Below are 144,179 nucleotides of genomic sequence, written 5' to 3' on the forward strand. Positions count from 1 at the left end.
GGATTGAGCACAGGCATGTGTTATGCATGTGTACCTTATGTAATGATACACACGTGGACAAAATTGTTGGTACCCCTCAGTTAAAGAAGGAAAAACCCACAATTCTCACTGAAATCACTTGAAACTCACAAAAGTAACAATAAATAAAAATTTATTGAAAATTAAATAATCAAAATCAGCCATCACTTTTGAATTGTTGATTAACATAATTATTTTAAAAAACAAACTAATGAAATAGGGCTGGACAAAAATGATGGTACCCATAACTTAATATTTTGTTGCACAACCTTTTGAGGCAATCACTGCAATTAAACGATTTCTGTATTTGTCAATGAGCGTTCTGCAGCTGTCAACAGGTATTTTGGCCCACTCCTCATGAGCAAACAGCTCCAGTTGTCTCAGGTTTGATGGGTGTCTTCTCCAAATGGCATGTTTCAGCTCCTTCCACATATGTTCAATGGGATTCAGATCTGGGCTCATAGAAGGCCACTTTAGAATAGTCCAACACTTTTCTCTCAGCCATTCTTGGGTGTTTTTGGCTGTGCGTTTTGGATCGTTGTCCTGTTGGAAGACCCATGACCTGCGACTGAGACCAAGCTTTCTGACACTAGGCAGCACATTTCTCTCCAGAATGCCTTGATAGTCTTCAGATTTCATCGTACCTTGCACACTTTCAAGACACCCTGTGCCAGATGCAGCAAAGCAGCCCCAAAACATTACTGAGCCTCCTCCATGTTTCACCGTAGGGACAGTGTTCTTTTCTTCGTATGCTTGGTTTTTGAGTCTATGAACATAGAGTTGATGTGCCTTACCAAAAAGCTCCAGTTTGGTCTCATCTGTCCAAAGGACATTCTCCCAGAAGCTTTGTGGCTTGTCAACATGCATTTTTGCAAATCCCAGTCTCGCTTTTTTATGAGTTTTTTTCAGCAGTGGTGTCCTCCTTGGTCGTCTCCCATGAAGTCCACTTTGGCTCAAACAACGACGAATGGTGCGATCTGACACTGATGTACCTTGGCCTTGGAGTTCACCTTTAATTTCTTTGGAGGTTGCTCTGGGCTCTTTGGATACAATTCCAACGATCCGTCTCTTCAATTTGTCATCAATTTTCCTCTTGCGGCCACGTCCAGGGAGGTTGGCTACTGTCCCGTGGGTCTTGAACTTCTGAATAATATGAGCCACTGTTGTCACAGGAACTTCAAGCTGTTTAGAGATGGTCTTATAGCCTTTACCTTTAAGATGTTTGTCTATCATTTTTTTTCAGATGTCCTGGGACAGTTCTCTCCTTCGCTTTCTGTTGTCCATGTTCAGTGTGGTACACACCTTTTCACCAAACAGCAGGGTGACTACTTGTCTCCCTTTAAATAGGCAGACTGACTGATTATGAGTTTGGAAACACCTGTGATGTCAATTAAATGACACACCTGAGTTAATCATGTCACTCTGGTCAAATAGTTTTCAATCTTTTATAGAGGTACCATCATTTTTGTCCAGGCCTGTTTCATTAGTTTGTTTTTTTAAATAATTATGTTAATCAGCAATTCAAAAGTGATGGCTGTTTTTGATTATTTAATTTTCAATAAATTTTTATTTATTGTTACTTTTGTGAGTTTCAAGTGATTTCAGTGAGAATTGTGGGTTTTTCCTTCTTTAACTGAGGGGTACCAACAATTTTGTCCACGTGTGTACCTACTGATCTAACTATGTAGCAGGCGGGAACTGATGGGACTTGGAAACACCCCCACAATTTAATCAGTTCTTCCTTCTATCATTTCTGAGGGATAAGTCCCCATAAGTAGGCAACTTTCAACTTGTAGTAGGATTGCAATCATGTGATCATCAGCAGGCAGCTGAGGTAGTGTTCACTTGTTGTCATAGTCACAGAGAGGCTGCTATCTGGCAATGACACAGAAATCTTTAACAAATCGGTGGATCCAGACCATAAGCCGCATCACTGCCAAAATCTAATGAGGCTGTCCTGGTGTCATGTCTGACCTTCCCTGAAAATTTCATCCAAATCCATTTCTGTTTTTGAGTAATGTTGCTAACAGACAGATTAACAGAACAACATGCTAAATAAAGTAAAATTGAAATGTATTTATAAAGATATTGTAGTAAACCTGTTGACATGCAATAAATCCACACTTGACTCACACACTACTTAATATCTATGCTTAATATTAAATAACTAAGAGTCTTGCCAGTCTTTTCTTCAGGAGGAAATGACATTATGTGTAGCAGGTCGTGATTTGGAATTAATGCATTTCCTTGAGAGGTGTTTTTGTGAGGGGTAACTCAATCAAAACAATTTTTGAATAAGTTCATTTTATTATTGTTTAGCTAATTAGAAGATGGTTGTTATGAAATTCGGACAGTTATTTAGTTGAAAATTTAGTGATATTCAGTCATTTTTTAATTAATGTGATTGTTTCCATAATAAATAATTCTGGAATTTGTAAAGACATGATCATAATGAACACAAAAAACATTTTATTAACTTTTAATAAAAATATTTGCAATATATACACTATGGACTTCAAAAGTCCCTCAGATATATATATTGACTCACGTAACTCTGCCGCATTCCTTGGTGGAGTAACAATAATGAGTGAAGAATCTGCTAGCACAGTGAGATTACTTGAACCTGTTTTCATTAGAAATCATATTCTTTGTAGAATTTTCTTGAAAAGAATCCAAGAATTTTGACTTGATGGATTAGATTTTTTCTTTTTAGATTATGAAACCATTGATTTCCTTTTTGACTTGGTTTTACATGTTAACCAAAAAAAGTCATGCTAAAACTGTGTAAATAATATCCACATCAAAAATCTGTATTTGTACAGGCAGAAAGTAGTTCTTTTACACATACAATTACACATTTTATTGTATTTAAACCAGAAAAAATATTGTAATATTACAAAAAAAACTGCTTTTATTTGAAAGAAAAATTATGTGTATTAAGGAATGAAAAATGGTAAATCAGTTTTAGATTTTTTTGTTTGCTTTTTACAGATTTTCCCAGATTTTTTTAATGACAGATATCTAGTAAAATTCCAGAATAAAGTATTAATTTGCATGGTGACCATAAAACAAATAAAAACAGACCAGGACTCTAAATCATGTTCACATTAAAAATATGTATTTTTCAGATTGCCATTCATTCTTTTATAATATTTGACTGTAAAAGTACACCATATTACTTCATTTAAAGGAGTTCAAATATTAACATTTTAGACATATCTACTGTTATTTTGTTAGTTTTTGAATATTACAATATTCCACAGTTTTTAAGAGATTTTTCTGGCAGCAACGGTGTCCCATTTTACCATATTTTGTTGACAGTGGAAAGTAAATTTGTATTGACATGTAATTGACATTGCAGAATTACTATCATAGACATAAAAGATAAAGATCCACATGTCCATGCAAAATTATGTGAAATTTCACACAACTTAGTATGTAAATGTATATTTATTTCACAGTGTAGTTATAGTTCACTCTCGTACACAGATGCTGCAGCTCGTGTGTGTGTGTGGGTGTTGTGCACAAAGTGCTAAAGTTCGACCGGATGTTATATATATCCTCAGAGGCAAACCTGAGGGGAAAATAGCCTTAGACGTTTAATGTATGTCAAAATGCAGCACAACACACACTGTGAGAAGTACAGAGGGGATGTTCTTCCAAAACCCCCATAGAAATATCTCCCCCGTCATTAGTGTTTTTCTCCCACAAGTTCATTAATGACTTACAACCTGTGGTTAAAAAAGAAACAAACCACAACATGCCAGTGTTTTTAACCACTCCATCTTTATTGCTTACTCAGATTTTTACACTAATGTCCTGGAGCTATAGAGATCAAGAAATAGTGGAACTCCCTACTGTTTGGATCCAATGTTCTTCACCCCATTTTGGATTAAACTTATCAGATGTTACAAAAGAAACCAATAACAGAGTATCGACAGACTCGAGAAACACTGTGAAATTAAAATACGAAATTTGAAAGTTGTGACACAGCAGTTCTCCTTTAACAATATTTCATCTGAACCTTTTTTTTCTCTATTTTCAGTACACACATCTTCATAAATAATCAGGAACAGGCAACCCCAAGGACTAATATTTTCTTCTCAGCTCTACACATAATGTCTCCCCGGAAAGCACAAACTGAAACATCCAATGTTTTCAAATCAGACAGAACAGGTGATTGAAAATGTCCAGCAGATCATCTACTTTACCTAGAGAGGATCATTAATCAAACACTGTGCAATTCTTAAGAAGTAAAAATTCACAACAGATTTAGTTTTGATCATATGCAAAATCCTGGTTAATTCTTCTCTTCATATTGTATATGCACACATTTGAATTCCAGATGGAGAAATTGAACGAATGTCTAATAAAGCTTGTCACCTCACACCACTGTCTACACTGGAGGAAACGTTAATTTCCATCGTGAAAAGCAACAAAAACAGACCTGTACCAATCAGATCACATAAATCACACAAAGAAAAACTGTACATGAGAACCGGGACATCAAGTCAGTGGGGTAAAACCAACACAACTGATATGAAGTAGCTTAACAACATGAGTTAGGCATCACTCATCAACTTATTCATGTAGGAGACACAGTGTGCCAAAGCAGATCCTGAACCAGCTCAAGCTCCACACACTGTGGTGCCACATAGCAGAAATCGCTGTGCAATTACGTCTGATCTGGTTCACCTAAACCAACACACTTTACAGGGAGGGAGAAACAGTATGGCTGCTGATGTCTGTTCCTTCACTGGCCTGATGTGTAAGGTCCCAGGAATCCCTGCATCAGGAATGAAACTGATGTGGGTGAAAAGCTATGTGCTCCAAACCACCATCTATTCATTACAAGCAGGTAAAGGTAGACATTAAACCTTTCAAACACATTCAGGTTATTAATTAAAGTGTAACATTATGAGAATAAACCAACATGAGAACAGACCACTCATGTATTTAAAGACAGACCTAAGGAAACGGTGCTCAGGCGTTCACTGAGAGAAAATTTATTTTGTAGTAACTTTAATCACTAGTTATTTAATCATCATTAATTTGGTTTATGACCCTCTGGTTTGCTAAATTGTACACAGCAACAGTTTGTAATTTGGACTGTTATACAAAATCACCTTGGTTTGAGGTCATTTCTGACACTAAACAATCAACTAAATGAAAGAATCGTAGACTGTATATAAAGATGGACAACACACCATCTTGTCGCATCGTACAACAGTGAGGTCAAAAGATTGTAGAAATTGAGACTCCCATCTTACACTGCTGACTGTATTTGCATATTCAGTACAGTAATGACCATGGTGGAAAGACATCTTCTGCTTATCCTGGGTCAGGCCGTGGAAGCAGCACTTTGAACTCCTACAAGTCCCTCTTCCAGTAATGTTCTCCAGTTCCTTGTGGGGGATGCCGAGACATCCCTGGCCAGATAAGATATATAATCCCTCCAGCAAGGTGTGGTTCTACCCTGTGTTCTTCCCCTGGTTGCATGTGAGCAAGGCAGGAGGCATGACAACATAAGCACCCCCCCCCCATTGTCACTACTACACAGATTCTGCTGTTTCCATTTTCCAAGATATTTAGGTTTCATTTCGGAAAAGCTGTCATGTTGTCCATCTTTAGACACAATCTATCAAAATGTGTAATAATATATAAATCAATAATGAAAATATCTGTTTATTTCAGCCCTACCTAACATACCAAAACATTAAATCGGTCTTTTCCATCAGAGGAATTCATCTCTATTTTAAATTATAAATGTATATACATTTTACAACAGCTTTAAATTTTCCAAGGTTTGTCCATTTTTCTGTCCACTAATACAATAAGATGATGAAACTTGAATGAAAAACAAGCCAAAACTGATTTATTATACCAAGAATCTATTTATGCTGCATGACTGTTGAGTCTAAGCTCTGTAGGGTTAGGGTTTGTCTATGGACACCAGTTAGAGAATAATTCTAGTATATTTCAACCCAGTGTGCATGGATGAATATGTCTGGCAGCAAGTTGCACAGATCCCCGGTGCAGTTAGCTAAATGTCTGCTCTACACTAAAACACTGTGTTTACTTGGAAACAGAAAACAATTTTTGAAATGATACATGTAAAAATGTTTGGAAAGTTGCACAAAACTTGTAATTTATAGCCGAATATACACTGTTTTGTGCAGCTCCTTGCTTCTCTGAATCTTTACAACAGAGGTGGAGACAAAGTTACCAAGACCTATAGAGACACAATGGACACACTATTTCAAAATACGCCAGGTTGAAATAAACTGGAAGGCTATAAAGGCCACTCTGATGACAGCATATAGCAATATCGCCAGATCTGCCGGTCATACCTTTTTGTATGCCAAATGATAATCAACGGAATTCAAATCTAATGTTGCTGTCGTACCTTCGAACTAAACAAGAAAAACAGGTTGTAACTAAATCATTAAGGCAAGGTAGTAAAGACAGTAAAATGCTGTTCATTTTCATGCCTTAGGAAATACTCTCCTCACTAAGGAGAACGCAAATGTTCTCGATCCAGACTGCTACTGCTGAGATCTCCAAGACACTGGTAAGTTCTGAATGTGAGACACTGCCTTTAATAACCATGAATACTCTTTGTAAAGTGGGACAGAGATTGGGAATGCCATTAAAGGAAATTTCTTCAATGATCTTTGGAAAATGCCAGTGAAGGAACGTGGTAGAGTTATCTTAAAGATACCCTGTGGATGTTGCAACCACGACTAGGGCCATGGAGCCAATGGTGCAAATAGTGGGTTCGTGTTCAGTTTATAACTTTAGCTCACATACAGGTGCACTAGTCGTAGCATTAAATATTTGCAGATAGTTCAGCAGGCACAGCAAGATGAAAGTGAGCTAGCAAACGTGTGTAGGTTGCAAAAATCTTTTTTTCTTTTTTCTTTTTAAATCTGCTTTTAAAATTTTTTGGGGAAAGGATGCATTCAACAAGTTTGATAGACCTCAAGAGATACAAACAAGATATTTTGGTGAGAAACGTGAGGAAAATCCACAGGGCAGCTTTAAAGACAACAGCATACAGAGCAAAAAATAAATGAATCGGCCTTTGGTTCTTGTTTATGGTGAGGGGGAGAGCTGTGATAATTCAAAAAGAAACTGAATTCTTGCTGAGTAGAAGCGTCTTTAAAACTGGATTCTTCTGTTCTCACAGTCTTGGTTGGCCTGCCATCCCACCTTCCCTCCCTTTTTTGAGGGAGCGTAATATCATTTAATGAATGGATCATCCCACTTTCAGTGTTAAAACACACATGCGAACACACTGTTTTATTCATCTCCCATTAGCTTCTCAAAAGAAAAGTGTTTGATTTGAATGAAGCAGTTACTTTAGCAGCAAGTTGACCAACCCAGTAAATATCATGGGCCATCAGGTGTTAAACGATAATTTCTTTATTCAACCTTGCCCTTTTGATTATCTGGAATCACACATGACCACTGGAAGCACTGTTGAGCTTCAGGACAAAACACTGAAGTCCTGTCCTCCTCCTTTTTAAATCATCAAAAAGAGAGCACAATCTCTACTCTGATGACAACTTGTGATAACACCAGTAATTCAACTGTCCAAAATCCACCAATAAGTATCAAAAATTATGTGCACATCTAAACAAAGTCTGTGGACACCTGAAGAGTATTTCCAGGTTTTAGGAAGTATCTCTGCACATGTAAAGAAAAAAATTGTATTACCCCTTTAGTGCCTGCAGTGGCAGCTGTGGAAAGTTTGAAGCATGTACTCAATCTATGATCCTCCGAGTGTCAGTGGGGGCTGGATGCAAGTGTGAGAAGTAAAGACATCTATCTGCCACGTATTTCATCCATTTTTTTAAACTGTTCACCATGAGTCTGACAATGCTCTAGGAGTGCAACACTCTTTGAATGTAATACCCATATGTATAGCTTAAGAGGTCATTGGCTGAACAAACTTCAATTGCAATTTCAAACAACGCAATTAGTAAAACATACAGGCTGCAATTTAGGATATATGTTACATAGCGTGATTGAGTAAGGGTTTAAACTGTTACTGTTGTGTTAGTGGTTTTACAAATTCTTGCTTTCCTCCTTTTGTGATACTTTCATTGTGGTAATGCTATCATATGTTTCAGACCTATTATATAGTGAATATTGAACTGAAGCAGGATGTAAAAACTATATATTGCAGATTAAATTGCCATATCTGTCAGAAAAAGGGGAAAAAAACTTCTGATTTAATAGCCTTCGCTGTTCTGGTTTCAGTCTTTCTATGAAATGATGAGCCTGGCTTTGCTTCCATTCAGCCACAAGTGGAGTCCTCAGATCCATCTCGGATGATAAGGTCTGTGTCACAGATGTCACTCTACTTCAACCACATCAGCTCTCAAGGGCAACCAAGTTGCTCCACAACAAACTTACGAAACTTTCTCTTTACAGGTCTCATTTTCATACTTTCGACCATAAAGTGTATGTGCATTAGGTGACTTCACCATCCTCATTATTAAAGCTCACCTCTGCTTCCAGTAAGAAGAATCAACAGGTCCCAGATAATTAGAAATAGAAGCAAGGTTGAACTGCATCCAACTGACCCTTCAGGACTCCTGGACTACACTTGAATGATTGGGTATTCTGTATATAGTTTCTTAGCACTGACCGTACATCAGTGAAACCTAAACAAATTTAAATACAGGTAAAGTCATGAGTGTTTACAGTTATAATATAATATAAAACATACAGTAAAAGAGGATGAGACACACAGAGAATATTTACATATATAACAAAGAAGTCCACCATTGTGCCACATGATCTGGGAAGACTTTCCTCCCGTCAACATCAGTGTGATGCTTCTCTGCAGCCTACACACATAATGGCTAATATTCACTGTACATGTGTCCACAGCTCCGTGGCCGCCACCAGCATGAACAAGTGTGAGAGAGCACAGTGAGGGCTGACATCTCTGATGGTGCTGCAGGACACTGCGCGGCCTGTCGCCTTTTGTTCAATGTTACACAGTTAACAGCAGTGAGCTGGGGAGGGTTTTTGTTTCCATCCACTGAGAGCCAGGAGTCACTCCAACTGTTTTGTTCTGTTGATAAATCTTTGACACACACATACACGCGCACACACTGAAAGATAACAGTCACACTGTCCCACATCACTGTCCCCACTGAAGTGATGTTTAAGTGCAGCAAAAGTAAGCACCCTCACAACAAAACACCATGCACCACATTTTAACTCCTGTGTCATATATTACGTTTTTGTCCAAACTGCTGTGAAGAGGGTCAGAGACACAGTTCTGCTCTACAAAATAAGAAGAATGACAAGAATAACAACAATGCACACAACTGAACCTTGTGGTGATGATTGTAGGAGGTGCTTTAGGTTGGTTTGCTCGATGTTTACTGGGAATAATGGCTCCTGTGGTGTCAACCTCTTTGTCCATAGTTTACCTCCTGTCCGTGATTTGTTTCCATGGGGTCTTCTTTGAAGTTTTCACACTGCTCCATGACTTTCCTGAAAAGAAAACAACATTTATAGATTAGCTTTTGTCCAAGAACTTTTTAAATACTAAATTCCATTTCTGTACTGCAGTTATTTCATTGTCAAAAAATTAAGAATGTTAAAGCATAAATGTCATTTAGGATACAGCCAGCATTTGGACTTGTGAAAGAATTGTTCAGCAAATTAACTGTCTAAAATAAAGAGTGCCTCCCCAAATGTCAGGATAAATAATTACATTTTAAGAAATACAGTATAAGATTTTGAGAAAAGAAGCAGTGTTACACGACAACGAAAAGGCGATACGTTTATGAAGGAACTTATGTCACTCTTTTTCAAAGTAAAGTCAGCTGTCTGACTTGCTGCGCTGGATATATACTAACCTTTGATGTTAATGTTACTAACCTGCCTTTGTGTTATTTTATGTTGTTGTATGTAAGCTGCTCAACACTTGAATTTCCCTTGAGAATGAGAAAGTATCTATCTATCCATCTTACCCAGAGGCTTCTCTGTACACGGCCTCCCATTTAGCTTCTACTGCAGTCTGCATGTAGGATGGTTATGGAAAATTGGGTAAAATTTACTGTCTAAGCAGATGTCTTTGACAGTGCGACATCATATGAGAAAGGTTCTAAATGAATTCCACTTCAAAAATCTAGTCTACACTGTGTTTTTTGTTTAGGTTTCTAAAAAAAAGATTTTTATTTTCTATGCAGATGCATTTCCCAACAAATCTTTGCAGAATGATTATTTCTTTCCAAAACAACTTATTCAAGTCATCTAGTAAAAACGGCTGTGTGTTTTTTTTATATCAAAGTCTGTCCCTCCGGACAATATATGATCAGTATGTTCTCAGGCAAGGACAGAAAATATTGTCTGACCCACACCGAATACGAGTTCTTATCCAATGACAGCCAATATAAAGTACTTCAATGTAAACTCAGTCATTTATTAAAATTATAGTCAATGTTGACTGAGTGTGCTGTGTAATGGTTCAGTTGCGTTCTTATCACAGTATACAGTATAAACCCTTCTATACATTAAACATAGAAGGGTTTATAGAAGCAAGTTGTGCTTGGTGTCAAAATTTAGGGAAATTCCTGTAATTTCACATGATGTCTTATTTTTTGATACCACCTATCCCACATGCTGATATTGACCTTTGAATCCAAAGGTCGGACAGATATTTTTGATTTTTAGCTGTTCATATTTCATGCATTACATTACATAGCACTTTCATTTTATACATATCCAATCCTTCGATAGCCAAATTATACCACATAAAATTTCTAATGGATATGATGTTGTTTTTGATGTATGTTTTTGTGTAATGGGTGGCCAAATGTAGCAGTTTAGAAGTTTGTGATGGATAAAATTGCAACTTTGTCATTCTCTGTAACATGCAATTATAAATATAAAGTAAATATTTTCACATTTCTGAGGACTAGAGATCACTGTGAAATGATTCTGAAAATTTCAGATCTCTATCTTTTGTTGTTAAGAAGTTATAGAAGTCTGAACATGGTCAAAAATTTCAAGTCTTAATTTTGGCCGCAATTTTAGGGTACCCCCTACCTACTTCAAATGGCCATAACTTTGAAACTAATGACAATAAAGCATTCAAATTTCGGATTTTCCCATCATATATAATGTACTAAATGTATGTAAAAACTTAGCAAAATCTGAGAGGGTCAGCTGGGGACCACTGGTTGAAATGATATGGAATGGCCCCTATATTTGATTTTCCTGCATGTCCATGGGATGACCTGTCAGTCCACATGGTACTGTTCTTTGAAAACCAGGAGCATGAACATAAAAGCGAGCAGAACTAAAAGGAAACTATTTTTGTTTTTTTCTTTGTCCAGATCAAATGAATAATACTACAGGTATGAAAGTGACCTAATTAGTTTGTATGAATTCATTGTTTGTATTACCACTGCATCTGTATTGAATGATGGCTAATTTGGCCATAAGACTTCTAATCATCCCTTTTACTAAGTGCAAACAGAGTATAAGAGTATACAAGTATATGAAATCAGCAAAACTTGTTTTTTATCACCTATAGCAGTGGTTCCCAAACTGGGGGGTGCGCCCCCTAAGGGGGGCGGGGAGTTATGGCAGGGGGGGCTCGGTGACAAGCTGGCCAGGTCTCTCTCTGTGTGTGTGTGTGTGTGTGTGTGTGTGTGTGTGTGTGTGTGTGTGTGTGTGTGTGTGTGTGTGTGTGTGTGTGTGTGTGTGCCCATGTTTTTGCTACATTGTGGGGACCAAATGTCCCCACAACTGTAGGAAAACCGAAAACTATGTCACTTCTGGGGACCTCATTTCGGTCCCCACAAGTTTAAACAGTGTTTTCTTGGCCATGTTGTTGTTACTGAAAAAAGTAAAAGTGCAAAAACATTTCTTTAGGGTTCGCCATTGTTTTGGTTAGGGTTAGGGTTTCGTTAAGGTTAGGGGTTAGATATAAATGGGAGTAAATGGTATGTCTCCACAATGATAGCAAGACACACACATGTGTATGTGTATGTGTGTGTGTGTGCACATATGTACTGATCTGGAGTTTGGTATTGTTTAAGTAGAAATAAATGATCTCACTTCGATCATGGATGTGTATTTATATATATTATAGATACAATTTGCATGCAATAGAGTTCAACCCAATCAACCAAACTAAATCATCCAGCAGCAACATTTGAAATTCTGCTGGAAAAATACGGCCCTGGCAACCCTGCCTGGCTAGGCTAAATATACACAAACTATGTATGCTACAGCGCAAGCTAGCAGAGCACGGAGAAGTTTGTGACAGGAGGATGGCCAGGTAAACGGAAAGCAAATGAATCTACACCAAACCTCACAACAAGTAAAACAAAGGCAAGAAAATATGACGAAGCATATTTCGCCCTCGGCTTCACAAGTACAACTGTGGGTAATGAAGAGAGGCTGCAGTGTGTCGTGCGTCTCAAAATATTAGCTTCTGACAGTATGAAGCCAAATAAGTTAAGGTGCCACTTGGAGACTGCACATCCCGAACACAGAGAAAAGCCAGTTGATTTCTTCAGAAAGAAACTACTCGACTGTCATGAACAACGGAGTTGCTTCACTAAAGCAGCATCTGTACCTGGAAATGCCCAACTCGCCTCATATAAGGTCGCCTACAGAGTTGCTCAGTGTATAAAGCCGCACACTATTGCCGAGGAATTAATACTTCCTTCTGCTATTGACATGGTTTCAACCGTGATTGATGAATCAGCAGCAAAGAAACTAAAGGCAATTCCTTTGTCAAATAATCCTATCAGGAAGCGCATTTATGACATTTCAAAAGACATAGAGGAGCAGCTTAATGATAAGATGAGAGACAATCATTTTGGCCTGCAGGTGGATGAAGCGACTGATAGTAACGACGACTGTTTATTGATAACATATATCAGATTCATTGATGTCAATGATTTGAAGGAGGATTTGCTCTTCTGCAAACGTGTAACTAACAGAGCCACTGCAGAGGAATTATTCAAAATCATTGACACTTATTTGAAAGAGGCTGATCTGAAATGGGAGGACTGTGTGGGGATCTGCACTGATGGGGCTCAGGCTATGTCTGGGAAACGAGGAGGGCTTCAAGCGCTCATCAGGCGCGTCTCCCCCAATGTGCAGTGGACACACTGTATGATACATCGAGAGGTGCTGGCGTCTAAACAGCTGAGTCCCAAGCTGAACGACGTAATGACAGACATCACTGCGACAGTGAACTACATCAAAACATGACCCGTCAAAGCCCGGATTTTTGCAGCTCTCTGGGAGGAAATGGGATCCAACCATACAGCTGTTTTGTTTCACAGCCAGTCCTGATGGTTGTCATGTGGGAAGGTTCTTTCCAGGGTGTTTGAATTGCACGATGAATTCAGAATCTTTTTGGAGGAGGAAGGTACGGAACTTGCTCACAAGTTTAGCAATAACAACTTCCTGCTGAAACTTACAAACCTCAGTGACATGTTTCAGAAACTCAATGAACTAAATCTCCAGATGCAGGACACTAAAACACATCTTCCACAGCTGGCAGATAAAATCATATCGTTGACAAGAAAACTGGAGATGTGGAAGAAACGAGTGAAAGAAGGGAATATAGACTCATTTGAGAGCCTGAAATCATTCATTGAGGACAACAAGCTACAGAACACATTCATGCCATGCATGATAAGCCACATCTCTGCCCTACAGAAACAGTTTCTGAGGTATTTCCCAGTGGAGGATCCTACTGAATATGACTGGATCCATCAGTTCAGCACCAGCAGCTGACTTCAGCGCTGCAGAAGAGGAACAGTTCATTGATGTCACCTCTGATTCAATAATGAGACTGCACTTTAACTCAAAGACATTGGCTGCATTTTGGTTTGGATTCCTTTTGCCACATCTTACCTGTGTGAGGTTTCTCTGCAGTTGCCTCAATTAAGACAAAATACAGATCAAAGCTGGACATTGAAAATGAGCTAAGAGTTTCGGGCTCACAGCTGCAGCCTCGATTTGAGAAAATCTGCAGCACAAAGCAAGCCCACATCAGTCACTGAAAGGATTGTGGGACTTGAAGTGTGACTAGAAATGTTGTTTTTGCAGAGAATATTTGCAAGTTTTTGTTTATTACCAGAGAACTGTTAACATGCCATTTTTGTGCAGAGAGTAAATTCTGAGTCTTGAAAGGAATTAATAGGAATTAATACTGATGGCAAAAATATGAGATTCATGTTCCAAAGTCACTGCTTCCATTCCAGTGACTTATTAATTTTTTTTAGGAAGATGTCACACTTGTGCAGTTTTCTCTGTTAAGTTCAAATACAAAATTGAGATATGTTTGCCGCTAAGTCACTTTTAATGCTTTAGCTCTTAAAAATGATGTGTTCCTTTTAAGAGTTTCCAGTAAGATGTCACAAACTAAACTTCATATAAATTCTACAGGAGTTTGCAAGCAAAAGATGTGTCTGAGAGTGTGTTGACATGGCTGCATACTGGTAGGGGGGGCAGAAAATATTTTTTCTTTCAAAGGGGGGCCCTGCAGAAAAAGTTTGGGAACCACTGACCTATAGAATGTATCTTGGAAAACAGAAGCTTCGCAGAACTAACTGGTATGAAAAGCACATCAAGATACAGCATACATACAAAGCTGTCAGTCTTACCTGGCCATGTCCTTAGTCTCTGGCTGTGAGCTTTCCAGCTCCAGGACTTTCTCCAGAAGACTTATTCCTCCTTCCTTTATCAACAGAGGACAATACTTGCTTGCTGCAGACCAAAAAAATACAAATGGAAAGATTGTGAGCACTGTCCCTGTTCGTTACTAGGTATTGTTTAGACACAACGATAGTGAAGACAGGCAGTGTGCTTAACTGAATTAAAGAACAACTTGGTGATGAGTGAAAGAAAAAGGGCAATGCTACAATTAGGGCTGGGCACGTTAACTCATTAATTAACACCATCAATTATTTTAGTGCCTGTTATCACAGTGTTTTTGTTATTATTATTATTATTATTATGAAAGTCTGTTGCTCACTGGCTCTCAATACACAGACAGACACATCTGGGTCACAGGAGGACTGAATGTTGATCAGTACTTGGGATGGGCAGCATCACATCTTACCCAAACTAACAGTTGAGGGAGGATTCGACAGACTGGTTGGATACAACGTCTAAACAAGACAAGCTAACAAATGCCAAGGTGAAGTAGTTAGCCATCGATTGCATTCTGATTAGTTTTCTGGAAGATGTCGGTCTGAGGAACATCCTTACGATCGCAACAAATGACAGTATGTATGAGCCTCAGCCTGCATCACTGGAAGGTTTGTTCGTGTGTGACGATATAAACCGGGACTATAGTCCCCGCAGTGGTCATGGGTTCAAGTCTGTCTCATGGCCATTTGCTCTTCTCCCCATGTTTCCTGTCACTTTCCACTGTCCTATCTATTAAAGCCTAAAAACGCCAAAAAATGGACAAACATGGAGTCCACAGACTAACAAGTCTTCTGCAGTCAGTCCCAGCTGTGTATTTTTTTGTCTTGACCATTTCACCTCACTCTAACAGGGACAGCTGCTGCTGAACATAGACTGTTTCTGCTGCTCCCTGATAAAAGAAAAAAGTTTCTGCTGGTACCTGTTCAGAGAAAAAATAAGAATACAGATTTATAAATGTTAACTTGCTGTTGCTGGGAAGGTTTTTGTTACAATGTTATGATTGTGGCTCTGGACTCTAAAGGGTATTAGTTTTTCTATAACAAACCAGATAAAACATTAATGCCCTTGCAGTGGCTAATAGTTTCATTTAAATTTGATTACATTAATGTTTAGGCTGAGATTTAGACAAAATGTTAACTGCTGCTGTGTAAAGGGAAACTGGTTAAAAAGCACTTTGTGTTTAAAGTGTCTGCAAAAAAATGTGATTGCACTTTTGTTCATATAGTAGTACCTTAAAAATGAAAGTGCAGAATACACTATTTAAAATTAATTATTTAATTTCACACAAAACAATGCAAACAATGCTCAAAATTTTAATCATTACCCAATACTAGCTGCAACACAGCAGAAAAGAAAGAAATATTTATATGTCAAACTGTATCTTGGAAATCTATTAAGTACATAATTATGGACCGATACATTATTCTGGTCTATTAGCTGTCAACATTAGCTGCCTTTAACAGACACACAGGCGACCAGTACTGGTATATCAGAACACTGAGGAGGTGGTCTCTCGATACTCACGGTAAACTGACACCAGGTTGTAGAGAGCCCATGTGGCCCAGTGCTGACTGACAGGGGAAATGCTTTGGGGAAGCAGTCGCAGGATGGGCTCAAATGACCTGAGAGATAAAACTCAATTTAAAAATGCACAAACAGGAAAAGTCACTTACAGCTGGGCTGTACAGCTAGACCATGACTCGACCTTCTGTCTGAGTTACTAAGTTTTGTCTCTAGCATGGTTATACTGTTTTTTTCTTTTTCAAGTTTACACTAACATGGATTTGATGAATAAAAAGTAACTGCTGGATAACAAGACACAAAGCAGCAGATGTTCCTCTTGTGTTTCTCAATTTGATGAACTATGATTCCTAAAGGACACCACATATATACAAATGCTGGTGTGGTATTATGAAGGACAACGTAAACAATCAGTCACCTGTAGTTGATGTTGCGGCGTGAGCTGACATCCCAGCTCTGGATCGCATCCCACATTTTGTCCATTACTGTGTCTCTTCGTGGCTCTTCCATCGACCAAACTTCTGACCCATCAAACATAATGTGAGAAAGCACGCCGCATGCGTTGTATGACACTTCAATCCCATCTGCCTTGCTATCCAGGAGGTTACTATAACAAACAGTGAGAGGGAACATCAGGTATCTGATTTGGACAAAATTTATCCAACTCCTGATTTTAGCACTTGTCAGAATTATAAATCTCCTTGTTGATCTTTGTGAACCGCTTCCTAGTTAGCTTGATGTTGAATAACATAAAAAATAGAAATTTGATACTTGTGGTCACCAAGGTAAAGTAATAACAACAGAAAAAGGAGGAAGAGGAGGAGGAAGAGGAGGAGAAGCATTTTGGCTGCTAAACAATGTTCTTCAATCTGATAAGACACCCTTGATTAACCAATTCATCTACAATGTATTCTTAAAATTGCCCCACACTGTAGTTCATTTTTACTTAATTTGCTCCCCTCTTAACACACCAATGAAACCATACTGCTTTGCCATGACTCCATATCAGTGTTGGTTTAAAATGATGGTTGTTTCAGGAAGATAAATTGGTCTCTAGTAATTGGTCCGGGAAAATCAATCCCCACAGAAATCTGGTAGAGAGGAGGCAATGTCACATTGTAGAACAATTCTATTTTACTTGGTTTCCTTTTTTTTTTTCTTTGTCTGCATTTATTCTCATTTTTAACTCCACGGAAGGGGTGTCAACATTTTATGAGATTAATGCATATTTTAGTCTTGCAGCCAAATATTTTATTATTTAGTGCATGAGTGTGACCATCACGAGACCTCCCTGAAAGCTAAGCTGACATTCTTTATTAGAATTCCCTGTTAAGAGCCAGGGAGGGCAGTGCTACACCTCAATGATGACATGCAGGGAAACAAAGGGTGGACAGGACGAAACAGGACGGACAGGGACAGGGACTAGCAAGCGGTGCTATTACATCTGAAGAATATCAGGCGCTGTGTTATTCCCGACTATTAATTACCCATCAATAAAACAAACAAACAAACAAAAGTAAAAAAAAAAAACAAAAGGGGGGGCGGAGCAAGCCAGCAATGGAGTAAGACGTGTTTTGTGAGGCTCCCGCTGAACTATCATTCTGCAGTTTCAATGTCGATTTTTTTGGACCTACACCCACATGCTTTGGTATTATACCGCAACCTAAGAACCAAGAGCGAGTATTTTGTATCACTCCGGCGTTGGACATGGCCTCCAGTCTGAGAAAATTCAAGCACAACGGCCCAACCACGGCTAGGCCTGGTGCCTCCTCAGCCCAGAGTGCTAAAGCTGCTACCGACCCGGACCCTCCACCTAGCCCCGGCACCGCTACCGCCAGTACGGAGCACGTAGGTTTGGACATGTCTCACATAAAGCTCCAGATACTTAACTCCATCAGAGGGGATATTGTTACGGTGATTAGAGAGGAGCTGAAAAAAGCACTTGCTGAAGATTTCGAAGGCATTAAGGCCGACCTGCAGGTGGTTAGGAATGAAATTGCTAACAACATGGCGGCTACTCGTCATGAGATCGACCAGGTGAAAACTACGGTCAATAACGTCGAGAGCGGGCTGTTGACATGGTCGGATACGGTGGTCAGCCTGCAAACCACGGTGTCGGGACTGCAAAAATAGCTGACTGACCTGAGAGGGAAATGTGAAGACATGGAGGGTAGGATGAGGAGATGCAACGTTCGTATCTTGGGAATCCCGGAGGAACAGAACTCCAGCTCCACGGCTTCTGTGTCAAAACTACTAAAAGAACTACTGGGAATGGATAAAGATGTTCTGGTTGACCGGTCGCACAGAAGCCTCATGCCAAAAAGACAGGACGGAAAGCTGCATGCCATTATAGCCAAGCTCCATTATTATCAGGATTGTGTGGAGGTCCTACGCCGAGCTCGGACCTGGGCTCCTCTCCGATTCCACAGACAACCTGTTGCTATTTTCCCGGATTACACCACGGCCGTTGCCAAGGCGAGGGCGGCGTTTACCGAGGTTCGGAGAGCCCTGCGGAATAAACAAGGAGTCCGTTTCGGCATACTGTTCCCTGCCCGGCTCCGCATCTCTTACGACGGAGAGGACAAAGAGTTTGTGGATCCTGGAGAAGCCATGGATTATGTTAAGCGACGCATCATCAAGACGGCAGTGAACGCTAAGCATGGACTGAGAACGGCAGGCGGGGTGAAGATCTCATATTAATCTGGTAAACTGTGTTACCATTATAGCTAATATGTTGTCAAAACACTACTCAGTTCCTTAATGGTTTTGCGCTAAAGTTATATTTATGTTTAAGTGTGACTAGTACCTGCTCTTTAGAAATTACTGTGCATTGGTGTTAAGGGCTCAGCGGGAGCCTCGTGTTGGCTTGGAGCGAACCAAACAAATGATGTGGGGATACATTTGTGAGGGTTTGTTTTATCACCATGTTACATTGGGTGATATTGTTGGCAGTATTTTAGGGATGGGTCCAGGCCAGATTGTTTGTGTGTTCTTTTATTTTCTTTTTTGCCTTTTTACATTTGTTGTGTTTAAGGAAGTACATTGCATTCTGCATTCAGCTAACTCTTAATGGCTACTGATCATTCCAATCACTCTAAGGGATGTCTTGTTAACTTTGTGAGTTGGAACGTTAAATCTCTTAACCATCCGGTAAAGCGGAAAAAAGTTTTTACTCATCTACAACAACTTAAGACTGACGTTGCATTCTACAAGAAACACATCTAAGTAGTTCTGATCACGCCAGGCTGAAGAGTGGCTGGGTGGGCCAGATTTATCACTCTAGCTACCACTCTAAGACGAGAGGGGCCGCTGTCCTGGTCAATAAGGCCTTGCCATTTACATCATTTAGTGTGGACTCAGATCCAGCAGGGAGGTATATAATCATTGTAGGACAGGTGTATGGGTTTCCTTTAATTCTTGCAAATGTTTACGCTCCCAATTGGGATGATCAGGATTTTTTCAGAAAAATGTTTTCACGGCTTCCAAATGTGGCAACACATCACCTGATTCTCGGAGGGGATCTGAACTGTGTTCTGTCACCAACCCTAGACCGCAGTTCCCAGAAGAGCATCCCTGTTTCTAAATCAGCACGTTTAATACGAAGTTTCCTGGATACATATGGTGTTGCAGATGTCTGGCGTTTTCATAATCCCACTTCTCGTAGATACTCTTTCTCTGCAGTACATAAGACCTTCTCACGTATCGATTACTCTTTTTTAGACAAAAGACTTCTCCCCTTAGTAGTTAGTTGTGATTAGAAGGCCATTGTGATATGTGACCATTCTCCTGTAGTTGTTTCCTTACGCATTCCCAATGTAGGTTGAAATTATCGGCAGTGGAGCTTGAATCCTTTACTACTCTCAGATGAGGAATTTGTCAATTTTATAAATTCTGAAAATAAGCTTTTTCTTAGTATAAACCAGACTCCGGGGATGTCCTCTTCAATGGTGTGGGAGTCTTTAAAAGCATACTTGAGGGGGCAAGTCATTTCATTCTGTGCGAAACAAAAGAGAGCTACAACAGAGCGCCTCACTAAATTAATAAATGAGATTCAACAGTTGGATATGTCATACTCTCTTTCACCCACACCTGAGATGTACAAGTGTCGTCTACTATTACAGAGTATAATCTTATTACTACAAAAAAAGCTGACTGTCTTATATCAAGATCAAGAAGTTATGCTTATGAGCATGGGGAAAAGACAGGCAGGCTCCTAGCACGTCAGCTAAGACAACGAACAGCCAATCAGTCCATCCCAGAAATCCGAAATGATCAGGGAGTAAGATGTACTGACACCTCGGAAATAAACACAAGCTTCTTAAAGTTCTATCAGGCACTCTATAGTTCGCCCTCGTCGCAGAACACATCTGACAAAGGGAATTTTTTTCAAAATATTGATATCCCTGAACTGGATCCAAACGTTGCGACTACTTTGGACATGCCACTCTCCAACACAGAAATTGCGCTAGCTATACAAAGCATGCAATCTGGAAAATCCCCCGGCCCAGATGGCTATCCATCAGATTTTTATAAGAAATTCTCCAGCCAGCTCAGTCCTCTATTAACTCATTTGCTGCCATTGATGTCTATAGACATCAATTAAAATCCGAACGTTCACTGCCAATGACGTCTATATACGTCAATCATGTTTTTTGACTGGGGGGGCTGCAGGATAGTCTGGTGGAGCTTGTCAGTGAAAATCAGGCTTGTAATGATAGAATTTAGTGCAAAAACGAACAGATCATCTTGGTGGCAGCATCCAACAGGATTGGGAAGTGGCGGCGGCGTATTAAGAAGTTGTTGGATTAAGAGAGAAGATGGCGAAGCGTGGTCGATTGGAACAGCTCAGGCAGCTAACGTTAAAAGAAAGTATTTGTCGTGGCAACGTGAGAGTGTTGAGGTGGGCCACAAGAATGAGAAAGACAGTGGCCATCAAAGGATGGAGTTGCTGGGGCGACAGCAAAAAGCGCCGTTGCCAACAGCCGCTGGCGATCAAAGCCGCGCTAGCGGTGAGGGTCATGGCTCGGTTTCGCCACCACCGCCCAGCTCATCTGACGAAGCCGAGTGGGCGGAGGGAGCGAGCACACACACACCTAAAAATAGATTGTTTATATTTTGTAAGATGTATTGTTGTGAACCAAAATGTTGACTTGTGCTGTTTGTAAATAAATGATTTAGCCAACAAAAAATTAAAAAGTTGACCTCAAAATGCTTTTTCTAAGTAAACAACTGTTCAGTTGTGTGGGATGTTACTAAACCAAAAAATATTGGCATCAAAGTGACTGCTCTGATTGATGTGCCTCTTTGCACAAAAAGCTCGTTATCTTTGTTTTTTGGTCAAAAACAGGTGTTTTTGCTGAAATGACCCTATGTTCTGCTGTCGATAACTTTAGAACCGAAAATGCTAGAAACAAACTTTTTTCCTGATGAAAGAAGAGAATCTACCCTTTCTTTCGATAGTTTCAGTGTTTATGTAGTCTTAGAACTTGATATTCTGTAGATCTTGAAAAATCTGTCAAAATTCTTAAAAACTCTGGCAGTATGGGGCTCTTTGCTCTGAAAACAGCTGGCAGCCAATGAGTTAAGGTCAGTTTTTGAAGAGTCCTACACATCACAGTCTCTTCCTCCAACGATACGACAAGCCATAATCTCCCTGATTCTTAAGCCTGATAAAGACCAACTTGAATGCAGTTCATATCGTCCCATCTCGCTACTAAACTCAGATACAAAAATTCTAGCTAAAGTTCTAGCCCGCCGTTTAGAGAAGACCTTGCCGTCCATTATCTCGCCCGATCAAACAGGCTTTATTAAGGATAGACATTCTTTCTTTAACATCAGGCGTCTGCTAAATATAATTTACAGTCACGCTACAACAGACACTTCAGAGATGATCATTTCGCTAGACGCGGAGAAAGCATTTGATCGGGTGAAATGGGATTTTCTTTTTTATGCGCTTAAAAGATTTGGTTTTGGAATTAATTTTATAACGTGGATAAAGGTACTCTACTCGTCTCCTTTAGCTGCAGTGCGTATCAATAACAACATATCCCCTTTTTTTGAACTCCAACGAGACACGAGGCAGGGGTGCACCTTGTTACCCCTCCTCTTTGCATTGGCAGTTGAGCCACTGGCTATTGTCATAAGGCAATGCGTCGATATTAAAGGTATTAATCGGGGTGGCTTGGTTCATGCTGATGATATATTATTTGTGTCTGACCCCTTACATAGCCTCCCGAAGCTCCTGGATTTGCTTAGGGGGGTTTGGGGAGATATCTGGCTATAAGGTGAACTTTCAGAAAAGTGAGCTCATGCCTATTGGCAAGACGGCGGGCGAACCTCTGTTTACTTATCCGACCCCTTTCAAGGTAAATTATGACAAAATTAAATATTTGGGTATTTGGATCACGCGAAACTGTAACGAACTATATAAAGCCAATTACTTACCCTTACTCTCTAAATTAAAGCGAGACCTTGGAAGATGGGAGTTGTTGCCTCTGTCACTGGGAGGAAGAATCAATACCGGTAAAATGAATATTTTTCCTAAATTTTTATATTTCTTTCAGTGTATTCCGATATTCTTGACTAAATCCTTTTTTAACCCTTTAAGCTTCAGTCAATTCCAGCCGTTTTCAGTACAAAAAATCGCTAATATTCTATTTTTAAATAAAAAAATTACGAAAAATACGGGGAATATTGGACGCGCATCGGGAGGTGCATTTCCTTGAAAATGACCGATTCGGGGATTTTGTACTGACTTCAGGACATGTTTTGGACAAAATAGTTTACTGGCTTGTGTCATCTGGATGTAAAAGGTTGGATTATGGCCGTTTTTTGTGGAATCTTTTTTTTTGTGTGTAATAATGAACCCGGAAATGTGAGTCGCGCTGTGTGCATTGAAGCCGTGTATTGAGAACGGATGGATGAATATTTGTTTTTGTCGGACAAATGTGTTTATCTCACCCGCTGTAGTAATCGCATCTGAAAGTGGTTTATACCGGCGAATTCATGAGAATCTAAGCTTTCCATCGGCGTATAGTGTTTGTATAATCGTGTTTGCAGCCGTCGGACATTCTTGAAATTCCTATGCAAATTAGTAGGTGTACCACCGGCGGTACACTGAAGCTTAAGGGGTTAACAACTTGAACACCCTGCTCTCATCATTTATTTGGAACAAAACACAACCTCGAATTAAGCATAATATATTGCAAAGACCTCGAGCAGCAGGTGGTCTAGCACTTCCAATTTTTTTATTTTATTATTGGGTTGCTAATATAAGGTCAATTCTGTTTTGGACAAAAAAAAGATGACACCATGCTGCCATGGGTAACCATAGAAAATTCATCGACTGGTCTGGTGTCATTGGTTTCTCTGCTCTGTGCTAAATTACCACTGGCACGGCCTATATCTAGCTTCACCCTGAATCCTCTTGTGATATATTCTCTAAAAATATGGTACCAGTTTACACGCCACTTTGCACTTACAGAACTGTCACTTGTTGCACCACCTCAAGGACATTGTATGTTTGTTCCTTCAATTGCAGATGGGGCATTTAGTATGTGGTCAGAACGCGGCATAGTTTCAATGTATGATCTCTTTTTTAGATATCTGCACCTCCGGAACTTTGTTGCCTATAATGTTAACCTCTTCCCATCGCGTCCCTCACCATCCTTGTGCAAACCGGATGAAAAACATGCTATAAGGTTATTATATGCGCTGTTGCACACACAGAGGCTGGCATCTCTGGAGTCACTTAGGAATAAATGGCAGGAAGATTTAGGCGAGCAAATTTCGGATGAACATTTGGAGGAAATAATTGACCGAATCTGCTCCACCTCTATTTGTCTTAGACATTCATTAATCCAATTCAAAATTGTGCATCGCCTTCACTGGTCAAAAACAAAGTTATGCAAAGTTAAGGCAGATCTTGACCCAATGTGTGATCGTTGTCGGCGTGAGCCTGCAACCTTAATACACGTTTTGGACCTGTCCAAAATTGAGGAATTTTTGGGAGTCCATCTTTAATACCTTGTCAAGGGTTTGTGGTACCTCACTAGAACCGTGCCCATTTATTGCTCTCTTTGGTGTGGCTCTCAGGGATGTCGGCTTGACTGGGCCACAGACTAATGTGATAGCTTTCTGTACTCTATTGGCAAGGAGGATGATATTACAAAAATGGAAGGATGCATTACCACCTGTATATGGACATTGGACAAGGGAGGTCACGTACTATATTCAACTGGAAAAAATTCGATATACTATAAAAGGGTCACTTCAGAAATTCTCTGTTGCCTGGCAGCCCTTCTTGGACTTCTTGGAGAAAGCGAATGCAGATGAAATTGGACTACAATAGTCATGGATGTACGTTCTTACTATATGTCATGTATCATTTATCATTAAGTTGCTTTTTTTAGATTATTATTTTCTATATTTTTTTGTTATTTTATTTTACTGTTGTTGCTTTGTTGTCTCTGGCTGCTGAGTTTGTTGATGTTGTTGATGTTGTAGAGTGGGGTGGGGGGTGGGGGGAGTAAAACAAAAAACTGTAAAATGCTCGTGTATATGTTCATCTCTTTCTTGATATGTTAATAAAAAAGACCTTGATCAAAAAAAAACAGAAAAAACAAAAACAAAAAAATAAATAAACTAGAAGTTTTACCAAACTTGGACCATCCAGCGACAAAGATGACCCCTGTGACCTTGAAAATGACGTCACGGTCACCAAATGCGAACTTGACCTGTGTCTTATTATGGTAGACCTGTGTACCAGATATGGTGAGGCTACATCAATATTTTATGGAGTTATCGCGCGGAAACCAAAGTGTTACAGACAAACACACAAGCAAGCAAGACCATGCAGGTGAAAATAATACCTTCCGGCAAACGCAGTTTGGTAACTCGACTGGAGCTGGTGGGACCTGATCAAACATGCACATGCAAATGTGAAGGACCCCGAAGCCCAGAACAGCTATCACGGCAATGCAGGGCCAAGCTGACAGGGTGCCCCCCCACCCACCCAGGCCACAGGAGCCACGGGGCGGCACCCCTAGAAAGCAACCGGGGCCACCGTGTACCACACGGACCCCGAGAACAAGAGGGAGCAGCTACCGACACCCCCAGCACGCCAGAACCAACCCAGGCAGCCCGGGACAAGAGGACCAACCCGCCACCCAAGCCCCTCCCCCACCCCCTAGGTGACCGACGGCCCCACGCAGCCAGGAAGCGAGACACAGGGGCAGAGCGCCCCACCGAAGGGACGGCAACCAGCCCACCACTGGGCAGGCCAGCACCGGAGGCCGGCCAGAGGGAACCGGAGCCGGGTCCCAATGCGAGTCCAGAGGGTAAAAATGGACAGACCAGTGGGGCCCGGCGACGCCAACAGGAACGCACCCCGCATACACCTTGCACCAGCTCCTGGGCGAGCACAGCACACCCAAGGCCCCTACATCCCACGATGCGACCTGACACCCCTCCAGGACAGAGCCACCACACACCACCAGCCCGCACCACAGCCAGAGCGCCCCCCAGGACAGCCAATCCAGACCCCGCAGTCCACCAAGAGCCACTGCACCAGCCGGGACCCGTCAGGCACGCAGGAGAACCCCCACAGGCCACAACCCCCCGGCCCCGGGGACCCCCAGCCAGAGCGACACAGATGATGGTCCACCCCGCCACCCCATAGCTGTAAGGGGGCCGGATCCCACCAGTGAGGCCATAACTGTGAAACCCTCCCATTACTCCCCTATTAATATGTTTCCTGATCCCTGACGGGAAACATTATCCCTGCACCGTGAAAAGTGTAACATTAAACGTAGGGAGGCTGGGCGAGGCGTCAGCCAACCCAGACCTACCCCCAAGGTGAGTGTGTGTGGTGCATTAAAAAAAAAAAAAAAAAAAAGATTGGAGAGCAGGGGAGGCAGGCAAGAGGGTGATGAGGGAGAGATAGGGCCGTATAGCCTTGCCACCTGCCCCACCACAGAGCCCATCGCTCCCGCCCCCACCTGCCCTCGAGGCCCTAACTGTTGTGTTCACTTTCTTTTTTTTTTTTTTAATTTCTCTTGGTCCATATCAGATGTCTTACAGAAAAAAAGACTATTCTTTTGCCCCACTTCACCCCAACCCCCAACCCATCCACTCAAAAAAGAAATTAATAATATATGCATATATATACAGATACAAATACATCTACATTCATACCTACAAAAATACGTAGACGCACCTACACATACATACATACATACACATTCTTTATAATTACATAACATAATATTACCAAGAGAATAAAACAAGAAAACCAAAAAAGTAAAATAAATAAACAAATACAATAACAACTCGAAACCAAAAAAAAAATATATATAAAAACAAATAATATTTCACTTTTCACAATAGGGATGTTCGTTAATAGACTTTTAATCCTATATATATATATATATATATATATATATATATATATATATATATATATATATATATTAATTTGGATAAATCTATAGTTTGAAATAATTTGATTAATATGTTTACCTTTGTTTTTTTTTTCCCTTCCTTCTTTTCTTCCCTTTTTCCTTCCCTTTCCTTCTTCCCCCTCCCTTTTTCCTTTCTTTCCTTCTCCCCCTTTTCTTTTTCCCCTTTTTTCCTTCTCTCCCCTTCTTCCCTTTTCTCCTTCTCATTCTTTTCCCTTTCCTTCTCTTCCTTTCTTTTCTTCCGCCTTTCCCCCTTCTTCCCCTTTTCTCCCTTCTTTTCTTATTTTTGAGGATTTGAGTAAATTAACAGACACTTTTTTGTCATTTTCTTTTTAATATTGAATTAATTTAACCATTAATTTTTATCAATTACCTAATTTACTCTTCCGTTTCTTTCATTTATTTTTTAATTACTTTTGTTTTGTTTTTTGTTTTGTATTTTCAAGTGTCCGGACGTAATAATTAAAAAAAAAAAAAGTTTTGTCACAACAAATCACCTTTCACATATATAGGTCACTTCTACGACATCCCTACCTAGAAAGAGAATAGAAGCAGCAACCATCGTTTACACTATTTACCTACTTTTATAGTCTGCGCATTATAAGGAACACCAATGTCTACTGATTTTCAGTCATTCTTTGCAAAAGTATTCAAACTTGAAAGTAATGGATTCCATAGTTCTGTGAAACTTTGACCCTGACCATATTTTTCAAAAGTTAGCCTCTCCAATGGTAAGAAGTCTGAAACTTGGGCAAGAAATGTCTTAAAAATGGGAGGAGAGTGATCCTTCCAACACAGAAGTATACATTTCTTTGCAAAATATGTTATTGTAAGTAGTAATCTACATTTCTTTCTATCTAAAGGGAGGTTTTGTGTGTCATTCAACAAATAGAAATTAGGTTTAAGTTCATATGACTTCTGTAATGTATTTTTTTGTAAAGGAATGGATTGACCTCCAGAAAACTGTCAAACATTTACATTCCCAAAACATATGCAAAAATGTTCCATCTCCCGTTTTGCGTCGAGGGCAGTTTGCAGAAATGCTGTTTGATATTTTATTCATCTTTCTGGGTGATAGATATGATTTGTGGATAAATTTTAAATTAGCTTCTTTAATTTTATTACTAATAAATGGGAAATATACAGATTTGCATATGTTAGACCATGCACTTTCTTCAAAGGTCAATCCTAAATCCCTCTCCCAAATCCTTTTTAATGGTAGAAGAGATGACTGTCCTCCCACTGCGAGACAGTTATAAAACTTGCTGATTTTTCCCTTAATTGTATTGGCTGTTAATATCTGATCTTCAATTTCCAATTGTTCTGTTCTTAGTTTATTTTTCTTTATAAGTGACTGGACAATACTCCTGATTTGTAGAAATTTGAAAAAGTCTTTATTAGAAATATTAAACTCTTCTCTTAACCCTTTAAGCTTCAGTCAATTCCAGCCGTTTTCAGTACAAAAAAATCGCTAATATTCTATTTTTAAATTTAAAAAATTACGAAAAATACAGGGAATATTGGACGCACATCGCGAGGTGCATTTCCTTGAAAACGACCGATTCAGGGATTTTATACCGACTTCAGGACATGTTTTGGACAAAATAGTTTACTGGCTTGTGTTGTCTGGATGTAAAAGGTTGGATTATGGCCGTTTTTTGTGGAATCTTTTTTTCTGTGTGTAATAATGAACCCGGAAATGTGAGTCGCGTTGTGTGCGTTGAAGCCGTGTATAGAGAACGGATGGATGAATATTTGTTTTTGTCGGACAAATGTGTTTTTCTCACCCGCTGTGGTAATCACATCTGAAAGTGGTTTATACCGGCGGATTCATGAGAATCTCAGCTTTCCATCGGCGTATAGTGTTTGTATAATCGTGTTTGCAGCCGTCGGACATTCTTGAAATTCCTATGCAAATTAGTAGGTGTACCGCCGGCGGTACACCTACGACGCACTGAAGCGTAAAGGGTTAATTCACTGAATGATTTCATTTGTATATTATCTTTAAATAAGTCTTTAAATTGGTTAATACCTCGGTTTGTCCATTCACTTATATTGATGCATGTAGTTTGATTTGTTAAGTCTGGGTTTAAGTAAATAGGAGAATACATTGAAATGCATTTACTAGCACCATGTTTTTTCTGCATTCTTTCCAAGTTTGCAAAGTATTCCTAATAGTGAAGCTAAGCTGTATAGCTTTAATCTTTTCAAAATTGTTTACAAATATAAGAGAGCTCAAAGGAAATGGTTCAACAGAGTGTTTTTCTATTTGTATCCACTGGGATTCCTGTCTATCCAATACCCAAGACATTAAATTTCGTGATTGAGCTGACCAGAAGTAATGTTGGAAGTTTGGAAGATTCAGTCCTCCCAGGGATTGTGGTTTCATCAAAGTCGAAAGACTAATCCTGGGTCTTTTACCACTCCAAATAAATTTAGTAAGATATCTGTTTAATGATTTGAAAAAATTTAAGGATAGGTAACAAGGAATCATCATAAATAAAAAATTAAATCGTGGGAGAATATTCATTCTAATGACATTTATCCGCCCCAATAATGAAAGGGGAAGAGTACTCCAATTTAGGAGGTCCGACTTGACCTTATCCATGAGAAATAGATAATTTTCCCTATATAAATCATCTAGATTTGGGGTAATGTTAATGCCCAGGTATTTGAAACCCTCTGTTGTCCAATTAAAGGTACAAGATGCGAACATTTTTTCCGTTGGCGTCTGGTGAAAGAGGACAGCATTAGATTTTGAAAAATTAATTTTATAACCTGAATAATTTGAAAAATTGTTAATTGTCTTTTGCAAATGTACGATTGATTTTTCTGGATCTGTTATATACAGAAGAATATCGTCAGCGTACAAAGAAATTTTGTGTTCCTTATCGCCCACTTTTAAACCATTAATATTTATGTTATCCCTGACACCAGACGCGAGCGGTTCGATGACCATGGCAAATAACAGTGGGGACAAAGGACATCCCTGCCTCGTCCCTCTAGTTAGAGGGAGGAAGTCAGAGCAAGTACCATTGGTTAAGACAGCTGCTTTTGGGCAAGTATAAAACATTTTAAGCCATTCAGAGAAGTTATTACCCGTGTTAAATTTGTGCAATATAGAAAACAAAAAGCTCCACTCCACCCTATCAAAAGCCTTCTCTGCATCCAATGAGAGAAGCAGAGAAGGCTCTTGACGGTTGTTGATACAATTTATTACATCTAAAACTCTTCTTATATTATCCGCTGCATAGCGCCCTTTAATAAAACCGGACTGATCAGGATTGATCAGTTTAGGCAAAACAGAGTCAAGTCTTCTAGCTAATAACTTTGTAATAATTTTGTAGTCGTGATTTAGAAGACTGATTGGTCTGTACGAAGAACATTGAGCAGGATCTTTTCCACTTTTATGTATAAGACTAATATAAGCTTGGTTCATTGACTGCAGAAGTATTTTTGTGTGGCATACGTTATTTATCATATCCATAAAGATAGGTTTAATTTCCTTCCAGAACTCTTTATAAAACTCTATTGTGAAACCATCTGGGCCTGGACTTTTTTTTGAAGACATTGAATTAGTGATTAGTGATTTCAGTTGTGTTCACTTTCTATAGGGATATGTGCCTAAAAGTTGTTATTTACAGTGAGGTGTGAAAAATGTGAAGTGCACAATAAGAGGCAGTCTGGTGTGGATCTGGCCCAAGAGGACAGAGGATATCACGCCGTCCGCTAGGGTTGGCTCCAAAAAGCTTTTGCTTTTGCCCCAATTCATTTTTGGAAAAAATAAAACTTGACAGACTGATTTTCTACAGCTCGGGATTTTTTTCCCGTTAGTTTTCATGGCCAAAATGAGAGATCGGGTTGCCGATCTTAAAATAAATCAATACTGAATTTTAAATAAATCGCTAAAGTTGGCGGAGCCAGGGGGCGTGGCTATACTTGATTGACAGTTCCATTGACTGGTCCTGCCCCGAGTTGCTCTCCGGTCCAGCCTGTTTGATGACGCTTTTTACGTCACTGGCTCCAAAAAATCCAAAATGGCAACCAGACAGTAGCAAAATCCGGGCTTAATTTTCTCGGCATTGAAACCAACAGGTGACGTCACGGTCAGTTCATGCCTGGGACAGAGCAGTGGGGGAGGCAGGTAGTAAGACCACTGGTACTGATGCAGAGGGCCCCCAGAGCCAAGGGGCCAGGGAGGGCCCACACGAACCAACTGGCTCAGCCAACACAGCAACCCCTGGGAGCTGCAGATCCAGAGCAGCGCCCCGGCAGACACCATAGCCCCAACACGGGCCAGCTGCACGCAGCACCCCACCCCAGAGGGGGGACCAGGCCGCGCCACAAGGAAGCGAGGGTCACAAGCCGCCACGCCCACCCCACTGGTTTCCACTACTTGGTTTCCATTCACTAACCTGAATACAGTGATGAACTGTGGGGTGAGCAGCTGTGGCCTCAGAGCTTTGACTTCAGCAACATTTCCCAACAGACCCAACATGTTGCGGTGAAGCTCCTGCTTGTCTGGAAATTCCTGAAATAAGATCATGTCAAGAGAGCAGAGTTATATTACTCCACAATAGAAATATTGAGATCACTCCTCTAATAATCCAAAGGTGTGATCTTCAATTTGGTATACACTTCTACATTTTTTAATGACATCCGTCTATGATGTTATAAATCACATTTCATAAATCAAAGGCGTAACACTGAATGTGATACACAATACAGTATGGAACAAATGGTTTCAGGCAAGATACAACAGGTACAATATAGCTGAGTGTGCATTCACCTGTAGACACTCCAGAAAGAGACTCATGCCCCGACAATTGAGGAACATCTGACAGTTGTCAGGTGTTTCATCAGTGATGTTCCACAGGGCGCTCCAGGAAAACTCCATCACCTGGTCACACTGGGTGAAAACAAACATAATAATAATTTTGTGCAGAAACAATTACCAAACATTTGATTTGAAGAGGTAGACAAACAAGTATACTTGAATAAGGATTATATTGCATTCAAACAATGATCATATTATTCTAAATAATCTCAGGGCTGCGGTCAGTTAAAAAAGGGCCTGCTTACCGCTCAACTGTACTGATACACAAGAATTATTTCTGAAATAAAGCAATACATTTTTAAAGTAAAAGGAAGAAAATAGCCAGCACTCACCATTCTGTCCTGTAGCTTCTTCTGAATTAAATTCAGCATTGTCTGAGAATGAAAAAAAAGGGAAATTGAATTGATGACAAGAATAATCACACACAGTAGTACTACATCAAAACAAGGCTAGGGCCATCTTGTTACAAACGCAAATCTTACAAACCAGCATGACACTGTGCTTCAGTTGATAGAAGTTATTATTCTAAATGGTATTCCCACCAGTATGGGTGCTTTCAGATTTGATTTGCCAACACAGTGTGTTGCCAGACTACAGAGCTACAATGCACCAGGAAGGAGCAGTCGTTATAGTCGGCTGTGATCTGCCAATCACGTAACAGAGCAGATGCAAAGAGAGTTTTCTTCATGAAGGGGACATGGACAGCTATGGTTAGAGTGGTAGACAGTCATTATGAAATGCGCCAAGTCTGCAGTATTTTCAGCTGAAAATGGAAAGACCTATTGTGTGTGACTTTCATTAATTAGCTAATGCCAAAAGAACATGTCTCTCATAACATTCTTAGTACATGGCATGACTTCAAACAACAGCTTTTAAAAACTTCTGTCAGGAATAAAACAGTAACACTCATGTTAATGATACCTTGACAAATCCCATCTTTCCCACAGCTTCCTTGTGATGGTTGTCCACCTGGCAGACCAAAGCATTACAAAGGTGAACAGCGATTCTCTGGATAGACTCATCCTGCCGGGCTGGCTCCAGGATTTTCAGCAGCAGCTGGTTGACTCGACTGTACTGGAACTCCAGCTCCTCTGGAATGCTGAAGTTACACAAAGTCAAGCAGCAGTTCCTCTGAACCTGGTGTGGGGAAGGAGCAGGAAACACAGAAACAAGTTCACCAATTAAACATATATCAAAAAAGCCTACTACAAGATTATTGTTATTGTAAGATGTCCTTTAAATAAATAAGATAGTAAAAATTTGTTTTATCGTGCTATATTTTCTTTAGATGTAAATACAAAAAAGCGTACTCATTGTTGATATACACAGAAGGGCTGAAACGATTACTCCAGTTATTCGAGTAATTCAATTACTAAAAATCCTCGAGGCAAAATTCTCTGAATCGAGGCTTCGTTTAATCAAGTACATTCTAGACTCCAGGTCACGTAATGGTGGACCGCGGTCCGAGGCCGAACCCAGACTTCCTTCGATATAAACCTGATCCTTAAATTTGACGGGGCGCTTCTATTTTAACCGGCGGAGCTTTTCTATTGTTTAAGGGAGGAGTGCCCAACCAGTCCACGGTCTAAATGGTCGTCTAAGCTATTCGTCGGCCAACTAAAACAAGGACAGATTCAGCTGCTGCACAGCTTATGTCTCGCCTCAAATGCTTTCAGAAATATTTTCCCTGAAGTGTTTTCGAAATAAAATCTAAAGCCCAGCCGCTGTGTTTGCTAGACGCATCTGCCGAGCTGAAAGCTCGGTCACGTGAGCACATAGTGGTCCGCTGAAGCTCGAGCGCTGTCATGTGACAATGTTGTGGCCCGCTAGTGACCGTCCACTATGCGTGAGATTTTCAGATGCGGCATGTTAACATGCAGGGAAAACGCATCTAGTTGACACATACCTTCACTGCATGTTTTCTCTAAGTATTTAGGTACCGTGCCAGAATTCCGGCGTGCAGCGCCGGCGCTTGGCTCGAAAAAAAAAAGATCAGGATTACATTGCCAATCGAGTTCATCTACCAATGGAATGAGGGGAATGCAGCTTTTGCTAATATCCAGTGGCGGCTGGTGGTGAAATTTGTTGGGTGGGCTAACAAATGCATAACACCGACTAAATGGTTAACACAGCTGCAAAAGCAACATCACCTATGATACACACAGTTACATCAATTACACGTACACTATACTTGTTTAGTGTTCTACATCAACACTCTCTCACTCACTCACTCACACACACACACACACACACACCACTACAAAACTTGTTCCAACTGCAACAACTGCCCACAGATAGCCTGCTGCAACTGTCTTATTACAACTGTTTGGCGACATGTAGTGCAAAACACGCCTTCAGTACAACAGATGACCTCAGCAAAAACAAGGTGTCACAGTCCTTTAACAGGTCAACATGGGCTAACCTTATTTGAAAAGAAGCTCACATCGACGGCCGATGTGATCCCAGTCTCTTAACTTCCAGCTTTTCCTCCAAAGACATTGAGGAAAATGGACATGAAAGCAAATAATCCACCTCGTTCATGCTAACGCCCACCATAGCTTAACCTTTTCTCGTTGCGTCAAAGGCCTGTGGGCTGCCTGAAGTTGGCCCAAATGATCAGTAAATCACGGGGGCGGGACATGACACCTGTCAATCACTTACAAGAACGAAATGAATGAAAGCCACCGCTGTGTTAACTCGCTGCTATTGGTCAAAAGTCAGTGGCCTGTGGGCTGCCCGAAGTTAGCCCAAATGATCAGTAAATCACAGGGGCGGGACATGACACCTGTCAATCACTTACAAGAACGAAATGAATGAAAGCCACCGCTGTGTTAACTCGCTGCTATTGGTCAAAAGTCAGTGGCCTGTGGGCTGCCCGAAGTTAGCCCAAATGATCAGTAAATCACAGGGGCGGGACATGACACCTGTCAATCACTTACAAGAACGAAATGAATGAAAGTAGACTGTATCTGCCGGGGCTGTAAAAAAATAAGCCCATTTAGAGATATTCTGTGTTTTTCTTTTGACTTATTGGTTTTGTTGCTACCTTTGTTTTCACCTAAACTTAAAACAATCTGTTGTAAGTTATTTGAAAAATAACTTTCTCATCTTTTTTGTGTTGGCCTGGGAGGGCTTAGCCCTGTGAGCCCATTTATACCAGCCGTCCCTGCTAATATCATTAGCCAGTGGGAAGTAGAGTGGGGGCGGATCTTAGAAAGACATTGAGATCCACCTGTATTTGAGTCCATACCAGCACTCAGCGCAGTATTCTGCTATAATTTCCAACAGATAAGTTCGCAGCAGAATCCGATTACTCCATTAATCGCCAGAATAATGAATACTCCATTACTAAAATAATCGATAGCTGCAGTCCTAATATACAGAACAGTAAAATTATTCTCACATGCGCAAGATTTTGGAGCTTTACATGTTTTTGTTTAATACAACAAAACATAATAGATATTACTTTAATTCTTAAATTACTTTATTTAACTAACTATATAATTGACAAATGAAGAATTTTCGTACCTCAGCTGCAGCATCTGGTTCTCTTATTTTTTTGTATTTACTCTTTATATCATTTTGTAGAGTGTTTTTTAACGTATTATAGCAATGTAAAGTACCCATAAAACAGCGTTAAAACATTCTCTATAGAAAGCTGATGACAAAGGTGTACTGCTCTCATCAGCCATGGCTGCCTAAGACTTGAAGTCATTTCCACTTGTGTCTTAACTATCTTTCCTAAAAACCCCTTTTGCCCCTTTAGAGAAGATGCCAAGCTTCTCATATGTTGACATTAAGCAGCCATACAGTAATTCTGTCTTGAGAAAACAATAAAACATGCACCAAAATTATGATTTAAAAAAGAAGCTTTGCGGCCATAAATTAAGTATATGGGCATGCATTATCCATTTTAAAATGTGCTTCAGAACTACTGAGGTTTGACTGACTGAAGTACTGTTTTATTGCATGTGCACTGTGAGAATTTCATCATAGCCAAAATTACAGTGCAGATGTTGATACTTGAATTGGTCAACAACTGCATGAGAACAGAACAACTGTGATGAATGTTCCCTCTTAACTAATCTACAGTTGTGCTCATAAGTTTACATACTCTGGCAGAATTTATGATTTCTTGGTAATTTTTCAGAGAATATGAATGATAACACAAAAACTTTTATTTCATGCATGGTAAGTGGTTGGGTGAAGCTATTTATTATCAAACAACTGTATTTACTCTTTTTAAATACTGACAACAGAAACTACTCAAATGACCCTGATCAAAAGTTTGCATACCCCAGTTCTTAATACCGTGTATTCCCCCCTTTAACATCAATGACAGCTTGAAGTCTTTTGTGGTAGTTGTAGACGAGGGTCTTTATTTTGTCAGATGGCAAAGCTGCCTATTCTTCTTGGCAAAAAGTCTCCAGCTCCTGTAAATTCTTGGGCTGTCTAGCATGAACTACATGTTTGAGATCTCGCCAGAGTGCCTCAATGATATTGAGGTCAGGAGACTGAGATGGCCACTCCAGAACTTTTACTTTATTCTGTTGTAGCCACTGACAGGTAGACTTGGCCTTGTACTTCGGATCGTTGTCATGTTGGAACGTCCAAGTACGTCCCATGCGCAGCTTCCGGGCTGATGAGTGTAAGTCTTCCTCCAGCATTTTCTGATAACATGCTGCATTCATCTTGCCATCAATTTTTACCAAGTTTCCTGTGCCTCTGCAGCTCACACATTCCTAAAACATCAGCGATCCACCTCTGTGATTCACAGTAGGGATTGTGTACTTCTCATTATAGGCCTTGTTTACTCCTCTCCAAATGTAGTGTTTATGGTTGTGGCCAAAAAGTTCAATTTTGGTCTCATCACTCCAAATGACTTTGTTCCAGAAGTTTTGAGGCTTGTCTCTGTGCTGTTTGGCATATTGTAAGAGGGATGCTTTGTGGCATTTGCGTAGAAACGGCTTTCTTCTGGCGACTCGATCATGGAGCCCATTTTTGTTCAAGTGCCTCCTTATTGTGCATCTTGAAACAGCCACACCAGTTTTTTTCAGAGACTCCTGTATTTCAGCTGAAGTTATTTGTCGGTTTTTCTTTGCAACCCGAGCAATTTTTCTGGCAGCTGTGGCTGAAATTTTTGTTGGTCTACCTGACTGTAGTTTGGTTTCAACAGAACCCCTCAGTTTACACTTCTTAGTTAATGTTTGAACACTCTTGATAGGCATTTTCAGATTCTTGGATATCTTTTTATATCCCTTTCCTGTTTTATAAAATTCAATTACCTTTTCCCACAGATCCTTTGACAATTCTTTTGCTTTCCCCATGATTTAGAAGCCAGAAACGTCAGTGCAGCACTGGATGAAAGATGAAGGGTCTGTCAAGAGCCCAGAAACTCACTGACCTTTTTTACACACACACTGATTACAAGCAAATAGATCACAGATGAGGATGGTTACCTTTACTAGCCATTCAAACCCGTTTGTGTCAACTTGCGTGCCTGTCATCAGGCCAAACCACCAGGGTATGTAAACTTTTGATCAGGGCCATTTGGGTACTTTCTATTGTCATTATATTTTAAAAAGAATAAACACAGTTGTTTGATAATAAATAACTACAGCACAACACTAACCATGAGTGAAAGAAAGGTTTTTGTGTGATCATTCATATTCTCTGAAAAATGGCCAAGAAATCATAAATTCTGCCAGGGTAAACTTATGAGCACAACTGTAACTAGGTATGCTTATCAATCAAGTCACAGATTTAATCACATATAGTCACACATATATTGCCACGAACACTCACATTTGTTGAAAATGTAAATGACTGTTTTTGTTAAGCAAAACAATACATGCACTTATCAAAAATAGGGATCAGCTGACTATCAGATCAAATAGTCAGCGTTTTTTCAATTATTGGTATTAAGATTTTATAAAAACAATTCCAGATAAAATAAAATCAATTTAAAAATGCACTACCTTGGCTCAAATGTGTCTGCCTCTCTATCTGTAGTCACTGTGGTCTTGTGCAATGTTCTGCTGCAGCAGCATCTAATAGCCTCTTAACACCACAAATACACATCCATTCAAAATACTTTGTGTTCTTGATTACTAATAAACAGTGTATATAAAAATGTATCCATCAATCCTAATAAAAATGTTATTGTATATTACAAACACCTATCTGTTAACATAAGGCCACAGAGTACACTTACAGTGACCTCCTGGTACTGCTCCATTCCATTCAGTACCACTTGAATAACCTCCCGACGTAACCGCACACTCTGGTCACTGCGGTACTCTGTGTTGGTCAGGTAGAACAGAGCAGCGCTGCCTGTCACCTGGATGCTCTTATCATACTTATGGCACTTTAGCGCTGCTATGACAAGCTGAAACAAGGACAGAAAGTTTACAAGACATGAATGAGAAAAAGAAACAGGATGCAGATTCATAGCACATACACATAAGAGAAGGTCAACAAAATCACTTCGTACTTGCAAAGCCCGGAGCAGCTGGCTACAGTGTTGTATTCTGGCAATATCAAACAGCTGATTGATGGCTCTGTGGGCCAGCTCAGGACGAAACTCTGTGTAAGCTTCGATGGCATTCAGAACCTGGTCTTCATTTTTTGATCCAGTCACCTGAAAATTCAACAAGCAACACAGAGTTTTAATGCAGAGCTGTCCATTAATTATTTTGCATTTAGTGCTGGTGCTAGAGACGATGAAAATTTCGTAGAGCAGGCAACAAATTGTAGTGAGAAAATACCCATTACCATCTCTAAAAACAACCACAAGTTGTACACTTCCTCTTAAACAGACATGAATGCCATATGCCATTAATGTTTCAGACAGGGTAAACAAAATCCAGATCTAAATAAGAAATGTTTTCTGACAACAAAGTGGCTGAAATAACACCTCTTACGACACAAAACATCAAGACTATTTTTTTCAAAAAGACTTGATGTTTGGCAACATTCATATGTTAAATTTCAAATTAGCAGTCCAAATCTGTCAGTTTGTAAGCAGACATCACTTACTAAAATAATTCCTTTATAGAGGCTGTTGGCAATACTCTCACATACTCTGCAGCTGCAGATTCTGGCCTGGTATTTGGCCAAAATCTACATATTGAGAAACACCTGACTCTTACTCACTTTAACAGCTGAATTATTTAGATTGCTAAACATGACATTTAATAGAAAATTTGTGTTTGAATTAAATTGGAGAGATATTGATTGTATTTGTCTGATTTTGAAGGTTTCCTAGTCAGACAGAGGTCAAGCATCTGTCAGAGAAGCTGAATACGTTTATATAACAGATCATAGAATAACGGTTAAGTTCCTGCTGTTTCACAAAGCCTTCATTATGTTCAGCCTTATTTTGAACACAAAAAAGGGCTGACGGCTCCTTTCTTGTCTCCATTCCAGCTGCTTCTAAGTTTAGACACATCCTTTGCTAGACAGCAACAGCGTGAAACCGTTTTCTTTCGTCTTTACGTGAATTTTCGGACTTTTCAGCAGCGTCTTCGTCATGTCAAGAAAACTCTCCTTAGAGAAACACTTCCTGTGCTGCTGAAATGGTCACAAAATAAAAGCCCGTAGCATATAAAATACGCCTTCAAAATAAAAGATTGAAGAGAACGGTTATTTTAGCACAAGTAAAACAAAGGCTTGCCAAAATTGATTAACTGATCAACAGACATTTATAAGAGTAATTTACACGCAATTTGGTATAAATACATAACGTGCACATGCATAACACATGCCTGTACTCAGCACAAGGTAATTTTTATTACAGATTTCATCCGTCGGAAATGATACATCAACTGAGTAGCCTTGGCGGAGTACTGCGCTCTCTGAGTGCTTTTCTTGTTATATTTTGTCAAGTGCTGCACAGTGAAATGTTAATTGAAAACATAGTTTCCGCATTTACTGTGCAAGTATTTATCAGTAATACAGTTAAAATGAGAGGAAATGTGAATATTTACTTTGCAAGTCGATGTTGGTGTGTGCCCCTAAATTTTTTGCTTGCGCTCCTAAAATTTTAAGTTAGGGGCCACTGTGCTCCTCGGAAAAAAGTTAGTCTGGAGCCCTGCCTAAGCATTGTTACAAACCATGTACACCCTTTCATGGAAACAGTATTCCCTGATGGTTGCGGCCTCTTTCAGCGATAATCCACCATGCCACAAATCAAAAATGGTTCATGAATGGTTTGAGAAGCACAACAACCAGTTTGAGGTTTTGACTTGACCTCCAAATTCCCCAGATCTCAGTCCAATCAAGCATCTGTGTGATGTGCTGGACAAACAGGTCTGATCTATGGAGGCCCCACCTCACAACTTCCAGGACTTGAAGGATCTGCTGCTAACATCTTGGTGCCAGATACCACAGCACATCTTCAGGGGTTGAGTGGAGTCCATGCCTCAACAGGCCAGGGCTGTTTTGGCAGCAAAAGGGGACCAACACAATATTAGGAAGGTGGTCACAACTTAATGCCTGATCAGGGTATTTGTTCTTCAGGTATTTAATAACACAAAAACATCTGGTAAGTGGGATGAGAGGATTTTTAAAATGTTTCAGCACCAAAAGTCTAAACTTCTGACACATTAGTAATTTTCTGTTGTATTTCTTTCTACTGTATTTGACTGTAAATTTATATTTTGAATTGTTAATGTCATTTTGTAGGCCTGCTCAGTTAATTTAACAGACATGATGCTGAGTCGCACAATAAATCATGTAAAATGAAGGCTGAGCAGAGATCACCTATTACCTGTAAAATTGGCTACTCTGTCATAATTAGAATATTGTATGACAGCACACAAATGATTTGTGTCTTATAATGTTTTAATAAATCAGAATCAGATCAAAGAGGATGTGAGTTTTTCTGTTACTTCACATGCAGACTAAAGGCTGCTGTAAACTGTCCTACTTTACTGCCTACTTTTTAATTCTGCCCCCTGCTGCTACTGCTCTCCGCTTTCCAAGCGAGACACATTTAATCTCAAACAAGCCTATTATCCAGTCACTCATGAAGCAACAGAAAAAGGGCTGCTGTTTCACATCGAAAGTTTGCCAAAGGAAATCTGTTTTTCTACCCAGCTTGATATCTGTACATTTTTCTCTAAATTTGCCCAAATTATATTTAGCAACATTTCCTCTTTCATTTCTTCCTTGCAACTTCGTGGTTTCGGTTAAGCAATTGAAAATACCATTTCATTTTCCTTTGACAGGTAGCTAGCTCGACTAGCTCCAGAAAAGTCATCAAGGCAACTTCATCACCAATGTGATTGTTCCTTAGAACTGTGGATATGTATTGGATGTATACAGACAAGTGGCTCTGCTCACACATGCAAAATTATATTGCATGGGAGCTGCTGTGGTTAATTCAGTCATCACATGAATTGCATTTTTATGGCATGTGTCACATATACAGTAATATTACACTGCTAAACCCTGCAACCCCTAAAACAAAAGCTCTTAGTAAGACGGACTTGGATGTCAGAGAAAACAACAAGGACTATCATTGCAAATTGAAGTCCAGGACAGTGGAACTGGAGTTCATCTGTAAGACGAGAGACTGAACGCAGTTGAATGACGGAAGAACTGGTCAGCCTGCAGGTAGGGAAACATGGGATGGGACAGACTCGGGTCAGCTGGTCCTATGTGACTAAATGTGGTGGTAGCCAGTCACTAATAAATAATGCATGGGAAAAATTACAATAGATTGTGGATGTGTGGTTCTCTTGGATGAATAAAAAAGAAGAAGAAATAAAATGGGTCACCAAATGCACTTATACCTTATTCAGCGGCTGCAACAGAGTTATTGATGTGAAGTCTCAAAACAAGGAAAGCAACACACATGTTGTTGGAGAAATAAAAATCAAACAAGGAAGACACATTATTTTCCCTCTACTTCACAACCTGTAGCACTGACACTGCATTCACAAGTAGAAAAATCCTAATGGGGGTGAATGACAGCATCAAAACCAGAATGCAACAACTCCTATGTGTTCAGTCCAACTTGGTTTGATCAGTTTTGAAGGAGAATCACTATTTATGAGTTCAAACCAAGTCATAAAAAATAACCATTACCTTGTAAGCAGGGATGTGTGTCACATTACAGAGGGTGGTGTCATACAAGCCAAGAAACTGCAGAGGCCTCTTCAGCTCCTGGAAAGGATAGATGCTGCTCTTACATGGTTCAGTGCTAAAGAGGGAGAAACATATGACTTGTTAAGAAGATCATCATTCATCTGAGGGTAAATGAAAATAGATTAATTTCACATTCTGCAGTTAGCTGCCCACCTTGGACGCCCCATTGCTTCTTCAAAATGTGGAACTGTGCAGTTGTCCAGCATAATGTGACCTGAGATGTCCAGAGACACCAGATTGATCAGACGCTGTACGATGGCTGTCAGAATCTTCCTGGTCATCTTAAACTTTGAAGTCCGCCTGCTCTCCCGCGAGATGTCAAGATGCCTAAAGAAGCATTGATTTTTATGAATACGTTTCCTTTCAAGGTATCAGTGGGCAGGTAAAGGGAACTATATATTACACAACATGTAGTGCACAACATATTAGGACATAAATGGGAATTTATTTTAGTCAGTTAAAAATGTTAGAAATATTGATATCTTTACGGTAGGAACATGTCTTATATTGGAACAGATATTAAAAACTGTAAACCTATCCTGTAATACACCATGATCAGTGCATGGAAAAGTGGTGGCTAAGTAGGCTTTACAAACATTCTAATATGGTCAATCTATATCTGCAAAATGTATCCACCCCTTAGACATTTCCTTGTAGGTAGCATAAACAGATTATATTACCTATGACATGAACATGATGTGTTCTTACACATCTATGTGCGTTTGCCTCCACATCTGTACACCAATCTTGCTATTTCATGCAGTGAGTAGCTTTTATCTGAAACTGCACAAGTAAGCTGGTAAAAGCTACTCACCACATGAACCGCTGCACAAAATTCTGTGCAGAAATAAATGTATCTCTTTGTCCATCAGTCATTACATAGTATTAAGTAAGGGTGCACCACAAACTTCAAATTTTGCACACCAATGTATGCTTACATGAACTGATTCAAGTCATACTAAAGTATTTATATTCACTGCATACTTTAAGCCACATACTGTTGTACCGGAGTGTCACTAAAACTTTAAAGAATTGGACGATAGATATTTATATAGGGACTCTTATTTCACACAGAAAAACAATATTATTATTGTTTACATGTCAAACAAAACCAAAGTCTGCCACTTTATTTTAAAAGAATTTCAATGTACACTCCCTGTCAAAAGTTTGGACACACCTTCTCATTTAATGTTTTTTCTTTATTTTCATAACTATTTACATTGTAGATTCTCACTGAAGGCATCAAAACTATCAATGAACACATTCGGAATTACATTAAACAGTAAACAATAAGGTGTGAAATAGGTCAAAATGTTTTTTTTTTATTTTTGATTCTTCAAAAATAGTCACCAATTGCTTTGATTACTGCTTTGCACACTTGGTTCCACCTGCCGTGTCTTTGTGTGACGCAGAAAAGGTGAACGGATGGTCTCTACGTGTATGGTTCCCACCATGAAGCATGGAGGAGGAGGTGTGATGGTGTGGGGGGTGTTTTGCTGGTGACACTTGGGAATTTATTCAAAACTGAAGGCACACTGAACCAGCATGGCTACCAAAGCATCCTGCAGTGACATGTCATCCCATCTGGTTTGCATTTAGTTGGACCATAAATTATTTTTCAACAGGACAATAACCCCAAACACACTTCCAGGCTGCGTAAGGGCTATTTGACCAAGAAGGAAAGTGATGGAGTGCTGCATCAGATGACCTGGCTTCCACAGTCACCTGATCTAAACCCAATCCAGATGGTTTGGGATGAGATGGACCACAGAGTGAAGGCAAAAAAGGCCAACAGAGTGAAGGCAAAAAAGGCCAACAAGTGCTTAGCATCTCTGGAAACTCCTTCAAGACTGATGGAAAACCACTTCTAGTAACTACCTCATGAAGATGATGGAGAGAATGCAAAGAGTGTGCAAAACAGTAATCAAAGAAAAGGGTGGCTATTTTGAAGAATCTAAAATAAAAAACATATTTTGACTTATTTCAGTTTTTTTTTCACTACATAATTCCATGTGTTCATTCATAGTTTTGATGCCTTCAGAGAAAACAAACAATGTAAATAGTCATGAAAATAAAGAAAAGATGAAGATGTGTCCAAACTTTTGACTGGTAGTGTACGTCACACTATGTGGCTTTGGTTATAATTAAATGATTGCTTGCAACCTCAGTAACACAACATTGTTCATAGTATTAACAGTCAGGAGAGGTGAGGCTTTGCAACAATTAGTAAATGTAATGTTTGGATGGAGGTTTCTACTGCCAGCAGCAGGAGCATGCTGTATCTGTGAAATGTTAATGAAATCGGTGCAGTATTCTGTCCTTTATTGTGTGTATGTAAAGCAGCAACACTAGGTAGCAATGTAGAAGAACTGACATACTAGGATGTGTTGAATGCATAATGACAGCTATTATGTAAAGTGGATTCATGACTAAGGCTGAGTGTCCACATTGTGTCTTTTTTCAATTACTTCCAGTGAGCTATAAGCGTATGCTGTTGTGAAAAATGTCATAACTTCTCAGAAAGGCGGTGGTGTCATCACTTTCGTTCTTTGTCATGCAAGTAATCACGAGCGGGACTCATCATCATGGTCACCAAGAAAATATAAGAGGCTCTGTCTGTCAATTCTGAGCTATAAAATATGGTAGACAGAAATTACCACAGCTAGGGAAGATGATATGTTATGACACAGTTGCAGTTAGAGCAATGATGTTGCCAAGACATTGTTGATTCTTGTCATAGGAACAAAACCCTTACACTTCATTCCAGTGCTTTTTTGGTGAAGTGCTGGGATGAAGTCCCTCGCCCATTGCCAGTGCTTTTCTCAGAGAAAAATAATTCTAAATTCACACACAAATTGATCCCGTCCTACCTTACCTGAGATTAATCAGCTCCACCACTGTACTGACCAACTCCTCTGACAGGTCCACATTGTAGAGAACTAGAGAAGCCAGTCTGTCTTTCCACTGAGTGAAAAAAGCTGTTCCAAGCAACTGTACATTAGACAGGTCTAGTGAGGTGAGTGACTTCAGGGGTTTGAGGAGGGTCTCAGCATCCATCTCATCAGGTAGTCCACCCAGGTTGAGCAACCTGAGGCGGTTAAAGCCCTGGAAATTAAAGTCCATCTCCAACGCTTGCCTAGAAGCAGGGCTCTCCTCTTCCTCGTCCTCTGTGTCTTCATTACAGGCGAGTGGGGCGCCGCCCTTCCTGTAGAAGATGTGGTTGCAGCCAAAGAGACAAAGAGAGACCAAAGTCTCACGGAAGCAGGTCAGTGTTTTCAAGCTGCGGGATGACAGGCTGTTGCAGTAGGTGAGGTGGAGCTCAATCAGATCCTGGCACAACACACAAAGTAAATTATTACATTAGTGAACAAATTATTGAAATCAACTGTAGGGATAGAGGCCACAGGTTCTTTTTCATAAGGTAAGATAAGATAAACTTTATTGATCCCACAGTGGGGAAAGTTCACCGTTACAAATTTCATGCAAGACTGACACAAATCAGTATCATTTAGAGATGATACAGTGATTTTTGCAAGATGCAATTTATTATTAGAAGAGGATAGTCACTTTATAATAATAAAAAATATTTCCTTTAATCTTCCTTTAATCGTGTATCTATGAAGATTCTGTCATTCGGGTCCTGGTAATGGTAGGAGCTTTAGTAAAAAATTAACTGGACTTCTCTTGTGGTTTTTTGAAGATGTTTCAACTCTCAGGTGAAACCTGATATTTTCACACCTGTAGGCATGTGAGTCCTGGATTGTTAATGGGCCATTGGCCATGTGACTGGGAGGGATTATAAATTCTGTAACTCTCCATTATTCAGTTCTGAAGAAGCCTCTTGAATGGAAGGTGAAATGTTTTCAAGAAACCACAAGAGAAGTCCAGTTGATTTTTACAAGATCCTATGATTTCCTTTAATATTCACTTCATGGCAATATCTGTAGGTACATTGGTATAAAATGGTAACACCGTGTGTCAAAAGGCATGCTTGTTTTGTTTGTCTTTATGTGACAAATTAATTTCGTATTGCGTGTAATTTTTAGCCCGTGTTGTATTCAGCTACTGGATGACTTTGGGATCAGTACATTGTTTTTCTGTCGATCTCTCCATCTGTTTTCACAACCATATCAAAACGATGATTATAGCTAAAAAAATAAGATTAAGTTTACAAAAGAAACAACACTTTAACAAAAATAAGTAAAAAGTAATGACAACTGGTATTTTCATGTCTAGATCTATTTAAGATGTTCCACATAGGTGAAATACAAAAAAAGTTCAACTAAACATGTCATCAGCTTACTCTGAAAAAGTAGTCTGAGTAATTTGCAGTATTTCACCTGTTTTCGGATGGCCTCCAGATCTCTGTCACGTACAAAGTCTTCTCTCAGCTGTACCCTAGTCAGTCTGGTGCTTCGAGGGTCTGAAAATAGTTGGAAGAAACTCTCCTCTGGTTCAAAGTTACTGTCTGTGTGGACCAACTCCATATATCTGTTTAACAACATGACATGACATAGAATATGACATTTAAGATTGAATCAATCAATCAACACTGTAACAAACATTGGTATGCGTGTGGATGAGTGGGGAGTACTCAAACAGAATGAAAATTCAGAAATCAATTAGCATATCCTGTTACATACGTGTTGACCAACTTGTCACAGATTTCACTAGGAAGAAAGATGTCTGAGCGGAGGCAGAGCTTGTTCCTGAATCCCTGGTAGCACATGGTCTTCCTGAGATTCCTCAGGCAGAAGACTGTAGCCAGAGTCATGAGGCTGTCAGGGTTGTCTCCTGCTTTGGCTGCCATGTTAGCCTCTTCTTCTCTGGCTCAAATCAAAGATGGGGCAGTGCAGGGAACCTTAGGAGGTGTGCAGTTAACAAAGTAAAGGGTTAGGAGTAATTTCTTAGCACATTTTCCTTTGATATTCCAAGTGAAATTATTCATATTTCCAATGTGAGAATTGAATGGTGCTGGTGATTAGATTAATAAATATGTCTGAAAACAGAACATGTTAAGCAATAATAAATGTGTAATAAGAAGACAATACAAAAGGATAATATTTGCTACAATTTTCAACAGTTCTTTGCATTGACTGGTGCTTGACACTAACATTTCATGTAAAAAAAAGTTATAATAAATTCAAAGTAAAGTGCTTTCCGAACTCTCTTGTACAAGACAAGCTAAACCTGTCTTGCACGAGAGATTGCATCAGTAACAGATTTAACCATTTAAAAAATGACAGACCAAAAATGAAGTGGCACATCACAGACAACAATTGCACAACCAAGAGAACGTTTCTCTATAAACTCTTTATATACTTTATTATATTCGTCCTGTCAAATAAGTTTACATACATTCAGCATTCTTTTGTCATACGACCTTAATGACATTAGAAGCTGATGACAGTATATTTGCTTTTCTGAGCACCTTTTTGCAGGTATTGCACACCTTTGCCGACCAGCTAGCTGTCGTGCCTATGGATGCCTGCTGCTAGCACCTAATGTTGGCCACTTTACAGGAACTTGTTTCAACATTGAAAACAAATAGTCATCAAACTAACATTGTACTTAATGACCACAGCTGCTAAGCTGAAGCTTGTTGCTCTGCATTTTAGTTGGTACAACTAGTTTGTTAGCTAACCACACAGCAATGAAGTCTGAGCAAGACACACCACACTGGTACCAAGTTAGCAAGCTAGCTTGCTAGCTACACTGAATAATTTACTTTAACAACATTAACGTTAAATCGCTACTGGCAAGCAGACATTAACTATTAGTCTACTCGGTCGTAACATGTCAAAAAAACAAAGATCAACACCTGGTATTATAGATTAATCCGCAAGTAGTCGATACGGTGTCACAAGTGCATTTCAACGTCTAAATTAGCTTGTGGCTAACGTTGACTTTCCCTGCTATGATGCTACCAACTTAGCAAGAGGGGTTAGCGCTAGCGAAGAGCAATGTGTGGAAATGCGGGTTACAAACATTAGTCAGCGGTGTTAGAGTGCACAGCTCAGAAGTCGCTGCTTTACCTTAGCTTTCGCCAAGGGTACGTGTATTAATGACGGCGAGAAATTGATGTATTATCCCCAGTCTTCACTCATCTGATTTTCGCTTTCGTCCGATGTCAACAAACAGACTCCTCCTCCCCTACTTCTACTCCTCCTCCTCATTTTCTCTTCTCTTCTTCCTGTTCTTCCTCTTCTTCTGCTCCCATCCTTACTTCCACTTCCACTACTTATCATCCATGGTGTATTCTTACCGCAATGTTCTTTGATATCACTCGTTCTTTTTTTAATAACCATTACATTAGTATTACAAGTAGCAGTAGTAGTTGGAGTAGTAGTAGTAGTAGTGTCAGTAGTAGTAGGGTGATATCAGCTAATATGGGCCACTTTTTGGTAAATCGCTTGAAGCACTAACAAAGAACAATGTATTCTATTAAAATGTGGTTTTATGGCTAGTAATGGTTGTTTTCTTTGAATTTTGCATTGAAATTATCTAGTAAATAGGATTGTTTAGTTCCTACAGGTCTTGATACATCAGCTGTGCCAATTTTTTACACAAGCAAAGTTCAGGTAAAATGGGCCAGCTGATCAGGTAAAATGGGACGCTTATCAGGTAAGTTGGGCCAGTCCAACTGCAAAGGGATAGTCATCAATTTTTATTGTAAAAAAAAACTGTTAATATGGCAACATACTGTGTAAGAACAATTTAATAATATCAGGACAATTCATTACATTGTAAATGATTAACTGATCTGCTCATGGCAAATGTATTGAATCCACATGGCACTGTCAACTTGGGTATAAAACACATAAATAATGATTAAAAAAACAACTACAACCTACGAGGCCTACAAATGGGATGAATGCAAACACTGAACCTCAATAATATATAAATAGTCAAAATTTTAAAATGTGTGTGTGTGCTTGGGTAGGTACATACCGGGCTTTGCAAAAGTTCTGTTACACGATGTTTCGTGATCTTTAGAGACGTTTACATGTCGGAGTGAAAAATTCCATTGAATAAACTGAAAGTTCTACCTTATAGGCAGGTGTCCTTAATACAAATTTTTTTCTCCGGTGAAGTGGTATCAAGATGGAAGTCAAAAGAGTTGAGATATCTGCTCTCCTTTGTGCTGAACATCAGCCGGATGACCGTCCACAGAGTTGCGGAGAGGCTAAAGAATGGTGAAGATCTTTCAGGTCTTCACCATTCTTGAAAGATCACTGAAAGATCTTCACCATTCTTGAGCCTCTCCACGACTCTGTGGACGGTCATCCGGCTGATGTTCAGCTGCTTGGCTCTGTCAGACTTGTTGTGGCCAGCATGAAGGAGAGCAGATATCTCAACTCTTTCGACTTCCATCTTGATACAACTTCACCGGAGAACAAATTTGTGTTAATGACACCTGCCTATAAGGTAGAACTTTCAGTTTGTTTAATGGAATTTTTCACTCCGACATGTAAACGTCTCTAAAGATCATGAAACCGTGTAACAGAACTTTTGCAAAGCCCGGTATGTGGCTACTTAAACCACAAATTTAAATACAGTCCTGACAGGTGAAGCCGTCATCATCATAGATGCCGTACTCACTGCAGATAAAGTCAGTGGATTGTTACTAAAATCACTGATCATCATTATTTTTAGGCAGATGCATCCTTTTCACATAAATGCCTTCTGCATTCCCTTCAAATGTGTACACGTGTGCATGTGTGACTCACAACAAGGGTGGCCCATTTTAGCTGAAACCAGGGGCCCAACTTACCTGAATAGGTTCAGCTAAATTGGGCCACTAACAAAAACGTCAATCTTTGAAAAAAAATGTCCAAATACCAAACTTTAAGCATTATTTCTGATAGGTGTCATCAAGACAGATATTATACATCAACAATTTTATATATACACATTTCTTTAATTGACTTATCATCCTTATAATTTTTATCAGAAATTCTTATGCCAGTCCACTCACCACGCAGTTTTCCGGTGCAGTGTGAATTTGAATCTTATTTCCGCCCACAAAAACAACCACAGACCAATAAAATCTGTTGTTTCATGTTAAGTACAGTTGTGGCAAACATTTGAGACCATTTGCTGTCATTGGCTCTAAAAATCAGAGGGGCTAGGACATCCAAAGCTTAAATGGCCCATTTTACCTGATGGCCCAATTTACCTGATATCACCCTAAGTATTGTATAAGACACCTGAAAAGAAAACAACCGCAATACTATCTGTCAGTTAATCATCAAACTTTTGTGTTGCACTTTTTGCTCTGATTAATTTATGCAAAATGCTTCACAAAAGTTAATGATACAACAATAATAATGATTACAATGATTATAGCAACAAAAATAACTGTAAACTTGAATGAATCAAGTAAACAAAACAAACAAAACACTGTCATATAAAGTCGGCCAAATTTTTTAAAATTCAGTTCAATTCAATTCAATTATGGGGAGGACTAACTACTAAAAGTTTACATTTGATAAAATAAAATCAACAAGAACATTGTAAAACACAATAGATTTAAATAGATGATTTAAATAAAATCACATATTTGCTGTAAAACCAAATCAGACCTTATGCAGAGGTTTCATTACATAACGGTCATCTCACACATAGTGTCATATGTATGTATATTCATCACTATTTGTTTTCAGGGTTAGGGTTAACATGGCATGCAAGAGCACTGCAGCTGTCAAGGGGGGAAGTAAGTGTCAGCCGGTGTGTATTTATGTCTATACTGTGCCAGGATAATTAACCAGATCATCTGTAAAGAATGACTGACACAAGTGCCATTTAGAAAAGAGGCTACATCAGTGTAGACTTCCGGTGATGAATAACTGACGGACAAACTGCCTCTCGTCATCAAAAGAGTAGATTAATGAAAGGGGCATAGTTTTGTGTGAACATGTATTTTTAAGGAAACCTTTCACCTTTAATAATCTTAATGTGGAACTGGAAGCAAAAGAAAAATCTTCACACTGTGTGGATTTTGAGCTGTCTTACTGATTGGTTATGAGTTGCCAAGACTAATCTTTAATGCTTGATTGGTGCTACAGTAGTCTCACTTGGCCTGCTCACTCTGTAGTACATGATGTGGTCTGATTGTGACAAACACTTGGTACACTCAAAAAACATCTTGATGTCTACAGTCATGGTTAAACGTTTATTTTCTACCTTTTGGTTAATCTCCTGTCCTTTCATTTAGCTCAGTATGAAGCTGAAATTCCAACAAATTCTCAAGGAAAATATAATAAACACATTCATATTTGGGCTGCACAGTGGAGTAAGTGGTTAGCACTTTTGCTTTGCAGCAAGAAGATCCCCGGTTCGAATCCCGGGGAGGGCCTGGGATCTTTCTGCATGGAGTTTGCATGTTCTTCCTGCATGCGTGGGTTTTCTCCGGGCACTCCGGCTTCCTCCCACAGTCCAAAAATATGCTGAGGTTAATTGATTACTCTAAATTGCCCGTAGGTGTGAATGTGAGTGTGATTGTTTGTCTGTATATGTAGCCCTGCGACAGACTGGCGACCTGTCCAGGGTGTCCCCTGCCTTCGCCCGAGTCAGCTGGGATAGACTCCAGCACCCCCCGCGACCATAGTGTGGATAAAGCAGTGTATAGAGGATGGATGGATGGACATTAATATTCCCAAGGTAATACACACATGTAGAATACATTTAAACTGAGTACACTCCCACTCAATATTACAAAAATATGAAATGATTACAAATGTTATTTTCTTTAAGCCAAATGAGATCTGTGGAGAGATTGCAGCCATGATTCTTTCCTGCTGTTCTTTGCTGGAGATGTCTAGTTGCTTTCCTTCCACTTTAAAACAATCCAAAGATGCTCTGTTGGATTCATATCAGGGGGCACACTTAGCTATCTTGTAGTTTTCACTTACGTGTGCTATATTTTTAATGTTTGCTAGCATATTCAAGGTTTCTGAGCTTTTCAGTGAGAGAGACGGAGGGCATTTATGTTTTTTTCACAAGGTAAATCCAACTTGTAGAGCAAAACCCATATCAGAAACAAAATATTTAATATTTGTATTTCTTCAGTCACGCCCAGCCAGGATCCCTTATGTACAGCTAAATGAAGGTCATCAGCCTCAGATGCAAACCAGCACACACCAGTGGAAATACCACACAAATTTTACAGAGGTGTCAAAGCTGAGACCAGCACTCACACTGGAGAGGCACAATTTTTCATTAATCATATTTTCAGCTTGTTTCCACTATAAGACACATATATTACATATCTTTCACTATATATGGTCACACACTCTTATCATTTACTTATGGCGGCAAGACTGACTTGTAGAAATAAATTGATTTTTTTTGCACTGTGTGCTATGACAATAAAAACAATTCTATTCCAGGAATTCTATTAGAAGTTCATGAAAACTCACATACAGTTTAACAAGCTTTTTAATGTGACCATCATTTGTTAAACACCTGGAAAATGCTGACCTCTCACATCATGAAGGTCATAAAGAGACTGGTCCTGGCACATCTCAGACCACTGGTGTGCCCATCAGAGGACCCACTGCAGTTTGCATATCAGCACAATGTCGGTGTGGATGATGCCATCATCTGTCTGCTGCAAAAGGCATACGTCGCACTGGACAGACTCAACACTACTGTCTGCATCATTTTCTTCTCCAGCGCCTTCAATATCATCTGTAGAAGCCACATTTCATTTTGCTCTTGTTTTTGTAATTAACCACCTAAGACCCCAGGGGGCTGTATTTCTTTTACCTGAGGCTGACAGCCTGGGTTCAAATTAAGGTATTTAACTGATTATATGATTTGCTTCAGGTGTTGTTGGGTAAAAACACAGAGGCACACAGTTTTCGACTGTGCTCGACTTTCTTTGCATTTTATTATTTTGTTTGCGATCAAATTTAAGTTATGGGTAAAGACCCATAATAAATGACTGGGATTATTTTGACTCTGAAGAATCCGTTTGTTAATTTTTAGTTGAGTACACATCAAAACTCTCGACACTATCCACAACCAGTAGGGCTAAGTACAGGACGTAGGAACAATACCATCCAGTCCAGACTGCTGAAGGCCAAGTAGGAGGACATGCTGGTGGACGCCCCCCTTATCTCATGGACTACTGACTAGGAGATGGCGGTGGACTTCAGGAGGAACAAGTCACCACCCTCTCTTGTCTGCATCAATGGGACTGATGTGGAAATTGTCCAGACTTACAAGTACCTGGACTGAGTGAGTCCGGACAACAAGCTGGAGTGGTCCACAAACATAGAGGCTGTCTACAAGAAGGGCCTGAGCCGGCTCTACTTCCTCAGGAGGCTCAGGTGCTTCAATGTATGCAACCACATGCTGCTGATGTTTTTATCAGTGTGTTCTGGCAAGCGCCATTTTCTTTGCTTTGGCATGCTGGGGTTCAGGCATCAAGGCAAAGGATGCCAACAGACTGAACAAACTGATTCTGAAAGCCCAGTCTGTTGTGAGCTGTCAGTTGGCCACCCTGGAGGAGGTGTTGGAGCAGAGAATGCTGACCAAACTGCTGACCATCATGGACAACACCTCCCACCCCCTCCATAAAACTGTGCACAATCAGAGGAGCAGCTTTAAGCAACAGGCTGATACAACCCCACTGCTCCAAGGAACGGTACAGGAGGTCATTCCTTCCCACTATAAGACTTTCAATACGTCTGTGTCTGGCAGATCACATAAGGACTTTATCACTCTGCCTGTTGACGAAACCAGTTTAAATGGTAAATGGTTGTATTTATATAGCGCTTTTATCCAAAGCGCTTTACATGATACGTCACATTCACCCATTCACACACACATTCACACACTGATGGCATGAGCTGCCATGCAAGGCGCTAACCACAACCCATCAGGAGCAATTAGGGGTTAGGTGTCTTGCTCAGGGACACCTCGACATGAGCACGACGGGCCGGGGGATCGAACCACAACCCTCCGGTTGCGAGACGGCCACTCTACATCCTAAACGTCATTCATTTTATCTGTAAACTCATGTGTACCTGTTTATACCATTTGCACATCTAGCACATTCTCATTTGCACATTTCTGTACCACTCTTGTATATCCTTGTATATTTTGTTGAATTTTTCTTTCTATATTACACTTTCTATTTTTTAATCAGATTTTATTTTATTTCGTTTTATTTTACCTTCACTTTATACCCAACCCTAATATTCTGTGTTATCTTATTGTTTACCACTTTATTGAATATCCATGCAGCTGAAACAACTGAATTTCCCTCTGGGGATAAATAAAGTCAGTTTAAGTCTAAATCTTAGATTACTAAAATTGTGCTTTTTTTATTTGTTGACACATTCATTTAAGCACATTATTCATGTAAACATAAAAAACAGATGTACTTTTCTATGTCAATACATTTTCACTGAGAATAATAAAAAACCCAGGGTGGGCCTGGGATCTTTCTGCATGGGGTTTGCATGTTTTCTCTGTGCATGCGTGGGTTTTCTCCGGGCACTCCGGCTTCTTCCCACAGTCCAAAAATATGCTGAGGTTAATTGATCACTCTAAATTTCCTGTGAGTGTGATTGTTTGTCTGTATATGTAGCCCTGCAACAGACTGGTGACCTGTCCAGGGTGTCCCCTGCCTTCGCCCGAGTCAGCTGAGATAGGCTCCAGCACCCCCCGCGACCCTAGTGAGGATAAAGCGGTGTATAGAGAATGGAAGGATGGATGGATGAATTGCAACAAAATCTGTGTAAACATTTTCTGGTTGGTCTAATCTACTTGGTTGTTTGTGGTTGAATGGAAGTGGCTGGTGCTAGTCAAAGACATTTGTATGAGCAAAACAGCAATAGAGAAAAAGCTCTGTAAATATGTTCTGGCAGAAAAATAGTTACTGGATGTAACTGCTGTTCTATGAGTACATGCATAGCCTGCCAACAGGCTTCACCACTGGTTGTGTATGTGGGGCAGACATTAGTCTGTGTCAGTCCCTTGGCTCTGCCCCTGGTGCGTACATCCAGATCATAAACAGTATATGATCCAGATAGTAACCCACTTACACATTCTGCCCCCCCCCCCCCCCCGCCCCCTTATCATTTATCATACGTGCTGTCTTACTTGTAGAAGCATCAAGAGCTTTTCTTCCCTCTAGCGGCTGTCAGAAGGTATGTCAGTTTCCACAGTCAACACTAATCGAGGTAGGATCCCCTACAACAAAGAAATGCACAGGATTGACGCAGTAGTGACATTTTTACAAACATTATCACGTATATAATCAATTAGTCAGTCCCTTTTTTTATGGAGAACGGCAACCCCCATCTGGACATTAATTACAATTCTGCAAACATTGCATTATTAGAACATTGTTGAAACAGCGAAAGCCCTGAAGTGAATCCTACTTTACTGAACAGTACTTGGGAAGGTGTCAGTTTTTGTCATATGAACCGTGACTCGCAGGCTGACTGTGGATGTAGTGGTAGGGACTGTCTGCCCACTGTGCTGCTGTCAACACGGAAGCGAAAGAAAGACTTCCCGCTGGCCACTAAGTCATTCCTTTTTGGAAACAGTTGAAGGTAAACATCGTCGCCTGTCCAGACATGTCTACTGCGTACAGAAACAGGTGAGACGCTTCGAAATCTTTGTCCTTGCTTGAGATGCACAAGGCACGAACGGTCAAAAACGCTTTATTTTAGCAGCTAGCGTAACCGCTAAACTAGCCTTTACTTAGTGTGAAGCTAGCAGCAAAAGCAGTACACCAAACCAAACACAAGCTAAGTTTAGGTTTAAGGCGAGAGTAGCTAAAGCATACATATCGTAATAAGGTTCTGCTAAGTTTAAAGTAACACACTTAATGTCAGAAAGAGTGAGTCTCTTGGCGCGTTACATGGTTATACACTAAGTTCATAGCTTTATATGATTAGCAGCGCTAGCTCCATGTTAGCATATCAGCTGACACATACTTCCTCAAGCCATAACTGGCTAACAATTAGCTTTCATCCAGCTGGAAATATGTGCTGACAAAGTGGTTCTGCCGATGTAAGGGTGAAAACAAATGTGGATTGTTTCCAGTTATACGGTCGTCCTGACGTTAAATTCAGTTAGAGAAGATAATTGCAAATGAGTCAGTTCGTGGTTATCTAGAAACTATTTTAGCCGAATGTATAAAGACAGTTTTAATCAGTCTTTCTATGCATTAACCGGTGTCTCTGCTATAATTTGCTAATTTAACAGACATGAACTGTTAACGTGTTACATTGCATCCAAGAACAAGTATTATTGATTGACTGTATGTTTTGAGTGCGTTTTTTCTGTTGTTATTTATCCATTTATTTACACCGTCTTCCACCACAACTTTAAAACTTTGCCAAGTTTGACATAATTTGTTCTGAATCAAAATGAAGCCAAGGTGGATTTCCAGTTAATTTTTTGGACTTGTTTGTTTTTTTTTTAAATAGAAAGAATAAAAATTGTCATGCTGTATGTGCATAGATGCACAGAGCATATTTTATTATACGCAAATATGACTGATGTGGTGATATATGCTTTGTATAAAGGAAAGGTAACAAATACTGATTAAATGAATCCATAAATAAGCTTGTCAAAATGTACATTGCGCTATTTGGCATAACTGGTACACTTAAAGGACACGCACTACCACCTCGACGGTTAATGTAATCAGTTTTTGTGTTTATGTTGGGTTTTTTTCCTGGTCTATACCATTACAGATTTTGCTGTTTAGCAGATCAATATATTTTTGGAAATTTGGAACGGATTTACATTTAAGGGAAAATTCTATTTTGATGTTGAAATTTAGAGTAATACAATCTCTATTAGAGAACTTTGTTGAAAATGCCTTTGCTTATATGTGTTTCCCAAATGTTTATTTAAAATAGAACGTTATCCTTCTGTAATGATTGGCTGCTGTTACTGACCTTTAACCAATCAGATTGCACTGTGAGCAGGACACTGACTGCATATAGAGAATGGTGATCAAGCAAAGCAGTTCATTTTTGAATTAATTTATTCAAAAAATTATACCAGTAACTGGAAAAATGCAGAATATCACATCTGATATATCCTCAGGCCAATCATAGCTCCATCTCTCATTTTGATCATCTCTTCTGTGGTTGGTTTAATGGTGTAGTTTATCATGTTGGACCAACTAGATTACATTATACTAACAGTTTCTGATCTTTTGTCCACATTGGGCAAAATAAAAACTGAACAACTGATTATGAGTTGTACAATTTGTGCGTAAGTTGCAGTAGTAAATTGGATCAGTTTCAATCTAATACAGTCATGAGTACATCAAAACTATTGCTTGTTGTGATGGATTGAGCAGAATTCATGTTTCTTGGACACTGTGCAATAAAGAAGCTAACATATAGTCTGCAGTGGTAGATTTATATATCACTGGTACATTAACTAAGGTAAAGAGCAGTCATCACTATGGAGCTGATTTTTAGTTTGGGAGTTTTTGAAGCCGCTCACAAGTGCAACTGTAATTTGCCTTATTTTTAAAGAAATTCTATAAATTTATCTTTAAAATGTTATATAAATACCTAAAGCCCCTCCTACTCACATGATACAATAGTGCTGAGCGTAGACCATGCAAAGGCAAAAGGTCTCACATAGCCAGACCTATCTCTGCAATGCTGTGTCAGGTAAAAGGTGATGTTAGTGGTAACGTGTTGAACTCGCAGTACAGGAATGTGATGATATTTGTTCTGTCACATGACATATATTGGTCAGCTTGTAGATTAATTGACTGACTGATAATGCTGGTTGTCTAAGGCCATTGAGGCAATATGGCAAAGAAACAAGATATAGTGTGTTATACTAGAAAGAACATCTTGTCTTGTTCAGCATGTGGTAACAATTTAGGATTTCATATAAATATTAGAGGTATCTTGTCACTGAGTATTGATTTCAAAATAATTGTGGTTGTAACCTCACCTTCTAATTTCAGAATACAGGAGTTCAAAGTAGCTTTGGGTGGAGAAAACATAAACCTGAAGACACTGAGGGAACTGTGCTTCAATGGTAATTTTTCAGATCTTGTGATCGTTTGTACTAATATTAATAATAATAAGTAAATAATAATTAACAGCATATTACTATGACATTTTATTAAGGTTCATTTGACCACATATTTCTTTCACTCAATTCAGGAATCCCATTTGAAGGAGGCATACGAGCACTCTGCTGGAAAGTGAGTTGTTCTGCTTCTGTGCTGTTTTTAGTAATTTTGCATAGATGATACATCAGGCCATGTTGAGGGACATTTTAACATTATGACGCAAAACCTATTTGTAATTTTGAGGATTGCTTATGTGTGTGTTCCAAGTACGCACTGCACAAAGCTATTGTAAACTGCTTTTTTCCGTTTCATGAATGCCACCTGTTGATGGAGTGGTCTATCATTAGATGATGAGATCTGATTTGAATCAAAGTCAATCTATTCTCAACTGTTGGATGACCAGTGTTTCCTTTGCAGAAAAGGTGGTGACACTTGTGAAGTAAACAATTGCTGACTTGTATTCAAGCTGTCTTGTCGATCCAAAATCCCAGAATCTCAAGTTCATTCATAGCGTTGTCCTTCAGCTATGGCAGTCATCCTGCTTAGAGCTCATAACTGCTACTTTTGTGACTGTTCGTCTTGCAGCACACTCCAGACTGGTAACATCACTGACAGTCTTGTTTCTGTCAACTCAGATGATCTATTATTCACTTACATTTATTTCCTGGAAACTTTATTTTACCTTCACAATATGCATAAGTTCCCTTTCCCAACTTTTCCTTATCCTTGAACCTCAAGTTTCAAGATTTTTTTTTTCCACAAAGCTGAGGCAAGTCCTCAAAATGTGAATGTGTTAAAAAGATTTACACACAGGAATCAACAGCACTGCTCCATATGTGCAAGAAACCCAGCCAATAATGGAATCAGGACAAAGAAATTATCAAATGACCGTTGAACTAGCAGAAGACACATTTGCAGAAATGTGATATCTTTAATAGTTATGGCTGCAGTGTGTCCCCTCTGTACTACTTTGTGTTCTGTTTGCATGGTAGGTGTTGACTTAAATATATCAGTTTTGGACAAATTTCTGCAAAAGTGTTCATGATACTAACCATTTGTCACTAATCTAGGAGGGCTGGACTCGAGTAGAGAGCCACACTACCAAGGCAGGGTGAAGTGAAATGGCTTTTATTCTTGGGGTCGTGAGTAGTGGAGGTGGGTGAGAGGAGCCAGAGTGCGTGGGGAAGGGTGAAGGCTGAGTGGATCTGGGTCAGGGGTTCCGGAGCCGGGGATCGGCGGTCGCCGTTGGTTCTGGGGGGGAACCAGGGTGCGGCAGGTGGTGGTGGACGAATCCCTGGCAGCCGGAGGCAGGCAAAGGGCGAAGAGCCGGTGGGGAGGCAGGCGCAGGAGGTGTGGGAGGGATGTCAGATGCTGACAAGTGGGGGGCCGTGATGGTGGATGGGCCAGACGGCGACTGACGTCTCGCGGTCTCGTGGGAGACGCTGAGGAAGAGGAGCCGGTGGGGAGCCAGAGGTAGATCGGAGCTGGGGAATGGCTGGGGAATCCGGGAAGGGAGCCGGGTAGGGAATCCAAGAGGGTAAACGAGCCGAGTAGGGAGTCCAGGAGGGAAGGGTTGGTGCCGAATGGGTTCCGAAGGTGAGTCAGGGAGGCAGAGCAGGGGAGAAGCCGGACAGCTGGATCTAGGCAAGGCAGGAGAGAATAAACGTTAGAAACGTCATACTTCTCAAGGTAACTCTGAGTGGCTAGAGTGTGACTGACCGGTGAGTCGAGTACAACAATCTGGCAGGGTGTGGAAGGTTCAGCCGGTCTTTATTGCAGAAGGACTAATCACAGTGATGAGATGCAGCCGTCCGGGTCTCAGGGAGAGGCTAATCACCTGAGTGGAGGCAGCTGTGAAGCCACACTCCACTCAGGTGCAGCGCTGAGGAGAAAGCAGAGGGAGAGGGAGAGGAGAGCAAAGAGGGGGAGTAAAAAGGGGGGAGACAGATAGGATGGGGTATTTCGGATGCCAGGTAGGAAGGGGTGAGGAGAGGGCCCTGACACCATTAGTGAATTTTAGATTGATTCTGTTCAAGAATTTAGCCAGTTGCCTTTTCTAGGGGGAAAACCAGTAACAATGCTTCCTTCTGCACGTGTTTTAAATCAGACTGTTCACAGACAGGCCCATTGTCATTGTCTTTGTAAGAGAAAGAGAGAGAGCAGGGTGCAGCTCTACAATGAAATAAGATTTTACTCATTTTTAATAGGAAAGATATACACTACCAGTCAAAACTTTGGACACACTTTGTCATTCAAAGATTTTTATTTATTTGTATTATTTTCTACATTGATTCAGATTAATACTAAAGATAAACTGTATTTTGTTTACAACATAATTCCATATGTATTCTTTTATAGCTTTGACGTCTTCAGTATTAATTTACAATGCATATAATAATTAAATAAAAACCATTGAACGAGACGGTGTGTCCAAACTTTTGACTGTTAGTGTATTTAAAGCAAATACTTGACAATCAGTGTTAATATTCTTGTGAGCCACCACATAGCAGTCCCTCCAGGATTTCAAGGGCGTTTTTGAGATTGTTGTGGCTGAAAATGCCTGAATTCGCGGCAGCTTTTCTAAAAAACTGCAATGTAAGTTGCAATGTTTTAAGCTTATTTGTTGCAATGAAATTGCGGGAGACTGTGACAATTGCTTAAAAAAAGTTGCATTTTTTCAGCTTTTAGAACATGTTTCAACATTGTAATTGACAATATTTATTCTGAAATTGATTCTTTAATGCTCCAACCCATTTACACAAGCGAGCACAACACAAAGGGAAATTAGCAGCAGCCAGATACTGGTTTAACATGAAGTGGCTGGTAGATTTAAGGCACAAAATGATAATTTACTATTAAATGAATCCCATTTGGACATATCTCTCTCAGTGGCCTAAAAAGTTAATTTCACTTCGTGGCACACACGTATTCACACACGCGCTCACGACTTGTCACGTCACTTAACAAGAACAGCACTGAGAGAGAACAGAACTCCACCAAGAATGTTTATTCCCTGACCTTGCGCTGAACAAAGGCGTGTGTTATGCATGTGAATGTTATGAATCGTGTGACGTAAATATGTAACAGGCGGCGAGAATTGATGGGACTCAGAAACACCCCCACAATTTCATCAGTTGTTCCTTGTATCATTTTCCGATATGTCCACAATGGTGGATTAGTAGTAGGATTGCAATGATGTGATTGTCAGCAGGCCACAAAGGTAGCGTTCACTTGTTGCCATGGTTACTGTGCTGCTATCAGACGCTGTGCTGCTACCTCAATGGGAAATCCTTAACAAATCCGTGGATCCAGACTAATACCATTTTGGCATCACTGCCAAAATCAAGTCACTTGGTCCTTGTGTCATTTCTGACCTTCCCTGAAAGTTTCATCCAAACCCCTTAGTCTGTTTTTGAGTAATGTTGCTAACAGAGGAATGATTCATGTCCGCTGATCGTCACATAACTCCACTGCATTCATTGTCAGAATAATTAATCTAACTTACCTTCATTCTTTCAGTTCTGCAACAGATCTGAATGCAACAGTTTCTATCATGGTGATTTGTCTGGTCTGTGGTCCGCTTTTTTCAGTCATTGTCCTAATGTGTTTTGCGGTAGAAATGTGTTTGTCAATCGATTATTTTTAATTTTGTTTGTATTTCCACCACAATATTCCACGGATGTAAAACAGTTTACTTCTGCTTTGGTGAAGAACATCAGGGAATTAATTGTTTTGCACAGTCTTCAGCAGTAATATTAGTTAATAAATGAGAGACATTAGAATGGGAGATGTCTGCATCTTTAAACCAAAAACAAGGAAGTGAATTCGGTGACGTACGTGCATTACATTTGCACTGGGGACTGCTATGATTGGTGGAACTCATTGGAGATGGGCCAAAATTGCGGAAAAGTTACGGTGATTGGACAAAATTGCAAGGTTGCGCAGAATTCTTAGAGATTGGTTGAATTCGTGTGAATTCGTGCAATCGCAACATCGCAAATTCCTGGAGGGAGTGACATATATATCATTGGGAACTTTGATCCCAGGACCGTATTTTAGTGCATTTTGCTAATTGTGTATTTTGTCACTGATTTTATGTGATCTAGGATGACCTTGAGTGCCAATGAAGACATTTTTAAATACAATGGATTATAATGATTAAACTGCAAAATCCATTCATCCATTCTCTATACACCGCTTTATCCTCACTCGGGTCATGGGGGGGGGGGGCTGGAGCCTATCTCAGCTGATTCGGTCGAAGGCAGGGGACACCCTGGACAGGTCGCCAGTCTGTCGCAGGGCTACATATACATACAAACAATCACACTCACATTCACACCTACGGGCAATTTAGAGTAATCAATTAACCTCAGTGTATTTTTGGACTGTGGGAGGAAGCCGGAGTACCCGGAGAAAACCCACGCATGCACAGGAAGAACATGCAAACTCCATGCAGAAAAATCCCAGGCCCACCCCGGGATTTGAACCAGGGATCTTCTTGCTGCAAGGCGAAAGTGCTAACCACTTACTCCACTGTACAGCCGCTTAACTGCAAAATGTTAATGTAAAACAAATGTTTCCCTTTGTTAAGAAAGAATAACTGACTTGTACCAGAGGTCAAAGCAGTTTGCTTTCCTTTGTGTGAGAAAGGAAATTCTAAAAAAATAAAAATAAAACAACAAAAAAAATTGTGTATTTTATATTTGCCAGCATTTACCTACCCTAGTATGTCACCTGATGAGATAAAGAAGAGTATAGAACACTTGGGCAAGAGCTGCACTTTGTTTCTTTGGCAGAATACAGATATAAGACTGTGAAGTTGTTTAGATCTGACCATGTGGAAAAATGTTGTAATATATGTTTTTGACTCATGACTTTTTTTTAACCTTCTTTCTAGATTCTTCTCAATTACCTACCTCTTGATCAGACACTGTGGGAGTCTTTCCTCAAAAAGCAGAGGTAAGTAGACCAGGGATGGAGGAGTCTGTTGGTTTTAACTCTGAAACCATATTGCTTGCTTTTACTTAGACTATCCTTTCTTGGTGTCATTAGGTAAACACAAATCAGCTGCCATCAATCAACATAGCAGATAAAATTAGTTTAAGTCATCAACTGACTAAAAAAAGGAAAAAAAGAAACCCTCACATTCCTGCTGGGACTCTCCAAGCATGATCCTGTTAAATGTTGTGTTTTGTCATGGTGTTATGTTCTCACCGTTTTACTCATTTACAGTGCCTTGTGAAAGTATTCGGCCCCCTTGAACTTTTCAACCTTTCGCCACATTTCAGGCTTCAAACATAAAGATATAAAATTTTAATTTTTTGTCAAGAATCAACAACAAGTGGGACACAATCTTGAAGTGGAATGACATTTATTGGATATTTTAAACTTTTTTAACAAATAAAAACCTGAAAAGTGGGGCGTGCAATATTATTCGGCCCCCTTGCATTAATACTTTGTAGCGCCACCTTTTGCTACAATTACAGCTACAAGTCGCTTGGGGTATGTCTCTATCAGTTTTGCACATCGAGAGACTGAAATTCTTGCCCATTCTTCCTTGCAAAACAGCTCGAGCTCAGTGAGGTTGGATGGAGAGCGTTTGTGAACAGCAGTCTTCAGCTCTGCCCACAGATTCTCCATTGGATTCAGGTCTGGACTTTGACTTGGCCATTCTAACACCTGGATACGTTTATTTGTGAACCATTCCATTGTAGATTTGGCTTTATGTTTTGGATCATTGTCCCATTGGAAGATAAATCTCCGTCCCAGTCTCAGGTCTTTTGCAGACTCCAACAGGTTTTCTTCCAGAATGGTCCTGTATTTGGCTCCATTCATCTTCCCATCAATTTTAACCATCTTCCCTGTCCCTGCTGAAGAAAAGCAGGCCCAAACCATGAGGCTGCCACCACCATGTTTGACAGTGGGGATGGTGTGTTCAGGGTGATGAGCTGTGTTGCTTTTACGCCAAACATATGGTTTTGCATTGTGGCCATAAAGTTTGATTTTGGTTTCATCTGACCAGAGCACCTTCTTCCACATGTTTGGTGTGTCTCCCAGGTGGCTTGTGGCAAACTTTAAACGAGACTTTTTATGGATATCTTTGAGAAATGGCTTTCTTCTTGCCACTCTTCCATAAAGGCCAGATTTGTGCAGTGTATGACTGATTGTTGTCCTGTGGACAGACTCTCCCACCTCAGCTGTAGATCTCTGCAGTTCATCCAGAGTGATCATGGGCCTCTTGGCTGCATCTCTGATCAGTCTTCTCCTTGTTGGAGGTGAAAGTTTAGAGGGACGGCCGGGTCTTTGTAGATTTGCAGTGGTCTGATACTCCTTCCATTTCAATACGATTGCTTGCACAGTGCTCCTTGAGATGTTTAAAGCTTGGGAAATCTTTTTGTATCCAAATCCGGCTTTAAACTTCTCCACAACAGTATCTCGGACCTGCCTGGTGTGTTCCTTGGTCTTCATGATGCTCTCTGCACTTTAAACAGAACCCTGAGACTATCACAGAGCAGGTGCATTTATATGGAGACTTGATTACACACAGGTGGATTCTATTTATCATCATCAGTCATTTAGAACAACATTGGATCATTCAGAGATCCTCACTGAACTTCTGGAGTGAGTTTGCTGCACTGAAAGTAAAGGGGCCGAATAATATTGCACACCCCACTTTTCAGTTTTTTGTTTGTTAAAAAAATATAAAATATCCAATAAATTTCATTCCACTTCACGATTGTGTCCCAATTGTTGTTGATTCTTGACAAAAAATTAAAATTTTATATCTTTATGTTTGAAGCCTGAAATGTGGCGAAAGGTTGAAAAGTTCAAGGGGGCCGAATACTTTCGCAAGGCACTGTATGTCAGCACTAGCAGAGGAATTCTGTTCTCATCACTGTTTTCCCTAAAAAGTGGAGGGCACATCTAAAATGTGTTATAATTCCTACATCGTTCACCTGAGTTGGATGTAAATACCCTCAAATTAAATCTGATAGTCTGCACATCTTTATTGTTTCATTTCAAATCCATTGTGGTGGTGTACAGTGCTGAAAATTGTGTCGATGTTCAAATATTTATGGACATGGATTTATGACAAGATAAAGCAGCAAATCTGTGCATCTGAAAAGCGAAAATCAGACAGTCCTTGGGATCTTTGCTTGAAAAGTAACTGGTACAATTGATTATTAAACTGTAGGTATATTTTATATTTGACTTCTTTCTCCCATTGATTCCATGGCTGATAGGGAGGTGTATTCCCAGTTCCTAAAAGAAATGATCATCCAGCCTGGCATCGCCAAGGCCAACTTGGGCCTTTCTAGAGAAGATGTCACAATGGAGGACCATGTGAGTCGAGTGCCCTTTGTTCTGTTTGTTTTCACAGCAATATTGCCCTGAAATGAGGCTTGTTTTGATTGAGCTACAGGTGTGCAGCATCTAAGTTTGATTTTTTTTTTATCGAGACTTGACTACAGCCCTCCCACTAGTAAGTCTAATTAGCTGTACAGTCAACTTAGCCTTGCCTTTGTTCTGTCTGCCTTTTATCAACAATTAGCACCTAAAATAAAGACTAACAGAAAGGACAAAAATAAAAATTAGTGTCTCTTTTTGTTGATTCACTTATGAATAATCATTTAATGAGTCTGATATTTTTTTTTCAGCCTCTAAATCCCAATCCAGACAGCAGGTGGAATACCTACTTCAAAGATAATGAAATTTTACTGCAGATTGACAAGGACGTAAGGTATGATATTTTAGTATGTTCTTTGAAACTATGTGAATAGACATTGGATCACAGCCTGCCATTGCATGTGAAGTATATAAGATATACACTACCATTCAAAAATTTGGGGTCACAAAGGCAATTTCATGGTTCCCATGAAAACGCACACTTTCATTCATGTGTTAACATAATTGCACAAGGGTTTTCTAATCATCAAATAGCCTTTCAACACCATTAGCTAACACAATGTAGCATTAGAACACAGGAGTGATGGTTGCTGGAAATGTTCCTCTGTACCCCTATGGAGATATTCCATTAAAAATCAGCGGTTTCCAGCTAGAATAGTCATTTACCAAGTCCAGACTGTGTTGCTGATTCATTTAATGTTACCTTTATTTTTTTTTTAAAAATGCTTTTCTTTCAAAAATATAGACATTTCTAAGTGGCTCCAAACCTTTGAATGGTAGTGTGTATGTTTTGTATTCTTCTATGCATTTGGGAGATCAAAATAGCCTATAAAATGAACATACAACAATGGGTTATGTAATGCAGCTGACACACAAGGTAAATGTGACTGGACTGTTTGCATGTTTGCAGGCGATTGTACCCTGACATGGCATTTTTCCAACGTCCCACTGAATACCCCTGCCAGCTTATCCTGGACCCTCAGAATGATTATGAGACACTACGCCGACGAGTGGAACAAACCACCCTGAAAGCACAAACTGTAAACCGCAACCGCAGTGGAGTCACCAATGTAAGTGACTATTAATGATCATGTGTCGTCAGTCGAGTTTGGGTCATTGGTACATGGAGAAATAAATGCTGTTGAAGGGAGAAAGCTTGTAATGGCATGTAACCACACGTTGAGCATGTTTTCAGAGGAATCCAGTGATGTGACTGTGTCAAATTGTCAAGTGTTTGTAAGAGGCCAGTCTAAATTAGAGCTTGTTTACCATATGAACTGCAGATATAGGTTACCAGTATGATATTGGTTGGTTTTGTTGCATTTAAAGTCCGAACAGGTTTGTTCAGGTTACGTTGATCTGGTGTCCACAGCAGGAAAGAAGAAGTAGTATTTCTGACAGCTGAGTCTATGTTCTGTTGAATATTTATACAACGCCATGACAAGAAAAAGTATTCTAATCGGGATATTTAAATAAAGTAAATCTGGTAATGCTAATAGATTCAAACAAAGCTAAATCTGCTTTCATATTTAGCCACCTTGGTTCCCATTATTTGAAATCTGTTTTGTTTGCTCCTTTAGCATAGATGAAATGAATGGACCCAGACCACCTTGGTCCATTTGGAAACACATTGTGTTGACTTCATTTGTGTTTTTAAAGCAAAGGGGCCAACCACACTATTAAATTCATCTGTTGACCATGAATGGTTTTGATCTTGCAAATAATTTGTATAATCCTGAAAATATAATTTAAAAAATATATACACTATGTATGTGGTCATGTTAACAGATGTGAGCATAAGCATATGAGTGCAGGGACTTTAGTTTGATCAGTCAGTAGCAGTTAAACTGTAGTACACTAAGAAACTCAACACAGTGACATAGAAACCCCACCACTAGCTAGCATTTTGGTGGTGCATTGCAGAAGACAAAGTAAAAATGCTCCCAACACTGTAGGCCACTTGCATAAGCTCTGTGGATACTCAACACAAAAGTATAAATCAAGCTTAGACCATTCTTTACTGTTGCTGCTTTTATGGGAAAACAGTTTATCGTTTCACTTGTTCATCTCATTTAATTTTTCCTTGAGTTTATATAAAGATCTTTGTTACCTTCCTGCGTGCAATGCACAAATTTCACAGATAAATGGCGCTATGTCCTGATGAACTGCAACTTGTTCTTATAGGTCAGCTCACCTGGAAAAGCTCTGAACCTGTATCCATCCAATGAATATGAAGTGCTGCCCAATGGCAGTGAAGCACACTGGGAGGTAGTGGAGCGGATCCTTTTCATCTATGCCAAACTTAACCCTGGGATTGCATACGTACAGGGCATGAATGAGATTGTTGGGCCGATTTACTACACTTTTGCCACAGATCCGAACAGCGAGTGGAAAGGTCTGTAGTATTTGAAATTAAAATCTGAAACTGTGTGTGTTTGTGTATATGTATCCATTTGCACATATGTATAATCCCTTTGTCGTTCCCAATTGCTTTATTGTACAGAGCACGCTGAAGCAGATACCTTTTTCTGTTTCACCAACCTGATGTCAGAGAACAGAGACAATTTCATCAAGAGCTTGGATGACTCTCAGTGCGGCATCACGTACAAGATGGAGAGTGTTTACTCCATGCTCAAAGACAAAGACCTGGAGCTCTATCTCAAACTGGTGAGGTCAAGGCTTCCTGCATACTTCCTGCTCAGTCTCAGGCATATTCTAAACTCGATATTGCCCTCTATATATCAGTGATTTAAATAAGCAGTTGCAGAGGTTGCTTTTGGTGTTTTTTTTTTTTTTTTATAAGATGACCCCGGTTCCACACCCTTTTCTGGCATGTGTTTTATTGAAAAAAATACTTTTTTCCAACACAATATCCTTCGACACTCTACCTGTTGGGAGGAAAATAGGAGACAGTCCTCACTGAAGCCTTTCCTTTTGTATAAGTGAAGCCTGAAATAGTACAAAAAACGTGAAGAACACATTAGTATAGAGTTTCTGTCACTCTCAGTCACAGTGTCTTAGTGACAAGTTACATAAAAGTTGCAACAGCAGTAGATTAGAACTAGAAACATTTTCATATCACTTTCAGCACAGCACAAGTCTGAACTGCAACCATTCTTAGTACTAATGAGTAGGCACGCAAGAACACTCTGAGTTGTGTGAAGTGATTAAAGAAAGACGTTTTCCATATTGCAGCACCAGTGTTGGTGTACAAACACCACAGTGAGAGTCTCTCCTGTGACCTTATTAAATGTCTGCAGCATCAGACAGCAGCACAATCCATGTGAGTGTCTCCAAAGCAAGAGAACTGTACACTTGCACACATGGAACAAAAGTGATGGTAGCATCATTAAGTACATAATATAAACAGTAACTTTATTATTAGTTCATAATTATGAACTGAAGACAGGATGAATCAGGATCTAATAGCAGCTCACAGGTTCTGTTACTGTAAGTAAAGTAGTAGTTATATTGTCGTCGCAAATGGACAGAATTTTTAGTGTTTAGGAAATTATAGATAGACTGTTATTTAGTTAGGATTTACTCTTTAGTGAAAATGATACACACTGCATAAAAGAATCACAAGTGCATCCTGCTGAAATCGGAGAGTATGGAAAAAAGACGAGGTCCTTTTCAAATCCTGCTGTTAATTATGTTTGTGTTGGATTGGAGCACAGATATCCCTATTGCAACACTTGCTTTCATCAGTTGTTTATGATTATAGCTGTTCATGTTGTGAAAGTTCGGCTTTGTGTAGTCACTAAACCAAGTTCCTCTGAATTATATTGAATAGACAATGTAGCAGTAAAAGGCTTGAAACACAAAGAGGGAATCTGGTGTTGGGCTGTTCAGTATAGTTTTTCTTGATAAAATTGTTTTGCAGCTGCAAACTATTGAACATTATGTCAAACTATTTTCATATTGAATTGATGAAGTTTCTATTGCTGATACAATAGTCATTGTATCTCCCAGGCATACTGAAAGGCAAACTCATAAAGATACCTGCTTATAAAAGCCCTGCATTTATTTTAAAACTCTATTAACCTTAAGCTACAATAAATTTAATGAATACATTGCTATCTTTTCCTCAGTTTTTCTCCTTATATTGTCTGTCCCCACAGGAAGAGCAAAACATCAAACCCCAGTATTTCACATTCCGCTGGCTCACCCTGTTGTTATCTCAGGAGTTCCTTCTACCAGATGTCATCCGCATCTGGGACACCCTGTTTTCTGACCAGGACCGATTCCATTTCCTCATCCTGGTTTGCTGTGCCATGCTCATGTGAGCATTTCAGATTGTGTTCCCAGTATCCCTACAGCACTAATACTTCTGATTTCTCTAGTGAATCATGATCTCTGTCCTCTCCTTCTGTTCACAGACTTATCAGAGATAGCTTGCTGGCAGGAGACTTCACAGTGAACATGAGATTACTTCAGGTATGGTTTTTATAAAACACAGTGAAATATACTCCAGAGCTTCATACATGCACTGTATTGCCAAAAGTATTGGGACGCCTGCCTTCACACGCACATGGACTTTAATGACATCTCATTCTTTATCCGTAAGGATTAATATGGATTTGGCCCACCCTTTACAGCTGAACAGCCTCAACTCTTACGGTAGGTTTTTTGCAAGGTTTAGGAGTGTGTCAATGGGAATTTTTGACCATTCTGCTAGAAGTGCATTGCACTTCGTGATCTAAGGCTTGGATGCAGCTGCTCGGCCATGGAAACCCATTCCATGAAGCTCTCTATCGACACACTGTTATTGAGCTAATATCAGTCCCTCCAGGAATTCGCGATGTTGCAATCGCACGAATTCACGCGAAATCAACCAATCTCCGCGAATTTTGCGCGGCCTTGCAATTTTGTCCAATCACCGCAACTTTCCCGCAATTTTGGCCCGCCTCCCGTGAGTTCCAGCAATCATAGCAGTTCCCAGCGCAAACGTAATGCACGTACGTCACCGAATTTACTTCCTTGTTTATGGTTTGAAGATGCAGACATGTCCGATACTAATATCTTTCATTTACCAACAAAATTACTGCTGATAAACAATTAATTCACCGATGTTCTTTACCAAAGCGGAGCTACACTGTTTTACACCTATGCAATACTGTGGTGGAATACAAAAAAAGGAAAAAAAAAATCATCGATTGATACACTTAAAAAAAAACACGAACCATATTAGAACGGCTGAAATGAGTGGATAACAGACCAGACAAATCACCATGATGGAAACTGTTGCATCCAGATCCGTTAGAGCACTGAAAGAATGAAGGTAAATTAGATTATTTATTCCACCTAAGAAGACGGCGGAGTTATGTGACGATCAGCGTGTGTGAATCCTTCCTCTGTTACCAACATCAATCAAAAACAGACTCGGGGATTTGAATGAAGTTTTCAGAATCGGTCAGAAATGACACAAGGACCAAGTGATTAGACTTCGGCAGTGATGCGGCTTAAAGTTTGGATCCATGGATTTGTTAAGGATTTCCCATTGAGGTAGTGGCACGGGATCTGATAGCGGCACGGTAACCATGGCAACAAGTGAACGCTACCTCAGCGGCCTGCTGACGATCACATGATTGTGATCATATAACAAATCTACCACTGTGGACATATCAGAAATGATGGGAACAGTTGATTAAATTGTGGGGATGTTTCTGAGTCCCATCAATTCCACTTGCCAGCTACATATTTAGGTCACGCGATTCGGTATGTACACATGCAGAACACACACCTGTCTTGGTGGAGGACTGCACTCTCTCAGTGCTGTTCTTGTTAATTGACGTGACAAGGATGATAAATTAACTTTTTAAGCCACTGATAGTAAATTACAGGGTTCTCGCCAGCGCATTTCAGTGTAACGGCCCGTTACGCTGTCGTAACGGGCCGTTACACTGTTAGTTTAAAAGATTACGCTGTGATTAGGGCCGCTACACTGTTATTTTGACAGATAACGCCATGTGCGTTTGTTTTTATCGACTGGGTGCCTACCTAGGTTAATTTATGTCTCCCCACCTCAGCCGTACTTTCCTGTCGATTGACCCGTTCCCGTCTAAAATTAAGAGTCGCTTCCAATCTCGGGGTTACAATTAGCATGTCTCGGTTGTTTCCGTGATGCCATGTATGGTGAATAGTGACCTAAATCACGAGCATTTGGAGCATCTGCGTGACGCCCATTGGGTGACATCTGGGCCAGCCGCTTGCGAGATTTAATGAAGGCTATTGCGCATGCGCACACGTGTGCGCGTGCGGGAGGACCTGCCGTTACGCTGTAAAAAAATCCTGGTGAGAACCCTGAATTAGCATTTTGTGCCGCAAATCTACCAACCACGTCATGCTAAACCAGTATCTGGATGCTGCTAATGTCCCACCGTGGTGTGCCAGCTTGTGGAAATGGGTTGGAAGGCAAAATAATTAATTTCGGAATAAATATTGTCAATTACAGCGTTGAAACATGTTCTACAAGCTGGAAAAAATGCAGCTTTTTAGCAATTGTCAGTGTCTTTTCAGCTTAAAATATCACAATATTTTACAAAAGCTGCCGCGAATTCAGGCATTTTCGCCCACAACAATCACGTAAAACGCCTGCGAAATCCTGGAAGGACTGTAATATGAAGGTCAGGCCAAGTGTGGAGGTCTGTAGCTATTGACTCTGCAGAAAGTTGGTCATTTCTGAGCATTGTGCGCCTCAACATCCGCAGACCCCGCTCTTTGATTTTATGTGGCCTACCACTTTGTGACTGAGTCTTTCACAAATGTTTTTAGAAACAGTCTGCGTACCTAAGTGCTTGACCTTACACACCACTGACAATGGAAGTGATTGGAACACCTGAATTCAATTATTGGAGGTGTGTCCCAATATTTCTGGCAATATTGTGTGTACGTACAGCTGATGTTGAATTCAGTTTTTCTACTGCCCACTGTTCCTTTTCAGGATTACCCCATCTCAGATGTCCACACCATTCTGATCAAGGCCAAAGAGCTGCAGGATAATTCATAACCTGCTCCCTCTTTTCCTTCTGACTTCTCCACTGACATGTGGTAGGTGGTAGTTTAAAAACATTTTAAAACATTGTCATGTCAAACATGTATCGTGTATGGACTTGATCAATGAAGAGACTGAACAGATGCATTGGGAAAACTCTTTATAACTCAATGTCTGATGTTTGACCTTTGAGGACTTCAGTGAAAATCGAGAAGACGCATTGAAACTGTTTCTTCCTCGATGTGAGAAGGGAGGGGGCAACACTTGCTTCACAATGTATTATGGGAAATCCCTCCCTTGGTACCTGTTCCTCCTGCCCTCACAGCCATCTCTCCCATGGAGACATGTGCTCAGATAAATATGTTGGCAGTGAACATCTGAGGGAGATGAAGCCACCGTAATACTACACTACGGATGTTAGTTTATCATGAAAACATACCAGAAATGTTCAACAATGGAGCCAAGAAAAATCCAGCTGCAATCATATATGTAGTCGTATTGAGCAGGTGTTTGTGTTCAGCAATAGTGCATGTTTGTACTTTAAGAGTTTCTTAATTTTTTGAAGTCTTTTTTAAATGTAAGAGACATGTATGCCTTATTTGTTTAATGAGGTGGAACAGGAAACATTTTTGGGTATATTTTCAGCTTGATAAAATAAATATGAAGTGATGAGCCTGACCTATTCAGTATTGTATTAGTAGCCTTCTGGAAATCCTTGTCATCTCAACAATGTGCTTTGATCCATTGGAAATGTAAGTTAAATTCCTTGTAAAGTCAATGTAGAAACAAACCACAATTGAAAGACGGGCATTGTTTTTCACACTGAACATTACTTTCAGGGTTTTTTCCCAGCCTGTATACATATATATAGCTCTGTACAAGGTTTATTACAGTACTTTATACCATTGGGAATCGTTCATTGTGACTGACCAGACGACATCCATTATTTTCAATTAATGTATGTCTGACACAGCGGCCTTATCTCTGTTCATAGTTCACACTCAGCCTTCTGGTTTCCACTGTTGCTGACCTACTACTAGTAGTTAGGCTTCATTTTTTTCCCAGCATTAGTGCTACATGATACCAATTTTGTGGTTTTAGTAGATATCATTTACAATATACAGCTTATTTAATTGTTGTACATGAGCAAATGAAATCAGAGGTCCAAAATGTGACATGACGCTTCAATGCAAGCATCCAACAAATGACTTAACTTAAATAAAATGGCCGTTGTATAAATTGGGATTTTGTGGTGAAACAAGTTCAGTAAGAATTTTACGATTGTAACCTGGGTCATTCTGTGTGGTTTCACCAGATGGTGGTTGCCGCACCATTTTCAAATTATTCCTAAATTTGCATGCCATTAGACAGTCACAAAAGTACTTTCTATGCAAAATTGTAGGCCTGTAGCTCAAATAGTTTCTGAGTTGTGGGGGCATAGCTCAGTGGGTAGAGTGGCCGTCTCGCAACTGGAGGGTTGCGGTTCGATCCCCGGCCCGTCGAGCTCATGTCGAGGTGTCCCCGAGCAAGACACCTAACGCCTAATTGCTCCTGGTGGGTTGTGGTTAGCGCCTTGCATGGCAGCTTCCGCCATCAGTGTGTGAATGGGTGAATGCGACATATCATGTAAAGCGCTATATAAATACAACCATTTACCATTTTAAATTACTGAAAAGCAAAAAACGATTTTGACATTGCCCATGCCATTTTGAGTAAGAATATCTCTGTAACTACAAATATAACCCTGCTGCTTTTTTGTACAGTGATAGAAGACAGATAGAACTGTCTTGTAGAAAAATTTGGGGTCTCTGGTACCTGTCCCACACTGATATTTTTGCCACCAAACATAGTCAATTAAAAATCTCGTCCAGCTTCGGGAGCTCATATTTTCCACACTGAGGTACCTTGAAAGCTCCAGTTTGCTAAGTTATCACACAAGTTTGTGTAGAATGGAACCCAGAACACTTAGAACACTTCTGTGCAGTATTTCTAGTACTTTTAAGGTCCCAAACCCCACTCGTTAGTAGGTATCTCTTAATTTTTAGCATTTTTAGCAAGCCCCCATGGCCTGCAGAGTGTAGGAAAACACCTGAGGATGTTTATGGGGCACTATCTACATGCAGAGGCCTTGTTTACCAACTCACAGCTCTCTGGTATGTCTAGAGGCTGAGAATTAACCACTTGAAGATGCAAAAAACCCTGGCGAGGCTTTTTATTGCCCAAATTCTGAAAATTGCAGACCCCCACAACTCAGAAACTATTTGAGCTACAGGCCTACAATTTTGCATAGAAAGTACTTTTGTGACTGTCTAATGGCATACAAATTTAGGAATAATTTGAAAATAGTGCGGCAACACCCTCAAGGAATATCTGGTCATTTCACCTGGAATGACCCACCAGGTGTTTAAAGCCAACTTATACCTGACTGTTTTCAATGCACTGTACCATATTTTAGTCATTTTATAGTGAGCCAGTGCCTAATGATTCTTCCTTTTGTATTTTGACTTGAAGCTGACAAACATGTTGCCACCATACATTTTTTATTTACCTAGTTAATGAGATACTGGCAAGTGAAAATGACTCGGACAAAACTAAAGTCTACTTGACCCTGTAAAAACACACGCACGCCACAAACAGGAGCTAAATGTGTTATGAAATACCCTGCATTTCCAAAGCAGCCATTGGGGGATTGCATTGTGCCAAGGTAACTTGCATCAATAGAGTAATAATTCAAATACACATAAGTTTGGGCAGCTATGGGCAATGACATATTTTGTGGATTTTTGTGAATACAAACCCTGCATAATGCAATATTACATTTTTGTTTTATTTGCCCTTGGGTGCCTAGACATGTGCATACTTTGCATATGTTTGCAGCTATGTTTTAATTTTGTCTACACTCATATTGAATGCTAAACTGTTGGCCAGAGGATTTTAATTATGTTCAGATAATTCCATGACTGAGATGGCCATAATTGATAACCATTTTGTAAGGATATCATGCTAGTTTATAGGGATGTCATGATACCAGAAATGTGCTAGTCTTCACAAATCAAAACGGCTATGCTAACACAAATGCACACCGTTACAAGTTGAGAGACTGAACAGTAATTACAATTGCTATTAAAGGCAGTGTTAAAACTTTCCATGTCTTCAAGTACACTAAGGTTTGTGTTACATAAATTTCATTATCTCCTCATCTCTGCAAGAATCCACGCAGACATCTGTGTCTAGCCCAAAATTTGTGTCCACAGGGTGACAAGGGCAATCATGTGCATGGCCATGGAACAAAGCAGACCATAGGGCCCTGACAAACAAAGGTAGTTAACGAACAGTGTAGTAGAAGAGCATCATGTAACTTAGAAAGGGTAGTCAGTAAAATCAGGAGCAAGTGCATGCACGGAAATGTAAGGTTTTCAGTGTTGCCAGTAATCCTCTGCCACCTGTAGGGCAAGCAGCCACACCAAGCAGATGACAGACAGGGAGAGGCTGTGGAGAGGGTCGACACTTTTGGCAGTAGTGCGCATGCATGGAGCATGTAAATGGGTCATTTCATCTCAAATCTTCAGGGGCCTTCTCTTCGACCACCTCTGATTTGCTTGATTTTTTTTTCAAAATTATGTATATTTAAAACATTTTTTCTTATATTCAGTTTTTCTTTACACTGCAGATAGACCCATTCTGACATTTATTTTCTTCCTTGTGACCAAATATTTAGTATTATGAAATATTATATACAGTGGGTACGGAAAGTATTCAGACCCCTTGAAATTTTTCGCTCTCTGTGTCATTGCAGCCATTTGCCAAAATCAAAAAAGTTCATTTTATTTCTCATTAATGTACACAGAAATGTAGAAATTTTTGCAAATTTATTAAAAAAGAAAAACTGAAATAGCACATGGTCATAAGTATTCAGACCCTTTGCAGCGACATTCATATTTAACTCACATGCTGTCCATTTCTTCTGATCCTCCTCGAGATGGTTCTGCTTCTTTATTGGAGTCTAGCTGTGTTTAATTAAACTGATTGGACTTGATGAGGAAAGGCACACACCTGTCTATATCAGACCTTACAGCTCACAGTGCATGTCAGAGCAAATGAGAATCATGAGGTTGAAGGAACTGCCCAAGAAGCTCAGAGACAGAATTGTGGCAAGGCACATATCTGTCCAAGGTTACAAAAGAATTTCTGCAGCACTCAAGGTTCCTAAGAGCACAGTGGCCTCCATAATCCTCAAATGGAAGAAGTTCGGGACGACCACAACTCTTCCTCGACCTGGCCATCCAGCCAAACTGAGCAATGGTGGGAGAGCCTTGGTGAGAGAGGTAAAGAAGAACCCAAAGTTCACTGTGGCTGAGCTCCAGAGATGCAGTCGGGAGATAGGAGAAAGTTCCACAAAGTCAACTATCACTGCAGCCCTCCACCAGTCGGGGCTTTTTGGCAGAGTGGCCCGACGGAAGCCTCTCCTCAGTGCAAGACGCATGAAAGCCCGCATAGAGTTTGCCAAAAAACACATGAAGGACTCCCAGAGTATGAGAAATAAGATTCTCTGGTCTGATGAGACCAAGATTCAACTTTTTGGTGTTAATTCTAAGCGGTATGTGTGGAGAAAACCAGGCACTGCTCATCACCTGCCCAATACGATCCCTACAATGAAACATGGTGGTGGGAGCATCATGTTGTGGGGGTGTTTTTCAGCTGCAGGGACAGGACGACTGGTTGCAACTGAAGGAAGGATGAATGCGGCCAAGTACAGAGATACCCTGGAGGAAAACCTCTTCCAGAGTGCTCAGGACCTCAGACTGGGCCGAAGGTTCACCTTTCAACAGGACAATGACCCTAAGCACACAGCTAAAATAACAAAGGAGTGGCTTCAGAACAACTCTGTGACCGTTCTTGACTGGCCCAGCCAGAGCCCTGAGCTAAACCCAATTGAGCATCTCTGGAGAGACCTCAAAATGGCTGTCCACCAACGTTCACCATCCAACCTGACAGAACTGGAGAGGATCTGCAAGGAAGAATGGCAGAGGATCCCCAAATCCAGGTGTGAAAAACTTGTTGCGTCTTTCCCAAGAAGACTCATGGCTGTACTAGCTGAAAAGGGTGCTTCTACTCAATACTGAGCCCAGGGTCTGAATACTTATGACCATGTGATATTTCAGTTATTCTTTTTTAATAAATTTGCAAAAATTTCTACATTTCTGTTTTTTTCTGTCAAGATGGGGTGCTAATGAGAAATAAAATGAACTTATTGGATTTTGGCAAATGGCTGCAATGACACAGAGAGTTAAAAATTTCAAGGGGTCTGAATACTTTCCATACCCACTGTATGTTTTGTTTTGTGTTATTGTGATGTTCACCTACATTTGATTCAGAAAGTATCAGTAGTTACTTTTCGTCATCAGTTTTTGCTAATGTGCGTGCAACGATGGGACCTAACATTACCGCTTGATTTACACCGTGTTCCAAAACTTTTTTTCTCCCCAGAAAAACAAAGCCCAAAGGCTGAATATGCAATATAATTAATTAATTCAATAATTAGTATTTCCTCCTTTCACTTTGATCACAGCTTTCAGTCTTTCAGGCATGGAATGTACGATGTTCTTGAGTATGGATGGTTCTATCTTCTACAACTCTTACACTGGTGTGGTGAAAGATAGAGTTGAGCTGTTTCATGGTGGTCGGTGGTGGACTGGTAAAGATGTGACTGTTCAGAATTCCCCAACAGTTCTCAACTGGGTTGAGGTTAGGGGAGTTTGGTGGCCATTTCTCTTTGCGCAGAAAGCCAGGTAGATACTCAGAACATCATTGCTGAATCATGCAGGCAGTGTCAGCAGGGCCATCATCTGCATAAATACCAATTCCGAACGTTTGTTAAACATTTTCCATTCAGTTACAGGCCCCAGTTTTTTCCTTCTTGCAGAAACTGGGAGTAGTACCTTTTCTAGAATGCTGTTGGTATAATATTGTGCATTAACAGTGGTACCTTGAGGCATAGTGTGCAGCTCTGACCTGAAGCAGGCATAGCCCCCCAAACCATACTATGTTTACTGAATTTCACTTGCTCAGAAGTTGGTGCTTCTTCACTATCATCTGTATGGATACAGTCGTTTTATCGGCCAGGTGTCAGAAATAAGTACACTGGAAATAATGCCCCTCTCAAAACAAGACAAAAAACTTATTTCATAGAACTTTTACTTTGAAATAAGTAAAAAAAAAAATCTGCCAGTAGAACACGTGAAAATGGCTTGGTAAGATTTCTTGAAATAAGATATGATATTTAGAATATTGAGATCCTAAAATTAGCGGGGAAAACTTATTTTGAGCTATATTATACTAGAACTGTCAAGTTTAGATGTCTTAAAATAAGCCAGACATGCTAAAAAAAGAAGAAGAAGAAGAAGCAGTTTTTCACTCATAAATAGATTTTTGCTTTAATGCAACCTCCAAATTTGAGATGTTTTAACCCTCCTGTTGTCTTCATTTACGGCCACAAAAAAATATTGTTTTCTTGTCTGAAAAAAAATCCAAAAAATCTGCAAAAAAATTCCTGAAACTTCAGAAAATTTGCAAAACCACCAGGAAGAAAAGTCCAATAATTCCTTAAAAGTTTTATTTAAAAAAAAATCCCCCAAATTTGGCAAGAAAATTTTTGTAAATATTTTCAAAAAATTTGTAAAAATCTTCCAAACAATCTTAAAAATATCTAAAGTGATTACATGTATATCAGTAAAACAAATAATATTTTCCTTAAGAACATTCACAAAAGAATCTTATGTGAATGTTCTTAAGAAACATTTTTAACATTTCTTTTTTCCACCAGAAAATGTTCAAAGATTTCCCAAAAATGTGGAAAATGTGGACATCAGAAATGTCACTGTGAAAATGTTTTTCTTCCCACTTTTAAAACGGGTCAATTTGACCTGCAGAACAACACGAGGGCTAAACTTATTTTGAGTTTTCTTGTAAAATTCAACTCCAAACAAGATAATTTCAAGATTGTGTGGTTTAACAAGATATTTAAGATGTGTTGTCTTAAAACAAGTCCCTCCATCATGCTGAAATGTCACTTGTTAAGTGAATTTATCTTAAATCAAGTGGGATGAGACATTTGGACTAAAAATAAGACAAATAGACTTAAGATTTTGAGTTTTTGCAGTGTAGAGAGGGCATTCATCGGAGAGAATCCAGTTCTCCCAGTCTTTTGGAGTCAGAGTTATGTACTTCTTTGCTAAAGCCAGTCTCTTCTCCTTTTGCAGTTTGGTGAGTTGCGGGGTACATTGCTTCTCGCAAACTTTCAGCTCCAATGTTTCTGTTAAATAACGATGGCCAGGATTCTTAGAAACATCTTCTCCAAGATTTTTCAGCCTCTGACTGAGTCACTGGCATGACTGGTGTCTTTTACCCTTGGCCTTTTTGATCAGATCCTTGGCTCTTTCCGTTGGCCAGTTGGACGTCCTGAGCGAGGCAAGTCTTTGAAGGATCATTCTTTGTTGTACCTTTGTCACCACTTCTGTCAAGGGCTAGAGCTACGTGCTGATTAGTTTTTCCTGCATTTGGATGTGCATTGGCCTGTGCACAAATCTCAGACTCTGAAAGAGTAGCTTTTCCACCTTTACTCTTGACCAAGGTAACAACGCTTCCAAAATTTGGTTGAGTATAATGTATTTTGGTCGAGCAAGAAATTTATATACTGTGACTTGACAGTGTAACCAGACAAACAACCGAACAGTACCTGATTAACCAGGGGTAACCCATTTTGTTGACAAACAATCAAACATATTGTCCAGTAGGGAGAAACTTTTGGGACACGGTGTATTTATTTTCTATTTTAATTCACCCATAATCAGAGACTTTATAACCTACTTGACTAATATTGTACATTCTGAAGACATGAGAAACAACAGTTAAAATTTCAGGCTTTTATCTTTTATAGCTCCTGTGATATTGTCATTCAAATGTCGTTCCAAATTTCAGTCCCCGAAAAATCTGCCAAAAGCAAGTAGACTACTTACTACTTACAATTTTCTTGGAAAGTATTACACATATTCAGCTAAGATTTCAGAAATAACTAAATACATAGCCACTGTTAATGTTAAAAAAATCAGCCAAATCAGAGATGGTCAGGCAGAAATTGTTCTAAAAATGTGATATTTTGAGATAGAAGGTCCCAGATATGGTGATGTTTTCCATGACCCTCGGTGCCATGCCATGTCTCCATACAGTTGTGGTGAGAGTGTGTGCGTGCGTGCATAGATATGTATGTACATACCCAGGGTAGGAGGGAAAAATTTTCTTGTTTTTATTTCAATGTTTTAATGTTGTGAAGCACTTTGTGGTGCGATTTCATCGGAGGAAAAGTGCTATAGAAATAAAGATTGATTGATTGAGATATGACCTACTTTGCACATATGAAACAAAATCCTCCAAACAAACTTCTGTGGACCAGTAAAGTATAAGAATTTAATTTTGTTAATATCAAATGACCTGTTGGCTCTGGCCCCTCTCGGCTAGAATTCTGTGTAAAGATACAGATGTCCGTCTTTGAGCTGCTTAGATCAGTTGGAGGTGTTTGGTCATTTAAGTCCTCTGTAACACTTTCGCATTCTGGATTTTAGTTGTAAACTCTCCGTGTGTGACAACAGACCTATTCCTGCACGTGCACTGGCCAGTCTCTCCTCTGCTTACAGTACTAAAGTAAACCTGTCATGTTTTCAGAATTTAATACTGACTTTGTATCAGTTCTTGTGTCATTCCCACTAGCTACAGAGAGCTAATTAGCATTACAGGGACTGCAGATGGAAATTAGCAATAGCTATAATCTGGTGCAAAGCATCTTTTCTTTTTAAGATTAATGTTTTTGTACATTGTCCCTGTTTACTAAACTAATAAACTAAACTAAACTACATCAGCTACAAACACCTACAATTATATTAGATTTTTGGTATGAAAAAAGTTATAAAATTATGGTATGAGACTACAGTTAAAAATGGTTGTTCATGCTGTAAACAGGCCTGCAGTTGATTGTTTATATTTAAAGGGAATGAATACCTTTTTATCTTGGAGTTAATAGCTAAGCTAGCCTGGGGTTAATAGTGTAGAATCAACTTTATGATGTTCAGTGTGAAACACCAGCATTGCTCAACAGACAGTCTTGATTCCCATGTCTTTATTGTTTTATCATCTGATGTGCACATGCTATATGATATACGTGGCCCACTGGCCATGGCTTGAGCAAGTCTAAATTATAATTTGAATGTAAGTGTAAATGTGCAAAGTCAGTCATATTAATCAGATTAATCGGTCCAGAAACTGAAAAGAACTAATTGGGTAAAAGCTCAAAATAAGTTGCTCTTTGAGATCTTAAGTGCATACTCAAATGAAGCAATGTGATGAAATACTTCTCCACAAAAACGTGAACAAGGATAAAACAAGAATTCTTGCTGCTGAGGTCACTGGAAGCCTGTGTCATCTAATCTTGCATACAGCAGATGTATTAATGCCCAGGGTAAGTGAAGTATCACTCCTATAACACTCCTCAGAAGTTAGATGGGCATTGAAAACTCAGATTTCCACCATCTGTTTTTTTCTACTGCCGAAGGTCAAATCTAATCTTACTTGACCATCCTAGTTCCACACTATTGAAATGTTGTCTTTAATATTGTGTGTGTGTGTGTGTGTGTGTGTGTGTGTGTGTATGTCTGTCTCTGTCTGCCAGCTTTGTTTACATTTAACAGATAACAGTGCTTTTAAGAAGTGTTATTTAGCTGTTCTTTCGTTCTAAATGAGAAGTATATTCTTGCTCAGCATGTCATATTGAATCAGAATTGCTTTCATTCGTTCTTGCCAAATGAGCCGTCACTGACCCTTCTGTCAAATTTAAGTTGACATCTCTTTTTTGAAATATTTAAAGCTACAACCACTAAGTCCCACCTCCAGGGAAACTGCTGTTTTGTTTTAGTAACTACATTTATTATCTTTAAGAAACTAACCGGCGCTTATAACACTAACTGTAAATAATCCAGAAACTTTAGTTTACAACTGGCCTTGAATTTAAAGTTTCTTTTGTTTAATATGAGTAAAAGAAACATGATTTCCTAAAGCAGCTGAGTTGTTTATAGCAAACATTACTCAGACTAGAGTGAATGTTGTGCTTGTTTGAATCCATTGGTTACTGAGTATTTTATTTGACTCAGACTCATCCTTCTTAATAATTGACAGCGTTCACTGTAACTGTTTTTTTATATAAGTAAAAGATTAATCTTGTAATCCTAACTTATTTTGACAGTTGAGCTTTGATCATGCTGATGCAAGGACAGCAGACTTTCACAGAAGTAGGATTATGTTTTAGCAAACATATTCCGCACATGCGCAATAGAAAAATTATGCTGACCTCCTGACCACAGCTTTGCAGTTGAGTGTGTTTGGCTGAGTGACATGAAAAACTCAATATGCAACCAAGACTAGGGATATGGAATACAGCACATCCACCATGACCTGCAAGTTGCGTACAAAACAGGCGTCCAGTTTCCTTTACAAGTGGTCACAAATGTTGGGCTCATAGACCCTAACAGACTTATAGATGTTGACATTTTCATTATGATGACCTTTGATGTGGAAACCAGGAACAGACCCGTGGTTGTATGTAGTTATAGGATTGGAAATGTGTTAGATTACCTGTGGGTCCATGAATTCAAAAAACATGAATACAAAACCTATATAACATTGTTGACTAATAGCAAAGATGTTTCAGGCTAGCTCTCTTGCATGTCTTTGACTGGAAAGATGCAGTACAAATTGGTGGACAGACCTTTTGGCTGAGAGATAACTGCACTTTTTACACTCTTGTTAAATCTTTTGAACTTTGGTTTAGGCTATACCACACCTTCAAACTGCACAGAGAATCAGCTAAAAACCTCCTGCTACCGCAAACTGCACTGTTTCGTATTACCTGATGTGGTTCTGGTCAGAGCAGTTAGAAACAACGTTGTTGAGTGTCATGTATCTACATTGAACCACTTGTAGATGTCTGGAATATTCTGTTCAGTTTGAATGAGCATGCCTTCTAAGACCAAAACAAAGACATTTTACATTTGAAAGTATGTTTTATCATGTGCACAAGTGTTGAGTGAATCTTTTTTGAGGGACTGTTACTAATTACATCTACATGCTCCTCTTTTTAAAGTGTATTTATTTCTATCCTGATGGCTTTTTGTGTGTGTGTGTGTGTGTGTGTGTGTGTGTGTGTGTGTGTGTGTGTGTGTGTGTGTGTGTGTGTGTGTGTGTGTGTGTGTGTGTGTGTGTGTGTGTGTGTGTGTGTGTGCGCGCGCATTGTTGGAGGGAGTGGGTCATGTCACTACATGTTTTATGTTATTTGCATGATTTGAAATTTTGTAAGCAGATTTTTGTAAATTCTTCACTGTTAAAACCTATATATATGTTTTTACATATTTGCAGATGTGCATTAAAATGAGTGATGGAATAAATCAACTGTGTTGTAAGTCCATTATTACTGCAAACCATCTATAACTTAAGTAATATTTGGAAAATCTCTCTCGCCTAAACCTAAATGTCAATGACACGTGTCAGTCCTTGTTTCGCGTCTGCTCTTGAATCTCTTTAAAATGTGGCATGATGTGCTGCTTTATGAAACAAGCTCTATTTAAGTGATATTTGGGTTCAACAAGCCTGGCTGTAATCATTAGTTTGTGTGACTGGTAAAATATATAAATACTATTTCACAATTAGTTAGATGATCTAAAAATATACAAGTGTGACAAATACGCAAAAATAGAAGGGATCATTTTCACAGCACTGTACTTTCAGGAACAAAATGTAATTCCTGTAACTGCTCTTACCACTTTACAAGTATCTATTAGACAGACAGGCTCAAATGTTTGCTGAATAAATGACAGTTTTTCATCAGCAACTCACTGATTACAAACATAAGGAAAGCACAAACTTGAAATCTGTCTTTTGATCATTCATCATCACTGTTAAAGGACAACTAATCAACATTTCTATTATTTATGTTTCAAAGCCAACATTAAATTAGCCTTGTAATTAATTATAAATTCTGGCAAAACAGTCAGTGCAGTCTTGTATAATTACAACACTGTACATGTTGTATTTAAAGTGATATACACAGTAAAACAAACACATTTAGGGCAAGAGCTTCATTAATACCTTTATTGCACGTTGAAAATACACTTTAAACAAACTGAGATGGAAATATTTATATATTAATGTAATATAAAGCTGAAATAAATAATGTAGTGTATAGCTTACAGTAGTGTAAATACTTAACTCACAAGTGTGCATTATTAAAAGAGGGAGTTAAATCTGCAGTGCAACATTATTTTTAATAAAATGTATGAATTACAGTACAAATAGTAAACAGGACAAACCATAATATAAAAGAATGCTTCATATATGGTGCAGAGTGCAGCAGTCTGTACACTGAGCATATGCTGCCATGAAACTGCTCACCAACCTGTGAGCCTGTCGAGTCCTATCTAGATTGATACCTGTGTTGAACCTGCCTCTCTGTATGGTGCCACAGAAGATGATCTTCATGTCAGGAGGCTGCAGGTCCTCCATCACTGATGTGATGACCTCAGGTTAGGACATTGGTTGTTTCTCTTCATCAACGGGACTGGATGATTTAGGGGAGGACATTCTTCCACCTCAGATAACTACAGCTCAATGATCATGTTCTCTGTAGCTCTCAGCTCACATCAGATGTGGCTGTCCCCAATGATCCAGAAGATGTCTGGAAGGAAAATAATCTACAGGGTTCTTAAATTTTAACTGCAGTTACTGTTGTCAACAAACTACTTAAAGTTAAATATGAGAGTGTACACAGCATGGGTATGGATGTGGTGTCTGTTGCATGATGGAAAGTGTGATATTTGTCCTGTCATATTTTCAGTCAAATAGAATTTTTTGTTTGTTCTTTAGCCTTTGATGAGGCTAAAGAACATTTAACTGGTACAGACGGAATCTAAAATTTGCTCTTTGATATTTCATTCTAATGTATCATAATGTGAGCTTTGGACAAAAAGAAAAAGAAACAGCACTCTGATCACATGAGCTCCACACAGTTATCTGACAAGACATGGTTACCTCAGCTCAGCAGTAGAGAAACAGCCATAGACTGTAGCAGCAGAAAGTAACTATCACTCACTTCTGTGGTTGACTGTGATGCTGTTGACATGGTGGGTAGACTTCTGTCATGCTACTTTTCTGAAAGAGAAACAATCATTTCAATAAGAAGTTTTACTCAGTATAATGAACAGAAGCTGCTGAAAACCGTCCACAATCTGACACTGATCTTGAACCAAAGAACAGATATATTAACTCAGAACTGAACTGTTCTTTATTCACTGAACTGACAGATTGACATTCAGCAGTAAGTGTTCTGTAGTTAACTTAAATCCATGCTGACCATTAACGAACAGTATGGCGACAACAGCTAAAACACTGTAGTAACATTATTGATCTGTTATGATTGATCAGCTGTAACCTGCAAACCCATTTTTCATCACACTAAAGCAGGAAACGTAACCTGAGATCTACAGAATAAATTTAAAACACGCTGTCAGAACAGGTTTACCTTCAGAGGTTAAAGGTAGTCTAACAACACACGATAACTACAGCTGCAGTCATGTCACTCTCAATGGGAGACGGCAGAGCTCTAGAGATAGTAAGAGTTGCGACACTCATGCTCTCGCAGCGGGGCGGTCACGTGGTTCATGTAAGCCTGAATAGTTCCAAACAGGCAGCGCTGTCATTTCCTTCTATGGGACTGAGAGCGGCGATTTCACGGTAAAAAAGGAATAAAATCACACCTCCAAGTACTTGTTTGATTATTAATTCATTGGAGTATGTATGTAAATGTCAGTTTTACATTTTGAGCCGTAAGGTGACATATTAAAGACACTTTTGGGGTTTTGGAGGGAATGTTTCACATTCATGTTAGCATGGAAAATCGACTTTTACACAGAAATGTAAGATGATTGAAGATGTTAATTTTTGCCCTGCTGGATTATTGTATTTCCAGACAATGTCTATATTTCTCTGATTCACTTACCTGTAGTCTGGGAGTTATTGAAAAGCAGAGTAACAACAGTCCATTCAGCAGATAGTGTCCAGCCACTTCTGATGAGGCAGGAGTTGACTCACTATAACCATTTTAAGACATACACAAAATATATATTCAAGAATAACAACTCATTATGCTTTGATGAATGAAATAGTATGTTTTATTGACAATAGGAGAAACAATGAGGGTCTTCGTGTCTTCAGTGAGGGCTCTCAGGATACTGGCGGATAGATAGATATGATAGATATTAATAAATATATTTGTTAAATACTTACAAGTATAAGTTTATGCATTATAAAGGGTCTCATATAAAGGACGTAGTCTTGACAATTAAAAAGAGGTAGCGATGTAGCTAGGTAGCTTTCAAAGAAGAGCTAACAAGCACATGGCAATGCCTGAAAGTCGGTCATCTGCCAATATTCACAAATACAGATAAATGTATGCACCACAAAGAGCTTCTGATATAATATAAAGACGTTAAAACCAAAAAGAGGTAGCGACTCATCAACAATTAATCCGTCAATATATCCCTGGAGATAACTTCACAACTAACAGCAGAGTCGAGCTAAAAAAAGTAGCAGAAATTCGGTCGTCTATCTAGATAAAATATATATATAATTACGCTGCGCAAATACAAATAAAGCTCAGCATATGCATCATAAAGAGCCTCTGATAAAATATAGGCAGTTGACAATTCAAAAGAGGTAGGCATTTCATCAACTTACCTCCACATATACTCAACGACCTGCAGTGCAAATGAACGGTGGCTATCACTGTCGAAGCGGTGCTAGGAAGTAAACAAGCCTCCACAACCCGGAAGTAGACTGGAAGAAAGCGTACAACGGCACCCTATGGGAGTGTCGCAAGACGCCAGCGTGTCGTCATTTGCTATGGTCACGTGGTACAAGACTGCTACTGGTTGGCAAGAACCGGCAGTAACATAAAGGCTTGCTACAAGAACGGTATCGGGTTTGAAACCAATACGTAAAGTTATCGCTTTTCATGAATGAAATTGCACATGTATTTACCACAATGGTAATAGCGTGTGTAGTTGTTGGTTGTACGAAGCGTTTTGAGAAGGAATCAGGCTTGAAATTTCACCGAATACCAATTTCAGGAGAGAGAAGATGGCGGTGGCTTCAGGTCATCAACAGTAAAAATTGTACCCCAGTAAGCAGCAGAGATCGTGTCTGTGGCTCCCACTTTTCTTCAGGTAAACTATTCAACAGTTTAGCATGTTTAGTATGTCCAACTTTGAGCTTATTTACCAAAAGATATTGATTTAGTGTCGCATCCTTCGCGTGAAGCGATCTCTACACTTTCGGTTTGGTTCAGTGTTGTCATGTGTTACTGATCGCTTTATAGGCGATGAAAGTATACTAAAGTCGAATGAAACATATTCAATAACATCTCCTTAAGCCAGCATCCTCCTATTTGTAATCATATTTCTTTCTGTATGCGTCTAGCGATCGTTTTTTTTAGAATTGTCCTATTTTCGATCACCAATGCTGTGGGTCTGTTACTGTTACATAGAAGCCATACTGCAGACAAAAAATACAGCAACTTCTTGACGTTTCTTTGACATCTTGTTGAAGATTAACAGAAGATATATTATTTTTAATTCATAATTATATATTTTTGGGTGGGTGAACTGCCCTGCGGTGTCAATCAATTAAAAATAAATGTCGGTGAAGGAAATGTCGGGCCACAATGAAGGATCGTCCACCCGCCCAGTCTTTAAATTGTAGGGATCTGGCAAGGTTTTACCGTTTCCCTGATATCCCAGCTTACTCACGTATATTTGTCGGGCCTCAGGTGATAAGGATTGAGCATAATCGGACAATTTCACGGAAGGATAGTTCGCATTGTTATCATCAGCCATTGTTCCTCTGGTTCCTCTTGCCAACCAGCGCGGTAATCACGTGACTTCGTGACGTCACTGTTTGTAAACACTGGCATCACCCTGTCATGCTGTCCTGAAGGAAAAGAATACAAGTTATTCGTGACTTTAACGCTGATCTGTGGTGTTTGTCTCGTTGGTAAATCCTGCAGCAGTCGGTGCAGCCCACCTGTACACCTATACGCTCCAGTGTCTCCGGCTCAGTCCCGACGTCGTTGCTCTTCGGGTCCGTCTCTTTTCCAATGACCTCCTCTGGACTGGCTTCAGAAAAATCCAAGATGGCGACCAGGACATTACAGATGACGTACTGTTGGCTACGTCCAGAGCCCTTTAGCAGTTCTGTCACTTCATCTTTACAGATTCAAATTTCCCGCTTCCAGTAAGGCAATGGGCCGAGTACGTCTATCTGCTTTCGTTTACGAAACAATTGATCCCCTGCTGGTAATTTTCAGATTTTAGTATTGTGTAGATAAATTATCATATAACATATAAGTTAATGTTTCCAACCTCAAAAGTTGCACATTTTCATAAATAACGTTGATATATTCTTCACACGAGCTAATGGATATGCTGTTAGCGCCAGCAACCACAAACCAATGAGAGCTCTTGTTCCTACTTCGTGGACTCCAGTTGGCCAATCAGATTCCTCGTACTTCTGGTAAAGCCATAACACAACGTTAACACAACTGGTTAAGGGATGAGAGCAAACGAAGGAAAAGGTAAGATATTATATTATTATTGTCATGTGAAAACTTTTGATTATTATGAGAAATTGATGCAATGGGTGCAAACGAAGCATATTGACAGCACATTGTAATGCCGAAATGAATGTTAATGTTTAATGAAACGTAACGTCGCTGCAGGTAGCATGTCACCAGTCACAACAGCTGCAGTTGTTTAAGCTAACAAGCGGCAGTAACTAGATGTCCAACACGTTTAAACGAGAAAAAGATCAGATATTATTAATTACTCGATTATCATGTAATATTTTTAATATGAAAAGTTTATGCAATGGGTGCAAACGAAGCTTATGTTTAATGAAACGTGACGTCGCAGCAGGTAGCATGTCAAGATCCACCAGGAACAACAGCTGCAGATGTTTAAGATAACAAGTGGCAGTAATTAGATGTCCAACACGTTAGATTCCCCGATCTGTTCAGCTTTGCTATTGATACATATTTAATTAGTTTCTATTTTTTTGAGATGAAGTTTGTAGTTTTGTTAGAGCTTCAGTTGTTGTGCATCAGTGACTAGGATATACAAGCGTAGGTTATCATATGGACATTAAATGAACTGACACCAGAAAAAAACATTAACTTGAACAAGATGAACTTTATACAAAAAAGTGCTATGAAAGCCACAAATTTGGCATAAGCATGCCCATGAAGCTTGCTCTCTTTTTTCTCTTCTTATGTTTCGTGTCCTGCAGAATTGGAGCAGTCAATACATGCACACATGTCTGTGCATGGTAGCTGGTGCTGTTTGCATGTGCATCTCCCCTGCACACATTTTAGTGCTTTGCACTGACAACACTGGAGGCAGTGTCCATCTTAAGGTCTTGTGATGTTGGTGGCCAGGGCATTTTTGGAGTCACTTTACACTTGGTCTCTATGATCTCTTTCAGCAGCATGGCTGAATGGTACAGGTGTCTGTCTTTAGAGAAGTCAGAGACTGTCACTACACAACCAGGTATAATGGTGAAATGCAGGTAAGCAAGGTGTGTAACATCAACTTAACTATAATTATAAGGACAATATAGATTAAGAAATGTCAAACCAACCTATGCTTGCAGGGTCATTCTTGTGTTGATGGCCTAAATGACTGGGTTCCATGCCATCCTCCTCTGAGTCACTGCTGTCTGATGAAGGCTGTGCCGGTTCATCCTGGATGACCTCTTCAGCAGTTAGGTCCTCTACATAGACAAAGTCATTTCTGGCTGCTTTAAGGAATTTAAGACATGGATGGGACTTAGGAAGCCTTGATTTTAAGCTAAATGCTTTATAAGTCGAAATGTCCAGTCCTTCCTTATCTGTAAAAATTTCCTTAAAGAGGTCATTTAGCCGTGAAAGCCTCAACACTTCACGGTTTGCCAGTAGGCACTCTTCCACCACTGTCTAACAGAAATGTCTGTAGCCTGCCTGATACGGATTTGCCTCTTCAGAAACCTCTCTCTTTGTTCCTCTCAGGTATCTTGTGTAATTTGTGAAGCAACTGTGGTGATACATGGCCTCTGACGCAACAAGATCTCTTCCACGGATTTGAAGCAACAGGTGTTCATCCTTCTTCCCCTCATCAGCATGAAGGAGTTGATCTGCTGTGGTAAACAAAGTTTATACTCGGGTAAATATTTTTTTTTATTTACATTTTTGATTAAAACAACACTACACACATACACAAATGATAAGAAAAAAAACTACATAATTAAAATCAATTCACACAAATAAATCAGCCAAGCAACAGCAAAAACAACAAAAAAAGGAAAAAAGGGAGTTGAAATAAAAATACACGAACAGATCAGTACAAATACTACGTACAACAAAAAATGACAAAGATAAAACAACAAAGATGTCAGGGAGCAGTAAATTAGCTGTCAAAGCACACATTCATCAGATGGTGTGCATGAAATCATAATTTATCTATGTAAATAGGAGAAAAAAAGCTAAAAAAAAAAGAAATTAAAAACAAAGCAAGAAGGTAAGAGATGCTAATTCTAATGTCTTTCTTTAATATATTCCTGAACATATGACCACAAATTTCCAAGTTTCCCATCCCTGCAGGACTCCTGCAGGGGGACAGCTGCTTGCTCCATCATTACCAGATCAGCAAAATCATTAAGCCATGAATCTCGACAAAAGCATCCTGGCTTTCTTACTTTCCAGTTCATCAATTTTTTTCTTTTAACGGCAAGAAATGCCAGTGACAAAAGGTGTTTATACTCAGGTAAATACTATTAGTAAATATTAGTACTTAGTCATTTGTCTTTCTGAATACTTTAGTATTTACCCGAGTATATAGTAAAGTATTCAGAAAGACAAATGACTAATTCATAAAATATATATAAAAAAGAAATTGTCATAAATAGGGGATATAGCTGATATTTTTATCAGGCACATTGCTTGACATAAAAAAAGGTCACATAAAGATCTCACAAGGCAACTGTCCACCCGTTTACCTGCTGTAAGTGTTAGACACTGAGAGTTTTTACTTAACCCTCTTTCTATTGTGCCAGATGTTGATATATCTGTTCTTGCATAGCAGGCATGCAACTGGCAGGAGGTGTGGAGCCCTTTTGGGTTGTTCTGGCCACTTGAAGAGCGCAGAACCCGAACCTTGGATGCAGCACCATCACTGGTATCTGGCAGTGGTTCTTCTGAACATTGTAATGGCACTAAAATGTAAGTTACAAGTGATCAATAAATGGAAATGATTTAAATTAACATTGTTTCTAACATTTGTAAATAAATTTAAAAAACATACTTCTGATGTTGTGGAGAGTTTTATTTTGCTGTGGTGGTGCACTACAATCAAGTACATGTAAAACAAATGTGATCATTTGCATCACTGTGATCTTGTCTGATTAATTTTCAATTTTGGCTGTTCCATTCTTTTTTAGTATGTTCACAGATAACTGTGCAAAAAGCGTTTCTGCAGTGTTGAGGGTAACCCATTGTTTGGCACAATAGACAAATTTCTCCCAGCTTTTCTGTGAAAAAGGTGTTACTGCAGACTTTGTGTCGCAGACTAAATGCATGCAGCACTTCATCTTCCCACGTACTGCCAAACACGTGGGGGGGGGGGGGGGGGGGCGGTCACAGTGTAAGATACTCTTCTGGGGGTACAGTATGTGTGTAAGATTGTGTGCAGAACTACAGTGCAGAGGTCAAGTGAGAGGACAGGCCAAGGGACGGACCACAGCAGTAGAGACCGGTAGAGACTTATCCATCATTGAAAATAGCCAAAACAATCTAGTACATAGTTTTATTCTTGTAATTCAATTATACCCATAGTTACACCTCAATGTTGTGGGATATAAATAACACAGAGACAATTTAACAGACAATGTATGTTTTATTTGGACATTCTGGTATTTAAATAAAAACTGCTTTAAATATTGTTCATTTGACACTGTAATAGTGGCAGCTGTGTTGAATTGGAAAGATAATGCAGTGTGAAATATGACAAAGAACGTCAAAGAACGTTGGATATTTAACGCCAGGAGAAAACAATAGCGTTGATTTTTGCCGTGCAAGTGTACCATAACACTGTTAGGAATTAATAATTAGAACCATGTAGTCTAGTTTGTAAGCTCATTCGGAGGAAAAATGTATTCTGTTTATTTTAAGTCTTTCCGAAGCCGGCGTTAGCATATTTTGCCGCAGCTTCTTCCTGGTTGTCATGGAGATGACGTAAGTAGCCTCCTTCGTTTGCCTGCTCAAAATTAAAAGTTATTGCTTGCTCTCTTTCATTAATGTGCACGAACTGAAGTTGGAAACAACTACTAGTATGCTTAGAATAATTTTATCTGTCAGCTGTGAAAAATATTCTTCCTTACGCGGCGGGGATCAATGAATAACACGTTATTTGGCTTCGGCCCATAGTGTCTCCGTGTATCTCACGTGACCACCAAGCATTTTTTTTTGTACCTCCGCGCTGTCGTGACGTCTTTCAAAGGCTCTGGATCCACTTTCCATAAGTTCCTCTCTTTGGAGTCGAGGTAAGCTAGACGCTGTAATGACACTGAACTGGAGGTATCATAGCCTGAGGCCTCTACAGTGAGGCAGGATTTACAGTTATCGAGGTAACTTAAGGTTAATAATCACCACTGTCAAAGTTTTCACCTTGCAAGAGGTCGGCTCATAGCAGCTATCATTTTGGGGGGAAGGTGCTCAGTGGAAAAAAAGGGCACTTTGTGCAGCGTGTCGAACATTAGGCTACAACAAGGCAGAAAGCTACTTTTTCTTTTTGTTATTTAGCAAATAAGTCACAGCAAGTGTTGCCTCTACCTAATGTAGGCTAATAATAAACCTACACAAACTAAATCTTCAGTTACAGTATCCTAATTGTAATATATTGATGTGGGTTAATAAGGAAGACGGACACTGGACTCAGCTTACAGACTGGGACTCCTTTACTGAACAGCCAACCACATGACAACTCACATGAACAGAACAGGCAGTTTTTCAACATGACCACTAGAGGGCAGAGGACGACTAGTGTATTCTCAATATACTACACTCCTCCCCTTTAAACTATAACCCCCAAAATGATATATACAGCTCTGTATATAACCACTGTAAGCAAAAAAACAAATAATTGACTTTGCATAACTTCAAAAGAAGAAATGTTATTATTTTTTTTTGACAGTGTATTGTAACACAAAAACGATCAGCTTCCACTGGTAACTAATAATCAACTGTTCAGAGCAAAGAATAATCAGAACATTTGACCAACAGGTTAAAGGTCCAGTCTCTTTGGCGGAACTCGTAAGCGATCTGGATAGCGACGTCCAGGTTGTTGTGTAGCAGCTGAAACAGCCACTGGCTCTGCAGGTTTGACAGGAATATCCCCCTGAAGTGGAGAGGGTGGACGGTAAGCAGGGTTGAGTCTCACCGGGGTTACAGACTTCGCCACAGAGCGAGCAGGGACTGGGGTAGCAATCCTCTCTTCTGCCTCCTGGATGCTGCTGGGTTGGTTTGAATCCAGATCTGGTGTCACTTGAGCATCACTTGTGTTGCTGCAATCCACAATTCCTTCATGCGATAGTAATAGGTGATCTATGTGAACTGTGCGCTCCCTCACACCATCATGTATCAGATAAGAAACAGGTCCGAGTCGCTTTACAACTGTTCCTCTGATCCATTTATCCTTTCCCTCACGAAAGTTTCTCACACGCACCTGATCACCCTGAGACAACACTCTCAACTTGTTTTGTCTATTGTCATGGTATTTCTTCTGCATTTGTTGCTTTCTCTCAACAATTTCCGTGAGACTCGGCTTCAGAAGACTAAACCTGGTCCTCACTTGACGCTTAAGAAACAGCTCAGCTGGCGAAACACCTGTCACTGTGTGTGGTGTGCTTCTATACATCAGCAAGAAATTTGCCAGTCTATGCTGTAATGTAGCAGACCTCTCATCTGCCAACACTTGCTTCATCAGTGCAGATTTGACTGTCTGTACCGACCTTTCAGCTGCCCCATTGGACGCTGGGTGATAAGCAGGAACCAAGGTTTGTTTGATGCCATTTCCTCTTAAGAACTGTTTGAATTCACTGGATGTGAATTGCGGTCCGTTGTCTGAAACCACTTCTTCAGGTAGTCCATAAGCTGCAAAAATACTGCGCAGGACTTCAATAGTCTTAGCTGATGTTGTGGTTGTCATGGGAACCACCTCCAACCATTTTGAGTGACTGTCAACCAGAACTAAAAAGTACTGCTTATCTTTTTCACAAAAGTCTATGTGTATCCGTTGCCACACTCGAGTTGGCCATTTCCAACAATGCAATGGGGCCTCTGCTGGCAGTTGTCTCACGGTTTGACATGCGCTGCACTCTTGTACGGTTTTTTCAATGTCCTTATCCATACAGGGCCACCACATGTAGCTTCTTGCCAGCGCTTTCATGCGGCACATTCCAGGATGACCCTGGTGAAGGTCATGCAACAGCTTTTGTCGGAGAGCTGGAGGGACTATAACTCTCATTCCCCAGAGAACACATCCTTGTTCCACTGAGAGTTCAGTTTTTCTTGTAAAGAATGGCTTGAGTGTCTCCTCCCTTACATGACTTGGCCAACCATTTAGAGTGAGCTCCTTGACTCGGCTGAGCAGCAGATCTTTGTTTGTGCCATGAGCAATGTCATTTGCTTTCACAGGTAAATCCTCTGTAATAGAAAAATAGAAGATTTTTCCTTCTTCTGCAGTGCCATCTCCGACTTTACTTGGCAACCTTGATAGTGCGTCCGCATTGGCATGATCTGCAGATTGGCGATACTCGATTTCATAGTTATAGGCCATCAGTATGAGCGCCCACCGTTGCATTCTCAAAGCAGCTAGTGTAGGAATGGCTGACTTCGGACCCAGGATAGCCAAAAGGGGTTTGTGGTCAGTAATGAGAGTAAACTTTCTCCCATAGAGATACTTGTGAAATTTCTTCACCCCAAAGATGATAGACAATGCTTCTTTTTCAATTTGAGCATATTTGCTCTCTGCCTCAGTTAATGTACGAGATGCAAAAGCTATGGGTTTTTCTTCTCCATTTTCCATCACATGGGAGATCACCGCCCCAACCCCATAAGGTGAAGCGTCACAGGCCAATTTCAATGGCTTTCTGGTGTCGTAATGAACCACTAAGGTGCTCTGTAATAGATGATCTTTAGCACTTCTGAACGCAGCTTCACATTCAGATGTCCACTTCCAAATGCTTTCTCGTTTCAACAGCTCATGCAAAGGCCGCAGCTGCATGGATAGATTTTTCATAAACCTGCCATAGTAGTTTAGTAGCCCCAAAAAGGAACGTAACTCTGTGACATTGGTGGGACTTGGCGCGTTTACAATGGCTTCCACTTTCTCTCTTGTGGGATGAAGCCCTTCATTATCCACCATGTGTCCTAAATATTCCACTTTGTTGGTCATGAACTTACATTTGGATTTCTTGACTCTCACATTGTATTTTTCCAGACGACTCAACACTTCCTCCAGTTTACACAGGTGTTCTTCTTTTGAACCTGCTGTGATTAAGATGTCATCGAGGAAACAGGTCACATTTTCTATTCCTTGTAGGATTTGATCCATGACTGCCTGAAAGATAGACGGGGCACTTGAGACTCCATATGACAGCCGATGGTAAGTGTAAAGCCCTCGGTGTGTGTTCACTGTGAGGTACTTTTCTGAGTCCTTATCCAACTCCAACTGCTGATAAGCATGCGATAAGTCCAGTTTAGTGAACAACTTTCCTCCAGCCAAGGTTGCAAAAAGATCTTCAGTATTGGGCAATGGATAAGTTTCCTCTTCCACACACTGATTTATGTTCACTTTGTAATTTCCACAAATCCGTATTGATTTGTCTGCCTTTGGCACAGTCACTATAGGTGCAGCCCATTCACTTTTATCTGTTTTTGATATGATTCCCATAGTCTCAAGTCTGTCCAGTTCTTTTTCCACAGCCTCTTTTAGCGCATATGGCACTGGGTTTGCTTTCTTAAATATTGGCTGTGCCTCTGGCCGCATCTTGATTGAGGCCTTAAACTCACGGATGGTGCTGGGACCTTCCTCAAACACCCCCTCGTGTCTCTGCAGAATTTCTGCCACATCTGGATCAGCAACATCTCCTGTTGCCTTGACTTGGAATATTTCTTTCCAATTCAATCTAAAGTTCTTTAACCAATTTCTCCCCAGTAGTGCTGGTCGGTCGCCTTCCACAATTACCAATGGTAGTTTGGCTTCTTGTTGTTCATATTTTACATTTACAGTCACCTTTCCTAACACTGGGATTGGTTCTCCAGAAAAAGTAGACAGTGTTATTTTACATGGGCAAAGTGGCAAGTGAGTGAGTGATTTCTTGTAGATGATCTCTGACACAAGGGACACGCAGGCTCCTGTGTCCAACTGCATCTGCATGTTCTGACCTTCAATGTTCATGTCAACCACATAGCCATCCTTGCCATTTGAAGCAGTGTATATGGTGTACAGTCCAAACGAATTTTCGTTATCCCCATCTGCCAAGCTCGTCTCAGCCTCTTGTTCGACATAATGGGTTTTCTGTGGTGTCTTTTTATTTCGACACATGCGTGCCATATGTCCCACTTTTGTGCAATGGTGACATCTTTCTTGTTTAAATCTACACACAGTAGCTGGGTGCTTACCGCCACATCTGTAGCAGGGCTGGTGTGGTTGCTGCTGCTTGTCATCCACGTTGCTCTTTTGCCAGGATGTACTCTTACCATAGCTTGTGTTGCTGAATTTCCGCTTGTCATCTCTCTTTTTATTTTGGTTGTACACTCCATGAATTGTTGCACTTTCTTTTATTTTCCCAGAGAATTCCAATGTGTTGCGTGAAGCCATCTCCATGGACAGTGCTGTGTCACATGCACTTTTAAAAGTTACATTTGTCTCTGCCAGTAATTTCCTCTGTATCGCTTCTGATCTCAGTCCACTCACAAACCTATCTCGGAGGGCATCATCCAAGTGAGTACCAAAATCACAGTTTGTAGACAGTTGTTTCAAGGCTACTATAAATTCACTCACTGATTCATTCTCTTGTTGATTTCTTTTCTGAAATCGAAACCTCTCCATAATAACCAGTGGCTTGGGCTTGTAATGGTCGCTGAGTGCTTTGGTGAGTTGCGCATAACTTTTTGTACTTGGCTTATCTGGCAGGAGTAAACTTTTCAAAAGCTTGTAGGCCTCCGGTCCAATTAACGCCAGGAAAACACTGACTTTCTTTTCATCCTCCACTGAATTCGCATCCATCCACTGTTCCAGTCTCTCCAGGTAAGATTCAAAGTCTTCCTTACCCTCTTTGTATTCCGATATGCTACCGATTAGGGCCATGCTGTAGTCCGTTACGTTGCTAATAACTTGCAGTCACATTAGCTTGTTAGCTCGTTTGCTAGCCACTCACGTTGGTGCCACAATTTTCTTTTCTGGTGATCTGCCGGTTACACTTTAATGTTTCTCGTCTTCCGGGATGCTTTTCTTTCTTTAAGCCATCCCATCCTCGTCGCCAAACTGTAATATATTGATGTGGGTTAATAAGGAAGACGGACACTGGACTCAGCTTACAGACTGGGACTCCTTTACTGAACAGCCAACCACATGACAACTCACATGAACAGAACAGGCAGTTTTTCAACATGACCACTAGAGGGCAGAGGACAACTAGTGTATTCTCAATATACTACACTAATCATATGCTGTACCAGTGCAGTGTTATGGGGCGGCATGGCTCAGTGGCCGTCTTGCAACCGAAGGGTTGCCGGTTCGAGCCTCGCCCCGTCGTGCTCGAGGTGTCCCTGAGCAAGACACCTAACCCCGAATTGCTCCGGATGGGTCGTGGTTAGCGCCTTGCGACGCAGCTTCCGCCATCAGTGTGTGAATGGGTTAATGTGACGTATCATGTAAAGCGCTTTGAGTACCTTGCAGGTATGAGGATGGCTAGTAACTACGTCATCGTGTCCAAAAACGTCACTTCCGTGTCCTACCAAACCAACGATATAATGGTGCTGTGTTGTGTCCCGTGTTGCAACAATAGAAATGATGTAAATAAAACGATATCCTTCTACCGCTTTCCTCTGGACGAAAAGGAGAAGAGAAGATGGCTGACACTGATAAGGTAAGTCGGATTTCTAATCTTAGAAAATACATTTAGCGCCAGGAGCTAACGTGCGCTAGCTAGTATTAGCCGCTTGAATCATGTTATCTTTTTGTGTTATGAGGAGTGTTTGGGCCACATTACAAAAGAAACTAAAAGTGGTCGAGATTAAAGTCTCTGATAATAAGTTTATACTTTTAATTTATAAGAATAAAGTCTGCCAAGGGAGACTTTTGTCCCAGTTTTGGGGACTTGGACTTGCTTGACCAATCTGCCCAAAATACTCGACTTGACTAGGATATGGGTCTATGTGACTTGGATTTAATTGAGTCCAATACTTGGACTGACTTGCTAAAAATGTTTGACTAAGATTGTTTTAACTGTTATGGATTCATGATTAGTGTAAAGAGATGCGTAGTTATTTACATATGCAAATTAGCCATGTGCTCCCGGCAGAAGTTAGCGCTAGAGTGTGCTGCTGGGAATCTTTAGAGTATACTTTTCAAATCTAACATAACAACTCTAACAAAGCCAAGTAAACGACATTTAACCTCACACAGATGATAAAGCTAGCTTTATTTCTGACATCCTGTGTTTGTTAGCTTACACTACTTAGCTACTCACCTCAACACTGTACGTTTTCCTTTTCATTGACGCCTGCACTTTCCCTTTAAAACCACCTGCCAGCACACTAACTCTTACAACTCTGTTTGAGTTGTAAGAGTTAAGACCTCGCTTTACCGACTTCGGAAAATCCGCAAAATAAGATGTCACAGTGAAAAAGGTGACCGGTTCTTTCGCTACTGCCATTGTGTTTTCATTCGGTACGCCGCGGCTTGGACACGGAAGTGGTCCATGACGTCACACTAGCCATCCCCATAGTAAAGCGCTATGGGGATGGCTAGTGTGACGTCATCGGGGCCCAGTACGTCACTTCCGAGTCCAATCTGCTGCAGCTCGTGTAAACAGTAATGGCTGTTGCGAGAGAACCGGTCACTTTTTTTACGGTCACATCGTATTTTGCCGACTTCCCAAAGTCAGTTAAAAGGGGTCTGAACTCCTACAACTCTAACAGAGTTGTAAATGTTAGTTTGCTGCCAGGTGGAAGTCTGAAAGGGAAAGTACAGGCTTCAATGAAAAGTAAAATTTACGAGGTTCAGGTGAGTGAGGAGCTAGCTAACAGAAGTGTCAGCCATCAAGCTAATTTTACTCTACTTGTGTAACGTTAACTATTGTTTATTTAGGTATGTTAGAATAAGTATATATGGTTTGTTGACAAGTTAACTGACTGGAAATGTCTTACAAGCCCAACACAGGTTAGACAGCTAAGGACATTACGTAGTTGTTAGGACCACCTAGCGAAACAGAGCATTGCTCTGCCTTTCAGCAATGTTACAGGGATTTTTGTGAGGGCTAGCAACGTCGTTTTTACTCAGGTACACGTTGAGGGACAGGAGGTGAGGGCAAGTACCTGCTCCTGTGCAATCGGGAGGGCCAAGTGCCACCATGTAGCTGCTCTCCTCATTTGGGCAGAGAAGAATTGTACACGGAGAGATGTCGAGTGTGTGTGTGGAAGAGGCCCACTGCACCCAAAACAGAGGATATCGCAGCGAAGAAGGTGTCTGTGATTGCACCCTCCACGTCAAAAGGTAAGTACTTGGAGTAATCATGCCTTCTGTTTTGATATCATTGAAAAACCATGACCATACGTTTAGTTACTGCTAAATTCTAAGCCTGGTTTTAAGGTTTGTTGTAAATGAATGGTGCTACTGACAGTAGTTAGGTGAGGTGGTATTCTCACTTGAGTCCACATCAGTTACCATCATCCCTTTTATGCTATTTTTTAGCTGGAATTAAACGACCTGTCACCCAGGAGGACAGAGAATGGGCACTGTCATCTTTGGCACAACTTGACCGTTTTACAGGCCTGGGTTGGATTTTAGCTCCAGAAGTGCCTCAGGTTTGACTTCTGTGTTTTGTATTTTGATGTGTCATGTCCTGCTTTATCAGAAACATCACATGTACACTACATTAAATCAGTTACAAATGAGATAAGGTTGAGGATATCCCAGCCCAGCCTAGTTTCTACAGATGATAAATTCACTTAGACAGCCACAGACATCAACCCTTTCACACTTTAATTAAATGTATTTCACACTGTGTAGATAAAAAAAAAAAAAAAGAATGTCAGAGAACATTGTTGACTTGCACAGATCTAATTGTTGTTTATTTCTGTTTCCATGATATTTGTTGGGGCAGACATTTGACCCATGCCACCACAGGAAAACTTTTGATGGGATTCTGGCCAGCTCCGGTTATGGTGATACAGAGCACAAAGCTCTGTATATGCTCTCATCCCTTGCTGTGAGCCCACAGCAGAAGAAAGACATTGAGAGAGCCACAGTTGGGCAAACTAAGAATGCCTTATGGTAAAGACACATACAAACATATTTTCCATTGTTTTAGGAGTACTTAAAGTCAGTTAGGTTAACTGTTATGTGTTTCTTTATAACAGGATGGCATATCGCAAGAACAGGCTCACAGCCAGCACCTTTGGTTTTGTATTGGCAGCGGTGAAGAGGAATTCTTACCCGCCTTCTTTATTCAAAACACTGCTCGGTCAGTACAACCTCAAACAAGGAGCTCATGTAAGTGATGGACACTAAGTGATTTTAATCCTAATGTACTGTATTAAAACGCATCTTTTAGTCCCATTTGGCTTTTTAAAACCACAACTTTAGTTGCTGTAAAAACAAAACAGTTTATTTTCAACTCAGATCTCTTCTTCAGTCCTTGACCAAAACAATTTTTTTTAACGATAGATTTCAACCCATTAAAACAACAACAACAACAACAAAACGAAATGGCAGATCTTCAATGTATAAAATGATCAGAGGCTGCATATTTTTTTATGTGCTATCACACTCTTGGATATGTCAACAACATCGATTTTGTGCAGTATTATTTTTTGGGCATCAGTTTTTAGTGTGTTTACTCCCACATGACTTCCATCACAATCACATTTTTTGAATGCAGCAAAGATACTGCAGTTAAATCATGTATGAAATTTGATATTTAAACGGTTAAAATCCATAATTTAAAAACAAATAATACATACTTTTGATCAGGACTGAGCTTGATGAAGAGACTTAGGGGGTGAAAAATGTTTGAAAAATCAATTAGCTGACATGTTTTTAGAGGGGCTAAAGTTAACACTCAAACCAGGACAAAATGATAGTTAATTTGCCCTCAGTGAATTTTTGACCTTTAATTTTTTTTTTGAAATCACATTTTCAAAATTTATGTAGAATCAAATTTCCTCACCAAAAATGTTTTAACTCTTTTAAATACAGTGAAAATTATGGTCAATTTGTTTGAAAGATCACCCCTTTGTGGCAGAAAATTCACATAGAGACTTAAGGGTTAATTGTTAAATTGACCAAGTGTAAACAAAAAATTGTACTTGAAGGGTTGAGCCTATATATCTTTCCTTCTCTACCTTTGTTTTGTAATAATAAATTGTAATAATCCTTACACATTGTGTATGAAATTCTCTTTTTGCCCCCAGGCTTGTGATTGGGGAATTGTTCATGAGCAAAAGGCCAAAGAAGAATACATGAAGCGCACTAGTGTGACCATCCAGGAGAGCGGAGTGTTCCTCTCTGACAGCGGCCTGCTTGGTGGCTCCCCAGATGGGATGGTATCCGATGACTGCATCATTGAGATAAAATGTCCCTATGCAGCCAGACAGAAGACCGTAATTCAGGCAGCAGAGGCAAAGGACTTTTTTCTCAAACAGGATGAAGTCACTGGGTTACTGACACTGAAGCAGACCCACAACCACTGGCATCAGATTCAGGGCAACCTGTATCTGACAGGAGCTGGCACCTGTCATTTGGTGGTATGGACTCCTCTGGATCTTGAAATCATGGTCATTCATAAAGATCCAGCATGGGCAAACAACATAACTGTTTTAGAAACCTTTTATAAGAATTGTCTCCTGCCACACATTCTATCAGATGGTAAATGTTAAATATTGTATTGACCCTGTATTATTGACCCTGCATTCCTTACCTGTTCTAGTTCGTCAATCTGACTGTTGAAACCTCCTCAAAGTTTACTTGTTTATAAGTTTTATCAACATCTGTGCATTTGTACCAGTTAAACTGCTGTTTTATGTTGTGTTATTTATTATTTAAAAAATAAGCAGTAACAAGCTTAATCAAATGCAGTCATAATAAATTGAGTGGGAGCGATATAACCAGTGTGAAGATTTGTTTTTAAGTAGTTCAGCATCCCTTGCACCTAGGCTGTCAAATGGATATCCAAATACATCCCCAATTATTCATTCAGCTGATGGTGGAAAAAAGTAAATCATCTTGAGACTATAATGTTGTAACAGACAAACATAGACCTCACAGAGAATCTCAGATTTATTCTTAAACATTTCAGTTTGGGAAAATTGATTAGAAAGGAAAAAACAATATTAATACATTTCATATATCAAAATTCATATGGACAATAAAACAGACTTGGAGGAGAGAACAATGACACAGAAACTAGGGCTGAATGATATGGACAAAAATTCATATCTCGGTATCGATACAATGTGACTACGGGTTCAGTGAAAACCAAGCATTTTTCAGAAAAATAAAAACATAATACATAAGAATATGGAAAGTTCAGTTTTACTCAGTTATTTAATCTTGCTGAGGGTGGGCTTTAGCTGCAGGTTGTAGGTGTGGGTACAGTTATAGGTGATGTGTGAAGTGACTGGCTATACAAAGAAATTTTTATGGCTGATACTGTGACAGACAGAGGCAGTTCATGCTATTTCACGGAGAATGGGGGTCTGTAAATTTGTGAGACAAACACAAACTTTAAGTATCTTGTTGGCATGCTTTTTATACTGGTATGGGATGTAGGACAAAATGTGAAATGTTTTCAGGCGCTGAATGGAACGCTCCACATGAACTCTTGCACTGGCAATAAGTCTGTTGTGGTTAACTTCCTCCATTGTGAACTGTCCATTGACAAGGAATGTTGGGATGTTTAGTGATACACCTGAAGGCAAAATGTCTCGAATAGTGAAGCCCTTGTCAGCCATCACCATGTCACCTGCTTCTAGTTGTTGAAGTACTCCGCAGTCTGCTGTTATTGCTTTGTCCGATGTGCTTCCACCATATAGGTCACTAGCAAAGGTTATAACTCCATTGGGTGCCACGCCAATCAGAGCTTTAAGCGTGGTACATCCTTTGTAATGACTGTATAGATGACTTTGGGTGTCCAAACTTTCTGTGTTGGAAACAGCCGCTTCAGTACAGTCTAGCACAATCCGACAATTTGGAAATGGCTGGAAGCAATCTGGCAGTGAGGTTTGGTTCTTGAATCTGGAGGGGATTTTGTTTGCCATCATGCCAACATACAAAATGTCATGCAGGGCACTGGAGATGGTGATGAAGATGTTGGTGACTGTGGCACGGCAGCAATTAAATCTTGTAGAAAGGTCTAGGACACCACAATTCAATCGGAGCTTCATCAAAGTCAAGAGCAACTGATCAATTAGGGGCATTTTTTGGACATTCCAATCAAAGTGGTACTGAAGATCAAATTTGGAAAGAAGGGCCTCCAAAAAGAAGACTGTGGCAGCATCTGGCAAACCAGTGTAATAGTTGACTCTGTCGGGGTGGGAGGAGATTTGACTAAAGGAAAATGTTTGTTTTTGTTTTTCCAATTCTTGCTTTAGTTTGTCATTTTCTTTTCTGAGCATGTCATTCTCAATTTGGAGCACCAAAACATCAGAAGTACTTGGGGTCTGTTGAGCAGTGTCAACATGACTTGGGCCTGGTTCAGATCTTCCTTCCTCCTCTACAGTGGTAGGGAGCAGTTCCTTTCTGCATTTGGTTGCATGGTCGATTTGGTCAGGGAAAGTCTTTCCCTCATTCCAGGCAAACCGCGTCGGCCCAGCAGCTTTGCCATGTGGAAAGTGCCATCCACAGACCCGTGAGTATTGGTTGGGGGTGAAATCTTTACGCCTGAAAAAATAAAAAAAGAAAGAACATAAAACAAATTTTGCTGCATGCAGACAAACTGCAGTGTTTGTTTTTTGCATCCCTCATCATAGTATTATGATTTTAGATGCAGCACAGATACTACAATCCTTTTGTGTGAGTACAGGAGATACTGCAGTGGATCTGGATCCAAAATCTTAAATATAATACTACATTTTGAGAAACAAAAAAAAATCCTCTGAATGGCTTGGTGATTTCCCCCTCAAGCCCCCTTCTGCAAAAGCAGCAAAATTTTGCAAATTTAAATTAAAAAACAATAACTTTAATCTTGTAATTTGTAAATAATGACTTTATTCTCACAAACAATGACTTACATCTTTAAAATGGCCTTATTCTTTTAAGTAATGACTTGTCATAAATAATTAATCTTGTAAATAATGCTTTTCATCTTGGAAATGACAGTCATACACACGTGGACAAAATTGTTGGTACCCCTCAGTTAAAGAAGGAAAAACCCACAATTCTCACTGAAATCACTTGAAACTCACAAAAGTAACAATAAATAAAAATTTATTGAAAATTAAATAATCAAAATCAGCCATCACTTTTGAATTGTTGATTAACATAATTATTTAAAAAAACAAACTAATGAAATAGGGCTGGACAAAAATGATGGTACCCATAACTTAATATTTTGTTGCACAACCTTTTGAGGCAATCACTGCAATTAAACGATTTCTGTATTTGTCAATGAGCGTTCTGCAGCTGTCAACAGGTATTTTGGCCCACTCCTCATGAGCAAACAGCTCCAGTTGTCTCAGGTTTGATGGGTGTCTTCTCCAAATGGCATGTTTCAGCTCCTTCCACATATGTTCAATGGGATTCAGATCTGGGCTCATAGAAGGCCACTTTAGAATAGTCCAACGCTTTTCTCTCAGCCATTCTTGGGTGTTTTTGGCTGTGTGTTTTGGATCGTTGTCCTGTTGGAAGACCCATGACCTGCGACTGAGACCAAGCTTTCTGACACTTGGCAGCACATTTCTCTCCAGAATGCCTTGATAGTCTTCAGATTTCATCGTACCTTGCACACTTTCAAGACACCCTGTGCCAGATGCAGCAAAGCAGCCCCAAAACATTACTGAGCCTCCTCCATGTTTCACCGTAGGGACAGTGTTCTTTTCTTCGTATGCTTGCTTTTTGAGTCTATGAACATAGAGTTGATGTGCCTTACCAAAAAGCTCCAGTTTGGTCTCATCTGTCCAAAGGACATTCTCCCAGAAGCTTTGTGGCTTGTCAACATGCATTTTTGCAAATTCCAGTCTGGCTTTTTTATGAGTTTTTTTCAGCAGTGGTGTCCTCCTTGGTCGTCTCCCATGAAGTCCACTTTGGCTCAAACAACGACGAATGGTGCGATCTGACACTGATGTACCTTGGCCTTGGAGTTCACCTTTAATTTCTTTGGAGGTTGCTCTGGGCTCTTTGGATACAATTCCAACGATCCGTCTCTTCAATTTGTCATCAATTTTCCTCTTGCGGCCACGTCCAGGGAGGTTGGCTACTGTCCCGTGGGTCTTGAACTTCTGAATAATATGAGCCACTGTTGTCACAGGAACTTCAAGCTGTTTAGAGATGGTCTTATAGCCTTTACCTTTAAGATGTTTGTCTATCATTTTTTTTCGGATGTCCTGGGACAATTCTCTCCTTCGCTTTCTGTTGTCCATGTTCAGTGTGGTACACACCTTTTCACCAAACAGCAGGGTGACTACTTGTCTCCCTTTAAATAGGCAGACTGACTGATTATGAGTTTGGAAACACCTGTGATGTCAATTAAATGACACACCTGAGTTAATCATGTCACTCTGGTCAAATAGTTTTCAATCTTTCATAGAGGTACCATCATTTTTGTCCAGGCCTGTTTCATTAGTTTGTTTTTTTAAATAATTATGTTAATCAACAATTCAAAAGTAATGGCTGTTTTTGATTACTTAATTTTCAATAAATTTTTATTTATTGTTACTTTTGTGAGTTTCAAGTGATTTCAGTGAGAATTGTGGGTTTTTCCTTCTTTAACTGAGGGGTACCAACAATTTTGTCCACGTGTGTAAATAACTGTAATCTAGTAAATAACGTACATCTTATAAATTATGATTTAGATCTCCTAAATTATAACTTCATTTACGTAAATGGCTTTAATCTTGTAAAATATGACTTTATTCTCATTGATAATTACTTCAAACTCGTTGATAACTTTAATCTCGTAAATAACTACTTTATCTGGTTAATTATGACTTTATTCTCGTAAATAATGATTTTAATCTCTACATCTGTGTTTTTTTGGCTCACACACTCCATCATAACATCAGCAGGTTACCTTATTTAGGCTAATGTTTCGGGCTAATACTTAGCTAGCTAACGTTAGCTGCTAGCGCTAGCCTACATTTAATTGCGTTTTTCATGATTTGAGATCCAACTTACCGTATCAGTTTAAGCCATCTCCTCTTCTCTTTTTTATCCAGAGGAAATCGGTAGTACGAAATTGTTTTATTAACATCATTTCTGTTGTTACAACAAGGAACACAGCACTGCACCATTATACCGCGGTTTGGTTTGGACTCGGAAGTGACGTATTGGGCCCCGATGACGTAGTCACTAGCCATCCCCATATAAATACTTACCATTGTCGTCACGTTATGTCGCTTAATTGATTGCTGTGTTATCTTATCTGATTCCATTTTGTTGTTTTTCACATATAACTTCAGGGGTCCATCCATCCATTCTCTATACACCGCTTTATCCTCACTAGGGTACTCATTAGGGGGTGCTGGAGCCTATCTCAGCTGACTCAGGCGAAGGCAGGGGACACCCTGGACAGGCCGCCAGTCTGTTGCAGGGCTACATATACATACAAACAATCACACTCACATTCACACCTACGGGCAATTTAGAGTTATCAATTAACCTCAGCATATTTTTGGACTGTGGGACAAAGCCGGAGTACCCGGAGAAAACCCACACATGCACAGGGAGAACATGCAAACTCCATGCAGAAAGATCCCGGGCTCAGGCCGGGACTCGAACCAGGGATCTTCTTGCTGCAAGGAAGTGCTAACCACGACCCACTGTGCAGCCCAATATCAGGGGGGTCAAACTCATTTTAGTTCAGGGGCCACAGAAAGGCCTATTTCCCTTATTTGATCTCAAGTGGGCCCCAGCAGTAAAAACACAGCATAATAACCAATAAATCACCACAACTTCAACTTTTTCTCCTTTGTTTTAGTTTTAAAAAATACATTCTGAAAATGTTCACACTTAATGAATTATCTTTTCACTAAACATTGTAAACACATTGGAATTTCTTAAGAAAAACCTCAATTTCAACAGTATTAATCCTCAGTTTATCATTTACACCTTACAACTGACAGATCACAGAGTGTCTACAAAGACACAAAACATTCAGTCACAGCTATCTGGAGCTGAACAAGCTAGTATTTTATTTTATGTTGAAAACAACTTGTCAATTTCTAGAAATTATTTAAAATTTACAGTTTTACAAATTGAATGCTTTCTCTGTAATTGTTTACCCTTTGCAAAGTTGGGCCGAAATGAATCATCTGGCAGCCGTTTTTGGCCTGTGGGCTGCATGTTTGACACTCCTGGAAAAATAATCGGAGTAGACGATCGGAAGTGGGGACGTGATCAAGTATGCCGGTGTTCCAATTGCACATTAATGATGCGTTCTCACGTTTTCAGTAGCCCGTAGCGCACAATGGCCAGCGCAGCTTGTGCGCCGTGAAGAACAGACATTAAAGGGGAACTTCAGTTTTTTCAACCTGGGGTCTGTTTCCATATGTAATTTTATACATGTGAGTGATGGAGAAATAATTTTCGACATAGCTCCAGTATTTAGCCAGGCAGGCAGCTTAGCAGCTCAGCTAGCAGCTCGGCTAGCGAAAAGTATGGGGCAGCTGGCCCCCCGCGTCAAAGTCCGCCCTAACGTGCTTTTTGCCCCACACTGACCGGCTCAGATAGTCTCAATGAGTGTCCCACAACATACTAGAGATGAGAAGTGAACGAAAACCTACACATTACCTGGCGATTGCTCTTTGTTGTGGTCTGTATCCAAATCTCAGGACACTAGAAAGCAAATTTCGTTCCGAAATCGTGCGAGCTGTCGCACGATTTCGGAACGAGATTGGCTAAATACTGGAGCTATGTTGAAAATTCATTTCTCCATCACTCACATGTATGAAATTACATATGGAAACAGACCCCAGGTTGAAAAAAACCGAAGTTCCCCTTTAAAACAATAGTTCAGCTACTTAGTTCCGCGTAGACGGACCATTTCCTCCCAGTCACTCGCACCCCCCTTGTCATGCCTCACTATTTGAGAAACACTGATGCATAGTCTATGCTGCTGCCACGCGTGGTGTTCGCTCCCCGTGTTCACGTTACCAGATGGGATGGGGCGAGTCGCAGCACGGCATGAATGGTATGTGCGTGTGTTCTATGTTTCAATTTTTTTAAAAAGTGTAGATGCAGAGGGCACTTGCTTGATAGGGGCAAGGGGCAGGTGCTCTTACACCACCTCATGTCTATCTGTGCATGCCACTGCTTGCAGTTATCACTCAGTCAACAAAATGATTTAAAAATATCTTCAGCAAATACACAGGATCTGGTGTCAGTCGTTGTTGCTTGTAGACCTGAACACATATGAATAAAATATTTACAATAATGTTACATCATAGTAGCCCTAGGCAGTCATCATTCATGTGACTAGGTGCTAGAGGTGGGCGGAGCGATCCAAATATCGATTATATCGATCCCAGCGTGGGTATTGATATTGAATGATACCAGTGCTGCGATATCGATACATTAGTTTCAGTTCCAGTCCTGTATGTCTACACTGATGTGGCTTCAATGAACAGGTGATCTGCCTGTCAGAGGTTCTCCATCTGAGGAGCAGCAGCTAATCCTCTCTTGTGATTGGATGTGACTCACGTGACTCCGCGGCGCCAGACAAACAAGCAAGCAGGCACAGCTATATCATAAATCATAGTGATGGAAAGTAAAACTTTTAGCTTTTTAGCTTCTAACCACTATAAGAAAACAACTACCCGCGGCATTTAAAATTTAAAAATGCGCTCTGCTCTTGAAAGAGGTAGGGCACTTACATGCGCTGTTTTCTCTGCTCTCAGATAACAACACATGGACAAAATCAATCACTTTCATCTTGGACTCATCTGAAATGAGGACACTTTATCTTACTCTTTTATATAAGTAAATTTTGCTCTCACACCTGTCTGATCACCCAGCCACTGAGCAACATCTACCATAGTCTGCGCTGTGAGGCAAACATCGGTAAATGTCCCCTGATAAGCAAATGTTCAGCTTTTGAGGCGTTTCACCTCTAACAAGGTGGGACCAGGTGGGTGCTACAAACTTACAATGTGTATCACACTTTATTATCAAAGACAAGGGGGGGGGGGGGGGGGGTAAAAATTGTATTTGACATTACTCAAGTAAATGTGCAAAAAATATCTTAAAAATGTACTACTGCAAAAGTTAATCTGGAGTATCAGTATCAATATCGGCGATACTGGCCCTGTATTTACTTGGTATCAGATCGATACCAAATCTTGCAGTATCGCACACTTTGCTGGATAGCTTCCTCGCCTCACAGCTGGAAAATCCCATGGAAGTTGTCCTCCATGCAACAACGCACTTGAGGCACAGAGTTACGAATTGTGTACTCACTTGTAATAAGTATCAACATGGAAATGTCACCGACAAACAACACTGCTAACTCTACAGATCACAATAGTTCATCTGTCGCATTGCGTACTGGGAACACACACCTGCTCCCAGCATTATGTTGAGGTTCTGACACACCTCTCTTTGACCTCTCATACATCGAGATCAGCTGCAGTTTGATTTTGGGTGAGGTGAACCTATGGTCATTTTGACGAAGCCGATGGGCTCAGTTTAGCACAGCTGTGTTTTAAAATGCAGAAAGTTTTGGTTTACCTGGACTGGTTTAAACCTCTGCTGAGTGACAGAGTAAGCAGCGGCCCCTGCAGGCTGAGCTCTCCTGTCATGTTTCTGTCATTGCAGAAATGATAAGTGCACTGGCTGCCGTAAATGGTCTGCTTAAACGAGGTGCTGCTTAACTGTATAGAAGCTCAGAGAAGTGAGTAGACAGCTGTAGGAGGAGGCAGAGTAAGTGAGAGCTATTGATACATGTATTAAAAATATACAGTGCCTTGCGAAAGTATTCGGCCCCCTTGAACTTTTCAACCTTTCGCCACATTTCAGGCTTCAAACATAAAGACTTAAAATTTTAATTTTTTGTCAAGAATCAACAACAAGTGGGACACAATCGTGAAGTGGAACGAAATTTATTGGATATTTTAAACTTTTTTAACAAATAAAAAACTGAAAAGTGGGGCGTGCAATATTATTCGGCCCCTTTACTTTCAGTGCAGCAAACTCACTCCAGAAGTTCAGTGAGGATCTCTGAATGATCCAATGTTGTTCTAAATGACTGATGATGATAAATAGAATCCACCTGTGTGTAATCAAGTCTCCGTATAAATGCACCTGCTCTGTGATAGTCTCAGGGTTCTGTTTAAAGTGCAGAGAGCATCATGAAGACCAAGGAACACACCAGGCAGGTCCGAGATACTGTTGTGGAGAAGTTTAAAGCCGGATTTGGATACAAAAAGATTTCCCAAGCTTTAAACATCTCAAGGAGCACTGTGCAAGCAATCATATTGAAATGGAAGGAGTATCAGACCACTGCAAATCTACAAAGACCCGGCCGTCCCTCTAAACTTTCACCTCCAACAAGGAGAAGACTGATCAGAGATGCAGCCAAGAGGCCCATGATCACTCTGGATGAACTGCAGAGATCTACAGCTGAGGTGGGAGAGTCTGTCCATAGGACAACAATCAGTCGTACACTGCACAAATCTGGCCTTTATGGAAGAGTGGCAAGAAGAAAGCCATTTCTCAAAGATATCCATAAAAAGTCTCGTTTAAAGTTTGCCACAAGCCACCTGGGAGACACACCAAACATGTAGAAGAAGGTGCTCTGGTCAGATGAAACCAAAATGGAACTTTTTGGCCACAATGCAAAACGATATGTTTGGCGTAAAAGCAACACAGCTCATCACCCTGAACACACCATCCCCACTGTCAAACATGGTGGTGGCAGCCTCATGGTTTGGGCCTGCTTTTCTTCAGCAGGGACAGGGAAGATGGTTAAAATTGATGGGAAGATGAATGGAGCCAAATACAGGAGCATTCTGGAAGAAAACCTGTTGGAGTCTGCAAAAGATCTGAGAGTGGGACGGACATTTATCTTCCAACAGGACAATGATCCAAAACATAAAGCCAAATCTACAATGGAATGGTTCACAAATAAACGTATCCAGGTGTTAGAATGGCCAAGTCAAAGTCCAGACCTGAATCCAATGGAGAATCTGTGGGCAGAGCTGAAGACTGCTGTTCACAAACGCTCTCCATCCAACCTCACTGAGCTCGAGCTGTTTTGCAAGGAAGAATGGGCAAGAATTTCAGTCTCTCGATGTGCAAAACTGATAGAGACATACCCCAAGCGACTTGCAGCTGTAATTGCAGCAAAAGGTGGCGCTACAAAGTATTAATGCAAGGAGACCGAATAATATTGCACGCCCCACTTTTCAGGTTTTTATTTGTTAAAAAAGTTTAAAATATCCAATAAATTTCGTTCCACTTCACGATTGTGTCCCACTTGTTGTTGATTCTTGACAAAAAATTAAAATTTTAAGTCTTTATGTTTGAAGCCTGAAATGTGGCGAAAGGTTGAAAAGTTCAAGGGGGCCGAATACTTTCACAAGGCACTCTATATGATACGATACTGTCTACTATGAGGGGCCGTACAAGACTTAATTCATTCTCATCCTCTCATACTCGCATACATTCTCCTGTGACACACATACATTCTCCTCTCACACACATACATTCTCCTTTCACACACATATATTTTCCTTGCACACACATACATTCTTCTTTCACATACATATATTTTAATATTCACGCACACACACATTCTGCTTTCACATACATTTTCACTCATGCACACACATACATTCTCCTCTCACATGCATATATTGTCACACTTGCACGTACATACATTCTCCTTTCACATTCATACATTCTCCTAAATAAATAGACATATATGTATATGTACAAAGAAAATATATGCATGAAAGAGAAGAATGTATGTATGTAAGAGGAGAATGTAGGTGTGTGAGAGGAGAATGTATGTATGTGCGAGAGAGAATAGTGGAAAAGGAAGTAAGTATAGTGGAAAAGGAAGTCCATCGTTTTTTGCGCTGTGATTGGCTGAAAAGCTCAAGTGGGCGGTGATGTTCAGGTAACGGTTACCATTTCAGGTGGAGAGGAGTCCCAAGCGCTTCAGCAAGCCATTGGGGTTTTAAGAAACATTTTGTCATGGTTGATGCTACAGGTACGGACCCGTACCTGTAGCATCTGTACTAGAGGTACGGACCCGTACCCGTAGCGTCTGTACTGGAGGTACGGACCCGTTAAGGTCACTGAAGAGCTGGTGCCGGTTAACTATTTGCTGCACATTACAGGCAGTTTATATGAATGACTTTGACGGCGAACATTGTATAATTTAACCAAAAATACACCGTCTCCTCTCACACTTTAGACATTGCAGTTTTTACGCTTTTAGACGCCGTGTCTAAATTGTTTGAAGTCCAGTTCCTATTAATTAGTTTACTGCGTTCAGTGGTGGAAGCGGCTGACGAACTCCATTGCAAATGTTCCCATTTTCCCACGCTAATTTACAAGATAAAGTTAAGGATGTCGAATATGAAACAAACACTCGTGAATGGTGAGGAGCAGCTCTTTAATTCGGCATGAATTAAAAAAAACCACAAACTCGATTTACTGTGATATTGTGAGATTTGTTTGTGGTGATGTAAATTAGCCATTCAACAGAGTCCGCTAACATTAAAGTGACTGACGTGCAGTGTCTGTGTTGACAGACATAGAAAATACGTCAGGGTTTTGTTTAGGTTGTTAATATGTAATAGTCTGTCGCTACTTTTGAAGGTAAAAAAAATACTTTTCGTTTGCTGGCTGTTAGTTCTGCCATTTGTTTTGTTTGCTGTTTGTGCTTTATTAGAACAGGGTCACGTGAATAAAAAGTTTTGCTATTTTTAATAGTAGTGCTGATTTCAGCCCCCAAATCGCTGTCCGTGGAAAAAGTCAGATAATGATATTTATAAGAAATTATGCATGATAGAAAAGAGAACAGCAGATGACTGACATGACAGGCTCGGCACGCAGATTCACCTCGAATCACGGAAGCGCCTTCATCACTCGGATTACCAAGCCGGCTCATTAATATTCATGTACGTCGGATTACCAGCCAATCACAAAGCGCGTTCATCAGCCGACTCATTAATATTCATGTACGTCTCATTAATATTTATGGTAAAGTGCCGTATCCGTAGGCCACAGGCTACGGGTACGGGACAAGCAGCTAACGCTAACGCTACACGTAATCCTCCAGTTCGGCCTTGTGTAGCGTTAGCGTTAGCGGCTTGACCCGCTGCAGCGACTTGGAAGTTTGCAGGTCTGAAAAGTTGTCCCATCTCACTTTCCACAGTGCTGTGAGTAAAGTTTGGTGCAGATAAACCTGTCGCCCGCTGCTCAAGCGATGACGATAATATGTGACCGTTTCTGGGGATGACAAAATGTTTCTTAAAACCCCAATGGCTTGCTGAAGCGCTCGGGACTCCTCTCCATAGATATATACAAACGCTAGATGTCTCGAGACGGAGTCGGCGGCGTCGTCACTTGGCGGCCATCTTAGGACAGGGGACTGCTCTGGCGCACTGTACTGTAGTCAATGGTAAGGTGGATGATTTCCTCACTTTAACACTCATAACTCGCTCAATTCTTGATTAATTTACAAACGGTTTAGTTTATTACAAACCTTATTAACGTGGCTATGATTCAGGCTCAATTCCGAAATCGCAGCTTTTCGTTTTGAAAAATGTGGCATAGTTGTGTGTCTTTTCTGCTTGGCTACTCACATTGAAGATGGTGTTACTCACAATCTGATTTTCAATTATTAGGTTTTCCTGAGACCAACGTTTTTTGAGAACCTAATCTTTAGGCGAAATTACATTCTTTGTGGTTGTATTTATTTGCTTGTTAAGAGACTTTGATTGAGACCTTAGACTTATTGTTTGTATACATCTATGCCTGGATTAGTTAGCCTGCAGCCGAAATGCATTGTGGGTAATGTAGGCACCAGGTTCATGAAAAGAAAAGACATCATCTCTTTTTGTTGTGCATTGATTTTGGTTGAGCTTTGTTTTTATCTGTGCATTAGAAAGCTGATAGTAATAAAAAAGTGCAATGCTAAATAATAAAATTACATTTACATCCATTTATGCTGAAAAAAGCTGATATCTGTGTTCATTATTATATGAATTCAATGGTTTTAATTATTCTTATGTAAGCAGTAAAACAAGTACATCTCTGACGTTTATAACAAACCAAGCTGTTGTAAAATCGGTTGAAAATTGAGCAATCTACAGTGATTTTAAAATCCATGCTCCATTGACTTTAATGTTATGAGTGATCGAGCAGCCCTGTCCCAAGATGGCCGCCATGTGGCGACGTTGCTCCCCATAGGCTGACAGCGCTCATGAGCCATCTAGTGTTTGTATATATCTATGCTCCTCTCCACCTGAAATGTAACCATTACCTGAACATCACCGCCCACTTGAGCTTTTCAGTCAATCACAGCGCAAAAAACGATGGACTTCCTTTTCCACTATACTTACTTCCTTTTCCACTATTCTCTCTCGCACATACATACATTCTCCTCTCACACACCTACATTCTCCTCTTACATACATACATTCTTCTCTTTCATGCATATATTTTCTTTGTACATATACATATATGTCTATTTATTTAGGAGAATGTATGAATGTGAAAGGAGAATGTATGTACGTGCAAGTGTGACAATATATGCATGTGAGAGGAGAATGTATGTGTGTGCATGAGTGAAAATGTATGTATGTGAAAGCAGAATGTGTGTGCACGTGAATATTAAAATATATGTATGTGAAAGAAGAATGTATGTGTGTGCAAGGAAAATATATGTGTGTGAAAGGAGAATGTATGTGTGTGAGAGGAGAATGTATGCGTGTAAGAGAGTGAAAATATATGTGTGTGAAAGGAGAATGTATGTATGTGAAAGGAGAATGTATGTGTGTCACAGGAGAATGTATGTGAATATGAGAGAAAATATATGTGTGTGAGAGGACGAGAATGAATTAAGTCTTGTACGGCCCCTCATAGTCTACTGTGGAAGTGTAATATGTATATTGTGTGAAATTTGAAATTGGTTTGAATGCAGATGTCCAAGAAAACCCAGGAGACGCCAATAATGGATAGAATATCTGAAGTAAGATGGTTAGACTTCAGAATAAAGGTTGTTTCAAAGTTCAACTTTTATCTTTCTCGTCAGGGTCATCAGCTTGTCAAAAGATCTATGCCTCTTAGTTTAGCAGGCATTAACTACAAATCAGCAACGCCTGGTACCAAGTCTTCTGTACCTGCTGATTAATCAGTTTTAATCACTTTTGTTACAAGAGGTAAGTAGGTATTGTGCATGCTCTTTTCATTGTCTTTACCAGTTCATTGTTTTTGTTATTTATGCTATTATCTTTATATTAGCTAGTGTGAAGCCAGGAGCTTTCGTAATGTCAAACTTTGACAGCGATATTTGTTAATTTTCAACTACATCGCAAACCTAAGAGTTACGGCATGGTTCAAAATAATAACTGCTCAAACTCATGGGCAAACAAGTTTGTATGAAGTTCTACATTCTTTTACACTACCTTTCAAAAGTTTAGGCTCACTTAGAAATGTCCTTATTTTTGAAAGAAAAGCATTTTTTTCAATGAAGATAACATTAAATGAATCAGAAATACAGTCCAGACATTGTTAATGTGGTAAATAACTATTCTAGCTGGAAACTGCAGGTTTTTTGAAGGAATATCTATACAGGGGTACAGAGGAACATTTCCAGCAACCATCACACCTGTGTTCTAATGCTACATTGTGCTAGCTATTGGTATTGAAAGGCTAACTGATGATTAGAAAACCCTTGTGTAATTATGTTAGCACATGAATAAAGGTGTGAGTTTTCATGGGAAACATGAAATTGCCTGGGTGACCTCAAACTTTTGAACGGTAGTGTATATCATAACTTTGTGAAACAGATGTTAAATTTGATTAATTTCATATTCATTTTTATGCTGTCCTTTTTAGTTACTATAACCATGTTACTTCACAAGTGAAGTGTGAATGGCAGCTCTGGCAGATGTGTGACTCTTTGTTGACAGGCTTGCGAAATGAAGTACTGTAGTACTCGTGGTGGGGTCCATGGATGGGACTTCCGGGATGTACTGTTCTCAGGCTTCGCACCAGACGGAGGGATGTTCATGCCAGAGAGTTTGCCTGTACTTAGCTCAGACACCCTGAGGTGCTGGAAGGGGCTGCCTTACACTAAACTGGTGGTGGAGGTTGCCTCATTGTTCATTCCCACTCAGTTGATCCCCAGAGATGATCTTGAAGGTGAGCTGGGGGAATATTCACTACGATCACAACATGCAGTTTGGCAGTAAAAGATGTGTAAAGGAATCATAACAGGAGATCAAAGTAAATCTTGAACGGAAGTCATACTATTAGTGTGAACTAGGTAACCAAAGCCAGGTCATAGCATTTTTAGAATTTTCTGAATTTCTGAACAGAGGTTGCAGAATAGAGTTGCAGCAATTAGTCAATGAATCTTTCAGCTGATGGATGCAAAACAACTAAATTTGTAATCGAACAGCTTCCTCTCTGTGTGTTTCCATCTCACAGTCCTAGTGGGTGAAGCCCTGTCTGGTTTCTCTGTGCCTGAGGTTGTCAGAATTGTCCGACTGAAGAACGGTTTGTTTGTCTTGGAGCTCTTTCATGGAGACACCTTGGCCTTTAAGGACTTAGCTATGACCTGCACTGTGCGCTTCCTCGACTACTTCCTGCGAAAAGAGAATCGCAGAGCTATGGTCGTTGTAGGTAAGAAAGAAAAAACCTCTTTTTACTGTTTGGTGTAGAACAAAGTCCAAAACCAGAATCAGTATTTCAAAAATATATCCTTTTTAATCCAATGCTGCATTTAAAATGTTTGATTAAATGTAGGCACAAAAGCCATTTTTAAGAAAAGAATGTGGTTTGGATTAAAGTAACTGTTTTGTTAAAGTTGGAGACGTATTGTAGTTCTAGTTTATAAACATTTAGTTCATTAAGGTTTGAAGACTTTTGCAAAAATTGTGAAATTTTAAACCATCATGATCAGGGTTTTAAAAAAATTGACTGCTACTCGAACAGAGCAAACAAACACTGGTTCACCATACTATGTCTTTAACTGTTATAAACCCATCCATCTACCCCAGCCTCCTCCCTACACTCAATTTCTAAATCTGTAAGCATCACTTAAAATCTTCCTTTCACTTCAAGACTCATAATGACTAGGAAGCATAACAAATTATGAATACAGACATTTTCTGCCTTCTACATTTAGTCAAAAATAGATTAGCTATGACTGGTATCTTTCTTTAATATGGAGTCTCCAAATGGTCATGGTAAAACAAAAAAAAACAAAAACAAAGATGGCTGCTTCTGTGTTACCTCTGTCATGAAACCGGACGGTGTGAACCCAAGCATGGGCGGAGCTGGAGCTGGGGACCCCTCCAGGGGCGGAGCTGGAGTCGGAGCCAGGGGCCGCTCCAGGGGCGGAGCTGGAGCCGAGGGCTGCTCCAGGGGCGGAGCTGGAGCCGGAGGCCCCTCCTGGGGCAGGGCTGGAGCCGGAGTCGGGGACCCCTCCGGGGGTGGAGCTGGAGCCGGAGGCCTCTCTGGGAATGGGGCTGGAGCCGGAGGCCCCTCCTGGGGCTGAACTGGAGCCGGGACGGAAGGCCCCCCCGGGGCTGAACTGGAGCTGGGACGGGGGGCCCCTCCGGGGGCAGGGCTGAGGACAGGACTGAATTCAGGACTGGGGACCCCTTGGGGGGCAGGACAGAGGACAGGGCTGGACACATGACTGGGGCCCTCTCAGGGAGCCGGACTGGAAACTGAACTAGACCCGGAAATGGGGACAGAACTGGAGTAGGGATTGGGAACCCCACAGGGAACAGGACTGGGGACAGGACAGGGGAGATTACCACTGCAGGGGAACCACAGGGTGTTGGAGTGGCCACTGCAGGGGGACAACTTGGTGTTGGGGTGGCACTGAGTCTCTTCAGGCATTGGGGGAGACGCTATGCCCCCTCAAGGCTGCCGAGGGGGAGCTTCTTGCTCCTTAGACGCTGCAGGGGAAGCTTCTTGCTCCTTTAAGGCCGCGGTGGGAGCTTCTAGCTCCTTCAAGGCCGCGGTGGGAGCTTTTAGCTCCTTCAAGGGCGCCGGGGAGGCTTTACGCCTCTCAGAGGGCGCCAGGGAGGCTTTATGCCTCTCGGAGGGCGCTGGGGAGGCTTTACGCCTCTTCAAGGCTGCAGGGCCCACAAGGGCCGGAGACGGGGCGATGGCCCCCTCGAGGACAAAAGACGGGGCAATGGGCCCCACAGGAACCGAAGAGAGTGAGGTGACACGGGGCCTCTCCTCAGCTGGAGGGAGTGAGGCAGCACGGGGCCTCTCCTCAGCCGGAGGGAGTGGAACGGCTCAGGGCCTCTCCTCAACTGGGAGGGAGGAGACATGGGGCCTCTCCTCAGCCGGGGTTGAAACGGTGCCGACCCGCTCGAGAACTGAAACGGCGTCGACCCGCTCGGGAGCGGAGGCAGCACAAGACCCCTCCTGGGCAGGAACCAGGGACGAGGAATGGAGCAGCAGGCTGGGCAGGCTAATTGGCGTGCACAGGAAGCGCAGGAGGTCGCTGGGTAGGTAGGGAACCACCCATGGTTTTCGAAAAGCCATCTTGCGTCCCATTGCCACCGCCATATCTTTGTATGCCTGCCCAGCCGGCCTTTTCCATGCCTGCAGCAGGACAAACATGTCCATCTAAAAATCATATGATTCTGTGGTTTCAAAAAATGTCCCAGGGGCTGATGGGGGACAAGGGCAGGTCTAGATAGTCTGGGAAGCCTGCTGGGTTCTTGGTTGGGTGGGCCATTCTGTCACGAAACTGGATGGTGTGAACCCAAGCAGCAGGCACAGACAGACAGGTGAATTACAAAATAATTTATTAAACAGAAAATAACAGAGGGAGACGCTCCTTATGGGAGGTACGGAGAATAAACAGAACGGGGAAAACTAAACAGAACTAACTAAGGGCGGCGGCCTGGGACCGCGATGAAAACTAAACTAATACTAACGAGGGAGAGGAACTCACATAGTGTCTGGGAGGGGAGTCGGGAGATGAGGTGGGAAGCAGAGCTGAGGAAGACGGTGGCGGAGACGTGGTGAGAACTGAGCAGTAGGCAGACTGGGAGTTGATGGAGGAGGGGTGCAGATTGGGCAAGGGATTCCAGGGTGAAGAGGGAAGACGAAGCCGGTAAGGTAATCCAGAGAGCGGTGTGCTCGTGGCAGAGTGCGGCGTGTATGAAACGGAGTGCGGCATGCAGTCCACGAGGAGTCCAACCGGAATGTGTGTCTGACATAGGATTGCATTCAATGGCCCAGCAGAGTGCTGTTGGCAGAGCCAGGCTTTTGAGCAGCGCTTGATTGCTCATTCGAGCCGGCTGTGCTCTCAGCACAGCCGCTTGACTTTAGGCTGATGAGCCAGAGCACCGGAGCGGGAGGGGCGTGACTGTGACAGGTTAAAAAATCGATTTAGAAAAGATTAGAAATGGTTAAGGTATTAAAAGTGTATTATACACAGGTTTAAAAGCTGAAAGCAGAGTTTATGATGAGTCAATTATCAGTTAAAAACAAGTTAAAAAGGATCTATTATCCATAATTTTTTCGTTTACATGATTGTTACATTTAAAATGGTAAAACTGTACTAAAGATATAGAAACTATTTACATATTTACAAATGATTTAGAGGTTGATGATACATGATCGATTGCTTTGGTCTGGAGTTGTGTTCCTGCCTGCACTGTTTTAGCTCTGTGCTTTTTTGAATAAAACAAAATGGAGAAAGGACGCACGTCTCGTCTCTCTCTTAAGTTTTAGGAAAAAGTTCCACCAACCTCTCCCAAAATCGTGGAGCAGAGGGTACAACATTTGGAGGCACCGCTGGGATATTTAGTGAGTGAAAAATCCACCAGAAGTAAGTGGGAGCTCAAGCTGAATATCCCTATCGAACCCTAGCATGCCAAGCTAGCATCGGAGACACGACGCACCTCAGGCATTCACCGCAGCTCTGTCAGCACGTGCAGCAGGTTGTATCTACTAGTGAGCACAGCCACCACTAGAGGACACCATCTTATCACAAAGCTAACAGAAGCCAAGTTGAACTGTTTTGTGTCAAATTCTCTGATGAAAATGGAGTCAGAGCTGGAGAAAGTGCAGCTCGAAGTTACAGGAGCTTTATATGGACTGAATATTGAACAACTGCTAAAGATTTGCAACGAATTAAACATATCTGGACTTGAAAATGAGAAGCTTGAAGAAAAAACTCGAGGCCAGCTAATCACTTTTATCGTGAGCTATGTGGGAAGAGATGAGTTAGCTGAGCTTGAAGACGAGGGGATTTCTGATTTGCTCAGTATCAAAGACTTGATTGAAAGTTTAAAGATGCCAGAGTTAGAGCTATCAGGTGAAGATAAAGAGAGAGAAGACCTACAGAAAGAGGTAAATGTCCTACGAAGTACACTACAAGCTAAAGAAGAAGCAATGAGTCAGCTAATGAGTAAGAAAGTGAGCCTTCAAAACACACCAATAAAAAGAAGAGTGCCAATGCCCCAAGAAAATGCCATGTGGCGCAAAGACTTTAAGATATCAGGCCAAATAGGTGAGCCAGGACAAAAGGACAAGCTCACATTTTCAAGTTTGGCCAGGCAGATTGAAAGTGGGCACAGTAAGGGCTACCAAGAGGACGAAATAATTGACGCAGTGACTCGTGCCATTACACCTGGTTTGCAGCTTAGAAGTTACCTGGAAGGCAAAAGTGATCTGACTCTTCCCGCCCTGCGGAGAATCCTAAGGTCTCACTATCGGGAGAGAGGGGCTACTGAACTGTATAAGCAGCTTTCATCTGAGGTACAGAGCAGTAAAGAAACGCCGCAAAACTTCCTTCTGAGAGCTATGGACCTTCGTCAAAAGATTCTCTTTGCATCTCAGGAGGCTGAGTCAGGTTTAAAATATGATCCCGCCCTGGTTCAAAGTTTATTCCTGCACACCATCTTAACAGGTTTGCAAAGTGACAATGTAAAGAATGACATGCAGCCCTACCTTCTTCAGCCCGCCACCTCTGATGAAGTTTTGCTTGAGAAAGTAAATGTAGCATGTGCAAATGAAAAAGAACGACAAGACAAGAAGAAACAGACTGTTCCCCAGCGAACCACCGCTGTGCATGCTGTCCAGCCCAGTGACACCCCGGCACCTGTTGAGAAAAAGACTGTCCAGAAACAAAACCCAGCTGTCTCAACATCTGATCTGCTGTCAGAGATTAAAGAGATGCGGTCGGGGATGGTGCTGTTAGAGGACCTGCGAGCGGAAGTGTCCCAAATCAGAGAGTCCATGCAAAAGTCTACAACCACGACACAACTCACCAGCGGAGGACCTGAGGACCACTACCCAGCGCAGATCTTCACATCATATCCACCATACCAACTGGATCCAACTGCTCAGCACTACTACCCACAGCGGGCCCCTCCGGCCTTCCAGCAGCACTCCCGAGCAGCTCTTCAGCCATACCACCCAGAACCTGGCTTTGCATCGATGAGAGGCACTGCACAGTTCCAGCAGCGCTTCGCCCCTCAGCGTTTCTACACGCCCCGGCCACAGCAAAGGTGTTTTATTTGTATTCAAACAGGTGAAGAGTTTTGTCAGCACTGTTTTAGGTGTGGGAGCAGTGAGCATTTTCGAGCTGGCTGTAAAGCACCAAGGCCAGTTAAATCAGCAAAAGGTAACTCTTTAAACTAGGGGAGGTCACTCCAACGGGACATGGTGTGACCAGTGACATTAAAAGGTCCCTGTGTTGTTACAGTTGTGCTATACAAGGTGAAATTCAAAGTTTCAAATGTTGTTCTGTGTGTAAGAGCGCCCTCTACTGTTCCAAAAAGTGCCAAGGGGAACACTGGCCCATACACAAAACTAAATGTAAGCCCTACTCTTGTGGTAGTATTCAGAAGGGAAATAGGAGGTTTTCTGTGAAACAAGTCAAAAGTAAGATGTGTGAAAAAGACAAAATACCTTCAGTCAGGCAGTTAGTGGGAAGTAAATGTCTCATTAGATGCTTTTTGGGTAAAAACAAGGTTGAAGCACTTTGGGACTCTGGTTCACAGGTTTGTGCTATTGATGAGTCATGGAAGAACATTAACTTACCTGAGGTACGACTGAGAAATGTGAGTGAGATTATTGACCCAAGCGAACCCCTTCAACTTGAAGCAGCTAATGGTACAGACATGCCATTTGTGGGATGGGTTGAGATACCATTTAAACTTACTGCTAGTGACTCTGAGTTACTCATACCGGTTCTTGTGCTTAAAGGTAACCAACAGCAGTGTCCAATTATTGGGTTCAATGTTATCGAGCACTTGGTATCAGAAAGTATGAGGGATGAAACTAACTCAGGTGAAAAAGAGAAACTTTTGAAAGCAGTAAAATTAGCTTTTCCACAACTAAAGAAGAACAAAGCTACAACTTTCATAAAAGCAGTTAGTGTGGGACAAGCACATGAGTACAATGTGAAAACAAGAAACGAGAGAGTGACTGTACCTAGCCAGAGTTCAGTGTTTATTGAATGTAGGGTACAGGCTAAGCCATTTAAAGAGGACATTACACTGATTTTTGAACCTTTTGAAAACCCACAATGGTCAGATGGGTTAGAATTTTGTGACACGCTGGTTTCGGTGAAAGCAGGGTTCGCTCCAAAGATAACTGTAAGTGTGCAGAACCCTACCAACCATGACATTACATTATCAGGGAGAACCACTATTGGTACTGTGCAGTCAGTGGGGTCTGTCTATCCTGCTAACATCTTCAGTAAAGACCTTCTGTCTGCGGCCATCAACAAGATCAATGTCCAGGAGGCTTCAGGATGCACTCCCACAAGTGAGCAATGGGACCCTCCTGTGGACTTGTCTCATCTGGATGAAAATAAAAGAAAGACAATTCAGCAGATGTTAAGAGAGGAATCTGCATCCTTTTCAAAAACTGACAATGACATTGGGTGTGTGAAGAATCTGCAAATGGACATTTTGCTAAAGGACACTGAGCCAGTTTCGAAAACATATCTTTCTGTACCAAAGCCACTGTACAGGGAGATGAAGGACTACTTACAGGACTTGATAGCACAGGGATGGGTGGAAAAGTCTACTTCCTCTTATTCATCTCCTGTTGTCTGTGTAAGAAAGAAGGACGGTTCGCTACGTTTATGTATTGATTACAGGGAGCTGAATCGTAAGACACACCCAGATCGACACCCCATACCCCGGGTACAGGACGTGATGGACAGCCTGGGGGGAACACAATTTTTTCATTACTGGACCAGGGTAAGGCGTATCACCAGGGGTTCGTGTCCAAGGAGAGCAGACATCTAACCGCCTTTGTGACCCCCTGGGGCCTTTACGAATGGATAAGGATTCCTTTCGGCCTCATGAATGCGCCAGCTGCGTTCCAGCGGGGTATGGAGCAATGCCTAGAAGGACTGCGGGACGAGATATGCGTTCCTTATCTCGATGACATTCTTGTGTTTAGCAGGACTTTTGAGGACCACGTTGAGGACGTCAGGAGAGTTTTAAAGCGTCTTAGAGGCAATGGAATAAAACTCAAACCCCGAAAATGTGACCTTTTCAAACCAGAAGTGAGGTATCTCGGCAGGATTGTTTCTGCTGAAGGAAGCAAAATGGACCCGGCAGATACAGCTGCAGTGAGAGCCCTGAAAGACAAGCAGCCAGGTACTGTTGGTGAGCTCAGAGCAATACTAGGACTTTTAAGCTACTACAGGCAGTACATCAAAGATTTCTCTCGTATTGCTAGTCCCTTGTATGACTTGCTTAAAGCTCCTTTGAAAACAGAGACTCAGTCGAGAATAAGGAAAAAGACAATGAAACAGAACAACAATGTGCCCTCAAGTACCCCTATTCAGTGGAGTGATGTACAACAGTCAGTCTTAGAGCAGTTGATAGACTGTTTAGTTCAGCCTCCTGTTCTAGGTTTTCCAGACTTTACACAACCCTTCGTTTTACATACAGATGCCTCGAACCAAGGTCTAGGAGCTGTATTGTATCAGAGACAGAATGGCAAACTCCGTGTTATAGCATATGGGTCTAGAACTCTAACCGCAGCTGAGAAAAACTACAACTTACACTCAGGCAAGTTAGAATTTCTAGCTCTTAAATGGGCTATTACGGATAAGTTTCGTGATTACTTGTACTATGCACCATTTTTCACTGTGTTTAGTGACAACAATCCGCTTACTTATGTTTTGTCTACAGCTAAGTTAAATGCAACAGGATGTAGATGGGTTGCAGAACTTGCCGATTTCCATTTCACAGTGAAGTATCGTCCTGGTAGAGAGAATATAGATGCAGACAGTCTGTCTAGGATGCCTTTAGACATGGAAACTTATATGGAGAAGTGTTCAAAAGAAATGTCATATGATGCCATTAGTGCAACAACACAGGCAATTGACCATCAAGATGAATCTAGCGCAGCTTGGTCTATGGGTATTTCAGCTAAGAGTGCCACAGTGTCAGTGAGCATGCCCATAGCTCCACTTACTGTAGGACAGATCAAACAAGACCAAGAAACTGATCCTATTATCGGACAGATTGTGAAATATAAATTGACAGAGACAAAACCATCAGGTTCAGAACTTAAACAGCTTAATCAACAAGTTGTGTGTCTTTTGAGAGAGTGGGACAAGTTACAGTTTAATGACAAAGGTGTTTTATACAGACAAACAAAAACCAGAAAACAGCTTGTTCTACCTGGGAAGCATAGGTCAACAGTGTTAAAAGAACTACATGATGAGATGGGTCACCATGGTGTAGATAGAACCACTTCTTTGATAAGGGATCGTTCTTACTGGCCCTTCATGCAAAAAGAAATCGAAGACTATGTACTGAGAAAGTGTGTGTGTCTTAAGAACAAGAAACCAAGCCGCGAGACAAGAGCACCGCTCACAAACATTGTTACTACTCAGCCTTTTGAGCTTGTTTCTGTTGATTTTTTACATTTAGACAAATGTAAGGGCGGCTACGAGTATGTACTTGTTCTTGTCGATCATTTTACACGTTTTGCCCAGGTTTATGCTACCACAAACAAGTCTGGTAAAACAGCAGCAGACAAAATCTTTAATGACTACGCTTTAAAGTATGGATTCCCCCAGAGACTTCACCATGACCAGGGTGGGGAATTCCAGAACCAGCTTTTTGCCCAACTAAAAGAGTATTGTGGAGTAGCAGGCTCAAGGACAACACCATATCATCCAATGGGAAACGGACAATGTGAGCGGTTTAACCGGACTTTGATTCAGATGTTGAAAACACTCACTGAGAAACAGAAGAGTAACTGGAAAGACTCCTTAAACAAACTGGTTTATGCTTACAATGCAACGAAAAGTGAAGTGACAGGATTTTCCCCTTTTTACTTACTTTATGGACGGTCACCACGGTTACCAGTGGACATGTTATTCAGTTTATCCTCAAATGATGATCAAGGTGATGGTAACCATCAGAGCAACATGCAAAAGTGGAAAGAAGGTATGAAAGATGCATATGAGACCACACGAGAGAATGTAAACAAAGCTGGTGTTCGAAGTAAGCGACTTTATGACAGTAAGCTGAAGTATTCTACCCTGTTGCCCGGTGATCGTGTTTTAGTAAGGAACTTGACTCCACGCGGAGGTCCTGGCAAACTGAGAAGCCACTGGGAAGATGTTGTACATACAGTGGTTCGTCAAGTGAGCAAGGACATTCCTGTGTATGAACCGAAACCTGAGCGAGGCAAGGGCAGATCCAGAACTTTACATCGTAACCTTCTTCTGCCATGTGACCATTTGCCCTTAGAGACTTCTTTGCAGCCTCGTCCAAAGAAAAGGACTTTTACTAGATCAGCTGAGGCGCCAGAGATCCACTCAGATGAGAACGACGACGATGACGAGTGTTATCCAGTGCTACGCCGCCTAAACACTCGGCCCGATTCACCACAGCCTGAAAGGACCACAGAACCGACTCACCAGGAGGAAAACCAACCTGAAGAGGTGTTGCTGGAGTGCGGGCCTGAAGCTGCAGATGTTAACCAGCCAGAGGATGATGTTGATCAGGTAGAAGACCAGCCTGTGGAGGTGAGCCTTCCTTCTCCTCGCCCACCTGTTTCTCCTGCCTACTGTGATTCTAATGAAGAAGTGACTCTGAGACCAAGACGTGAATCCAGAAAGCCAAAAGTTTTCACTTATGATAAACTGGGTACACCTGCATGTTATAACATTCAGACTTTACCTTATTATCCAGATCAGAGAATGCCATGGGTCTACTATGTTCATCCTTATTCTTTCCCAGAGTTCTATGCACAATATTGATATGGGTAATCACATATCTAGCTGAATTTGAGTAAATGTGGTTTCATTAGACTCGCGCTGAAAGATTTAATTAGAAGTCATAACGTCATTCAAACTGTGTTTATGGTGAGACAATGGTGACTTGAAGGAAAAGGAAAAAATTTGGTTCATACCAGTATACGAAATATGCATTTACTTTTGAAATGGACACTTTACACTTGAGACTGTGCATGAGCTTTTACTCAAAGAAACAGGATGTATGAAAAGAGTTCCAGTCTGTAAACATTTGCAAATGAGTGAGTTTGAATATGCACTTAACTAGTATTTTGCACTTTGATAGTGGTATTATACCCAGGAATTCATGTGTCCTGATGTTGGGGACAACATCTATTTTGAGGGGGAGTATGTGACAGGTTAAAAAATCGATTTAGAAAAGATTAGAAATGGTTAAGGTATTAAAAGTGTATTATACACAGGTTTAAAAGCTGAAAGCAGAGTTTATGATGAGTCAATTATCAGTTAAAAACAAGTTAAAAAGGATCTATTATCCATAATTATTTCGTTTACATGATTGTTACATTTAAAATGGTAAAACTGTACTAAAGATATAGAAACTACATATTTACAAATGATTTAGAGGTTGATGATACATGATCGATTGCTTTGGTCTGGAGTTGTGTTCCTGCCTGCACTGTTTTAGCTCTGTGCTTTTTTGAATAAAACAAAATGGAGAAAGGACGCACGTCTCGTCTCTCTCTTAAGTTTTAGGAAAAAGTTCCACCAACCTCTCCCAAAATCGTGGAGCAGAGGGTACAACATGACAACCTCCATAATTTGATGTCTTTAATTGAATTCTTACAATCCCTGGCCTAATACACTGCCTGTCTAAAAAAAAAAGTTGCCACTTGGATTTAACTAAGCAAATAGGTAAGAGCATTCCATTGGATAATTACTACAGTGATGAATATGTTTTGACTGAGAGCAGCTTATTTAACCCAAGCTTGTACAGTGAGTAGCATCTCATTTGTTAAACAACCATGTTTAAGTGGTGGTGAACCATCATTTTCAATCAACAAATGTGGTTTGATGCATCCAGATTTACCCTCTTCCAAAGTGATGGGTGCATCAGGGTAAGAAGAGAGGCAGATGAAGTGATGCACTCACCATGGCTAGTGCCTATCGTACAAGTCTGTGGAGGCAGTGTTATGATCTGGGGTTGGTCAGGTTCAGCAATGTTATGTGCCCAAAGAATGAGGTCAGCTGACTACCTAAATATACTGAATGGCCAAGTCTTCCCATCAGTGGAATTTTTCATTTCTGATGGCATGGGCATGTTCCAAGATGCCAGGATTCATGGGTCTCACATTGTGAATGTGTGGTTCAGGGAGCATGAGACATCATTTTCACACTCGGATTGGCCTCCAGAGTCCAGACCTCAGCCCCATTGAGAATCTTTAGGATGTGCTGGAGAAGACTTTGTGCAGCGGTCCGACTCTGCTGTCATCAGTATATATATAATTAATGCATCTCTGGACAGAAATAAATGCTGTGACTTTGCAGAAGCTTATTAAAACCATGCCACAGTAAATGTGTGTCATTCTCAGAGCCAAAAGCGGTCCAATGAAATATTAGTGTGTGCAACTTTTTTTTTGACAGTGTATTTTTAACTAGCTTCATGCTACAGACAAGAGCTGAGGGAAAAAACAGCAGCACATTGTATCTGTAAATACTGTGTGAGGCTGAATGTGATAACCCTTCTCACTTTTGCATCTAATTATTTTTGCATTTACTGGACATTTGCACTACCCAGACAAAGAATTCATTTAAATTTGGTGCTTGCATACTGTCAGATAGACATTATTTACACTTGATAATAAATGTCATGTATGTAAATCGATCCACTTGTGGTTTGATCTCCAGGTACATCAGGGGACACTGGTGGCTCAGCCATCCAGAGTGCAAAAGGTATCCCTGGGTTGGATGTGGTGGTGGTTTACCCCCGAGGACGCATCACTCCAGTACAAGAGAGACACATGATCTCCTGCGTGCAGGATAATATCCATGTGTTTGCAGGTACATTGGTTGAAGCTGATATAATAGTGACTGTTTATACATTTTTATGTGAAGTTATTTATACTTTCAACTTTAAAGTATAAATAGGATTAGATAAATGGAGCTGGGGATCTGCTTTCTAAGAAAAAATTTAAAGTTTCAAGATTATCTTAGAAAGTAGATCCCCGGTTCACGTCTCGGCCTGGGATCTTTCTGCATGGAGTTTGCATGTTCCCCCTGTCCATGTGTGGGCTTTCTCCAGGTTCTCTGGCTTCCTCCAACAGTCCAAAACATGCTGAGATTAATTGGTAGCTCTAAATTGTCTGTAGGTGTGAGTGTGATTGTTTGTCTCTATGTGTAGCCCAGTGATCGACTGGTGACCTGTTCAGGATGTCCCCTGCCTTCACCCTAAGTCAGCTGGGATAGACTCCAGCCCACGGGACCCTAATGAGGACTAAGCGATAAATTGATAATGAATGAATGGATTGAGTTTCTTAGAATCAAATACGGTCTGTTTTTATTTTGTTAGCGGACGGCAGCTCAGATGACATAGACAAGCCTCTGCGCCATCTGTTTGCTGACCAGGACCTGGTGAAGTCTCATGGCCTTATGAGCCTCAACTCAGTCAACTTCTCTAGAGTCATGATACAGCTCGCCCACTTCATCTATGCTTATCTCGAGCTCAGTGGAATGGAGCAGACTGACGCTGATGCAGCCCTGCCTGAGCTGGACGTGGTGGTTCCAACTGGAGGGGCAGGAAACATTGCAGGTGGGTTGATTACTGCTATTCTACACAGCTGATAGCTCATTTACCTTATGTATTCTTTGCCTTATTTACAGAATAAACAGAAAATAATTTCACATTTTGACAGTTTAAAGGCTTAACATTGGAGCACCTAGATCGCTCATGTGGTTGAGGAGGTGACCCATGAATGGGGGCTGAAAGTTCCTATAGGAGGGGCCACGATCCATGACATGATTTGAGATTTGTCATTTTCCATCTTTTCTCCCCAACATTTCCTGTCACTCTTCAACTACTCCATACTAAAGGACAATATAATAGAAATTTAATAGTCAAAAATTTCCTGAAATATTGTATTTTATTTCTTCTTTATTCACACTGTTCTACTATTTGCTGCTGTTACACTGTAAATTTCCCCACTGCAGGATCAATAAGGGTTTAATCTGTCTGTCTGTCTGTCAAAAATTTGCAAAAGCAAATCTTTTTTTTTAAAGTTCTTGCTTGTGTTGTACGTTGCTTTGGACAAAAGCGTCTGCTAAATGAAATTGTAGAATTGTAGAATTGTAAAGTTAAGCATCTCTTTAAACTGTCAAAATATGACAAGATTGTCCTTTTTTACTGTTTTGACTTGATCTTGTAAATGCAGTTACAACATAGGTGGCTCATAATTTTCTGCAGCTGAAAGATTTGAGGGTTCAATTCTTTTATCCATTGTGTGTGCCTGCACATCACCACCTGGAGAAAAAGCACTGCATCCAGCATCTTTTCTGAGAGCGCTTTGCCTTTTTGTGTGTATTCACTTCAAGAAAACCTCTGAGCATTACAGGGAAAGGCTTGTATGTCACTGTCATTTATTTTCAAGTAACCAATCATATCTGCTTTAAACAGCAAATATAGTGGTGTTATATCAAGATGTTGTTGTGATTGGATCAAAACCCCCGACTAAGGGAGCCCTTTTTAGTGAAGCTTGGGGTAAAGCACTCCCCAGAGGACTGGAAGCTCTTTTCTAATGGAGAAAAATGTTATATGGACACACACACACACACACACACACACACACACACACACACACACACACACACACACACACACACACACACACGTTTGTTTTTCTATACCGGTGGGGACTTACCATTGACTCCCATTCATATCTAACTCCTAACCCTAACCTTAACCATCACCAAATCAATGCCTAACCCTAAACAAACATTTTTGCACTTTTACTTTTTTTATTAACAACAATATGGCCAAGAAAACGGTGTTGCCACCCGTGGGGACCTCATTTTAGGTCCCCACCATAAGACAAGTCCCCACCTTTATAGCAAATAGTCAGGTCAAAGTCCCCACCGGTATAGCAGAAACAAGTACACACACACACACACACACACACACACACACACACACACACACACACACTGTGTATTCCTATCTTTTTGGGGACCTACCATTGACTCCCATTCATATCTAACCCCTAACCCTTACCCTAAACCTAACCTTAACCCAGACCAAAACAATGCCTAACCCTAAAGAAACGTTTTTGCACTTTTACTTTTTTCAGTAACAACAACATGGCCAAGAAAACACTGTTTAAACTTGTGGGGACCGAAATGAGGTCCCCACAAGTGACATTGTTTTCAGTTTTCCTACAGTTGTGGGGACATTTGGTCCCCACAAGTATAGCCAGCACTTGACCACACACACACACACACTTCATTTAATTACATTCCAGATCTGATTGCACTGCTTAAATTTGGAATTTAATTCAAGATTCATGTGAGAATTAGAGCCCTTAATCGTCAGGTACATGCCCACATTAGTGATGTGCTCTAGCCTTATGTCACTGGCAGGTTTATCAGATCTTTAGATCAGGCAGATCACTAATTGAACGGATCTGTCAGCAGGATCCACAAAGTGAAGGTTTCTACGATTCTGTTTAATCATTGAGCTGTAGAGTTTATGGTGTCATGGTGGTGGGGAAATAATTTTTTTTGGTTTTGTTTTTTTAATCAGAGTAATCCTGTCTTGAAAAGATACATTTGTCTGTCATTAAAATGTTTTGTCCCTCTGACAGGAAACATGCTTCTTAGTCATTTATTGTTCTTTCTGTCTGTCTCAGCTGGCTACATCGTAAAGCAGATGGGCTTGCCCTTGAAACTGGTTGCCATGGTGAATTCTAATGACATAGTGCACAGGACAGTAACTACCGGGGACTTTTCCATGGCAGCTAATGTCACACAAACATTGGCCCCTGCTATAGACATCCAGGTACTGCAGCTATGGCTATCTATAGTTACAACTACACGTGTCAGAGGGATTGTTAAAGATATCGGTATAAAACATGACTTTCTCCATTTTATTTTCAGTAACGATAACCACATCATGTTTTGTCTGACTGTGTATAGTGGACCTTACCTTAAATCTTGATCCATCTCATTAAAATTATTCGTAACTGGTTTTGTAATAGAACAATTGCATACAGACAGACATACAGACCCAGTTAAAGGTTTGGCCACACCTTCTCATTCAATGGTTTTTATCTGTTTTAATTATTTTTTACATTGTAGATACATACCGAAGACATCAAAACTATGAAATAAACAGATGGAATTATGTTGTAAACAAAGAAGTGTTAAACTAGAATATGCTTTATATTGTAGATTCTTTAAAGTAGTCCCCTTTTCCCTTGATTACTGCTTTGCACACTCTTATCATTCTCTCAGTCAGCTTCATGAGGTAGTCACCTGAAATGGTTTTCACTTCACAGGTGTGCCTTGTCAAGGTTAGTTTGTGGAGTTGCTAGCATTCTTAATGTTTTTGAGACCATCAGTTGTGTTGTGCAGAGGTAGGGTTAGTACACACTGGATAGCCCTACTTGACAGCTGATAGAATCCATATTATGGCAAAAACCAGTCAGCTAAGCAAAGGGAAATGACAATCCATCATTACTTTAAGAACTGAAGGTCAATCAGTCTGGAAAATTCCAAGAACTTTGAATGTATCCTCAGTGTAGTCGCAAAAACCATCAAATGCTGTGATGAAACTGGCTCACACAAGGACTGCCACAAGAAAGGAATTCCAAGAGTCAACTCTGCTGCTACCTGTCCAGGTAGCAGCAGAGCTCCCAGCTGCTCCCAGCTGCCTTCGCCCGAGTCAGCTGGGATAGGCTCCAGCACCCCCCGCGACCCTAATGAGGATAAAGTGGTGTATAGAGAATGGATGGATGGATGGAACTCTGCTGCTGAGGATGAGTTCATTAGAGTCACCAGCCTCAGAAAATGCAAATTAACAGCACCTCAGATCCCAGATCCACATAAATTCTTCACAGAGTTCAAGTAGCTGACACATCTCTACATCAACTGTTCAGAGGAGACTGAATCAGGCCTTCATGGTGCAACTGCTGCAAAGAAACCGCTACTGAGGATGAACAGCAAGAAGAAAAGGATTGTTTGGGCCAAGAAACACAAGGAATGGACATTAGACCAGTGGGAATCTGTGTTTTGGTCTGATCAGTCCAAATTGGAAATCTTTAGTTCCACCTGCTATGGCTTTGTGAGACAAGAGAAAGTGAATGGATGGTCTCTACATGCATGGTTCCCACCGTGAAGCATGGAGGAGGAGGTGTGATGGTGTGGGGTGGGGGGTGGGGGCTTTTCTGATGACAATGTTGGTGATTTATTCAAAATTGAAGGCACACTGGTAGCATTGGTAGCATGGCTACCACAGCATCCTTCAGCGAGATGCCACGCCATCCGGTTTGCGTTTAGTTGGACCATCATTTATTTTTTAACAGGACAATGATTCCAAACACACCTCCAGGCTGTGTAAGGTCTATTTGATCAAGAAGGAGAGTGATGGCGTGCTGCTTCAGATGACATCGCCTCCACAGTCACCTGATCTAAACCCAATCCAGATGGTTTGGGATGAGATGGACTCCAGAGTGAAGACAAAGGGCCAACAAGTGCTCAACATCTCTGGGAACTCCTTCAAGACTGTTGGAAAACCGTTTCAGGTGACTACCTCATGAAGCTTATTGAGAGAATGCCAAGAGTGTGCAAAGCAGTCAGCGAAGCAAAAGGGGGCTCCTTTGAAGACTATAAAATATAAAACCTATTCTGATTTGTTCAACACTTTCTTGTTTACAACATAATTCCATATGTATTCATTCATTCATAGTTTTGATGTCTTGAGTATTAATCTATCCATCCATCCTTTATCTATGCACCGCTTAATCCTCATTAGGGCCACAGGGGGACTGGAGTCTTTCCCAGCTAACTTAGGGTGAAGGCAGGGGACACTTTGGACAGGTCACCAGTCTATCACTGCGCTACATATAGAGACAGTCACACTCACATCCACACCTACAGACAATTTCAGTTAACCAATTAACCTCAGCATGTTTTTGGACTGTAGGAGGAAGCCAGAGAACCCGGAGAAAACCCACACATGTATAGTGAGAATATGAACACTCCATGCAGATAGATCCAGGTCCAGGCCAGGATGCGAACTAAGGATTTTCTAGCTGCAAGGCGTGCTATTTGTTTTAACCTAAAGAGAACCTCAAATTTCTATAACAGGTCAGTTGTTCTTCATTGTGGACGAAACTCAAGCTGCTGGACAGACGGACCGATCCACCAACACATTGAGGCACCGACTTCATAGATTTACATTCTAAAGTAAACAGCAGTGTAGAGCTGCATCTTAGCCATTTTAAAGCATGACAGGATTCTTTTCATGGAGTAAACCTCTGAATATATACCTCTGACACACCAAAAGGAGTTTTGTGGGAAAAAAATCAGAGACTAGAGAGGACTTTTAAAGTTGCAGTGATATGTTTCTCCTCTCAGAATAGTGTCATGCTGCTGTGTTTGTGGCCTGTAGGACCCGTACAACATGGAGCGAGTGTTCTGGCTGCTACTCGGCAGAAATGGAGCTTCAGTAAAGATCATGATGGAGGAGTTTCAACGTTCACATAGACACTCTCTGCCTGAAAACCACCGCAAACTGGTACCAATCATTCAGCATTCACTGCACCTACAGTGTTTATTCGAACTTGCTTATCCTCTGTGTTTATAATAGGACCACGCATCTACCATCAGTACTTCTATAATCTTCGGTTTGTTTGTTTTGTAGCTGTCGCAGGTTCTATCAACTGGCACAGTGACTGATGAAGGGATCCTGGAGATCATGAGGAGGTGCTGGAATGAAAATGAATATGTGCTTTGCCCTCATTCAGCTGTGGCTGTATGGCATCACTACCACTGTCCTCACAGCCCTGGGGTCAACAGGTCAGACATACCGTTTTCTAATTATTGACATATTAATTCTGACTTCTCTGTTGTAGAAATGGGTACCAACAGGGTGACTTAGGTCCTCTTACACTCTACTGATCATTCTGTGATCATCTTAAGCATATTGCAGTTGTCTAAAATGTCATCTGAAACTGCACCAAACATGATTTCAGCAGAGAAAATTTTATGTTTAGGAAGCAGAAAATGTTTAACTCTGTCAAGACCTAAGAGACAAGTCTAAACAAAAGCAAAGGACCAGAAGAAGAAGGGCTCTTCACTCTTTCAGCTGTACTTAGATGAGTGCTCAGAGCTAAATGTTGATGTCAGCAGGATAATATGCATTTCAAGCAGTACCTGCACTCTGACTCCCTCAGCTTTTATTTACAACATTTTAACCAACTAGATTGGTCATATGGGTATCATTAGTTGGCAGGTTAAAAAGACACTAGGAGGTAACATGAGTCAAATAAGGTATTAATGTCATTGTAAACATAAACTAAGACCTCATGTCATGAAAGCATTAGATCTTAACAGTGTTTGCCTGAGGAAGAGTAGTAAATAGTTAACATAGCAAGCAAAAGTAAAGGCAATTCTGACTTACTATGGGTATCCCCTGTATCAGATTTCAATACACTGCAGAGCTCTGTTTCTACCACTAACCTGTCTTTTTCTGATCCGAGTACTCCGTCATATTAATGCATGATTCTGTTTTTTGTTTAAATCATTATTCCTGTCACTTATAACTAGAAAAGCCCTTGGAGGGCACAGTACTCGGCCAAGGTTGTTTATTCCCCCATACGGCATTTTCAGAAATGCAGAATTTTATTTTTTTTTAGAAGTGCCGCCTTTGTTTGTTTATTAGTTACTGATGATCACAAATTACGGCAACATAGAATGTGTCCGTTTAATATAGATGTACCCAGAAACAAAATGACCTTGCGCTGAGCACACATGTGTTGTGCATGTGTACGTTATGTACAGATTCCAGATCGCATGACCTAAATATGTAGCGGGTGGCGGGGAATTGATGGGACTTGGAAACACCCTCACAATTTCATTAATTATTCCTTGTATCATTTCCAACGGATAAGTGCTGATAAGTCCACAGCAGTGGATTTGTAGTAGGATCACAATCATGATCGTCAGCAGGCAGCTGACGTAGTGTTCACTTGTAGTCATAGTTACAGTGACACTGTGCTGCTGTGTCACAAGGATACAAAAATCTTTGACAGATCCGTGGATCCAGACTATAAGCTGCATCACTGCCAAAATCTAATCAGACAAACAGACAGACAAACATGCGATTGTCACATTAGTCCACTGTGTTCCTTGGTGGAATAATAACCAAAGTAATTGTGGAGTTACAGTGATGCAATAATGATTTCAACAGACCCTGAAACATGAAGATGGAAACAAACTAACCTTTATTTCAGAGTCTGGCTGAGCTCAAGCAGTTCTGTGAGAAACAATGGTCCTGAACTTGTTCTGAGCATAGTGCAGGTCTATTCATTTGAGGTTTTAGGCTACTGGCAATTGTGACTCTGTATCAGTTCTAAACATTTTTTTCATTAGACAGGGACATGCAACGTGTGATGTCCAGCTCTGTAAGTAATCTCCAGACTTTGGTTGCAGGTGTTATGTTGCAACAGCATCTCCAGCCAAGTTTCAGGCAACAGTGCAGAGGGCGGGTCTGACCTTTGACCTGCCTGAAGAGGTACTGGCCTTGAACAAGCTGCCCACCCGTTACCAGAACCTGGAGCGGAGCCATAGCTGGTGCAAAGACTGGGAGGACAGACTGCGAGAGTTCATCCAGTCTGTGAGTGTAGTCAGGAAGAACGGAGGGACTTATTACACTGGAAACTGACTGATTGAACATCAAACAGCTGTATATATGGAAGCTCGGGTGACCCTGACAGCCTTTCATTGATCTATGCACTTCATAATCATAAATTACCGTAATTTCCGGACTATTGAGCGCACCTGAATATAAGCCGCACCCACTAAATTTAAAAAGAAAAAAGTTTTGTGCATATATAAGCCGCACCTGACTATAAGCCGCAGGTTATAACATGTAACATGAGATATTTACACAGAAAGATTTTATGTAACTTGTAATTAAATATATACTTTCTTCCCGAACAGTGCCTGCAACACGGCAGTGAAACACATTGAGTCAGTTCACGCTGCCAACTCCAACGCACTAAGCTAGCGCGCTAAGGTAAGCGCGCTAGCACTAAAACTTATCTTCAAGTTTTTTATTGTATTGTATATCATCGAGGTGCATTTCGTTCTGCCTCCGTTTCCACACTCGTCTCTGCAACACACACACAGCTGCAGCGCTCCTCCTCACGTCACACTCACACACACACACACATACTCTCTCTCTCACACACACCGTAACCTGCCTAAGTTAAAGGAGAGCAGGCTTGGCCTGCAACAGCTGCATTGTATGCATTTCTTCGTGTTTTCCATGATGAGGGTGTGTGCATGAAGCACAGAATGATTGATCTGAAAAATTTAGTGTGTGTTTGATTTAATTCGAACAGTGTCAATGGTCCACTGTGACCTGTTTGGTAATTTTATTGGTCTGATGTGATGAGGCTAAACTTAATGATGACATGAAGCTCGCACGTAAAAATCTATACATTAGCCGCATCTTTGTATAAGCCACAGCGTGAGAAAAAAGTAGCAGCTTATAGTCCGGAAATTACGGTATATTAATGGTTACAGTATCTTGTTGTATCTTTGGTGATATTTGATCTGTAGTGTCATATGACTTGTCTTTGTACAGTAAATGTAACACCACAAACCATTCAAATTGCTCTGTCTTCCTGCCACATATTTTCACAAATGTAAAGATATACTAAAGAAAAAAATCAAGAAGTGTCTGTTATCAATTGTCATTTAACATTGAGGAGAATTTTCAGCTACAAGTAACAGATAAGGACTTTCTAAACAGCCTTTGTTACATAGAAACCCTCACTGAAACACTAAATGGATGTTTGTTCTGCTCAGATGAAATGTAGGGAGGATACAAAATTGAAAATTTTTCAGAATGAAGTTAATGTTTTTAATTTATTTTCACATTTCTTTTTGTCAATTCCTTTATGGATAGAAGGCAATTTTTTTTATTTCTATACCTGTGATTTCTGTATTTCATCTTTAATTTATATCTGTATTTCTGTGTCTATATGTTCATTGGATAGGTGGTCCAAATCCCAGTCTAAACAGAATTGGTCGGTTGGGTGCAACAGACAGTAGCAAACGATTCCTATTAACTCTACATGAGACAAGTTAGCTATGCTTACCTTCCATCAACTCCACACAATGTTTCGAGTAAAGTTAGCCTGCCTTACTAACACAGAGACACAGAAATACAGACACAAAGAAATGTAAAAATAGAGGATAAATAAACAAATGTAGAAAACCACAAATGTAGAAAGATTTATTTCTGCATATATACACTCACTGGTCACTTTATTAGGTACACCTTGCTAGTAAAAGGTCGAACCCCCTTTAGATTTCAGAACTGCCTTTATTCTTAATGGTATACTTTCAGCAAGGTGATGGAAACATTCCTCGGAGATTTTGGTCCATATTGACATGATAGCATCACACAGTTGCTGCAGATTTGTCAGCTGCACATCCATGATGCCATGTTCCACCACATCCTAAAGGTTCTATTGGATTGAGATCTGGTGACTGTGGAAGCTGTTGGAGTACAGTGAGCTCATTGTCATGTTCAAGAAACCAGTTTGAGATGATTTGAGCTTTGAGACATGGTGCATTATCCTGCTGGAAGTAGCCATCAGAAGATGGTACGCTGTGGTCGTAAAGGGATGGACATGGTTAGCAACAATACTCAGCTAGGCTGTGGTGTTTAAACGATGCTCAATTGGTACTGAGGGCCTCAAAGTGTGCCAAGAAGATATCCCCCACACCATTACACCACCAGCAGCAGCAGCCTGAACCTTTGATACTAGGCTGGTGGATTCATGCTTTCATGTTGTTTACACCAAATTCTGACCATCTGAATGTCGCAGTTGAAATTGAGACTCATCAGACCTGGCAATGTTGTTTCAATCTTCTATTGTCCAATTTTGGTGAACCTGTATGAATTGTAGCCTCAGTTTCTTGTTCTTGGCTGACAGGAGTGGCACCCAGTGTGGTCCTCTGCTGTTGTAGCCCATCTTCTTCAAGGTTCCACTTGCTGTGCATTCAGAGATGATATTCTGCCTTCCCTAGTTGTAACAAGTGGTTATTAGAGTTACTGTTGCCTTTCTATCATCTCCAACTAGTCTGCCCATTCTCCTCTGACCTCTCACGTTAACTAGGTATTTTCGTCCACACAACTGCCACTAATTGGATATTTTCTCTTTCTGTGATCATTCTCTGTAAGTCCTCGCGATGGTTATGCGTGAAAAATCCAGTTGATCACCAGTTTCTGAAGTTCAAAAACCAGCCCATCTGACACAAACAACCATGCCACATTCAAAGTCACTCAAATCCCCTTTCTTCCCTTGTCTGATGCTCATTTTGAACTTCAGCAAATTGTCCTGAACATGTCTACACGATTAAATGCATTTGCTGCCATATGATTGGCTTATTAGACATTTGTGTTCAGAAGCAATTTAACAGGTGTACCTAATAAAGTGGCTGGTGAGTGTATATTTTGCATTAGTAACATGTTTCAGCCTTGGGGTGGCGCCACATCTCACATAAACAGCACTGGAGTGATTACGTAAGGATAGGTTTTAGCTTGCACTGACCTCCTAGTGTTGCTCAGTAGCCCATCCTGTGGTACATAATACTGACTCGCTGATAGCAGAGCTGTACCATGGCAAAGATAAATGGAACTGATATACATTTTGCACCAACTCGTTTCTTGAATCGTAAGGAAATTAATAAATTTAAATAAAAAAATAAACTAAAAATAATTTTACCAAAAAGGTTAAGTAGAACTTGAAATTTATTTTATGAAATGAACGGATGAACATCTGTCCACCGTTGCCAACCCCAAATTTCCGAGGAGCCATGAACGCAACACGACGTTTGACAGCGAGACAGCGAAACATGGCGGCTGCTAGCTAGAGCAGCCGGATAACGCCTTCGTCTTTTATTGTCCGTCAGCAGTCAGGACATTTCCTGAACTGGTAGCCATTCACAGAGAGGGTCAGTGAACGGATGCTGGCTGTCTTCGCCTAATGTGGTTTTTATTCAGCCGTTGTCCGGCATGTTAGGGCGGTTTGTGAGTCGGTGAGGACGGCAGCCTGGACTAAAGTGACACAACAACAGAGGGGTGAGGGCAGACTGTTCCTGTGAGCTTTCTTCACCTGCCGCCGGTATGTTTCACAGGTAAGACACAGGTCCAGTCTGAGACTGATTATTCTGTGTTTGTTATTTCTGTTTTCCAGCTTTTCTTTATTTAATGTCTGTGTCACCTGACAGGTCGCTTCAGGCAAAATTGAAATGGTACTCGGAGATAAGATAGAGCAGAGAGCAGCTAATTGTTATGAAAGACGTGGACTTTAGTCCGCTTAGAAACACTCTCCCAGCCTATAGAGCTCTCAGCAGACAGAATGAGGAGTTTGCTTTTGTTTGGAGCTGGAATGTGTCTATCATGGCATCACAGATACTAGGTAGACAAATTACTGTGTGATAGATATTTTTTCACAATTTTCATAATTTCTTTACACCATAGTATTTGCTAGTTAATTAACAAATTAGTTGACAGAATGATAGCTGGGCTTACCTTCTCTTTCTATTAATTGGCCCTTTAATTGATTCAATTCTTTTCTGAAATAAAGGGCAAAACCAATACAATTTAGTAAAGCATCTTAGTAAACCACAGTAAAGCATGGTGGAGCTCATATTCTAAAGACACTTTACAAGCCCAGGAACTGTCAAAATTTCAGGAATTACACTGAGAGAAAGCCTCCTCCATAATCATAATCAAAAATCTGAATCTGAGAATGTGTGGTACCCAAAAATTCCACATCACAGTTCACTAGCATTTTCCATCTGATCTAATGGCCCTGACAAAGGACAAATGGCAGAAAACCTTCCAGGTTTGTGAAAGCAAATGTGATATGGGCAGAGTTATGTTCAGAGGCTAACTGCTGCCCAGTGGAACAAATACAAAGTGCTGAATAAATGTTCTAAATATGCACGAGGGGTGATGTTGTTTTTGATGCATTTGCAAAGAATCTATATTGATACGGGAAAAGTGTTAGGCCTGTGTTCAATTTAAAATCTGTAGATAGTGTTTCTAGGTAAGTGTGTTAGTCCTCTGTATTTTCACCATATAGTTACAACCAGTATGTCGGCTTTTCCTGTACGATACACACTGTTATGGAATGATGTTATTTTCCAAGTATTCGTGTATGACCCTTTGAATCTTACAATGCATTTAACATCTTGACCTGTTTGTCTTACTAATTGACCTGGAGGACAGTGCTGTTCACTGCTGTCTGAGCTGAAGTTCTTGATTAGACTCTTACAGTACTGCTGGTATCTTTATTCTTGACTCAATGCTAAGATAGCACTTGCTTTTACTCTTTATACATTGTTAGGTGACATTAGCCTGCTGTACAGTGTGGGAACCTGCTGCTGTTATCCAGCTGTAATGCTGCATGTTTTTGTTCTCATTCAAGTGTGATCTATTTAATGCTTTACTATTCACAGTATCTGTGGAACTTAATACTGCAAGCTTCAATGCTTTATTGCAGCTACTATTCAGTTAGAGAAGCAATACCCACATTTCCCTTCCAATACCAGCAAGATTCTTTTTTAGATACTTTAGATACACTTTTTTCATACTGAGCACACAGTCAAAGATAAATGATAAGTGTTGTTTAGTACAGTTGCAAGAACCTCTGATTCAAATTAGGTAAATGTGAGGCGCAGGAATAAATCAGCAGGTCACGGAGTCTGACCAGGTACTAACTTTGAGTCCTCACACAGCATTTATAAATTAGCTTCCATAACTAGCAAAGGGTGCTGTTTAACTGTCTGCCATGTTGCTCTGATGTGTGCCTTTGTTCAGATAACAGTCAATATGGGGAAAAGCTTAAATATGCATTTACTGCCCATTGTAAACACGTCTACCTTTTAACCTGAACTTTGCCCGTTTGCCACATTTAGTGTCACAAATCCTCCTCCGCTCATCTCCTGTGTGTTCTATCAGTGCTTTTCACCGATTCAAAGGTCAATATCAGCATGTGGGATAGGTGGTATCAAAAAATAAAAGACATCATGTGAAATTACAGGAATTTCCCTAAATTTTGACACCAAGCACAACTTGCTTCGATAAATCCTTCTATGTTTAATGTTGACTTTTGAATCCGAAGGTCGGACAGATATTTTTGATTTTTAGCTGTTCATATTTCATGCATTACATACCATAGCACTTTCATTTTATACAGATCCAATCCTTAGATAGCCAAATTATACTACATAAAATTTCTAATGGATATGATGATTAGTTTTGGTGTAATGGGTGGCCAAATGTAGCAGTTTAGAAGTTCGTGATGGATAAAATCACAACTTTGTCATTCTCTGTAACATGCAGTTATAAATATAAAGTAAATATTTTCACATGTCTGAGGACTATAGGTCACTGTGAAATAATTCTGAAAATTTCAGATCTCTATCTTTTGTTGTTCAGAAGTCTGAAAATGGTCGGAAATTTCAAGTCTTAATTTTGGCCGCAATTTTAGGGTACCCCCCCCCTACCTGCTTCAAATGGCCATAACTTTGAAACTAATGACAATAAAGCAGTCAAATTTTGGATTTTCCCATCATATATAATGTACTACACACGTGGACAAAATTGTTGGTACCCCTCAGTTAAAGAAGGAAAAACCCACAATTCTCACTGAAATCACTTGAAACTCACAAAAGTAACAATAAATAAAAATTTATTGAAAATTAAATAATCAAAATCAGCCATCACTTTTGAATTGTTGATTAACATAATTATTTAAAAAAACAAACTAATGAAATAGGGCTGGACAAAAATGATGGTACCCATAACTTAATATTTTGTTGCACAACCTTTTGAGGCAATCACTGCAATTAAACAATTTCTGTATTTGTTAATGAGCGTTCTGCAGCTGTCAACAGGTATTTTGGCCCACTCCTCATGAGCAAACAGCTCCAGTTGTCTCAGGTTTGATGGGTGTCTTCTCCAAATGGCATGTTTCAGCTCCTTCCACATATGTTCAATGGGATTCAGATCTGGGCTCATAGAAGGCCACTTTAGAATAGTCCAACGCTTTTCTCTCAGCCATTCTTGGGTGTTTTTGGCTGTGTGTTTTGGATCGTTGTCCTGTTGGAAGACCCATGACCTGCGACTGAGACCAAGCTTTCTGACACTAGGCAGCACATTTCTCTCCAGAATGCCTTGATAGTCTTCAGATTTCATCGTACCTTGCACACTTTCAAGACACCCTGTGCCAGATGCAGCAAAGCAGCCCCAAAACATTACTGAGCCTCCTCCATGTTTCACCGTAGGGACAGTGTTCTTTTCTTCGTATGCTTGGTTTTTGAGTCTATGAACATAGAGTTGATGTGCCTTACCAAAAAGCTCCAGTTTGGTCTCATCTGTCCAAAGGACATTCTCCCAGAAGCTTTGTGGCTTGTCAACATGCATTTTTGCAAATTCCAGTCTGGCTTTTTTATGAGTTTTTTTCAGCAGTGGTGTCCTCCTTGGTCGTCTCCCATGAAGTCCACTTTGGCTCAAACAACGACAAATGGTGCGATCTGACACTGATGTACCTTGGCCTTGGAGTTCACCTTTAATTTCTTTGGAGGTTGCTCTGGGCTCTTTGGATACAATTCCAACGATCCGTCTCTTCAATT

The 144,179-nt window shown here is 40.4% G+C and overlaps 4 protein-coding genes and 1 long non-coding RNA gene across 15 annotated transcripts in view; 4 read left to right on the forward strand and 1 right to left on the reverse strand.

Annotated features, from left to right (window-relative positions):
- Positions 1-3,785: 3,785 nt before the first annotated feature.
- zer1 (zyg-11 related, cell cycle regulator) lies at positions 3,786-47,875 on the reverse strand. The gene is made up of 16 exons (XM_022217355.2): positions 47,733-47,875; positions 46,341-46,558; positions 46,038-46,188; positions 44,573-45,027; positions 41,851-42,024; positions 41,638-41,752; positions 38,039-38,185; positions 37,760-37,933; positions 32,467-32,682; positions 31,878-31,919; positions 31,498-31,617; positions 31,124-31,239; positions 16,670-16,858; positions 16,255-16,352; positions 14,682-14,784; positions 3,786-9,534 (listed from the first exon to the last, which is right to left on the reverse strand). Exons 2-16 carry the CDS (start codon positions 46,505-46,507, stop codon positions 9,447-9,449), a joined length of 2,355 nt encoding a protein of 784 aa, XP_022073047.1. The 5' UTR covers positions 46,508-46,558; positions 47,733-47,875; the 3' UTR covers positions 3,786-9,446.
- Positions 47,876-54,867: 6,992 nt separating this feature from the next.
- Positions 54,868-75,320, forward strand: tbc1d13 (TBC1 domain family, member 13). Its single transcript, XM_022217356.2, has 12 exons — positions 54,868-55,315; positions 57,665-57,738; positions 57,867-57,907; positions 62,673-62,734; positions 65,020-65,119; positions 65,434-65,516; positions 66,093-66,252; positions 67,367-67,577; positions 67,686-67,849; positions 69,304-69,464; positions 69,562-69,619; positions 72,126-75,320. Exons 1-12 carry the CDS (start codon positions 55,293-55,295, stop codon positions 72,189-72,191), a joined length of 1,203 nt encoding a protein of 400 aa, XP_022073048.1. The 5' UTR covers positions 54,868-55,292; the 3' UTR covers positions 72,192-75,320.
- An 11,849-nt stretch (positions 75,321-87,169) lies between these two features.
- LOC127530785 (uncharacterized) overlaps positions 87,170-144,179 on the forward strand; it is a 186,643-nt gene continuing 129,633 nt past the window's right edge. For 2 of the 7 annotated variants that reach the window (XR_007937438.1, XR_007937436.1), the window contains exons 1-4: positions 87,170-88,899; positions 89,805-89,888; positions 89,973-90,082; positions 90,367-90,520. This is a non-coding gene — a long non-coding RNA (uncharacterized LOC127530785). Of the gene's footprint in view, positions 88,900-89,804; positions 89,889-89,972; positions 90,088-90,366; positions 90,521-91,435; positions 91,657-144,179 lie in introns of those variants that run through there. The other 5 variants (XR_007937439.1, XR_007937434.1, XR_007937435.1 and 2 more) reach the window with 5 other exon arrangements.
- thnsl2 (threonine synthase-like 2) lies at positions 92,731-138,751 on the forward strand. Of its 4 annotated transcripts, XM_022218120.2 has the most exons (10): positions 92,731-92,894; positions 116,058-116,184; positions 116,938-117,169; positions 117,458-117,652; positions 129,156-129,308; positions 129,817-130,056; positions 132,146-132,294; positions 134,908-135,033; positions 135,160-135,314; positions 136,950-138,751. In XM_022218120.2, the coding sequence occupies exons 3-10, from the start codon at positions 116,947-116,949 to the stop codon at positions 137,179-137,181; spliced, it is 1,473 nt and encodes a 490-aa protein (XP_022073812.1). In that variant the 5' UTR covers positions 92,731-92,894; positions 116,058-116,184; positions 116,938-116,946; the 3' UTR covers positions 137,182-138,751. The 4 variants fall into 4 exon arrangements, with proteins under 4 accessions (XP_022073812.1, XP_022073813.1, XP_051794198.1 ...); XM_022218121.2 differs by lacking the exon at positions 116,058-116,184 and having other exon boundaries at positions 92,733-92,894; XM_051938238.1 differs by lacking the exons at positions 92,731-92,894; positions 116,058-116,184 and adding an exon at positions 114,231-114,422.
- Positions 139,438-144,179, forward strand: part of dqx1 (DEAQ box RNA-dependent ATPase 1) — a 34,201-nt gene continuing 29,459 nt past the window's right edge. The window contains exon 1 of one of the 2 annotated variants that reach the window (XM_022218125.2): positions 139,438-140,659. The gene's annotated coding sequence lies outside the window, so the exon portion shown is untranslated. Of the gene's footprint in view, positions 140,673-144,179 lie in introns of both variants that reach the window. The other variant, XM_022218124.2, reaches the window with a different exon arrangement.

Source organism: Acanthochromis polyacanthus, chromosome 18 (genome assembly GCF_021347895.1).
Source record: "Acanthochromis polyacanthus isolate Apoly-LR-REF ecotype Palm Island chromosome 18, KAUST_Apoly_ChrSc, whole genome shotgun sequence".
In the NCBI taxonomy this organism is placed as follows: domain Eukaryota; kingdom Metazoa; phylum Chordata; class Actinopteri; family Pomacentridae; genus Acanthochromis; species Acanthochromis polyacanthus.

Coding starts and splice junctions, on each gene's coding strand:
- tbc1d13 (XM_022217356.2), top strand. CDS start 55,293: ATGTCTACTGCGTACAGAAACAG. Junction 57,908..62,672: donor TACGAGCACTCTGCTGGAAA/GTGAGTTGTTCT, acceptor CCTTCTTTCTAG/ATTCTTCTCAATTACCTACC. Junction 67,578..67,685: donor TCCGAACAGCGAGTGGAAAG/GTCTGTAGTATT, acceptor TTTATTGTACAG/AGCACGCTGAAGCAGATACC.
- zer1 (XM_022217355.2), bottom strand. CDS start 46,507: ATGGCAGCCAAAGCAGGAGACAACCCTGACAGCCTCATGACTCTGGCT. Junction 45,028..46,037: donor TGGAGGCCATCCGAAAACAG/GTGAAATACTGC, acceptor GTGTTGTGCCAG/GATCTGATTGAGCTCCACCT. Junction 32,683..37,759: donor AGCAGTACCAGGAGGTCACT/GTAAGTGTACTC, acceptor TCCCCACACCAG/GTTCAGAGGAACTGCTGCTT.
- thnsl2 (XM_051938238.1), top strand. Junction 117,170..117,457: donor CCCCAGAGATGATCTTGAAG/GTGAGCTGGGGG, acceptor TCCATCTCACAG/TCCTAGTGGGTGAAGCCCTG. Junction 135,315..136,949: donor CACAGCCCTGGGGTCAACAG/GTCAGACATACC, acceptor CTTTGGTTGCAG/GTGTTATGTTGCAACAGCAT.